The 112,424-nt window shown below is 41.7% G+C and overlaps 5 protein-coding genes across 8 annotated transcripts; all 5 read left to right on the forward strand.

Moving 5' to 3' along the window:
• The first annotated feature begins 696 nt into the window (after positions 1–696).
• Positions 697–3,987, forward strand: snrpa (small nuclear ribonucleoprotein polypeptide A). Its single transcript, XM_034097122.2, has 7 exons — positions 697–791; positions 1,103–1,183; positions 1,268–1,440; positions 2,129–2,305; positions 2,978–3,142; positions 3,247–3,335; positions 3,425–3,987. The coding sequence occupies exons 2-7, from the start codon at positions 1,111–1,113 to the stop codon at positions 3,582–3,584; spliced, it is 837 nt and encodes a 278-aa protein (XP_033953013.1). The 5' UTR covers positions 697–791; positions 1,103–1,110; the 3' UTR covers positions 3,585–3,987.
• Positions 3,988–10,228: 6,241 nt separating this feature from the next.
• Positions 10,229–52,390, forward strand: LOC117456898 (protein jagged-1). Of its 2 annotated transcripts, XM_034096760.1 has the most exons (15): positions 10,229–10,970; positions 15,604–15,936; positions 32,156–32,213; positions 33,990–34,025; positions 36,776–37,024; positions 38,382–38,442; positions 39,082–39,212; positions 41,810–41,929; positions 42,398–42,511; positions 45,649–45,762; positions 49,328–49,441; positions 49,860–49,906; positions 50,204–50,380; positions 50,853–51,003; positions 51,084–52,390. In XM_034096760.1, the coding sequence occupies exons 1-15, from the start codon at positions 10,821–10,823 to the stop codon at positions 51,521–51,523; spliced, it is 2,295 nt and encodes a 764-aa protein (XP_033952651.1). In that variant the 5' UTR covers positions 10,229–10,820; the 3' UTR covers positions 51,524–52,390. The 2 variants fall into 2 exon arrangements, with proteins under 2 accessions (XP_033952651.1, XP_033952652.1); XM_034096761.1 differs by lacking the exon at positions 33,990–34,025.
• Positions 52,391–56,397: 4,007 nt separating this feature from the next.
• On the forward strand, positions 56,398–79,723 carry clasrp (CLK4-associating serine/arginine rich protein). Of its 3 annotated transcripts, XM_034097583.1 has the most exons (21): positions 56,398–56,491; positions 57,535–57,674; positions 59,418–59,515; positions 60,494–60,595; positions 61,207–61,286; positions 61,492–61,576; positions 61,685–61,821; positions 68,325–68,421; positions 68,714–68,792; positions 68,878–68,951; positions 69,048–69,089; positions 69,631–69,855; positions 70,228–70,560; positions 70,641–70,823; positions 73,788–73,827; positions 76,653–76,713; positions 77,260–77,318; positions 77,401–77,447; positions 77,529–77,614; positions 77,793–77,817; positions 79,012–79,723. In XM_034097583.1, exons 2-21 carry the CDS (start codon positions 57,576–57,578, stop codon positions 79,052–79,054), a joined length of 1,995 nt encoding a protein of 664 aa, XP_033953474.1. In that variant the 5' UTR covers positions 56,398–56,491; positions 57,535–57,575; the 3' UTR covers positions 79,055–79,723. The 3 variants fall into 3 exon arrangements, with proteins under 3 accessions (XP_033953474.1, XP_033953473.1, XP_033953475.1); XM_034097582.2 differs by lacking the exon at positions 79,012–79,723 and having other exon boundaries at positions 77,793–79,003; XM_034097584.1 differs by lacking the exons at positions 77,529–77,614; positions 77,793–77,817; positions 79,012–79,723 and having other exon boundaries at positions 73,788–73,831.
• A 784-nt stretch (positions 79,724–80,507) lies between these two features.
• znf296 (zinc finger protein 296) lies at positions 80,508–90,356 on the forward strand. The gene is made up of 3 exons (XM_034098017.2): positions 80,508–80,746; positions 83,076–83,450; positions 86,917–90,356. Exons 1-3 carry the CDS (start codon positions 80,695–80,697, stop codon positions 88,710–88,712), a joined length of 2,223 nt encoding a protein of 740 aa, XP_033953908.1. The 5' UTR covers positions 80,508–80,694; the 3' UTR covers positions 88,713–90,356.
• Positions 90,357–100,513: 10,157 nt separating this feature from the next.
• capn12 (calpain 12) lies at positions 100,514–111,556 on the forward strand. Its single transcript, XM_034097957.2, has 22 exons — positions 100,514–100,787; positions 101,760–101,829; positions 102,590–102,708; positions 104,680–104,813; positions 104,930–105,101; positions 105,185–105,268; positions 106,116–106,201; positions 106,277–106,354; positions 106,826–107,013; positions 107,096–107,418; positions 107,503–107,514; positions 107,629–107,708; positions 108,107–108,229; positions 108,966–109,002; positions 109,096–109,167; positions 109,257–109,302; positions 109,655–109,716; positions 109,963–110,031; positions 110,115–110,193; positions 110,308–110,424; positions 110,921–110,973; positions 111,064–111,556. Exons 1-22 carry the CDS (start codon positions 100,587–100,589, stop codon positions 111,088–111,090), a joined length of 2,232 nt encoding a protein of 743 aa, XP_033953848.1. The 5' UTR covers positions 100,514–100,586; the 3' UTR covers positions 111,091–111,556.
• The last annotated feature ends 868 nt before the right edge of the window (positions 111,557–112,424 follow it).

Consider the following 112,424-nt stretch of genomic DNA (forward strand, 5'->3'; position numbering starts at 1 on the left):
AGAATGGACAATAAATGAAATATTTCTAATTTGATATAAAATGCAAATCAAAGGTATAGCAACTTGTTTCATCTGGGTTCCTGCTCATGTTGGATATTGAACAGTTGGATATTCTGGCCAAACAAACACTCAGAATTACGAACACAGACATAGGAGTTCCACTTAGCTAAGCGGAGGTTAAAACATTCATACAGAAATATGCACAAACAACATGGCAAGAACATTGGGACATTAGTGATACAGGAAGACATCTTTATAAAATTCAAAGGTATGCGGGGGATGGAAGGAAGGTGGGGTTTAAAAGAAGGGAGGAAAATGTAATTTCTCGGATGAGAATATGTCATATACATTAAGTATAATAAGCATCCAACTGGAAAATGTATTCACTGTAGCCAGCCAGAAACTGTTGAACATGTTTTACTGCATTGCAGGAAATATAGTACTACTCAGAGAAATGTGCTTTTCCACTGAAGAAAGCAAAATATCATGACTTTTCGCTATCAGGGCTGTTAGGGAAAACATCGGGCAATATATATTGTGAGATTATTACGTTTCTAAGATAAATTGATACATTTAAAATAATCTAGAGTTTTGGTTCTTTTATTTTATTTATTGTTTTCTGCAGTCTCTTGTCCACACTCCAGTCCAGTTGGTGGCGGTAATGCAAGTTGGTTTGTCAACCGCCAATAAACATCAAAGAAGAAGAAAAAGATTATGTCGCACCGTGGTTCTTAACGCGAGAACAGCGAACGGGATCTGTGACGGTCGGGATTTTCAGTCATCCTTCCGTGGTGAGTATGCCTTCGAAATCGAACTGAACAGTTTTATTATTTTTTGTTATCTAGACATGTAACAAACCAATCTGTTGATTTAGTTAATGTATTTGGAGTTCTTTATGATAGTGAGGAGAATCTGGATATATAGAATAGACTAGATCCACATAGATAGTACGCTTCTGAATGTAAGCTAAAGCTAGTAGATAGCTATTGCGCTAACGTTCACCCCACGTTATTCAAGTTAGCTTGTTAGCTTAGCGGCTAGTCGATTGTTGTGCTCCTTTTTGGTTTAAAAGGAATGTTTTAAGTTGTTAACTTATGTGCAGGTTAGAACATGGCTGCTCCGGATGTACGGCTCAATCATTCAATCTACATCAACAATTTGAATGAGAAAATCAAGAAAGATGGTAAGTTATGTTCCCCCTTTTTTCGTATAGTGCACAGTGCACATCAAACTAATGGTTTCTCAAAAATGCTCTCGTTTTTTGCAGAGTTGAAAAAGTCGCTATACGCAATCTTCTCACAGTTCGGCCAGATTCTGGACATCTTGGTGGCACGAAACGTAAAGATGAAGGGTCAGGCCTTTGTTATTTTCAAAGAGGTCAACAGCGCTGCAAATGCTCTAAGATCCATGCAGGGATTTCCGTTCTATGACAAGCCCATGGTAGGTTAATCACACATTAACCGCGTTCACACAGAGTACTTTTCACCCGTACGTTTCGCGTTTAGTTCCGTTAGTACCCCTGATGTCGCGTTCACACCAAAAAATAACTAAGTGCCGGGAACTTTTCACCCCATTTTTAGCGCATGCTGAGAGCAGGTACTTTCCTGGGGGAAAAAAGTACCACAGTTCTGATTGGCTGTGCGATTGCAAACCACGCCCCGTAAAACTCTGACATGTTTTGTTGAGCTGCTATTTTATTATCCTTGCATTAGCATTATTAGCATTCGCCCAGCACACAAACGCAAAGAGACTAACTTATGGCAACACAAAAGAAAACATGGGAGCGGTGGAGATGAGGAGGTTCTGGCGATTTACTTGGAAGACTTCAGTAGAAGCTGCTGGGAGTCCCAGCAGCTTCTACTGACGCCAGTCCCCAACTCCGGGGACTTCGGGTGGCAGTAAACACAAAGCAGACAAAGTGACGTCAGCGGCTCATTTGCGTAATCTTCCCTCAGGGAACTTATTCCGGTGTGAATGCGATCGGCTCTTAGTTCCATAGGGGAACTAAGTACGGCAAAGTACTTGGTGTGAACGCGGCTATTGAGTACCAGACGAATAGGATGTGTCACAATTAATAAAATATGCCACTAAACATATGATTGACACAATACAATATCCCTTCCTCCAGCATATCCAGTATGCCAAGATGGACTCTGACATCATAGCTAAAATGAAGGGGACTTTTGTGGAGCGTGACCGTAAAAAGAAAGAGAAAAAGGTCAAGGGAGCTGATGCAGCTGGAGCTAAGAAGGGGGTACCAGGAGCTGCTGCACCGATGGTTGCTGGGGTACCGGCTGCCATGCCTGTAAGTAAAGCACTTTTGGCAACAGGATGTGTACAGTTTAGCAAGTATTCACAAATGACCCCGAGTATAAATGTAGACAGAGAAATTAACTGTTGTGAAATCCGGGTTCCTGGACAAATATTGCAACTGAATCAAAGAATTTGTATTTCCAATCCTTAGCTTTTGGGAAATTGTTGTCATATTTGTTTCCTCTAATGGCCAACATGTATTTCCCCAAACAAAGTAGAAGTTTGCTTTGTGCCAAAACATGAAACTTTAGTAAAACTTGCATTGTAAGACTGACTAATGAAGTGAATAACAAAAGTAAAACAATATTAAGGGAGAATTAGGCAAAAGTGTGCCTCCAGCTGATAAATGGTTTCATTAAGCTACAGAAAAAAATTCCACTTTGTGATCATTTTGACTTGTTTATTTTGTAACCATTTTCTGACTTTTCATAGACCAAACATCTAATCACTATGTGAAAATAATTTAATTGAAGCCCTATTTCAAAATGTATTTTCCTACTTTATTGTGCTCCATCTATACATTCTGACAGGTATGTTATGAAACAATAACAAAATAACTTCAGATTCTGGTACAGCCACTAAACCATTGCTTGTGCAAAGCAAAATGAGGATAGGTTTGTAGGAACATTTCCTCACAGCTATTGACATGTGCTTCACTCTTCAGGGAATGCCCCCCATGAGCCAGGCTCCCCGTATGATGCATATGCCTGGCCAGCCGCCTTATATGCCCCCTCCTGGCATGATGCCTCCCCCGGGGATGGCTCCTGGTCAGATGCCCCCTGGCGCCATGCCTCCTGGCCAGATGATGCCTGGACAAATGCCACAGCAGGTAGTGTGTTATGACATGACATGGTGTCCTTATGAATAATGATAATGTCATCATTTTGTAATGGTGGATCTATCCTGATCTATGATGTCTTTTTATCCTCACAGGTTGCAGAAAATCCTCCCAATCACATCCTCTTCCTCACCAACCTGCCAGAGGAGACGAACGAGCTCATGCTCTCCATGCTGTTCAACCAGTCAGTAACAACTCCTACTCTGCATTTGATTTGCATTGTTCTTGTTTGTCAATTTGGTGCCAGGTCTGACTGTATTGTTTTGTATTCAGGTTCCCCGGGTTCAAGGAGGTCCGCTTAGTCCCCGGTCGCCACGACATCGCCTTTGTGGAGTTTGAGACTGAAGTGCAGGCCGGTGCCGCACGAGACGCACTGCAAGGCTTTAAGATCACACAAGCGAACGCCATGAAGATCTCATTTGCTAAGAAATAACTCCTCCTGCCCAGTCTTTTTCTAACATGCAACCTGGTCTTTTATAAATGTACTGCAGTCACCCGAACTAATACATTTTTAGAAAATAACATTTGCTGAGCAGTTATATTTTTTCTCTGTCCAGGATTACATCTAAGTATATGTTCTTTGAATCAGGATGCTGTGTTATTGTTCCACGCCGACAACTTCAGGTACATTTATAGAGTTCATCGTACTGAACAGTATCACATCCTGTTTTTGTTTTTGTTTTTTTTACTCGAGTCCAGGTATAAATTGATGAATCTACTGTATTTTCTTTGAAATGTCTGTCATGAAGCATTGCACCCGGGGTCTGGTCTACCAGACATTGTACCTGGAGCTTGTGTTTTTTTTGTAATTAAAATAAATTGTCCTTGAAACAATGCTCTGCCTCACCTATTCATGTGTTTATGTTTCAGTTGGACTTCTTCTTAAGCCAATAGATGGTGCTACAAACCTACTTTCTTCTACCTCTGACGTTGAGGGCTGTTGCACAGGGTTAGGTGGGTAAAAGAATGGTTGGGCTTGACCTCGCTTAAACAGTGTTGTGCCCACTTCCCTGCTGTCATGAATTTGGCTGAAAATGTATGTGGCCTGCAATATGTTTTTATTGCAAAGGTTATATTGCTAACTACATGCATGCATAGGCTTTTTATTCCAGGCAACATCTTTCAAACATATTTAGCCACATAGTATTGATTATTTGGGGAAATTACTGTTCATGTACATAACATTAAATGGCAGACTATGTCCTCCTGTAGGGATAAGTTGATTATCTAGTTGTTTTCTATTAATAATCCGTAATGGACTCAAACACATTTAGGGATGGAGAGAAGGACACCAATGTCATGTCACTGAAGTCATAGACTGGACTCGGTCTGAAAGCCTCCCACATTGTCCACAAATGTTATATTTTCTAGACAATGAAATACTTGGGCCTTTATAAATGGATAATATAAATTAGATTTTTTTTCTAAGGAAGCAATCAAAATCGAACCACTTTGTTCAGAGCTTCATGGGCCTCCATACAAATCATTATATCCCTCCTGCTTTTAAAGCAAACCAATGAAGGTTCCCATTCAAGTTGCTTTGAAGAATACATAGTATTACTAAACAAACAATCATGTTTCATTGGTTCTTTATTTGTTTTCAGACTGGTCATGGGCCATCAGGCTTTGCCAAAAGGTTATCAGAGTATTTCCTTCATCCTTTTGTTATTCAGGACAAATGTTTTTTTCTCTCTAAATCAATTCAGTTATAAATGCTTGAGCTGCTCACTTGATAAGTAGCCTGACATATGCCAGGGTTATTTTACTGGATCATATTTGATGAATCATTTAAAAACGTTCAATGTTTTTAATGAATTGAGGACATTTAACGTGTTATCTAAAAAAAATGGGATAGGATCGTGTTTAAATGGATTGTTGTTTTTAATGCTAGGCACTGTTCATTTTGGAAATGATAATCTGTTAAAGCTGTCATTAAAGCTGTCAGATAAAGTCAAAATGGCAGTAATATACTTTGTAATGCAGTGGGAGCAACAAAAGGTATTCATAGCATAAGATCGAAATACTACAGTGCAAGCACTTCTGATTTATGGTCATGACGCTAGGCCTCTTTAGGCACTGACGCACTGTGTTTTAGTAATCGTGTTTAAACAACTATCTGATGATTGCAAATGGTTACAATTGTTTGAGTTTGCCAATTAGTAAATGCCTGCTGTGTGTTTTGCAGTGTATCTCAAAGGCCGTCCCACACCAGTAATTAAAGTCCAATAAGGACCACTACCACTACCTACCACTATCTCAAAGGCTGGATTCATGAGTGTGGGGCGGAGTGATGTGTGAATTGGGCATGAAAAGCTTAATTTAGCCTCGCACTATTAACTGTGCCCGGCGCACACAGGGCCTCCCTGTCGTGGACTTAAACTGTGCCCTGAGTAATTGTCTTCACGTCAGCTCAATGGTACACAGAAATGCACATTCTTCTGTTGTTTCCCAAGCCTTTCCACACTCCCTTATTTTGCCTTGAGAAAGTGCTGACCTTAGCCACCAGGGCGCTGTGTGTGTGTGTGTGTGTGTGTGTGTGTGTGTGTGTGTGTGTGTGTGTGTGTGTGTGTGTGTGTGTGTGTGTGTGTGTGTGTGTGTGTGTGTGTGTGTGTGTGTGTGTGTGTGTGTGTGTGTGTGTGTGTGTGTGTCAGTCCCATGCTCTTGGCAAAACGCCTAGTGCCTTCCCATTCACCAACACAGTGATCTCTCAGTTGCAAGGACTGAAAGGCAACTTCTACTTATCCGGTGGGTTATGCGTGGGAGTGAGATCAAAAATCAGCTTGTGACAGTCCATATCTGCTTCTGTGAGATTTCTGACATTTATTGGCCTATGTCAAGAGCGTTGTTGGTTATATTCCCCTTTTTAAGGCAGTTTGTTTAACTTATGCGGAAAGTAAGCACATTAAATGAGGTTAAGTATGAATTTGAGCTACGTGTAATTGAGTGTTTTATATTAAAGGTCCCATGTCATGTCCATTTCTGATCATAATTCCATACTAGAATAGATTTATATTGTGCAATTTTCCAAACTCACATTGGTTTCTCATACAGCATCTCTGTATAGTATGTGTATTCACTCTGTCCTAAACGGCGGGGGGGGGGGGTGCTGAGGGGGCTGCAGCACCCCCATCTGCGAGGCTCCACTAGCACCCGCACCCCCAAACGCCACGCATCTAAGTGTAAGCGGACCACAGTTTCGCCGCTGCGAGGCTCCCCCCCCCAGCGCGTCACAGTTTTGTGTGTGTGTGTGTGTGTGTGTGTGTGTGTGTGTGTGTGTGTGTGTGTGTGTGTGTGTGTGTGTGTGTGTGTGTGTGTGTGTGTGTGTGTGTGTGTGTGTGTGTGTGGAGCTCCACAGATTGGACCAATGGTTTACTTTGAATATTCTGTTTCCATCGTAACACACTGTACAACTGTTCCGGTGTTGGTGAGTAGGTGAAACAACACACATACATAGGCTACGTGGATTGCTAGCCTTTTACCATAGACCAGTATTTCTCAAAGTGGGGGGCGCAGAGGCATGACAGGGGGGGCACCAGAGACCAGGAGGAAAAATTGTCAAGACAAATTGTTATTTTTCTATTTTTGGCATGGCCGGTGGAAGTTACACTTAGAAACCTATGAGGGCGCTGTAGGACACAGGTGTGTAATGTACATTTTGAGGATGGAAGGTCAATAAGCGGCGTCAGGGGGGCGCTAGGGGGTGCTGCAGGTCCCCCTAGGATAGCTATAGCACCCCCAAGAAATGTATGTCTTTTTTATGTGTGAATTTCGTAATTTGAAAATGATTGATTCGAAAATAATATGCTAGTATAGTACAAGTACGTCTGGGTCTCTGTGTTTCATTCAAGCTTGGCTCTGTGTGTGTGTGGAACGAGCCATTTTGTGTGCGTGCACGAGCGAGCGAGAGAGAGAGAGCGAGCACCGGTACCGGAGATTGTTGTTAGCATCTGGTGCTAGCTAGCTACGCTAACAGATATAAGGAGCTTTTTCAACAACAAGATGGAGGGAGAACTCTCGCCTGTCAGACTGAGAGGCTCAGATAACCTCAGCTCAGTGAGGTAAAGGACTCTCAGTGTTTAGATTACCCACTGAGATTAGTTATGTCAGTGGGTCTCAAACGGTTATTAATTAATGTAAACAAATTTCCGAGGCACACATTTATATGATCATTATAGGTATACAAAAATGAAAAACAGTTATGAAATACTATGACAGTAAAACAAGAATACAGTTTAAAAGGGGAGTGATTTGTAAAATATCCATAAAGAAAAAGTAAATCTGCGTACAGTTCTGTTTCATATGGATGTTGAGTAATGTATCCATAGATCTCTTCATTTTGCTCTCAAAGTGCACCAGATTGATGCATTTAACTTCAATATTTAAAAAAAAAAAATCTTCCCGGGGGAACATGCCCATGGACCCACCTATGTTAGGTCCACTCTCCACAAAAATAGCACTTTACCCCTGTTTACACCTATATGCGGCGAACTGATTATCGAGCCTTCATTCATTGTAACAGTCGCAGGTACACTGTGTATTTGGGTGGGGATTGTTGCAGTAGAAAATTCTGTACTGTAGCGACCGGTACATTAATGGGAAACCCTAAATGTTTGAGCACCCTCTATGAAACACCAAGCTACCCCATCACCAGGCACTGCTCCAGAAGGTTGGTGACTTCGTCCTTGAGGTCGACGGCTGCTCCATCTCCCCATCTCCTGAAGCCCGCAACCTGGGTGTGATCCTCGACTCCACCCTTTCCTACCACTCCCACGTCAAGTCTGTGACCAAATCGGCTTTCTACCACCTGCGGAACATTTCCAGACTCTGACCGTCACTCTCGGAGTCGGTTGCCGAGACCCTGGTGCATGCATTTGTCACCACCCGCTTGGACTACTGCAATGGTGTCCTGTTCGGGGTTCCCAACAAAACCCTGGACAGGCTCCAGTATGTCCAAAACTGTGCAGCTCGGGTCCTCACACACACAAAGCCGTGGCAGCACATCACTCCCACCCTCATCCACCTCCACTGGTTGCCGGTCAAGTTCCGCATAACTTATAAAGTCCTCCTCCTGACCTACAAGTCCCTCCATGCCCTTGCCCCCCAGTACCTATCGGACATCCTCCACCCACATGCCCCACCCCGGAACCTGCGGTCTTCAGACTCTGGCCTGCTCACCACCCCCTGCACCAAACTGAGAACCTTCGGGGACAGAGCCTTCAGTGTGGCAGCCCCCACCCTCTGGAACGCTCTCCCTGCGGAGATTCGCAACATCCCCACACTGGACGCCTTCAAAAGGGCCCTCAAGTCCCATCTGTTCATCAAGGCTTTCGGCCCTTAAATCGATCTGTTGTTTTGTCTGTCTGACCTTTGTTTTGTTTTGTTTGTGCTTGCCCTATTCCTGTAAAGCGACCTTGGGTCCCTTGAAAGGCGCTATAGAAATCTCAGTTATTATTATTATTATTATCACCCCCAAAAGAAAATCTCTGGCGTTGCCACTGAGCCTGCAACCCCGTTTTGAAGAAATGTGCTGTGCAAAACAGGCTCATTGCAGCCACTAATGCTGTGATAAGACACTTTTTTGCCAAATATCATTTTCTTTCTTTTCATTTTTTTGCACAGTTTGCAAAGTATTATAACGTATTGGTTGAGCACACAGACTTATGGAGCATTGTTTTATTATCACTGTTCTAGCAAAGTGATTTATGTTTTTGAAAGGAATGCTCACGTTCATATTGATGTATTATTAATACATGTTAACTTGGACCATTAAGTGACTATTTGTGTTGGGGGGACCCCGACTTTTTTTTTTCTCCAAAGGGGGGCCTGACGGAAAAAGTCTGAGAACCACTGCCATAGACCATGATGAATTATATCCTAAAACTCCTGTACAATATGACCATTAGATGGTGCCAAATGCACCACTCGCAGGCCATGGCCTCTCAGGGATTTCAGAGGTTGCAGGTGTATGGTTATATAGGTGATTCTTCTTTGGTATTTCTTAGGTTACAGTCAGACAGCCGACCCACTAATGTCTGTTTCTGGATGGATGGTTAAAATGCAGCTCGTGTTTGAAGGTCACTGCCCCACTATGCAAATGAGCCCTGCAGCTCCTTAAGGGCCCTCTCTGTTCTTCTCCGGGGTCACGGCAGAGGGCCGCGGAAACACCAGCGGTTGTCAGGGAAGCTCTTGAGCAACACGCATGTGGAGGAGGGAGGCAGCATCTCATTAGATATCATCCTCCATGAAGAAGGTACATTGTGCAGAAATATTAGATACAACTGACAAGCTCTGGATGTGGGAAATACTTCCAAGAGACCGTGAAAGTACTCACCCTACAATTCTCGTTTATATGTTTGAGCTGCCATATAGTCTGTGGCATCATTAAGCAGCGGCATGTGCGTACAGCGCAGGCTGGCAGCTGTTTCAACAAGTCTAATCATAAATGTGGGTATATGACGATCATTTAATAAAATATCAGAGCTGCAGGTTTGGTGCGTTCAGGTACCTGTGCTGTGCCACATGTGTCCTGACGCTTAACATATTCAGGCAAAAACTCTACTTAAAGCTTACATAGGCCTACTGTTTATTTCCCAGGCTTAATGGGAGGCCATATTTGTGATTGAATAACTTACATGTTGCCATCCGTAGCAGAGCTGTTATGAATGCCTTCAACTAGTCGCGTATAGAAACTTCCCCACTCAGAGGCCACCCGAGCCTGCGCCAATCTGTGAAAAGCCCTAATTGGCACGGCGGTGCTTTGAAGCGAGCCGGGGACAGCGGAGGTCTGAAAATGGAGAAGAGGGACCCGAGAGGTGGCACAAAAGATAGAAAGGAAACAGAAACCCACAGAGGGGAACTGAAACGCTTTAAGGATAATCCCATGAGTAAATGTGACATAGGCGTTTTAAAAAAGTTTGGGTTGGTCCGCAAACTGGAGAGGGAGAAAGAGAGCTCGTATTGGTGCGCACTGGGAACCATCCCGACAAGAGCTGAAAGACAGATTTACCCTGCCTGCCCCAGGACACACCCTCCATGCTCTCTCTTTCTCTCTCTATATATCTCTATCCCCCCTCTCTCTCTTTCGCTCTCATTGTTGTCCACACTGACTGTCGCCGCCGGGCTTCGTATCGAGTTAACAAATTACCAACCAGCCGCTTCGATGAGAACAGGCAAAGTGGAATCATTCTGATGGCAACTTGGGTTCCTGCTTTCTCCCACTCATCACGGAGTGGATATACAAATTGATTGTATTAGGGTGTCTTTTTTGTTTGTTTTTGCGCGTGGATCAGGCTTGAAGAAGGGAGAGAGTGTGAGCTTATTGGGATGAGAGTCAAGTCAAGTGAGCCGGCAGATTGGACCTTTAAAGCCTCTTAACGCAGGTGGTGCGAGGAATACAGCGTACGGGGGCGTGTGTTTATGTGCCGTGTGTGTGCATGTGCCATTCCCAGTGGAGATCCACCCTGGACTCATGTGTGTGTTTGTGGGTCGGTGGCTGGGGGATGGTTTTCTCTGACCTGGGCGCGATGAAGTGGCTCTGCGGGAGCTGCAGGGTTTAAGACCGGAGAGGGGGAGAGCTGGGCGGACGGTCGGACGCAGGGAGGGAGGAGGAGAAGGGGGATATCACCACCGCCAGAGCGCACAGCACGGCTCCCAACCCCCTGACGCAGGGATGGAGAGCACAAGAGCGCACAAGATAACTCGGCTCTATCCAAGAAACGGGAGTGGAAAGATCACGGAGATGAAGAGTGAGCGACCCCGGGGACACCTCCACCTGCAGCGGACTGTGATTTTTCTCCTCGCGCTCACGATACAACCCCAGGTAAGCCACCGATTAAGTGCTATTTTTGGCGGCATGTAGCCTACTTAAACCTCCGGAGCTGACTTTTACCTGTAGTTCAGTCTGTGTTTCTTATCACAGCTGTTTGAATACAGGCAATAATGGAGTCTTTACACACTGTCTGTTCCCTCTTTGTGTTGCCCTCATTCTGCTCCTACATGGCGCTGTGCCCACCTGTTGTATCAGTGCGCTGCTGTCTGTTATCCCACGCAGCAAGAGCACTACTATAATCTTGTTTTAGAAGCACTGAGTGTAAATAACAAAGTGATACAAATAGTTTAGCTAAACAACTCTGTGATGAGACACACACATTAAATAATCTATAAGATAATATTATATAATTTCGTGAATTTCAGTGTTGTTAACTAAATGATATTGTTTTTTAAGGACTGTAATGGCTCCTCAGTGGAAACTGGAGAATACATAGCACCTTTATTACACACCACACATCCTCTGCCAGGCATCCACACCCCATGGTTAATAAGTGAATACCATGCATCTGCATTTTTCTGCATCTCAAGCACGTTTGCTTGATGATGCATTGTCTTTTTTAAAACATGATTTGCAATTCTCAGCTTATGTTCATGCTGGCCTGATCAGGAGGCCTATGATTTGTGACAGGACTCAATAATAGCAAAAACATGCCCAGAGGTGCTCCAGTGTGTGTGTGTGAGTCTGTGTGTGTGCATGTTTTCTCTAAACAGTGCAGCATCTGTGTCTTGGGTGTGTGTGGAGCCCGGGGCCACAGTAGAATCAACTCTGGGGCGTGTGAATGTTGAATGTTCGGTTAGCTCTGCATGTCTCGCTCTCTCTGCACCTCTGCAACCACTCGCAGCTAAAGAACAACACACTCCACTCCCTCCGTTCTTTGACTGCACTGCAGTGAGAAACACTCTGCATCCTCTGCTGCTGCTGCTGGGGACTTTTGATTAACACAGAACGCAAGAGACCATGTGAATGGGGACACCCTGCTCAGAATAGAACAATTCATAAGTGAAGCTTATTGACTCTTCAGAGGTCACTTCATGTTGCTTGTTGTTCAGTTTTACAACATCCAAGGCTTACATCTGCAGTGAAATGTGATTTGGGATACTGTGACAACATGAATAAACTTTACAAAATCTATTTTCATTTGGCCATGCAGATTTAAAAAAACGGCTGAATAAGAAAATCATTGTGCTAAAAAATAGAGCCTGTCATTTTTAACAGGGTAAATATTTCCCTCATCATCTGATCAATAAAATGTCAGAAAATATACATGCTGATACAAGTCCCCAGTCAAATGTGAAATAATTCTGAACACAGAGCACTTTAGTCTACTAGCATATAACACAAAGAAAAACAGGAATGTTTCACATTTGAGATGCTTGATGCAACAAAAAAAACAAAAAAAAATTCTCACATTTTAAATCGATTATCAAAACTTAATTAAAGCATGTTTCAGTCAAACAATAAATGAGAGGCTTTCCTTTCTATTCTGCTTGTTTGCTCTGTACCATGTGGGCGACTGTAATGTGAACTACAGCTCTACAACTGTTTTACCTAAACTGTTGCACTTTGTTTGAAAGAAGAAATTATGCTTTATTATGGTGTTTTTATAGTGTTTAGCACTTCCTTTAACGCTGGGGTCTTGTTTTAACTCCTGCACTGCCTTAGCACTGTCCCACCTGTCTTTCACAGTGAAACAGGGTTCACTTACTGAACTTGAATATCTTTAGACGAAGAGGATTTGTTTGTGAGCCACCCTGAGTTTTGGGTGTAGTGAACCTCAAACTGCCCAAAGCTCTCTCCTGCAGAGACGGTCTAAGCCTCGGGTTGGCCCCCCTCTCTCCCTCTTTCCCTCTCTCTCTTTCTGGTCAGACTGAGTGCTGAAATGATGGTATGCAGGGAATGGCTCGGGCACCGAGAGGAGGAGAGGAAGAAAGGAGGATGTAGAGTGATGAGCGCCACTGTATCTCCACAAGCCTTTTGATGTAGACTGGTTCACCCCCCTTCATCCCCCTGTCCCCTCCCACCTCACCCCCCCTCTGCTCAGGGACAGGGGCAGGAGTGGGACACGCTAACCAAACACAATGGGGCGACTGAGGTTCGGGCTCAGTGTCGGGCAGTGGACACACAAGAGCTTGTTGCTAGTGATTACTGTCCATAATGAAGCGCACAACTCCACTTGGGGATGCATGATTCTGATTCTTGGACTTAATGAGCAATAATTATGTCCAATGTTTGTGCCAGAATGCCAAAAAGAGCTGTGAATTATTCAGATGTATTCATCAATAGAGGCTTCGTGGCAAACGGAGATAACAGTGGCATCATGTTTTGTGTTTTTTGTTGCCGTTGTTGTAAGAAGCCAAAGCCATTGTTTAATTCTGCTGTGAGTGTGACATACAGACAGAGGAGCACACACACCTACACACATGCATTAACGCACATACCTGACCCCTGTGCTCCGAGACTCCCTGGGGGTCTTATTAAATCTGTGTGGATGTGTGTTCACTCCACCCATATTCAAACAGTAAGGGAACACAGTAAAGAAAGGGAGGCAGATGAAAAGGAGCATGGCAACGCTGCAGAAAAAAAGTTGATAACAGAACGAGAAATGACAGGAGCATTACAGCTTGTTACCACAAAGAGAAACAAGGGAAGAAGGGTCCCCTGTGTCATCGTCCCCTGGGTTGGGAGAGTGAGAAATAAGAAGGGAGTGGTGGTGACACAAAAGGTGGAGAGAAAAAAGAAAGACAAGAGGCGCTTTCACACCGTAGTACTTTTCCCAGGAATAGTTCCGATAGTTCCTGGGATTTTGCGTTCACACCAAAAAGATCTGGAAGGTTCCAATTTCTGATTGGCTGGGTGAATTGCAAACCACGCCCCGTAAAACTCTGAAAAGTTTTTATGAAGCCGCCATTTTATTTGCTCGCATTAGCATTATTAGCATTAGCCCAGCACACCAACGGAGAGAGACAAACGTATGGCAACACAAAATAAAACATGGGAGCGGTGGAGTGATGAGGAGGTGTCGGTGCTTCTCGCGATTTACTCGGAAGGCTTCAAGCTGCTGGGAAGACTCCCAGTCCCAGCAGCTTCTACTGAAGCTAGTCCCCAACTTCGGGGACTTCCGGCCGGGGACTTCGGGTAGCCATGGGTAAACACCACCAATGAGCGCTCAGCTCGAGTTACCATCGAGTCGTTTCCCATCAAGCATTTTGCTTCCGCAGCCCATGGAGAGAAACTGCGCCGCCACGCCTCGCTCTCAAGTCTGTGGGGTCTTTGTCCTGCGAGATTTCAACATCTCATGTAGGCGAGCCTCCAGAGCAAGTCGAACAAAATGACTAACCATCATGCAACGCACTAGCAAGACGGCGATCGCAATTGTGCAGGTCTGCGTAGGGCCGTTTCACATTTGCGAGGATGCTGTCTTGGTAGTCGCGTACTTCCAAGTCACTTCCTTCAGAAACGAAGCAAGTATACTTCCAAGCCACGGCTACGGAAAACGAAGAAGAATGGAACAGGCTAACAAGTGTGCCACTCTCTCTAACGGTTTCAACATAAACTGTACCAAAAATAAATACCTCACGATGTCTATCTAATTATGAACTTGCTTTACTTTCACGCAACACATTTTTCGTGATAACAAACAAATGTAACAAAGTAACATATTTACCAACACATGTTCTACGCCACTACATACTTACATTTAAATCTGTGCTGCGTCGGTTCAGCCATTCTCCGCAAGGGTTTTTGAAATTGGTCCGTGCGCAAAGCATTGTTGGGATTTTAAGGACGCGAAGTCTACCCATGTGCAGCCTCGAAATTTCCCCCAAACCAAGGACGCGGCCTCGGTGGAATTCCAAGTATGCTGGAGATTGGAACAGTCCTTCGGCGGCACTCGATGACTTAGCATCCTTGAAATATTGGCTTGGAAGCCAAAATCCTCGCGATTGAGAAACGGCCTCGGTCTCACTCGTCTCAAACAAGCCTATTATCTATGGCAGTATATGCCCTGAAGTTGTTGACAGCGGCCTGCCGAAGAAGAAGAAGAAGAAGAAGAAGAAGAAGAAGAAGAAGAAGAACTTGGTGTGAAAGCGGCTAATGCAGAACCCTAATTTCACTGTGTGTGTGGTGCTCTGAACCTATTTGCTCTATAAAAATAGGATTTAATTTGAATCCTCCGTTCTACTGACATTTTTTCCACAAAAAAATCTGCTCACAAACATATTAACCAAAATGGGGCAGTATTTCTTTAAGATTACTGTCAAACAGAGACATGAATCCCTTCTGGCTTCTGTTCTACTTGCTTTCATGTCTTTCTGAAATACTTTCTGTCAATTTTTTCAGTTAAAAAACTTTTGCAAAACTTAAATATCATCTCATTGTATAACCCAAAACTAAACTATAACTTAGCCACCATTGATGCAACTATTTCAGGCACACTTCACTAAATAGCCGTGAATTTGAACAAATCATCAAATAACACATTTAAATCACCTTTTACTTTTGTTGCTTTTGCATCATACTAATGAGAGCCTTCATACCGTAATAGCGAGTTCTTATTCACACTGCTTTTGTTAATAACATATTAATGTAACTCTTTCATTCCCTCTCCCCTCTCTGGACTCAGGCTGTGTGTGCAGTCGGGATGTTCGAGCTTCAGATCTATTACTACCAGAACCCCCTCGGACTGCTGCAGACGGGAGACTGCTGCGACCTCCAGGCCAGCGGGGGCCAGCGCTGCTCTGCCAGGGACCAATGTGACACTATTTTCCATGCCTGCCTCAAGGAGTACCAGGCCCGGGTCGCCCCCTCTGGAACCTGCACCTTCGGGTCGGGCAGCTCTGGGATCCTGGGGGGAAATTCCCAGACGCTCCGCCACCGAGGACACGATGGAGGAGGAGCAGCAGGAGAGGATGGGACTAATGGACACATTGTCATTCCCTTCAAGTACGCATGGCCAGTAAGTACAGGGGGCACTGCCCCTTATCAGTATGGTTACCAAGGGAACAGGCTAAGCTTCTAGTACAACAATACACTCAAGCTGAGCGAGGCAGGAATAACAATGAAGAGTTCAGACTCAAACGATTTAACACCTTTTTGCATGGAACAGGAAGACCTATTTTCTGAAGCAAAATTAGCTATTTTGTTCAGTGAGGCAATAATAACTGAGGGGTCACAGTACATTATTTTTTAAGTCAAAGGTAACAAGTTGGGAACTGTTTAGACTGTCAATTTCTAAATAAGATGATATTGCATTCCTTTGGGGCTTATCGAACAATCTGCTTCTCGATTAAACAACAGGCTGCTGGCTGCTCCATCTTGTGTCCTCATCAAAGAGCAGACCAATGCATCTCCCATTAGCACAACGGAGGAGAGAGTTGCCAAGAGGGAGATATCGACTATTCAATCCAACTTTCTCTTTCCTCCTTCAGACACCCCTCATCCTATTTTTCTTGATTTGTACCCACAGTTAGCAGGAATCATTTAAACAAACATAATTAGGGAGTAGGGAGAGATTAAGGCGTTAGCCCATAAAATGAATTATTTCTGTGTTCTGTGCTTTGTTTACAGATTAAGGTGGTTAGGGGCTCCTAGGCTCTTTCTCTTTGAGCACCCCCACCCAATCTGCAGACTATAGGCCAACCTGTGCTTTATCCACCCCTGATCATTCAGTACTGTTTCATAAATATCTTTTACACAAACATGCATTGGGCTGAAAGTAATTTTACTATATTGATTATCCTTTAGATTAATTTCAGGCAACAGTAAAAACGTTATAAATATGAGTTTTTGCCGATCTTATTATTTATCTTAGTTAATTATGATAATACATTTGACTTCAATGGGTTTTTGACTGTTGAATGTTGATCAGACAAAACAAACTATTTAAAGAAAAAGCTAGAATTGTTTCCCTTTTTTTCAATCAATGAATCATTAAAATAATTGTTACATATATATATATATATATATATATATATATATATATATATATATATATACATGTAAGTATAGTTTTGTTGCTTTAAGATCAAGAAAGTCAGGGACAGTAACAGCAGTGAGTGACCCAAATAATCCCATATTGCAGGGCTCTGAAGTCTTAAAATCCATCCCTCCATCATCTTGCATTAGTCACTTATTTCCTGGACTCTTCATTGCAGCAATTTGTTTATAAAAACTACAGTAAGAGCAAATCCCTATAAAGCGACTTGGCAAGGACACGAAGGAGCGAGCCACAATTTTTTTCCGGGGATTCCGGAGGCTTTGTTTGCTGTTTTTCTTCTGCAGTCTATCTTTCTTTCTTTTAGCCTTTGATCGCTCACAGCATGGTTGACTCCTTTCTCGTAATGAAAATATCACAGAAATGGCAGCAAAAGACCTTGTGGCTGTAATTCGACTCATTTTGTGGTGTAATAATGTTCCTAATATGGCACAAAACCCAGGTGAAGCTTCAGAGCGTAAAACACACACACACTCCTAATGTATCCTTGCTGACCTGAGCACACACACACACACACACACACACACACACACACACACACACACACACACACACACACACACACACACACACACACACACACACACACACACACACACACACACACACACACACACACACACACACACACACACACACACACACACACACACACACACACACACACACACACACACACACACACACACATTTGACTTAGGTTTCTTCTTCTTGATTAGTATCAGCCTATTTACCTGTGAGACTCTCTGTCCCTGAGCCAATTATCTCCCTTATCTGTGTACAGTTTGCTTTTGTGTGCGCTTCAGTGTGTGTGCTGCATGCATACTGCGTGTGTGTGTCACACTATTTCTCCAGTCTGTCTGGGAGGTGTGTGTGATTGGCAGGTACAGGAGTGTGAGAAAGTTCTCCATCAGAAAGCTTACCTGGATCAGTTTCAGGGCTGGGCTGCAGGGGGAGAGAGGGAGCTGGGACTAAGCGTCAGTGCTTTTGAGGCTGAAAGACTCGCTTTATCTGACCATCTCTGGGGGGTGGAGGAGGAGGGAGGGAGTGATTCCCCCGCCTCAGGTGAGGGGATGAACAGGTGAGCGTAGTTATTATGAGGAAAGGTGAGCTCTCTCTGTCCCCGGCCCCTCCCTCCCTTACTTGTTCTTTCTCTCTTTCTCCCACTAATCTCATCAGGGAAATGTGCAGTCATATGTGTGTGTCCGTATTTGCTTATGAATGTGAGCAAAGTTGTAATTCGTTGTGTTCATTTATTTTGCGTGTAGGCTAATGCCCCGAGATTGAAAACGGGGGTGGGGGGTGTTCATCCCTGTTAGGCTTCTGTAAGTCTGCGCTGATTGCTCTGGTTAAAGCCCAGACCATGAGCTGATACCAGCCAGTTGGATCCCATACTCTGCTTTTATGCTAAGCTAAGCTAACCCATTGTAACCCAGCACTAACCACGCAGTTAGAGAGTAGCAGTGAATGCTCAGTGGATGTACTTTAAATATATATCACAGTACTTTGGGTATATTTATCATCAAAGCTATACTCAAATTCCCATGTTGTCTCATTTAAAAAGAAGTGCTATATGATCCTGTCCATGAATTCATGAAAACTACATGTATAGTGGATATGATCACAGGTCACAGATAGTCTGAGGGACGCGACTTCAGTTTGACCTCAGCGTTAGCATCACAGACACTGAGCGGTCTGGGGTGTTTTATCTGCGGAGCCTCCGCTGAGACAGGAAAGGTTGTGCGAGGTCATTTCTTTAAGCCGTTCCTCCGTTGGTGATTTTCTAGTTGAATCTGTTTGTATGACGGGTGAACACAGAGCGCTCATTTGGTTCGTGTTACCTTTTTTTTAGGTGACAGAAGTGGGAACAAGTCAGTGAATGAAGCAGGAGGATGAATGAAAAGTACAGTGCAACATAATGACCAGGTGGTGCCTATTCCTCTACGTCTATATATCCAAAGCAAGACGCTGATGATGTGGGAACTTAATCTGACGTTTCCTGATCTTTTGTCATTCTGAAGTATTCCATCAGGGTCTGGTTCTTTGTTAAAACGACCCCTGACAAACCACAATAGGATAGGTGCTATACTGTTAACGTGAAATGACTGGAGTGAAGTCCCCGTTTATAATCCACATGTCAAGTGTTCAAACTCATTCATGGTCAGGTTCACTGCCAGAGGCCATAGCTGACTGGGAAATACTCACATCAAACTGAGAGCATGTGATATGTGCATTATTCATTTAAAGCTGCCCTATTGTTTTTATTACTCTAATAAATATTGCTATCAATTATGTATAACGTAAAGGTTAAATCTAGATAGTGTAGACAGTTACTGGAACTTCTTTCCTGTTTTCTAAAGGAAATACAGTGAGAAATAGATGCACATAATTGCTCACAGCGATGCATTTGTGTGAACAAAGCAGTTCCTCTTAAGTGAAATTATGTTCAGGGTGCTTCTTCTCACCGTCCTCTGACTTCATTCAACATGCAAAGTGCGGCCATCATGCAAATATGTTCAGGAGGAGCTACTGGAGTCTCACATCAGTCGGTCTGCTCTAGTGTTAGTCTGCTGCTGCTTTGTTTCTGTATTTATGTGTAGACAAACTGAAGTGAATTCATTAATACCAGAAGAAGTGGTACTGTAGAAGTGCTCATATCCATTGTTGAAGTTAAAAGATGAGCAAAATATGCAATGCACCATGAAAAGGCACCTTTGTGACTAATATTATATTATATATAACGAGAATATTAATACAGATGCACCAGTGCATGTTGTTTCACCTGAACCGCCTACAGATAGGCGGTTCAGGTGAAACAACATTTAATGACTTCTTATGGTTCAGTAATTTAGTCCAGTTCCATTGAGTGGTTAAGCCCCCACAAGAGTGTGATGAGATAAATCCAAGGGGGAAATTATTTATTGTTAATAATAGAAAAATATGATTTATATTAGTGTATGTATTTAATTATTATTCCTTTTGTAGTAGAATGATCAGATGTCTCTAAGGGAAATTCAATTAATTATTTAATCTTTGGTGGAACTGCTTACGACTTCAAAACATCTGAATTATGTCTAGGAGCCCGTAAAGAACACCCTCAGAACCAATAATTAATTTAGCACATAACCCTCTATGAAATGTCTTTTTGCACTGATGTAGCATATTACATTTATTTTATGGGTTAGATGTCCGAGTCGTTGGATAGTGTTACATTTGAATAGAATCATATTTTGTAAAGAAACACAAATTGTCATTCTATCGCTGACACACAAAAAAACATACAATCCTTATCTTATATTTTAATTCTGGCTCTATCTTTATATTATAAATAAGGATATTCATGGCTAATGTACCATCATCGTATTGTGGGTGTTTCCAATCTTGTCCCATCCATCTCTGGCTTAATAAGTAGCATACAGACACTAGGGTGGGGTTGATCTTTTCATCAAACTTTAGGCAAGAAAGTAAATGTATGTATTTTCCAAAATGTCCAAACTTCACTTTCGATGTAAAATATGTTTCTGTAGGCCTATATAAATGTGTAAACAACACACACACACACACACACACACACACACACACACACACACACACACACACACACACACACACACACACACACACACACACACACACACACACACACACACACACACACACACACACACACACACACACACACACACACACACACACACACGGCTGTAACCTGTGCATTCCTGCTGTGTGGGAGCCAAGGGGGAAGTTGGTGAAGGGAAACGAGAGGAGAGCAGAATAGTTGGAGCTTTCTTTTCTGCAGAGTCTCTCTTTCACTCTTTCTCCTCCTGTCGTTTGTGCTCCGCTCTCTTTTGTCCCCTAATTGACTCTCCTACGCAGCCTTGCATACCAGCGTGTACGTTGATACTGTTGTACACACACACACACACACACACACACACACACACACACACACACACACACACACACACACACACACACACACACACACACACACACACACACGCACACACGCACGCACACACACATTTTGTGACACACCCAAATATAGATCAGGTATTCATCAGCCAACACACACACACAAAACACAAATAGGGTTAATTCCATCGGGAACGGGAGCTTGTGTTTTCTAGAGATAAGTTAATAACTCGGGGGTAAACGTCTCAAGGGACGCATGTTTTAATGATTTCATTTGTGTGTAAATTGGATTGAGGGTATGGAGTCGCATTATTAGGAGAGAAAAAGGCAAATTAATCTTGATTTACATGATCACAGTGCAATTATAGTCTCTGGATGTCTTTGTGTGTCATTGAATGCAGATAGCACGTATACAATCGTTTAAATGGCTACACAGGTGTAATCACAGCAAATAGTCGACTTTCATTCTTCACCATCGATCTGTTTCTTTTCTTGTCATATCTTCTCACCCTCCATCTCCAACACACACCCTCTCACTCTCTCTCTTTCGTTGTGAACGTTTAGTTCTCGGTGTCACTGCAGTTGTGTTCAGCCACAATATATATGGATATCACAAGGCAGGCAGAGATATAGTGTAACTTTAAAAAATCCTCCCTACTCTCTCTGTGGTTTCTTGTGTTGCCCAAAGCTTGACAGGAGCGACCACAAACATTCTTTGAGTTGCTACATCGGGAAATATTTTCTGACCGGAGTCTTCAGTAATGATTTCAACCCTGTCCCATGATGCCTCCAGTGTGTCATTCCTGTCCACAGAGATATACACCGTCGGGGCGGTGGTGGCGAAGTCGATAGGGACTTGGCTTGGCAACTGGAAGGTTCAAGACCCGGCAAGACCAAGTGCTACCGAGGTGACACTGAGCAAGGCACTGTTCCCCACACTGCTCCCCGGGCGCTGTTCAAAATGGCAGCACACTGTTCCTAACACTAGGATGGGTTATTTATTTTTAATAAAAGTCCATCTTACTTACAGTTTGTTTTACAATGTATTATCATCCCATTGAAATCCTGTTCCTGCTTACATCTATCTGTCTGTATGTCTGTCTATCCATCTATGCATCTATCCATCTTGAAAAAACGAAAATGTTGACTTTATATGTATCCATCTGTATCCATCTCTCGATCTACAACTGTATCTCAGTAGTCAAAAGTAATTACCATCTTCATAGATCCTCTAAATGTGAGATTCCTGTAATGTTTTTACAGTGCTCACACACACTGTTAACACACACTGCTCGCAGACTATTTTCTCACTCGTAATGCGTCTCTCTGCAAGTGCAGCCGTGGATGTGAAGCGTCCAGACAAGGTAATTTCCCGCGGAAGTCAGAGAGGCGAAGGAAAGGAGGGGGGGGGATCGGTCTGGGCTAGGACGGGGGGGGTAGAGGGAGGGTAGAGGGTGGTAAAAAGAGTTGAGATTAATGAGCAAAAGGGTAAAGTTGAAGGAGGAGAGACTGCGTATAAAAGATGGAGGTGAGAGGGTTCACTGGATGATCTCAGAGAGGGGCACAGGTGTTTTGGGTGGGGGTGAAGATGTAGACAGGAAGTTGTGTGTATCATAGTGTCTTACTCACCCTGTTAATGTAGCAGCAGGAGGTGAAGGAGGGGAGAGACGATGAAGGGGACACGACGGAGATGGGGCAGGGCGACATGGAGGATGAGGGCACGTCATGTCAAGAGGCCTCTGTTGTTCCACAGCGATTAGAGCGGCCACATAGTTTAGCTTAACTCAATTAACTCTGCAGGAATGTGACCGTCTGACAGAAAGAGGCGCAGGCGTTGGTGGAGAGTAACTCAAGGCCATTGAAAATTGGAAAGGGGCTATGTTGCCTAGTTTTTGTTTCTTCTTCACTTCGTTTCAGAGGCGAAATATGGTACCTTTAACACATCCACATTTGTCTTTCAGCTGATAGCTAGTTTCATTCATTGATTAATTCAACTAACTAGTGGTTCCCACCGTTGGTTGGTGTTCTTTTTACGCTTCCGATGTCCCTGAGTTCCAGTTCCACCAAAGAGTAAATTCATTTAAAAACCTTTTAAGGAAGTAATGGGCTATTTCCAAGGAAACGGAAACACATATTTTTACTTTTTCCTATTGTGGAATGATGTGGTATAAGGAAAAATCATAGTTAAGGTTAGTGGATCTTCATTGACATGTTTACAAAAATAACCATGCAGTCAAGGTCAGGGAAAAATCAGTGTCATGTATATATAAAACAAGACTAATCCTCTAATATGTCAAATTATCCAACATTTCAGACATAAAAGATTAGAGAAGAGTAGCAAGACAAATTAGTTTTGTATACATTTCACGACTACATCTTTTGGCGCTTTGCTGGAGCCGACCCCTAGGTTGGGACTTTTTCAGCTAACTTTATTTATAGTTATTCCAACTAGTTCCTCCTCAACCTTTTTGCATCAGAATCTAATGACTAATAATACATGTGTTGTAAAGGATATTTTACTGAGTGAGTGATTTTACTTTTGATACATTCTGTAGACAACATCTGCGGTTTATACCTTTGTACTTTTACTTATGTAAGATTTTGAATGCAGGTCAAACAATGGAAGATTTTCACATCTTGTATTCTTAACTAAAGAAGAGAGAGAATGAAAGAGAACTGGGACATGATGAAGATGGTACTGGTGGTGGGTGCATGGAAAGTGAGTTATGGTGAAGATGGGAAGATAAAGGTGGCTTCTAATTATGTCCAGAATGAAAGAAAAACACAAGAGATGACGAGAATGCAAGAACAGAGACATTTAATTACAGGGACGGGGTCACAGGAGCAGGGTGGGGTAGATGGCTGCACGCCGGGGGTCTAATTCCACATCTCGTGTGTGTGTGTGTGTGTGTGTGTGTGTGTGTGTGTGTGTGTGTGTGTGTGTGTGTGTGTGTGTGTGTGTGTGTGTGTGTGTGTGTGTGTGTGTGTGTGTGTGTGTGTGTGTGTGTGTGTGTGTGTGTGTGTGTGTGTGTGTGTGTGTGTGTGTGTCACCTGAGGGAAGAATTGGATCGTTTTTACAAAGACTTCACAAATTAGCCACCATTACGTCACGTCTCTCTTACTCTCTTGTCCCTTATCTGAGAAATATTTTAGTTTTTCTTTGTTATTGTAAGCACCCAATCAATCAATAACACTATAATGTGGTTATAACTATGACTTAGTGTCATGTTTGACACTAAGCTTCTTTAATTATGAAATGTGGAAAGCCCTAAGTGTCCATTTTTTTTAAATTCTTTAGTAGTGGATATAAACCTTACATATGAAACCTTCTCAGCTGTTTTCAGTATTCTTTACACACATAACATGAACCTGACAACACACACTTCCCTATCTACTGTATGAGCTTTGCCGCTGGAATAGTAATGACATTGTTACTGTGGTTACGTCCACTATAATTTGCAGTGCAGGTGAGGTGTCAGCCGGCCAATCAGGCACAGGCAAAGCTGCTTCCATGACAACCGCTTGCATGTTTGTGTGTGTCTCTGTTAGCTCTCTTTTGTGTTTGTAAATGTCCAACTCTGTAATTACATCAGCTTTCTGACGCAAAGGGTGAGACTTGGCAGGTTTATGGAACAGCTTACGGCCAGCTGCAGATTATGAACAATAAAAGTTGTGTGAAACATTTGCCGTTGATTACATTTTCCTCATCATCTACTCAGCGAATTTTTAATAGTCTTAAGTCACTTGCATGTTGATGTTTGTGTGTGCATGTGTGCGCATACACACTTTTTATATTGCTGACCTTGATGTTTATTAGCATACAGGCTTAAGTGCATTTGTTTACTTACTTAATGCAGGATTGACTTAATTCTTATGAATTTGGACCTACAAGACGAGCAAAGTGTGAGGATTATTTTTTGTTCTACTTAATTGAATAGTGGCCATTGTAGAAATGGTAGAGAAAGAAAGTCATGCAACAAAGGCAACGAAACTGATGTTGTAATATGGCATGCGTTATAAACGCTTGTATATCAAGGTGTTATTTGTGTGGCTTTTGGATTTGGCTAGTAGTGCAGTGAGTTAAATAATTAAAATGTTTCTATTTAACTTCCAAACAGTTTGTAAAAAATGGGAGATACTGATTATTTTTCCCCGTCCCACTAGTTAGTTTTTCAAATGAACTAAAACATAATGTATTGACAGCATCTCCCACCCTCAGCTAATCATTGCTCAGGACGTTCATAGATATACTCTCATTATCATATATCCATTAGGAAAATTGGAAAAGTGTGGAAATGTTGCATGATTGAAATAAAGAGATGAATAAATTATTAGATATGTGAAAAGAAAAAACACTAACAGTAACATAAAAAGAGAATGAGCTATAGTGTAAGATATGAGAAGATCATCGCCAATCAATTGATAAAATCACTTGATAAAATCACTTGATAAAATCACTTGATAAAATCACTTGATAATTAATGAATACATTTCCTTTTTATGACATTATTTCTTATCATTTCCGTGTTTTTCTAAAAACCTATGTTGTTTGGTACTAATTAAAGAAAGAAACAAACATCTGGTGTATTGCCAGTTAATTAATTGCAGTTAATTATTTGCACCGCAGCTCAGCAGAACATGCATGCAAACAATTTAACAATAAAGTCTCCAAAATGAATGATGAATAAGAATTTGTTTTTATAGTTGGTAAAGACCAAAGCCTGGGGTAAATAGAGTTAACTAAGGTTTCTTCAGGTGGTAACAAACACAACTGCAAATACATTGTAATGCTGCTCCTTAACACTGGATGTGTAAATAAGCACTTTCTGCTAACAAATAGTTTCTGCTGCCGTCAAGCAGCAAAACAATCAGTTATTGAAGCTTTTGGAGTTAAATCCTTCCTTAAAACAACAGCTAATCATAAATGACTGAATGAAAACCCTGGTGGTGTATTTCCTTCCTAGAAACAGGAACATTACAGAACATAAAATAAAGTGCTACCAGTCATTACTGCTCTATATGGTTGTGAAATGATTAAAGGACTGAATCCTGTTGTCTAAAATGATAAATGACACATTTAATCAACTTCAATCTCCATTGTAGTTAGTAGACTAATATTTTCAGGGCTAAAACAAGCGTTGTATGTGGAAAAATAAAGATTAGCAATCTGTCTGATAATATTGGATGCCTGTTTGTGTCTGTATGCGTGTGCATGGTTGTGTGTGTGATAGTGTGTATTCATTAGTGTGTGAGTACTGAGGGGAAATTCCTCTCTCAGGGCTGGGAGTTCTTCCTGTCGTAGAGCTGTGTTTTTACAGCCTGGCTTTGTCGGGATATCCTACCCTTCCCATGTCTGAGAGAGGGAGAGATGGATGGAGGGAGGGATGGCAAGGGGGAGAGAGAGGGGCATCAATATCGGGGGGGGGAGAGTAAGGGGTCAGACTGAGAGACTGGAGGAGCAACAGAGAACAAGGTGGACTTTTTAAAAACCTTCATTAAATAGAATTTAACATGCCATCACAAACGTCTGCGCAGTGGTTTGAATTAGCTGCTGTAATCCTGAGATTCAGTGCTGTTAGACTGATGTGAGGCTGCAGGCGAGGGGACGGGGCGAGACGTCCAGACAGCCTGAAGACAGGGAGGATAATCATCTGGGCTAATGCTCCTGTTTTGATATTTGATTTTTTGTTTTTTGGGAAATCCCTCTTCTCCCCGGCCATGCCAGGCTCAGATCTGCACGTCATCTATCAGAATGAGATCTGACTGAAAATGTTATTGTTTCTGAAGAGGAGTGGAAACAATTTATATCGAGAGAAAAAAGAAATAGACAAGAAGTGCATGGCTTGGATGTTGAGAAAATCAAATACATTCAAATATATACTCTCACGTGTCAGCTACAGTCGGGTGCTAGCTGATAACTGTTAACCTGTTTGAGAAATGTGTATCTGTTATTTGACTACAAATTCATATTTCAACAGTAGGTCATGAAAACACGTTGATGTGTCACACATTGTAATACAAAATTGTAAGCGTTTTAAGACTGTGCAGCATTTAAACGCTGCACATGAAAAATAAGGAAGTATGCTAGACTATTTATTTCCCCATTGTAGTAAATAATCTGTCTCCTGAAAGCACCAGAGTTGAATCCAATGTCCTTTTTTGACTCTTCCTAGTGAGTTAAAAGGATTTGCAACACTTTTCCACAGCAGACGTATTGATTTGTCAAACACAGGTGTAACTAATGAACTCATTATGCATGCTGCATTGCACTGCATTAATAGCTGGAGCAGAGCACATCGTTAATGTTATTTGTTACACCTGTGCTTTTCCTGCTAATACAATTCAAAATGTTTTTTCAAAGTGATCTATAAATCTAATTCATTTGGGAACAACAAAGACACAGGAGTGCTTTCCGACAGAAAGGCTATCATGATTCAGGGGGGTAAGATTTATTAGAGTAGAAGGACATTGGACTTGAAAAAGGGTGATGGTGATCAACATGCCAGGCATTTCACTCGTGAAAGAAATCAGCTGGCAGTATACAGCAGAGCTTTGTGTCTTTTGTGTAAAAATAGAAATGTTCATTGGACAGCAGGAACTAATTATACAAATATTTTTAAATAAATATTCTCACTTGTTCATAAAAAGGCAGTCAGTTACACATTAAGGGAAGACAAACATTCAGCATTGGGAAACAATTTCAGATGATGTCAGAATTTAGAGTCCATTTTACATCTTGTCTTTTCATTACGTTTTTAAGTGTATTCCAATTTTCTGGGAACGTCAACTTCACTCATAACAATGATATTAATGTAAATTGGTTAACATTTATCAGGCACAATAAAGTATGCTCTGACCTTTTTGTTTGTGGCGTTGGTGATTAACCAAACTTCAATGTTTAAAGGTATCTCTTGTTAATTTGACAACAGCAAGTCACAATTCTTACTTGATTCAATAATAGAAGAAATGTGCTAGCTCTACATTTCACACTCACTCCACACACACAGTACACACTTTCCCGTAATGTAATTTCCCTGCTGTCATTCTGGCCATTATCTCCACAAAATGCACACCAACAATGAGATGTTGTTTGAACCAAAGAGGAAAAAATATCACTTGGTCGTGGACTGTGATCTTATCAGCTTGGTGATGTTTGTAGTCCGATTTTCCTCTCCCTTGACTTTGCCTTTGTCTGGCCTCTAATGGCCGCAGGTCTCCCTGACCTCACACACTGTGTTTTGGAAAGGTTGTCAGGAAGAGTTTATTGCGGGTAATGTTCTTAATCTTTTTACACACATATTCTGAGTCTTATCAGTGGTTGTTGTTGTGATTTTAACTTTGGAACCATGTCATACAGGATGCTCAGCCATGGCAACAGGGCTTACCGTAGATACACCCTTCCTGTATCGATGATATGTCATACCTTACCTGGCAATGTGCACTGAATAAGAGCAAGAAAAAGAAAAGCAAAAGGCTCTAGACTTCCCACAGGTCTTAACCTGCTAAGTGTTGGCAGAGGGTCAGAGAGAGAGACGCAAACAGTGGGTGGAAGGAAGGGTGAGGGAGTGAAGAGGGAGGACGATCAGAAAGACGATAAGGCTAAGAGGTCTGTGAGCAGGCAAACAGTGAGGTAATGCTGAGTTTGCATTTTGTAGTAGTGGACAGTTTATCATAGCCAGTCTGATGCCAACAATCGCTCAAACTCAAGCAGCATTATTGAAGGTTTGAAAATAAATTAACAAAACAAACCTGAAGGTTGGTGAGTTCAAAAGAACCGAGCTCACTAGACTCCGGATTCTGATATTTGTGGCATAGTTTGAAAATCTAAGCGGCAGGCTTTATCGGAGTACTTTCTAAAGATTAGACAGGTGTATTTGTATCCAGTACAAAAAAGGTATTGCCTATTTAGATTTAGTGTCTCAACATTTCTCATTGTTAATAATATTCTTGAGTCGTTAAGAGAGCAAAGAGTAGAGTCTGAAAAATAGAGTCTGAAAAATGTCCTTTTACTTCTGGTACAACATTAAACCTCTGATTGTGATCTAATGTGATTATAATCGACTGCAAGATCTCGCAGGGTAATGATGTAAGCCTTGAATACTAAACATGACTCCAGGAGAGAGTTTAGGCAGAATATTAATGTCTGCAGTGCATTTGTGTGCTACCTGCTATCAGCCGACCGTAATGAACCGCCTGCTGCCAGCACGTCTCATTATATCCACTACTTTTACTCTCTGTGTGTGGGTGGGTTTTCTCCCTCCCCCGCTTTATTTTTCTTATCTTATCACCTCTGTTTTCTTTTGTTTTATTTTATTTTTATCTCATCTTTTTGTTCCCCCTACCTCTGATCTCTCTGTTCTCCATCACATATCGGAACATCTGACAAACTCCAGGAGTCCCACAAATCGTTATTCCACTGCAGCTTCCACGGCTTCACTTCTCCTCTTTCTTTGCCCTGTTTCTTTACATACTTCCTGCATTATTAACCCTTTGTTGCCCTTTTCTCTGTTCTTTTACTCCTCTTGTCCTCACCGCTTCATCTGTTACAGGACAGATATACTGGATGAACCTCCACTTTGAACAAATCCCTGACTCAGTGTTTTCTACACCACCAATTGTCTCTTCTCTAACATTCACACCTTTGCTTCAACCCTTCATCTTCACTTTCCCTCTTGGCGTGGCGCCACTTTTCTCGCCTCTAGCTACAGTAAGCGTTGCTGCTGACCTCCGTAACCTGCCTCCAAATCTCTCACTCTCCTCCTCTGCCCAACACCTGCGTCCTACAGCATCTGTCTCTTCATCCTCCTCTCCTCCCACTCATCCTCCCTCTGGCAGTATACTCTCTCCCAGCAAAGACGTGACCACACATCCATGCAGCCCTTTAGGAGAAACCTTACCCACAATGTTAGCGATTTGCATGGGAGGCGCTGGTACGTTTCACAGGAGGAAGGGATGCATTGAGAGAAAAGGAGTTGTAGGGGAAAGTGTTGCTCTGAATTATTAATTTATGGTCTATATACGATGAATTTATGTATCAAAAAGGAGACAGGCAGAAGAAAGAAATAACAGCTGTCCTCTATTATCTCTCCAGAGTGTGATATCTCTGTTAGCCCAAAGTCATCATTTGAAGATGTCCAGCTAATGCCCGAGTCCTCTGCTTGTGTGCTGCAGGATGAATTGATATGCAGACTTTATCGTTACATACTGTAAGGCTATGCATTTTAATACAATATCTAGATTTAATCACACAGGCTGTTACTGCTACTGGCAATACCCTTAATCCAGGGTTAACCTGCATGCAGAGTAAAATAAAACTAAATAAAGCACTCAGCTGCTCCAGGAGTTCATTACATTGAACACATACATATCTGGACGTCCTCTTTCACCACATTGATGTAACGGTTCATTTCTCTCCGTACGGCTGCAGGTCGAGGTTTTCTTGAATCAGCACACAGCACAGCCTCGGCTTGATCGGGCAGTGAATCACTTCTTTTTTTTCAGGGCTTAAGGCAACGATCGAAACACACTACAACTAGAAAACACATTGATGGAAATAAACTAGGCTCATTTACTGCAGTACAAGTAGTACAAGTACGTCAAAAGAGTAAGCTTACATTTACAGTAAGCTTACACTGCATTTATTTTGCTGCATACGTTACAACCAACTTTTAAATAATACAATTTTATGTATATGATCATGTTTTTAAATATGATTCATTTGTAGAGAGGAAACGAGGCAATGGTAGCTGTATACAATTAAGTAATTTCCCCTTGTTGGATTAATAAAGGAATGCTTTCTTTCTGTACCTCGATAACTGCTGCTAAATATTCAGGTATATGAATAGTGTAACACTCCCTGTGCAGTTTTATGATAATGACTATTTATAGCCTACATTTCTACTTTTGATTAAGTAAAATATCCACATTGCCTCCAACAATAATTTTCAATGCTTTATTTTAATACACCTATTGAATTATGTATAAAGGAGATAATGCATTATGCATTCAAGATTCAATTAGTTACAGAGGTCATGTTGTGACACTTAAAAGTGAAGAAACTCTGCATAAGCTTTCCATTTGTAACCCACTTACATGAATGAATATAAATATCAGTAATTTGCATTTATATCCTATCACACTGTTATTTCAAACTATGGACTGTTTCTCCAGTTAATCAGAAAGAGCCTTTTTTATGAAAAGGTAGAAACACAGCTCATCTCTATGGCCTTCATCAACAAGAAACAGCTGAATTGATTTGTGTTGTTTTTAGGGCTGTCAGTCGATTAAAATATTTAATCGCACATTTTTTATCTGTTCTAAATGTTCCTTAGAGGAATATTTTTCAAGTTGTTAATACTCTTATCAACATATGAGTGGAAAAATATGCTTTATGCAAATGTATATTATCATTTGAACAATGACAAATATTCTCATGAATATTAAACACAACAACCTCTGAACATTACAAATATTCGCCTCAATTCAACCTGTGTGTGTGTGTGTGTGTGTGTGTGTGTGTGTGTGTGTGTGTGTGTGTGTGTGTGTGTGTGTGTGTGTGTGTGTGTGTGTGTGTGTGTGTGTGTGTGTGTGTGTGTGTGTGTGTGTGTGTGTGTGTGTGTGTGTGTGTGTGTGTGTGTGTGTGTGTGTGTGTGTGTGTGTGTGTGTGTGTGTGTGTGTGTGTGTGTGTGTGTGAGTGAGATGGATCGTTGGAGCTATGTGCAACTCAAGGCATATGCTCGAACGGGAGCTGCCTGGACGCTGCGATCATGTTGCGCGCATTAACACTAGCTGATAGTGCTGACTTCTCCTACAATGTCCCGCTGTCTGCTTCCTGCATAAAGTCAAGTGCTCGGCGCAGTTGTGGCGAAATGTCGCTCCTCTGTTTTCATTTAAACAGCTCCTTATATGCCTCCTAGCACCAGATGCTAACAACAACAATGCACGTAAGGTCTCTCTCTCTCGCTCGCTCGGGCCACACAAACACACGCCCTCCCGGTCCTCCCGATGGCCAGTCGGTGCCTGCCGGGGAGCGTGGAAGTGTGGTCTGCTGCAAGCGGGCAGCAGCTTGTAGATGGTATTTTAGACTCGATGCGCTCTGACACTACGGGGCGGCCGAGGAAAAAAATACACATGCGTTAATCGCGTTAAAATAATTAGTGGCGTTCATTTTTTTTTTTTTTTTGCGTTAACGCGTTATTAACGCGTTAATAGCCCTAGACTTGTTTTATGTGATACAATACTGATGATCTCTCTGTTTTCTTTACAGAAGTCCTTCTCTCTAGTGCTGGAGGCTCTGGACTACGACAACGACACGTCAGAATCAGGTGAGACGGCAGTGTGTGTGTGTGTGTGTGTGTGTGCGCGTGTGTTTAATGCCTTTCCATCCTAAGCCAGGGTAAAAGGTTAAAAGAGAGGACGGTTCAATAAAGTTATAATCAGCTTGACATTTTCCAGCAGACGAGACGAGACGGATGCATATTCTGCTTGATTTGGAGTTTGAAGGCCATTTACTTTCTACTTTGTAATTGGTCTATCAACATCTCAAATGCTTAGATTTAAGTGCGTCAAAATTGAATTCGGAGAAATAGGTTTAAAAAGTTGTCTAGTTTTATCGCAGTCATGGCGGTGTGGTTTTCGCCTGTGTTGTTGTTTTTTATTACATTTTATTTTGCATGTTATTTCTTATCTTGTAAGACAGGATTCAAAACATTTCAAAAATATTCTTGCCTGTTATCTACAAATATATACAAATTGTTAACAAGCAGCAATTTTATCGAGGCGAGCAAAACACGAGTACTGTTTACAGTATGTGTGGTTCAACATGGTGCAACAATGTGAAAATATCCCAGAAGGTCTCTTCTCCAGACCCTTTCATTTCCTGCTTGTCTCCTTGTTGTTACTCCTCATTATCAGGACAAGCTTCCTTGACAGGGAATGTGAGTGGCATGCTATATAAAGCACAACGCAGACACACATACACACAGACAGATGTTACTACGCCTTCCTCATTCCTGTCATGCCACAATCCTCTCTTTCATCTAACCATCCTCTCAGCTAGTCATATCCAAAAGATGGCGGAGATAATGAGAAACTGTGTTCATCTCTCCTTCACTCAGCCCTCCAGAGCTTCTCCTACATCCTGTTTGCATTATCTGTCATTTCCACCTGAGCTCCTGTCAGTCTTTATATTGGGTCTAAAGCCGTTCTTTAGGCCTGCAGCTTAGCTCAGCCCAAACACGGCCGTCCTGTAGCAGACTGACTGGACTTATCAGGCCCTGCTGCTCATCAGAGAGGATTACCGTGCACAACTGAAACTGTCCCTGGAAATAGTGAGAAAATATGATGTCGTTTATGCAACGACAGTATGACCTTCTGTGGGATTTTGTTTAAATAACATGTAGCCAGTGTTAATGTGCAAGGGCGTATCTTGACTTTTAGATCATCATTTGATTGATGATCTAATAGTTTGACGGTTTCGGTCCTCGTTTTTATCGGTTATGATAACATTTGACTCTCCAATTGCTAGAACTGGGAAAACACAAGCGACAGTGTAGCCAGATTGTCCAAATAAGGGCAGCTGAAATGTTGTTAAATACAACAATCCTCTAGTGCATGGGAAATCTGTTCTAAGTCACTTTCACCTTTTCTTCCATAAAGGTTTGGCTAACCTACGGCAAACCAGACAAAATGATGTGTGAGCACTGCTAAGTTTCGTTTTTAAATTGCATTTACCAGTTTCCAGTTTATTGAGTACACCTAGCTAAAATCGTAGTCTACTATGACAATCCGGTAATAAATCCTATCTTCATGAAGGTTGTCAAGTTTTAACCTCATGATTATTTTGGAGGTTATAGTTTGCATTTTAAAGAGAGGGTTTTCTACAAACCACTAAAAGATGTGAGAAAGTGGCAAGAACTTGTAAATGTTCACAGTATATTGTGATACTTGCTTTGAGTAAGAAACCTGTCAATAGGAAGAGAAATGTGTTTTATGTTAGCTTGCATGTGGCAAATGTGGTGAATCTGGGCCGTGCAGGTTTGTCTCAACCAGTCTAATCGTCTGATCTCTTTTTTTTCTTGCCTGTTCTGAATTCTTTTCAGCAATGTCACAGCGCTCCCAGAACCCAGCATTTAAAGGTACCCAATGAAGTTTTTACTTGTAATAAAAATAGCTTATTTATCACTTGAAGCCCTTGTGTATATCTAACTTGCATGTCATACAAAATATTTGCAGAGCTGAAACTAAAATGTAAACATATATTGCTAGCAATCATCTTCTTTGAGTTTGTTATTGCCCCCCAAATGCTGATAAATTGATTAGCATGATGACGTGACTGTTACGCACAAGGATGCTGATGCGTTTGTGCACAAGATAAAATCATTGCTTCCTCCCTAACATTACTAGTGGGCAAACACTCCAAAGAGAGTACTTTTTAACTTAGCTAGAATTATTAGAATAAACCCAAACATCCTAAAACAGCTGCAGTTTAATCTTCTCTATGTTCTTCCTTCTGCTCTAATATGTATTGGGTCGTTTTGTGTGCAGATTTGCTGCCGTGTTCACCCATAATTCAAGTGTATTGACGTAACACTCACAGCCACAAAATTACCACCCCCGCTGGACAAGAAGTGAAATTCAATATTAGAAGCGTCATAAACAAGACCGGCTTGTACATAAAATTCAAGACACATGTTCAAACTTAATGCTTTTATTTAGATGAGAATGACTTCATCCGAACATCCTAGATTTTAAGATAAAAACAAGACTTCTCTGAGAATTATCCACATAAATCAAATGGGGGAGATACAAAAACTATCCAGCTGATATATGAGTTTCCTAAGGTGTTCTGTATTGATTTGTCGCTTCAGGTGATGTGGAATACCAAGTCAAAAGAAGGCGTTTTCTCTCATGCAGTGTTTTTCTCAGCCACTTCCAATAGCAGGCATTTTATATAGCAGCAGGCAGTAAGTGAGGCCACAGAAAGTGATTTGAGTCCTCTTGCTACCTGCAGACAAAATGCTGTCAGATATTCAGTTGTGTGTCATTTCAAGAAGAGTTTCTTATTGCTTTTTGTTGTTATCAAATATTTGTGCTTCACTCTCTGTATTCATATTTTTTCCTGTACTGGTTGTGCACTTGTCATTGTGCCATTTCTTCTCACATTAGAGATAATCAGGCAGTAACATACCTTTCCTACTGTTCCCGCTGATAATGTTATCTTTTTTTACTTGTTTTCTGTTGGAGAAAAGGTGATTCGGAAATTAGCCCTTTGACATGTCAGTCATAAAATAATAAGAGTGTTTGTAGAAAAATACCCTCAGATTTGACTAAAGGCAGAGGCCCGTCTAGAAACGATGCAACGGCTGAGCTAACAGAGCACTCAGCGTCTGCTCTGTTCCCATTCCCATTTGTACTCTCTTAAACACACACACACACACACACACACACACACACACACACACACACACACGCACGCACGCACGCACGCACGCACGCACGCACACACGCACACACACACACTGACACAAGTCGACCAATATGTGCCCCTGTTTTCATTCCTTTGTGTCAAACCACAGTGATCTCATCTCTCCATCAGGCAGTTTGCTATGTGTGTGTGTGTGCTATTAGCTGCCTCCCTTCCTCTTTGGCTCTGTTAGGCTCTGTTTGCCTCTGTCACACACACACACACACACACACACACACACACACACACACACACACACACACACACACACACACACACACACACACACACACACACACACACACACACACACACACACACACACACACACACACACACACACACACACACACACACACACACACACACACACACACACACACACACAGACCACTACCTCACTTCCAACAAGGCTTCTTTTTTCTGCATTACTATCTAACAATCTTTCCCTTTATCTCACCACCATATCTTAAATACACACATGAATACATTGAGACACACAGATCTACGCACTGCACACACATTCTGGGTGCTTTGTGTGTGTTAATACGCTGTCAGAGGAGATAATAACTTAGTTTGGGATGACAGCGCCTCTGGGAAATCCCCTCCGGGGGTCGTCTGGTCCTCTCTGGTGTTCAGACGGCCTCTTCTCTGCTGACCCCTGACCTTTTTCTCTGGTCATATAGTCTGCCCCTAGTCTGCATCGCTTTTCATACTCATACTGTTTTTCAGTTCTTCCTTTCTGGGGATCTTGTCAAGTGCTCTAATGTTGACGTGGGTACCTAATCTATTCTGGGCTCACATAGTAGACAATAACACATACATTTCAAATTGCCTATTATTTTTGTCTTTGACCTGTCCTCAGCAAAATCACTGAGACCACATTTATTTGAATATACAAAATGCCAGTCTTAAAGGTATGCTTGCAAGGTGAAGAAAACCAACTCAAAACACAGACATTTGATGATCATGTGTTCCTATTAACTTCTTATACAGACATGATGTAACTACTAGAGCTACAAGCGCTTTGAGGAGTCTTAACGACTGGATAAAGCGCTATATAAGTAGGCCTACAGTCCATTTACCATTTACTATAAAACTACAAAAGCTCTTAATTCTCTCTGCAGACTTTTTACTTTGCACCAAACAGCAGACACACAGTTAGAGATTTGCACAACTGGTGCTCTCATTGTATCTTTTAGCAATTTAGGAGTTGTTGACCAAACAGAGCTTAAAGGAAAGTGACTACTGCGCTCACATTTGCCAGTGGCCAGAAACTCGACTCCAAGTGATAATATGTCAGTGTTTTGTATACAAATATTATTCGGCAGGTTCAGGAATGGTATTTTTTTTAAATATCAAATAATGGTGGATCATGTGTGTTAATCTGAAAAGTATTTGACTTTATTTCTCCTCCCTCAGGTCAGTTGATTGAGCGAGTCCTGCTGTCCTCCATGTTGAACCCCAGTGAACAGTGGCAGACGTACCGTCACCACGGACAGCCTCTCAGTCTAGATTACCGGCTTCGCTTCCGCTGTGATTCAAACTATTACGGACCCTTTTGCAACAAGTTCTGCAGGGCCCGCGATGACTTCTTTGGACACTTCAACTGTGACCCCAGCGGCAACAAGGTCTGCATGGAGGGCTGGACGGGACCAGAGTGCAAAGGAGGTGAGAGAGTCCATAGCTACATGAGAGAGCACAAAAAGATGTTTTTTAGCTTGTGTTGTGATTGAAAAACAAGATTTAACATGTTAATCAGTGAGCTGGTGCTGGAAGATGCATTTATTACATTTGGACAGAGCCAGGCTTGCTGTTTCCTCCTGTTTCCACTCTCTCTGCTATGCTAAGCTAACCTCCAGCTGGCAGTAGTTTCACATTTATTATACAGATGTTATGTCTTTCTTTGAAATCAACGGAAAACAATGTCTGCCTGGATTTTTCGCCAGCTAACTCTGATTTACTCCAAAATAGCACATACACTGAGAACATTTCAAGAAATGTCTGTTACTAAAAAAACTATTCAGCAAATATTTTCCTCAGGATGACTTGAGGTCACTGGTGAGAAAAAATAGAAAATGTTTTCGCTCTTCGTTTATTTTCCCAGGGATGGAAGGGAGTTTCCTCTCCTTTCCAATGTTTCTTAAGAGCTTTTTTCATTAGGGTATCCTCGTTTTCTTTTTTGAAGTAGACCCATGAACAAGTGAGAATGAGCTTCAAATGGTCTCACTTTCCGAAACACTTTTGGAACCAAAAAACCCAATACGAATCTTACAAAGACATAAGAAAAGGCACACATAAGTACGCAAATCTAATATTAATAATGACAGCCTTTAGGACTCTTTACACGGACACGCAGCTGTACTTCAGTCAATATGTGTCAGTTAGCTTCAGTGAACTGTGTTTGTGTGGATTATTCTCTGTCTGTCTGTGACTCATCAGCTGGTTGACATCGCTGAGTGACCTCGGAGCGCTGCCATCATGTAGCGATGGTACAAACTGAATAGAGGAAACCATGTGGAAACCATAGGAACCCTGAAGGACACAGGGCTAGTTTACTGACATCCTGCAGCCTTGTCCACCCCGCCCGTGTCTCACTTAGAGTGACTTCCCACTCAGCAGGTCCTTGATTGGACTGCAGTGAGGCAGGAAGCCTGGAAACTGCAGTCGGGGTCTGTCTGTTACCCCTGCAGTTACTGACCATGATGAAGTTCAGGGACTTTCTCCAGCTGGAGACTTTAACTAGCTCAACTTTTAAAAATCACATAAAGAGGTTATATTGAGATTTCAGCAAGGTGACCAAACACACCCCATCTACTTTACATACTTTCTCATCTCATGCTGCTCGGCTAAGTAGGTGTCTGTTGATAGCTGGGGTGATTTTTTGTTTACTGGTAGTGATATGTATTACAGTGTAGATTTCAGGTTGTAATGCTTACACTTACTCATCTGAATTTCACTTCTGTTCCATTGTGTTTTCTTGTCTTTAATAGCTTTCTTTTTGTTTGCGCGCTTGTTTTGTTCACAGCTGTATGCAGGCAGGGGTGTCATCAGACCCATGGCTCGTGTACGGCACCTGTAGAATGCAAGTAAGTCCAAAAAACGCTTGAGTTGTAACTTGCACTGTGGACCTTTACAAAGACACCAGTGCCAAATGATATCATTTCAAAGTCAATGCAACAATGTATACTTTCATTGATGTGATGTGATATGATGGGAGGTAGATTCATTTACTACCTAGTGAAAACTAAATGTAGCCATTTACTCCAGTATATACAGTACAGTGTTATATTTTGAACAAAAGACAGTGATATAAAGCCTACTTTAACTTCCTAAACTTTTTCTAAACAGTCTTGCTTGTGTTATTCATACCAATAGCCATTAATTCTGCTTGTTCTTGAACCTTAACCTGCACTGAGAACTACTCAAGTTAAAAGCTGCATCTAACATATGACATGATTCATCTTTTGTAAGTAGCCTAGACACAATTTTAACAGTTTATTTCTGATGTAACCTACCCATAACAAGATGTATTAGTGCAACTAGTACAAGCAGCCATTTAAAGAAAACAAGGTGCACAATATCCAATGAAAAATATCTCTCTATTATGAACAGACAACAGTTATCAGTTCGGCACACACAGTGTCTGATGGAAATGGTTCAGAAGAGTAACTATCAAATCCCATGAACGCAATACAAATAACTGTCCCTTTGCTTTCCCCCTGCAGGTGTCATTATGGCTGGAAGGGCCCTCTGTGTGATCAGTGTGTGACGTTCCCCGGCTGTGTGTACGGAAGCTGCAGCGAACCCTGGCAGTGTGTGTGTGATGTCAACTGGGGAGGACTGCTGTGTGACAAAGGTCAGACATGTGACCCGTTATATGTTTAATGTTTATAATGTACCAACATGGGAATACAGTTATTTGTTGAAAATTAACTGTAGAAACAAGATTACATGATAATGCAAAAATACAGGGAGCTTCCCCTGACGCTGATAGGATTAATAAGCATTTTGTGAAGTTGGTTAGCAGTTTTAGTTGAATGTATTGGATGTTGACTTACATGGAGTTTTTCTACTGTAATTTAAACAATAACTGTTTCTATGATCAGCATAAAAGGTGTTAGAAACTTAACGCAGTTGTATTTGTGAAAGATATGTGTGTGTTAGCTTGTAAAATATATATTTTCCTCTTTACTCTCTTGGATAACACAGGGTTTCCCACACATAGACTATACTTGGGCGGGCCGCCCAGGTATATTAACGGCCGCCCAAGTATATTTCGCGACCCATTTAGTTTAGTTTTGTTTTAATAATTTTTTTTTTAATAATTTTTTTTTTAATTCGTCCGTGACCACGACGCCATCTGCGATCGATTAACTTGTGGACAATGATCCCTCGCTCCCTTGCACTGATCTCGCCTCCTTCTGGCCTGTTAAGTGGCCTGCCTCACACAGGGTGACTGGCTGTCCACATGATGTGGCCTGCCGACATGGCCACTGTCATACAGATCATAAATCAAAGCCCTTGATTGGTCTCTGTGTGTCATTCAAGCTCGGGATAAGCTCAGCTCAGGTGAGGTAAAGGACTCTCTGAGTGTTTAGATAGTTAACTTAGTCTAAGTTCTCAGTGGGTCTCAAACGGTGTGGTCACCAGTTATGTAAACACATATTAAGGTGAAAAAAGGTAAGATACACTTTTAAAACTTGTTGAGAGAAAACTAGTCTTTGCTGCTGCCTCAAAGAGGAGCAGGGGGAGAGGAGGGAGACAGGAGAGGCTGATTCAGGAGCACAGGCACACTCACAACTATAAATGAACCAAAAATAAATTAATAAACAAGTTTCAGTGTTTTTTTCATATTGGAAATGGTATGTTATTGGTTATGGCCATGATTTTATGATTATTGAAATGTATACAGTTCTGTTTAATATAGCTGTTTCCATAGATCTAGTCTCTATATTTTCCCCTCAAAATGCACCAGATTGATGCATTTAACTCCAAAATAAAAAATAAAATCTTACCGGGGGGCATGCCCCTGGACCTCCCTAGAGGATTTGAGGTCGACCCCCACTAAAAATCACATGGATAGGTTTTTTAAATAGTAACCCAAGTTCATATGTTCATGTGTGGGTAGTAGATTTAAACTATAGGGCTATCATTATGGGCCCTGCCTGTACCTGTTCGCTCTGCCATTGCGTGAAGGGTCTGCTAACAAGCGACCAACAGAAAGGTTAATGTTGTTGCACGTCACCTCAACCCCCCCCCCGCTACCACCACTACCGCTATTTCAGATATGTGGGAAACAGATCTGTGGGAAACACTGGCAGTTAATGGACCAGCACCAGAGGTGTTCCCATACACACAGGCGTTGGAGCTGTTCTTCATGAATTCCCAGAAGGATGAAGTGCTCTGACAAACAGTGCCATATTTGCGCAAAATGATTATACAGGAATGAAAAGTCAATAAATAAACATGTTGTTAAAACTTCTTTTTTTTCGGGCACCCCCCCCCCCCCGCCCGCTGCCACCACCCGCCCAAGTATATTTCAGATCTGTGGGAAACACTGTAACAGCATATGTATTTTAACATTTTTGATTTTAGAATTTAATAGCAAGAACATGAACCATTTCATCTGTGTAAAGATGAAAGAGGTTTGCCCTTTATTGTTGTCAGGTGTGGTTCTTCACACACCTTCCCATGCACTGCCAGCTGCTCCTCTGCATGAGATAAGACACAGCTCCTCCTACACGGCTTCTCTTTCCATTCTTTAACTTTTCCCACCACACTGTTGCAAAGTTCCTACAACATTATCCCAGAATACAACAGCCCACCTCTGTCTCAGTGTGGGAGCTGGGATCCGGGAGCCCACGGGACAGTGCATTGTGCAGAGGAAAGGTGATAGCCTTGGGTATGGTGAATGTGAGCGGGGCTCTCTTAGCTAGGTGGGGTCCTAAGCTGTTTCTGTGTATTCAGAAAGGCCCTCTAAAGAGCTGTGGTGAGACAAAGAGACTGTGGGCACGGAGAAGATTATTAGAGAAAGCTTTAATCAGCCTCAACACTGGAGACAACAGGCCCTGCAGCTTCTGTCCAGCACAGTCAGCACACTGAGCCGACCTGGTTACTGTGTGTGTGTGTGTGTGTGTGTGTGTGTGTGTGTGTGTGTGTGTGTGTGTGTGTGTGTGTGTGTGTGTGTGTGTGTGTGTGTGTGTGTGTGTGTGTGTGTGTGTGTGTGTGTGTGTGTGTGTGTGTGTGTGTGTGTGTGTGTGTGTGTGTGTGTGTGTGTGTGTGTGTGTGTGTGTGTGTGTGTGTGTGTGTGTGTGTGTGCGCGCGCGCGCACGAGCTCTCTCTATACCTGAGACAAAGTCAAACCGAAGTGATCCTGGCTCCATTCGCATCCTGATTCCTATACATTTTATTCCCTTTATAGCAAACCTCAATCATACTTATTTATTGTTTCAGATCTGAACTACTGTGGCACCCACCAGCCGTGTAAGAACGGTGGGACATGCACCAACACAGAGCCAAATGAATACCACTGTGAATGCCAGGAAGGTTTCAGAGGACGCAACTGTGACATTGGTAAGTGCAGCCTCACCATACAGGCACGGCACCAAAATGTGAAATAAAATCCAGGTTATCTATCTGCATAAATGACAGAAATGCTTGGATTCAAAAAGCATAACATTTTATGGCGTTGACCAAAATGTAAGGTCAAATCTGTTACATGAACAATACAGATGAAACTCACGCAACAAATATATAAATACCTGAACATGGTTCATGTTTATTATCATCTATCAAATTGTTTGCGGTAACATAATTGCATGCCAGCATTTTTTTTATAAGCCTATATATGTGACATATTTTATTTATGTTTTTGCAGTCAGGAAAGAAGGAAGTAGAAACATTAAGAAGAATTTGTCTGAACTTAGCTACAAAGCAGTCCGCACTACCTTTATCTTTACCCAATAGAGTGGCCCTGTGTGGTTGTGCGGAGCCTTAAAATGTAATCAAATTTTCATCTGTCAATTGTTCTCCTCTCCTCAGTGGAGCATGCATGTGTGTCGTCCCCGTGTGTGAACGGAGCCACCTGTGTGGAGGACCCCACGGGCTTCAGCTGCACCTGTACCGACGACTGGACCGGACACACCTGCGCTGAAGGTGATTGACACACACACTCACACTCACACACTCTCACACACACTCACACACACACACACACACACACACACACACACACACACACACACACACACACACACACACACACACACACACACACACACACACACTCCCCAGGCACAAACAACTCTGCGCTGGGCAGAGATTGTCTGTGCCTGGATAAAAGCCAGTGAGTGACTCTAATCAATCCAACAGAGGAAGCTAAATTAGCCTGATCTCAGACAGCAATCAGTCGTGTCTCTGTGTTTGTGTGTGTGTTTGTCCTAGATACAAGGTGGGGTGGAGCATCCTTAATCAACTCTATTGATTGTAAATAGGGGTGTGTATTTTTTTTAATGCCAGTGAATTAGGGGTTTATTGTCTAGTGTTTTATTTTGTCGGTCTTGTTCAGCGTCCTGCATACAGACGTTGAATCAGAATAGGTGGATTAGTGTTAAGAAATGTAAGCAGCGTGCAGCACAAGTACCGGATCAGACAGGTGTGGCTCTAGGTCAGTCGATTGATGAAGTTCTTTTGTCCACATGTGTTGAGTAAAACACTGAACCCTTAATTACTTTTGATGTAATGGGAATCAGTGTAACAAGTACTACTTAGATCTGCAATACAAGGCAGATGCTGATAACTTTACAGGTAGGCTCCAATAAAAGAACAAAGTAGAAAAGTTTAAAAACTATCGATTTCAGTGAAGTGAATATAAGCACAGACTTTTATCCCTCATGTGAGAAGCAGTGCAGCAACATCCTGTCCCCCGTGAAGTGTGAGCATGGGAAAGAAATATAAAGTTGTTTTGGGACCAAAGTGTCTGCCAAATGAATGTAATGTTATCAGATTTGTTTGGAAACTGAAACCACTACTAAACATTAAAACAATACACACTCGTGTTAAGAACAGGAATGACATGTTGTTGTTGGCGTTTGTCCTCATAAGTTGTCGTGACATTAGTTTGCTGTACAGACGCCTGATGTTTCTCCTACAAATATGCAGCGTTAGACTGTCTGACTTTGGTCATTACAAACCCTAACCCTACAAAATGAAGCAATTCTCAGACACCACAAGGACACTTTGACATGCAATCTGGTCCAAGAAAGTGTGGAGTTTAACCGATACTGTACCACATGAGGAACTCTGAGCACTGATGTTTCAGATGGCAATTAAGATGAAGAAGCAAATGTACTTACACAGATTCCGCAGTGTTTATCCTTGGATCAATGTGTACTCAAACAGCTCTATTTACTGTCAGTTTCCTGGAGTAATCAGATTTCTAAAGCTTGGAGTGCAGAATTTTTATCTCCTCTGGCAGTGAGAACAATTACCATATGGGACTTGAACTTTGAAACAGAGCAGCAGCTATGGTGAAAGTTAAGTTTTGTGAATGGTACAGATGGATAAGAAATAAAATGTCTGCAGAAAGACTTGAGGAAAGCACTCAAGGTGGCAGGGAGAGATGTGGTGCTACTGGAAAAGTAACCACAGACACAAGATGACACAGTACCCGTATACTGTAGAAAAATAGAGAGCTTTCCCTGAAGATGATAGGCTAATTAGCATTTTGGAAATCGATTGGCAAGGATTTAATGTAATGGATGTTCATTTCCTTCTAAAAGTCCCAATTTCAACCATCATGCTAACAACACTGACCAGACACTTGACCAGACTTTAGGATGAGCCTTTACAGCCACAGCCACAGAAGACAAAAACAAGTATTTCCCATCACACTCTGAGTAGGCTTGATGACGTGTAAAGTGACTAAGTTAAATTAAAACAGTGGAGTTTCCTTTTTAGTTGACAAGAACAAGCACTTAGAAGTTTAAACATGTAATAACTAGCATTTGTATGCACATGCATTTAGAATAGTTGTAAATAAATTCATTAAATCACAATTTTTCACAGTATGACGTATGTATCTTGATCCCTACAGTGTCACATTGTAGAGCTTCAAGCCTTGTGAGATCTCCTGATTCCATCTCCTCAATAGCGAATCAGACCGAGTTGTATTCGATTTTTTCGTGTGTGTATATCGCTACAACAGGTGAGATTGGATCATCCAGGTTACAGTCTGTCAGAGCTGTGTGTGTGTGTGTGTGTGTGTAAACAAGCAGCGTTCCACATCTTCTGCTTTCACCTCGATCAGGATACACAGCGCTGGCATGTAAACACTTTTATTACACAGGGAGAAAATAGGAGAGGGACAAACAGAGGAATAAAGGAAGGGTTTATTTTTGCTCTTGTTATTTGTTGTTGGCTTGATTAACAGTCAGAGAGGCCGTCTATCTCTGTCTCTGTGTGTGTTGTGGGAGTCTCTCTGGGGAATACACAGTGAGAGGATTGTCAGGCTTGCAGGGAATGACAACCATAACCACAACACAGCTCTGCTTTCAGACTTAGATTTATATCTATAAGCAATATTAATTAAAGGCTTCTTTGTTTTTTAAATGAATTCTTCCTTTAGTTGGCTGGGGTGTTATTGCTCAGGGTGCGAGTCAGGGTCATGAGGATGGAAAGTGGTTATTCTGCAGGGTTAGGTAAATGATGAAAGGTTGTGAGAGAGACAGAGAGCTCTTGACTGAGAGATGTATGGCACAGAGGCGTGCATGGGAAAAGTTATGATGGCACTACTGCACAAATATGCCATGTGTAAAAGGAAGTCATGAATGGTTATTAACACCATAAAATGAGCTCCTCTCTGTCAGTGTTCTTTTTCCTCATATTTCTTTATCTGTATTTAATTCCTCGTCAGAAAAGTGGAACCAAGCGTTGCAGTTCCATCAGCCTATTTCCAATTCACCCTGTCCCTGCTTTTTTTCTCCCATCATGCTTGCCTTTATTTAAATGCCCTCATACCTCTCTCCTCTCAGGCAAAGCTTTGAGGTGACAGCCATGAACGTGCAGCAGAAGATTGTATTTATCACTGTTTGCACAGAAACCAGAGCAGCACTGGAATGGAGAAGATGAAAACACAGGCTGCCATAGCATCCGCATACCAATGCTACAGATCGCACATGTCCACATGGAGGCATCACACAGACTCAGTGACACACAAAATGCCTCTTTGATATTCACACACACATTCCCATTACACACATCAGTAATTAATGTGCTATGTTTTATCTTCCCAGCGGTGAGGCAGTGTGACCGGAGCCCCTGCGGCCGTGGAGCCACGTGTCAGGAGGCTCCTGGAGGCTACAAGTGCCTCTGCCCGCCGGGATGGACCGGCAGGACGTGCCAGCTGGGTCAGTTTCACATCTATTATAGGCCTATAAATATAAATGTAGGGTCAGTGAATTATAGAGCCTGGTATGTATCTTTTTCTATAAATTGTTTGCATGAATATATCAAAACACAAAGGGAATATGCTTTCCGACTAAATAAATAACAGAAAAAAAGGCCATTTAAAATGTTGTATTCACATTTATCTAATAATGTTATCAAACTGCAAAAATACCTCTTATCCAAGTAAATGATATTGAACTAAATCATTAAAGATAAATGACCGAATCAGTAATACATGATCCATTAGACTCATAGGCGGCGCGTGAGTGTGCAGAGTTTAAATCTATCAAGTCATATTACAGGAGAAAGGAAATACAGTTTAAACTGCAGTAGCCTATGCAGAGAAGACACCGACGTGTCGCACTTATCATTCATATCACATCATAATATATCATATATTTCCTTATCTGAGTCAGCTTTTTGAGCCGTATCTGGCCTTGCAACACTTACATTGTCACATACTGTATGCAGAAGTATTATTTTAAGCAACACATTAAACACTCGTTTAATGTGTTATTAAAACACTAGTTATTTTTTAACCAGTTGTTCTATATTCACCTTGCAGGTGCAACTATGTGGCTTGTATCCTGGATTATATGTTTAAATCATGGATGTTTAAAGTTCATATTTATCTAATATTAATTTACTAGGCTACACTTGTCCCTGTTTGTGATTGGTCAAATGTAGCTAACCCCGCCCCTTTCACATGAACACGCTCTCAGCTGGAGAGAGAAACCCTGGCTTGATTTACCGAGTTGATAACCAGCGTCGTAGGACTGCTTAGCGAGATCTCGTTTGTTAGGGTTATTTAAGATAATAGTACAGGGCACAGGTGGCTGCATAGCAGCGCTAATGTCAAAGACAGAAACATTATACATTATATTTTTTATTTTACCAGGATGCAGTGACACAAATATTTGGGAAGGCTTAGCCTTCCCTAGCCTACAGCACCCGCCGCCCCTGATTATACTCTGAATTTATTGTCAAATGTTCATTTTACATATACATATTTTTCCATATTGTGATATTTAAATGAAAATTGGAAAATAAATTCTTATAATTAGTGTGATATGATATTGTGTGATTTTAATATCAAACATATTTTCTTGCCATAACAAAAATGAATATAGGGAAGGCAAGACATACAAAATCTAAACAACATTGCAAATAGTGTATTTTAAAAGATGGAGGACCAAGACAGTTTAATGCCCAAAAATATTGACTGCACAACTAGTATATACGTACGCCTCACTGATAACCAGCACACAGACACTGGAGTTGGTACGAAGGGATTTTATCTGAGTGTAATGCTTCAGGAGTTTATTGTACTTGGGTTTTTTGTCACGTTGATCATTTTTCATCGTGTTGATGAGCGCTTTATTGATGAGAAATTCAGATATTTGCCACCCTCAAAGGAATCTATTTAATCTGACTTTCAACACTGATCCTCTAACAAGCATAATCATATCGAGCTTTTCTTCACAGCTGGTTTCAAAGGATGAGTGTGTTTCAATGAGCAATACATGATTATGAGTCCTTTTTGAAGTTAAATATGTATTTGAAGCACAAACTGAAGAGGGAGAAAGAGCCGGCAGCATTTTAATTCTCCCATCAACCCATCCTGTGAATCAGTATTCTCTAAATGCACGCTCACGTCTCTTTGGGCCGCATTCGTTCATAATGACAAGTATACTACCAGAGGGTTTTTGTGCTAGATTGTACATCATATGGAATGTGTAGGATCAGGTGACACACACACACACACACACACACACACACACACACACACACACACACACACACACACACACACACACACACACACACACACACACACACACACACACACACACACACACACACACAGAAGACATACCATATATACACACAAAGAGTCTCCGGGGTATTGAAGCAAAATGTGAGACATATTTCAGCATGACAGCTTTTTCCCACTCCTCTGTTTTACAGTGATATGTCACTCTGACACTTGATAATCCCCCATAGTTCCACATCACAGGTCAGTCGCTCATAGTATAAAACACACACACACACATACACATACAAAAGATAAAACTCTTTAAAGCCTGAGCTGAGAGGCAGCGCATCGCTAATGGAAAATGGGAAAGATTTAATGGGAAAAGAGTTTCACCCCTTTATTAGCTGATTTATGTCCCCACATTTTCTCCCATAGCAAGCAGGCTTTTCCCATAGATAACACACACACACACACACACACACACACACACACACACACACACACACACACACACACACACACACACACACACACACACACACACACACACACACACACACACACACACACACACACACACACACACACATACACCGGTGCTAAATCCTAACAGGACTCTCACCGACTGTAATAGGTTTAGATTACCTAACTGACTGACTACTTCCTCCTTATTCATTCAGCGTTTCTTTCTAATCCTCTTCCTCCTGCTATCAGAGCCAAGGCCTCGGGGGTTCCTGGTTCTTTACACTCCCAGTGCGACAGAGGGTGGGAATAGCCACACACATACTTAACAGAAGCAGCGGTACAGTAAGGGGGTCTACGCATCAACAGGGAAGATGTGAAAACTATGCTGCAAGGCATTACTTTGGATGTGATGTGCCTGTGTAAACATAATATTCAATAAAACACCAAGCACTCTGTTCTCAAGTGCTGTTGTGCGTCCTGCCCAGATATTCTCCAGTTAATAGTGTATTCAAGCCTCCACAAAATGTAATCTTAACAGGTGTCTGAAGATGGTCAGGGTCCAGGAGGAGACATCCAGGATTAGATTCAGTAGTTTAATGGGATGCTTCATTTCATTTCAGGGAGAGGTTTGCAGTAATTAGTGTGGTGTTGTCTGTGAGTTCTCCAACAGGATTAAACTGATATTTCAGTTTATTATTAAATTAGGTACATTTTGGCATGTTATGTGTCTTGTTATTTAATTGCCTGTGTATTAACTCCCTAAACAGCGAACTATAAATAATCTTGAATTGTTCTACTTTGTGGTATTAGTGTAGAGTGATGTCCTTTGTTCCATCAACTAAACAAAATTCCAAATCTGTAAAGAAATATTAATCACTAGAAGGACTCTGAGTTCATTGTATGGTTGACCTGGTCTTCTCCCTGCTACAGTGTCATGACAATTGGACCTTAAAATGTGTCAACAATCATGCAACAAAAAACAAAACAAATGAAAACATAACACTTGCAAAGGTTAAAATGCTTATTAGCAGAATACCAATGGAAAGCATGGCTAACACCGGGAGGTCACACACACCCAAACAATTCCACAGATGCTGGGTAACAAAACATTCTCCACAAAAGAATAAAACGTACTGCCACTGCTGTCCTGTTGTGTTAAATGAGGAAGACTATTTGCATTGAAATGTTCCATGTCCGTGTAAAATGAAACAGGAAATGGTGCAGCGAGCGCTCAGTTTATCACTGGTTTAGATCAACAAGATGAACCGTTGTGCATCAAATCTGTGTTTTTTTTCTCCCTTTAGACACCAACGAGTGTGAAATGAGTATATGCGTCCACGCCCGCTCTTGTCGAAACCTGATCGGTGGATACCTGTGTGACTGCCTTCCTGGATGGACGGGTCCTAACTGTGACATCAGTGAGTTTAAAAGGGCAAGGAAAAGAATAAATGAAGGGAGAAGTGTTAGTCCTGTGGCGGTGAGAGAAAGATGAAAAGCCTCAGTGGATTGTGTTAGAAAAACAGTTCCCCTGCAGCCCAGAGACCCTGCGGGCTGTAGATCATTTTACTCCGAACTGAGTCATATTAATCATCTGTCACAGGGTATCGCTGCAATACACTTAAAATATAACACTAACCAGGAGTGGGTGAAGATTAGTTTTAGAATTTTTTCTGTATTGATGTATTGCTGTATAAAGGTGCAATCTCACATCCTGGCAGTAATGCACAAGGTTATCATTGATTTTTCGCTCAATGACACATATATTGTTGCTAACAGTTGGCCTCTAAAAGACATATTCTGTCTTAATATAGTGTTTCTGGTTTCTCTGCTTTCTAGGGAACAGCAGCTGTCAGGGTTTGTGTTTGAACGGCGGTCGCTGTGAGGTGAGAGTCCTGCTCGCGCTGCCTTTCTCTATCTGTCTAATTTGCCTGTTGTCTCTGTGGACATCAGTCACAGCACTGACCTGCTTCACTGTCTTCCTCTCTTCATTTCATATTCACTGTTGTGTCACCTTTCTTTCTGTCATTCTGTTCTATAAAATGCTCACATTGCTAGTGAAACATAGTTATTTAAAAGGTTTTTCTCCTTCTCCTGCCCTTTCCCCCCTTTTTTAAATAATCTTTGAAAAGGATTGTATTTTATAGAAATATATAACACATACACTATACTCTCCCTCATAGGACCAGGTATCAGGGTCCAGATGCTTGTGTCCACCTGGTTTCTTGGGGAAATATTGCCAAAATCGCCAGAGTCCGTGTGACAGTGCCCCTTGTCTGCATGGAGGACAGTGTGTGGAGAAGGACGGGAGGACCATCACCTGCAACTGTCCCACAGGATTTTCAGGATCCTTCTGCGAGGTTGGAAAACCTTCATTGATGTTAGCTTAAGGCTAGCTTAATCTGCTAATCATTTGACACAGTTTAAAACTCTATAGAAATGTGCAGTGGAGGAGGAGATCCAAAATGTTTACAATTTGGAAAATATATGTACCCTTGTTTGTAGGAACAATAATAATAAGACTATCTGTCACATTACTTATATTATGCTTGATGCCGGGCCCAAAACAACGCGCCCTAAACTAAGCAACCCTAATAAAGTAAAAAGGGTAAATAGTGAATTCATAACAGTTAATCTAATAGTACATTTAAAGTTACTCATCATGTTGTTTTAGCCTGAGCCTTAATAAAAAATCCCAAAACATCTGCAATAAAAACGAGTACCTTCAGATGATGCTCCAACAAGGGAAGCACGTTAAAAAGCTTATCTATGTTTGCTTTGTCACCAACCTGAGAAATTGATTTACAGCTTTTTTTCTCTCCATGGTCTCAGATTGCGTTGGATCCGTGCAATCCCAACCCCTGCCAGCAGGGGATGGCCTGTCACAGCACAGAGGGCAGGTACACATGTGCATGCCCAGAAGGCTACTATGGTCATGAGTGCATGAGCCTCAAAACCCCCTGCATTGGACAACACTGTCCAGGTGAGAAAACGATGTGTGTGTCTTAAAAAGAATATAATTTTGAACTGGTGTCTGGTCTAAAGCTCTGCCTGTGTCTGCAGGTGCCATGTCTGACACGACTCACGGGGGGGTCAGCTTCTACATCATCCTGGTGGGCGTCATAACTTTAGTGATGGTGTGTGGTTGCGCCGCCTGCGCCTTCATCCTGTCACATCTCCATCGAAAGCGGAAAAAGCAGCAGGCCGTCCCACAGGAAGAAGGCATCAACAACCAGAGGGAGTTTGTCAACCTCATCAGAAACGTGGACCGTCCCGTTCCCCTCCTGCCCCCCGCCGCCCCGCCAGCACACCACCCAGCCCCTCCCGCCCCCATATCACATTGCTATGAGGAGATTGAACTGACGCTGCCGCCCTCCCCTGCACCTTCACACCCATCTCCAGCACTGAAGCCAGCACAAGGCCCCAAACTGGACATTTCAAACCGGGAGAGGGCGAAGTTGAACAACTTCCACTACACAGAAACCCAGGAGCTGGAGGCCTGACCTTTGAACTTCTGGGCCTCTGAAGAGCCTTTTTATTTTATTTTGCGTTCTTCGCAGTCTCTCGCGCACAGGATCCTGTTTCTAGATTCTTGCACTGTGTCTCTGCTGCAGCCCTGAAAATGCGGTGACCCTATGACCTTTATGTGAAACACCTGGCTGCTAAGTAGGAGGGTCCGTAAATCTTATTGTGATCTCATCTCTGACTTTATTTACTATGAGAAGCAGCAGCATGTTTGACTGAAAAACTCATCACACTCTTGATTTAATCTGAAGTTTTTAAGACTTGCCTCGCAGTGCCTGAGATGCTGGAAAGAGGAAAGAGGAAGGACCTCGGAGCCTCTCCCCTGTCTCCTGGTCCATCTGATCGGTGTCCAGAATCACCTTTCTGTTTCAGACTTCACAGACAGAGAGATCAATGAATGGATGCTTATTTAACACTCAGTGTATGTTTCTTGTCTGGTTGTGTGTAAGTGTGTGAGAGAATTTTTATTATGAGTGTGTGTTGCGGGGTAAAAAAAAAAGGACAGTTTACTTCAAGAAAAGAAAACAAAGTTGATATACTTGTCAAAGAGGATGCACACTCCTGCTCCAAGGGCTTTAAGGGCCTTTTTAAACTGTTTTAAAACTATACACTGTTGCCTGTATTGTCTCTGTAATGCAGTTTGTCAAAAATGTATGATTTTTTTTTTCATACTTCTGTGTAAAATAGCTTTTTTGTACATGGATATATTGTACATATTGCCCTTTTTGTACTGTGTTTGGTCTGAAAGTATCACTGTATTGCTTTGCTCTGTTTGTCCCATTTCGCGTTCCATTTGGAGCAACCAGCACATGTGGATTGTAATAAAAGTGCATTTACCAACTCTATTTTTTTTTTACTGTAATCATTAATCACTACGATTATCCTCCTGAGACCCAGAAAGAAAAAGGTTTCAAATTTCCTTTTTTTTTTAGATCACACAAGTCTTTAGGGTGGTATTAACATAACCTTGAAAAACTAAAGAAATATATTTTTGTTTTATTGTGTGTCCTCTGTAGAGGACATCAGGTGTTAGTTATGCGAAGCATAGTATACAAACAACATTAACATACAAGTACATTTAGACAACATTAGAGCACAACAACTCAATGCAACACATATTGAGCCCTCATTTGTAGTACTCCATCCTTTTTTGAAATGCAGAGATACATCTGACACTTGAGGCACTTGATGTATGTTTTCCCACTGCATCCGTCTGCCATGAACCCGACAGAAACCTAAGTGTTAGTTTTGGCCCATAGTGGACTCCATTTGTGTTGTGTAAAATGGGGGAAATAAAAAGTTAGCAAATCCCCATGTCCTCCTCAGAGGACATTCATAAATTGTTTTAGTTCTGAAAACTCACTACACTAACTCCTAAGATGTTCCCTTACTATAATTAATTAAAAATATTGAAATCACAACACCGGTAATTACAAAATTACAAACTTACCATTTCTCTTTCTATGAATAGTGCTTGTGTTGATGGACGCCATTTTGAAATACAAAGAAATTATCTTTTTCAAAGCCACACCCCCACATATGTCACATGTCTGAAAAGCCCAGGATGTCCTCTGTGGAGTACAATTGGACTTAATGCTGTGGCATGTATAACCTCATAGTTATGGACCAAAACCAAATGTCCTCCACAGAGGACAAAAATGAATGGGTGGGTCTCAGGAGACATAGTCACTGCTAGAGTCAAGTGTTAGCGCTGTCTTATAGAGATGATTAACTAATGTCTTTGCAGTAGTACCCCTCACTGTCTTTATGCATACAACTGCTGATGCTATGCCAAATGTGTTGTTTATATGTTTATATCATTGTCCCGGCCCCTAACAAGCATATTTTCCAACGGAACAACACAAAACATTCTGCACTCTTTTAAGTTTTCATTTTCTTTATTTATTAGCTAATCATTTAGGTGAGTTACATGCTCAAAAGTTGTGAAGGCTGAGTTGTCACAGTTGCAACTCTTTTTTTAAACTTCCAAAACTCACACGACAGAATATTACAGTTTGATGATGCAGAAGATAATTTAAAAAAAAAGATGTGAAAACTATACAATGGTCTTAGTATAAAAGGCTTCTTACCTTCTATGTTTGTGTGTATCAACTTTTTGGATGTTATGACAAGTTATCTTGTTAAAATAAAAGGCAGAGGCCCAAGGCAGGATATTTCATGACGATGCCACTAGCAGTAGGTCAGTGGGACACTCAATGCACAAGGTCTCTCTTTCTCTCGCTGACACTCATTCACAAACAATGATGACAGTGCCAATAAAAAATGTAAACCCTCCAGGTTCACCCAAGTCTTCCTAGAAGAGAGTGTCTTGGCCAGGACTCTCTTAAAAAAGAGATTTCTTATCTCAATGAGACCTTTCTGGTTCAATACAAATAAATTGTAAACTGTGTGTAAGAAATGTGTCTGTTGTTGGAAAGGTGGTAAAACGTATAGTCTAACTTTGAACTGTTATTGTGATTTTATAATAAATGTTGATTTCCTAATATTAGTTTTATTTTTTACTTAAACAAAAACAACTTTATAATATTGAATCAAAACATAAATAGAAAACAAAAACCTAAATCTGGTTTTGTACTGTAGGTAAACTCCAATACAATTAATTGATGTGCCATGTGTATGTTGAAATCTAAATGTGCTTTAAACTGTGTGTGAAAGGAAGGGTTGTGTGTGTCGGGGCAATGTAGAATGGCTGCAGGGTTGAAACAGTGACAGTTAATGGGCAAATGGATGTGACAAATGTGACCTTTGACCTCCAGCGGCTGGCTGGAAATGAACACGGGCTTCCTGTCACCACCCTGGTCAGGAGGAAACGTAGGGAATAAGACTTTATGCACATACACACACACACAAAACACACACACACACACACACACACACACACACACACACACACACACACACACACACACACACACACGCACGTACACTACTGTAGAACCGTCTCTACACCTGCTGTACTCATGGACAGATTAGGATGGAGATGGAGAAATATCTATCATAGCTGCCTATTGCTCCTAATACAATACTACTTAACAGTGTGTCCTGTGCTGAGTACATGTGTGACGATAAAAAGTTAAATTGTTTGATAATAGATTAGAGCTTTCATATTGTCGGGTTCGTTGGTGGTGCAGAGATCTGTACCTGTTAACATTTTGTCAAGTGATGACAGTGATGCAGCTGATACTTGCAATTCATTGTGTTCCCTTGATGACGGGCAGAACATCACAGGTTGAGTCAACTATAAACAGAGTCTTTATGCCTGTCTCTTTCCTTGACTCTCCTGACAGCCAATGATGAGAGAACGACTATAAGGTAATCTTGGGTTTAAGCAATGATTCAATTGTCATTGGGGATGAAAAATCCAACCTTCATACAAGGCTGATTGCATATGAAATAGACTGTTGGAATTGCATGCTGCATTGTGGGAGCAGAGTCCTTCATTATAATTCAGGACTGAGTATTTGTCCCAAAAATAGAGATTTGTGGTGAGGTCATTGACTATAACTCAAGGCAATTTACTTGATTATACCAGGAGAATCTCAAACGTTTCCTGTCTTACAGGGACACCTTGTGGCCACAGCAGGTACACACACTTTAAAACCAATGACAGTGTTTGATAGAATGAAGGTAAATGCTGCATTCATTTTTATTTTCTGATATGGTCATCAAATATCAGATCCATAAATTACACATGGCCATGTTATGTCAAATTACATCCAAAGTCGAGAATAATCTTTGGTATTCTTTTTTAAAGCTTATTTTATCCTTAATAACCTTTTAAGTGCAATGGTGCGGGTCCTTAAAACTAAAGAGCATCTATTTACTTTTAGGAATCATACCTTTTACAATATCAATCAATCAATGTTTATTTATATAGCCCAATACCACAAATGTTACATTTGTCTCAGTGGTCTTCACAGTTTGTACAGAATATCAGTATGACAATACGACACCCTCTCTCCTTAGACCCTCACATCGTACAAGGAAAAACTTCCGGAGAAAACCCACAGTTTAAAGGGAAAAATGGGAGAAACCTCAGGGAGAGCAACAGAGGAGGGATCCCTCTCCCAGGACGGACAGACGTGCAATAGATGCCGTGTGTAAATCGAAGAGATAATACATTTTACAGCATAGGTAGTCAAAATGTTTGGAAATGCATGTGTGTATTATGTACCTACTGCATGTATACTGCATATAAATACAAGCCTGTTTTGAACAGTGTTGGAAGAGGTATAATGATATTTTAAGCAAAAGTAGCTACAGTATTACAAGTCCTGCATTCAAACTTTTACTTTACTACACAATTATTAACAGAATACCAAAAGTAAAAGTAGCCTATCTGTTATGAAGACCAATTTCAGAATCATACATATTATTTGACTGATCTATTAATGTACTACTATTTTATCCTAATATTATTTTATTTACATAGTATAGTTGTATAGCCTAAATCTGCAGAGTAACTTGTTACTGAAGCTAAAAGTAGGTGGGGTAAAAAGTACAACATTTGCCCCCTTCATGTAGTAGAAGCATAAAGTAAAATACAATTAAATACTCATGTAAATCTGCTACTGTAAAGCAGCCAACAAGTGTCTTAAAAATATATTTAGGCGTAACAAAACTAAACGTATAGCTACCTAGTTACTTTCCACCACTGATTATGACATCATCAAGTTAAAAGTGAAACTTTTAATCTTAACAAACAATCAAATCAAATCACAAGCATTATGGTCACCGCCATGGATGTACCATTATTTAACCAAGGAGTATTTATTGTGGCTCACTCGCTATTGAGTGAGTGCAGCGCCCCCTCAGGCTGAGATAAGCAAGCCTGAGCGGCAGCGCTAGAAGAAGGAGGCGTGTGACAGAAGCACACGGCTAACAGCGAAAACAACCCAAGTGTGTGTGAGTGGTCCCTTAAACAGGTAAACCGACACCTTTGAAACGGGTTTGCAAGTTCCGTGTACCTGTATTTCATGTTTTGTTGTTGTCGAAGAGACTACGTTATATGCGTTTTCTTAACGTCTATGCAAACTAGCTAAGATAGGCTAGGCTAGCTGTGATGCTAACTGGCTAACAGCGGCACAGTGTTACAAGCGTTATAAGGCCCGGAGCTGCATGCGCAAGCAGGCCATGTTAGCTAACAAACTGCTCCATAACTTTGAAAACCTTGCCTTTTCGTCTTATTCGAACTTAACGTGATATGAATGGTGATTTTGTATCATAATTACATTTAGTTTACAATGCGACAGTGCTGTGGTAAAATGTGTTTGAGAACGATAATGTATACAGAAGTTAGCCAGGTTAGCACTTTGGCTGCAGACGCTTCAGCTGCTATTGTAACGCGAGTCAATCAAACAAACCCAAATAATGCATGTGATAAAAGTCAGAGGCCATTAGCTCGAAATCAAAGCTCACAATAACACGGTTGTGTTATTTGATCATTGCATCAGCTGCAGTTGATATTATAATAACTCTGTGAAATTTATTGTAAATATTAGAAAACATTGACATAGAAGTCTTAGTTGTTATAGTATCTCAGAAAAATGACCACAGGTTTGCACAAAAGGTGCTCAATGATCCACACAATTAACATAACATAATATTTATGTAATTAACATGAAATTAATGCAAGTAAAATATTAAGACAGTTGTCAATATGAAAAAACATCACAAAATGTGTGTATAACCCAAATTGCATATCTAAATAATATAAAGTACTAATAACATTGGGTATGAAAATATATACATATATATTCATTCATATTCTGTCTTATGTTTTATTATTTTTGCATTAACCAAAAGTAGTGTAAACGACAGTAGGGAGTTTTGTTAAAAGTATTTTTTATCAAATAAATGCTGTGGGAGCCAGACATTATGTTCTTCCAGTGTTGACCAATATTTCCTAAAGCACTTGTGTTCTTTCTTTCTCCTCTCTCCTGTATTTCTTCCCTGTTTGCCTCTACAGCAACCGTGCCCCGCCGCGCCCCCACCCCCAGCGGAGCCGTCATGTGGCAAGAGGCCCGCAAACATGAGCGCAAGCTCCGTGGCATGATGGTAGATTACAAACGCCGAGGAGAGCGACGGCGAGAGTACTACGAGAAGATCGTAAGAGACTCCTATCATGATCACTCCTCATTATTATTTTTGGTCCACCTTGATATGGTCTTACCTGCCCAGTGCCCAATATTAATGTGCAGGGTGTCCGCGGGGTCTTAAAAAGTATTAAACTTTGATAAATCAATTTAGCGAAAATTAAGGCTATTGAAAAGTATTAAACGGCATTTTCCAAGGTATTAGATTTTGTAGTTTGTTTTCAATAAGTATATAAATTGTCCAAAGAGGTTGTATTCTACAGTTTGCCTGAATGTGATCATTGCGTAGGTGTGTAGTGTGATTCTGTGTAGTTCATTTATGGCGTCCCGTTGGGTTTGGCGTCATCTGAACAGGACATCGCACGCTCACTGCTTAGTAGCGCGCCAAGGTCCGTTTACGCCGTTACAACATCGTTATGGGGAAATGCAAGTCTGCGTCCAAATGGTTGGAAGATAAGGAGGAAGGACAATCCGTACTGTATATAGTAAATGTGAGGTAAAGTGTGTCGCCAATGTAACCGGTTAAAACTCGAAGTGGTGATGAGGTCTTAAAATGTATGGAAAGGGTCTTAAAAGGTATTACATTTGACTTCAGGATTCCTGCATATACCCTGATGTAGTCAATGTACTCACTGCTCATACTCCGCTAAAGTCAAACCAACGCACAAGGAAGAAATGTAAAATCCAATAGTTTATAAACTGCACTCACGTTAACTAGATGTCCCTGCAGTCATCTGTGGAGCAACCCTAGTTGTGACACCTTATTAAAAGCTCCTATTTGAATTGCTTGCTCCAGATCTCGACTTCCCCGATCCTGCCTCAGTTGTTTAGTCTGTTGAGGCAAGGGTTTGAGCTTTAGGTTGGCTGGTGCGTTGGCTGAGACTCCTCCACATCCTGTTCAATTTTTGTTATAGCTTTCTTAATAGAGCCTATATAGTTCTTAGATGACAGATTCATACAATGAACTCTCTTGAAACACCATTTTGAAAAATGTAGAAAAGGTTATGCAGCTGACTTTGGGCTCTCCTTAAACAAAAATAACAGGACATAAAGGGCTATGCAATACATATCATTATCTGGTTAGTTATTTTATTTAGTTGGTTATAAGTAGGGATGCTCCGATCGATCGGCCGCCGATATTCTCTGTGCGCGGCAAAACAAGCTCGCCAAAATAGCTTCACCAGTCTGGCAGTTTTTTAAGGTTTCCGAAAATAACAATAAAATAGCGGTATGCAACGTGTGTGAAGCAGAAATCCTGCAGCTCCACCCGCTGTGACGGACCGGTGAGCGGAGCAAAACACACACTAAGAGTTAGACCTAACACACTTAGCTATTTTATCTACCTCTGGAACTAGCTAAACTAGTTATAAATATATTTACTCTTCACTGTCGTGTCACTCATTACTGGATCAGTGAGCTGCATGAGATACTGACGGGCTGTCAGGAGAGAGAGAGGAAAAGAGAGCTCTTCTGCTAATTTCTCCCGTGTTATTATCCAAAGTGAATGTAAACTTGAATAATGTACTTCATTTGAATGTAATAATTATGTTGGTTGTTGTTCGTGGAAGCACCAGTGAATGAACCCAATTAACTGAGCCCAATTAACTGAGTTTTAAACATCACTTTAAATGGAAGATCCCCATAGGCCCCGCCCACTCGATCGGATCGGCCCCAAAATTGGCGATCGGAGCATCCCTAGTTATAAGTTATATATTACATTTTATTGTCTTTTGACTGTCTCATTTTGTCTCAACAGAAAAAAGATCCAGCTCAGTTCCTTCAGGTTCATGGCCGAGCGTACAAGATTCATCTGGATCCTGCTGTGGCCACGGCTGCAGAGAGCCCCATCAACATGTGAGCACACGCACACACACACACACACACACACACACACACACACACACACACACACACACACACACACACACACACACACGGTTCGGTACGTACCTCGGTTTTTAGGTCACGGTTCAGTTCGGTACGTTTTCGGTACAGCAGAAAAAATTATCACAAAACATAAAATATTTTTTGGGTTTTTTTTATTATTATTAAACTGTGAATAATGTATTCACTCAAATAAATACAAAATATAATAAAATAAACATTAAGGTGCAGCATTTCGATGAACTGAAATAATCTGTATTTGAACTGTACTGTACTAGCACCTAAGCAGCCAGTTAGACATAATGACTTGCTTGTCATTGTATTTTCATGTTTTTAAAGAAAGATGAACTTGTCCACATTGCTTGCTGAAAGGGCAGATCTGCTGGCACTAGCAATGTCTCCTGCTGTGGAGAACACCCTCTCGTTAGGGACAGAGGTAGCAGATACAGCCAGGTAGCGCTTTGCTAACATGACAACATAAGGATATTTGGCCTTTGTAATAGCTTTGGCTCGGTCTGAACTTTTTGCGAGGGGTGGAGGCTTAAATGCTAGTGGGAGTTGGGTTTGCACTTCAGTCTTTTTTCTTTTGGTACCGGTGATATTCACGTTCGGGTGATGCCTTTTCAAATGAGTGTGCAAGTTTGATGTATTGCCAGCCGCGTAACCAATGTTAGTTGAACAATGCCGACAAACAGCTTTGGTTCGGTCCACCTGTCTTTGTCCGTCATCCTTGTACGTAACTGCGAAACCAAAATGTTCCCAAACCGGAGACTTCAATGATGATGGAAGATTTTCGAGCTCAACTTTATCTGCGTTCGCACACGTGTACCGAACCGAAGAGCCGGTATCGAATAATTTCGGTACGTGTACCTTTACACCCCTACTGCCCAGTTATTTTGGGATGTTGCTGATCACATTATACCCCTTTCCATTGTTTGTTTCTTTAAGGATGCCATGGCAAGGAGATGCCAACAACATGATTGACAGGTTTGATGTAAGGGCTCATCTAGACTACATCCCTACATACACTCCTCCACTGCTCAGCACGTCGTAAGTACCATTTGAGTCCAGACTCTGTCCGTTGTAAATATGTATGCGTTTTGGACATTTCAGGCTCTATATTAGTTGAATACAAGTCATGATGAATATTAGAAAATACCATAACTAACATAAACACATTTTTTAGAGATCATGCTTAGCAATCTTTTTTTTTTTTAACAAAATGAACATGTTTAGCCGTTACAAATTACATTACAAATGAGCTCGAGTAGGTGTAGATCTAGGAAAGAAAAATATATGCAGGACCTGGTTGTGCATCAGATGATTAATGTGAATTGATGTTTGGTAGGGCGCATTCAAAACATTTGGTGAAGTTTTTAATGTAAAGCAATAACAAAATGATTACTAATGAGGGAAATTGCTCTTCATGCAGTTGCAATACAATGAGTGCAAATGTAAAAAGTCTCAAGGTAGTTACAACAATAAGTGTAAATGTATACAATGCCAAAATTAGGTTTTAACGTGTGTTGCATTTGTACAGTAGTCATTTGAAAGGTGCTGTTAATACAGATTTTGAGAGGTCTGTCCTTGATATTGCATTTTATGTCCTATAATTGCACATTACATCTCATATGGCCTCATGGACTCTTTGTCTCAAACAGGAACCCAGAGCAGGACATGGAGGAGAGGAAGTGCAATTATGAGCGATACAGAGGCCTAGTGCAGAATGACTTTGCCAACAGTGAGTACTCAAAACCCCATAGCTGAGAAAAATGAATTTAATTTGACTAAAGCATTACATTTACATGTTGTTTCCTGTTGTAACACAGTTAAGCACCTGTTAATACATGTGTTCTTAATGTGACTATAATGGTGTGTTAGCCTGCCCTCAGTGGGTATGTTTTGCTGTTGTGTTCTCTATTTAACTCCCTGCTGTCCTCCTACAGTCTCTGAGGAGCAGTGTTTATACCAGATCTACCTGGATGAACTCTACGGTGGCCTGCAAAAACCAAATGAGGACGAGAAGAAAAAGTATGTAATTTTAATTGTAATACAATGGTTGTTTCATCCCCACTGTCGATCGAAATGCATGATTCCTGGGGTTTCTTGGTTTGATAAATCCTTCCTCTCTTTGTGCAGACTGGCTGAAAAGAAAGCCACCATTGGTTACACGTATGAAGACAGCACTGTGATGGAGCCCGACCTCCAGTCAGACAAAGAGGAGGATGATTCAGAAAACAGCGAATCGGAAGAGGATGAGGGCATCCCAGATATTGGTGAGGAAATGAGTCTGGCATTAGTGAGATTTACACATCGGGAAATTTCGAATTTCAGAGACAAAAAACTGTTTTGCAGGATACACTACACCAATGTATAACAACCACTTTCAGTTTGCAAATCTTCCATTCTCTTAAAGAAAACAAAAACCCGTCTAAATATATATATATATTAGGGGTGTAACGGTTCACAAACATTTCGGTTCGGTACGTACCTCGGTTTTTTGGTCACGGTTCGGTTCGGTACATTTTCGGTACAGCATTTTTTTCACAAAACAAAACATATATATATATATATATATATATATATATATATATATATTTTTTTTTTATTATTAAACTGTGAATAATGTATTCACTCAAATAAATACAAAATATAATAAAATAAACATTAAGCTGCAGCATTTCGATGAACTGAAATTATCTGTATTTGAACTGTACTGTACTAGTACCTAAGCAGCCAGTTTGACATTATGACTTGCTTGTCATTGTATTTTCATGTTGTTTAAAGAAAAATGAACTTGTCCACATTGCTTGCCAAAAGAGCAGATCTGCTGGCACTAGCAATGTCTCCTGCTGTGGAGAAAACCCTCTCGCTAGGGACAGAGGTAGCAGATACAGCCAGGTAGCGCTTTGCTAACATGGCAACATAAGGATATTTGGCGTTTGTAATAGCTTTGGCTCGGTCTGAACTTTTTGCGAGTGGTGGAGGCTTAAATGCTAGTGGGAGTTGGGTTTGCACTTCAGTCTTTTTTCTTTTGGTACCGGTGATATTCACGTTCGAGTGATGCCTTTTCAAGAGTGTGCCAGTTTGATGTATTGCCAGCCGCGTAACCAATTTTAGTTGAACAATGCCGACAAACAGCTTTGGTTTGGTCCACCTGTCTTTGTCCGTCATCCTTGTATGTAACTGCGAAACCAAAATGTTCCCAAACCGGAGACTTCAATGATGCTGGAGGATTTTCGAGCTCAACTTTATCTGCGTTCGCCATTAATTTTCGACAGTTCCTCAAATTACTGACTAAATTTGAACGCATCCCTCTGACGAGCTCTCATAGCATGCCCTCATCCAATGAAATGACTTGCTCGCTCTATGACGCGATGAGCCCAATGTGAGGAAATTACTCTGAATGCTGCGACGCAGCACCTGAGATTACTTCCAAGAAGTTATTCACGTTCTCAATTTTTTACGTTTAACGTTATATTCGTTCGGTACACTTCGGTACACACGTGTACCGAACCGAAGGGCCCGTACCGAATAATTTCGGTACGTGTACCGTTACACCTAATATATATATATATATATGCGCAGTCCGTTTTCTAATACGCAAAAAGACTGCAAAATGCGTCAATGATTATTTTTAGTATTTTATATATATATATATATATATTAGTGCTGTCAAAATTATCGCGTTAACGGCGGTAATTAATTTTTTTAATTAATTGCGTTAAAATATTTAACGCATGTGCAGAATGGCCCGCCCCATACGTGCCACCAGTGGCAGCGCCAGGGTATGGCTGGGGTAGGCTACACCCATACCAAGAAATGTTTTAGCCCCACCATGAAAAATGATGTTAAAGTAAGCAAAATAAAGTCTGCCAACTCGTGCGGAGTAAATTGCACAGACAGCAGTTAGTAAGATTGATTTCAGTAGCCACGGTTTTGAAAACTTTTGTCACGTAGTGATCGTCTTCTCAATAGACCATCTTTGATAACGGCGTGGTGTTGTTGCAGGAAGTCCCAACGGAGAATACTTTTGCTGTAGTACAGGGGTGCACATAACTGGTACGCCGGTTATGGCGTAATCTGAAATGCGTACCGTCATTTGTGTCACAAAGCGCATTTGCGTACCGACGTACTTGGTACTTGTGAAGCTTTTCCAGAAGGCGGTTAGATCACCGGACGACAGAGTCGGTCTCCGTGTGCACAGACAGGGCTGCTGTTAACGTCGGTCTGTACAACGGACTTGTGCCAAAACTACGCCAACCGGCTGCGGAGAACTGCGCTAAAACAGCTGATCACAACGTTCACACTCTGTGGTCACGAAGTACTCCACTAGCCGCCCCCCCTCGGTCGACTTTCCTGAAGTACTCCCCCGTTGATAGAAATCAACACGTAATGAATTAAGACCCCACGGTTTGATGATTGATAGGTGTGTGGGTTGTCTTTCATTTTGACACGCAGAAAAATGTTATAATAAACATAGATACTGTATGTTAAATGGATATATCTGCCTTCTTTCATTTATCTTTCCATTCCCCAGTGAGTGAGCCAGGGCAGGTTGTGCCGTGTGGTAGTGAACTTGGTCGGGATATGCTTATCCATCTGTGAAAACAGTTCGTCTCTGAGCATATTCCAGTTGTCATTCACAGTTCGCTGGTTTTCTGTTCTAACAAATTCTGTGCTGAACACTTCCAGCTCAGTTTGGATGGCTTCCCAGTCTGCTAATGAACATTTGTAAATTTTTCTCTGTGCTTTCTTTGTATATACAGGATGTATACTAGAGTCCATCATGACAGCACAGTGATCTGATATGCCTGGTATTGTTTGCACATTTTGCACGAGCGTTTGATTTGAAGTGAATATCAAGTCTAATATGTTCTGTTTTCGAGTAGGCTCGAGTTGTACTTGTGTTAGTGAGTATTCTTTGACTATGTCTAAAACATGTTGGTTTAGAGCTATGTTGTTTGTCCCTGGTTGTTCATTTTCCCAATCTATACCAGGTGCATTGAAGTCACCACCTAGAATTATAGTTTTTTCTGATGCGTTACCAGGCAATAGAGAAATTGATTTCCGAAGCTCATCCAGTTTGGTGTGATGATCACTTGGTGGTCTATAGAAGCTACCAATGTAGAATGTTTTGCTTGCTTGGGAAACCTTGACCGAGACCCACATGATTTCAATTTCTGTGTCTGTGGTTGCAATCCTTGTTGCTGTAAAGCCTTCCTTTATGCCGATGAAGACTCCACCTCCGTTTATATTGCGATCCTTCCTAAAGATAGTATAGTGTTTGGGGAATATTGCACCATTCTTTATGGTTTCATCTAGCCATGTCTCATTCCCAATTATGCAATCTGGTTTGGTGTCATCGATGAGAGCATGCAGGTTGGGGGTCTTGCCCTTTACGCCACCACAGTTGATCAAGATTGTTCGCCATTGATTATGTCTGTTGGTTGTGGTCCCTACAATGTTGTCGGCTGAGTCATCCACAGAGGTTGTATTTATGGTTGACAGGCTTTCACTCACTTCTTGGTCACTGATTTCAGATTGGTTTTCAGTTGTCAATATTACATTGTTATTGGTGGTTGCTGGGTGTCCGTTTTCTCTATATTGGGTTATGGGTTCGAGATCTATTCTTGCTTCCATAGTTTGACTAGTCGCAGGTTCCAGGGTGGACCGCGAACTCGGAAGACGTAGTTCTTTGACTCATCGGCTGCTGTTTTTGCCTTGGCCTCCTCGACTTTATTCCTGATGAGTTCACGATCTTCCTTGTTGTAGTCATTTGAAATGCTTATTCTCTGATACTTGTTTTCACAGTTTTTTAGTTTCCTCACATTCTTGAATATTTTCTCTTTATCATCCCTGTTGTTGAGTAAAATTTGTAATGGTCTGTTCCGTTTGGGGCCCTGGGTAGCCTGTATTCCTAGTCTGGGTAGCCTGTGTTCCTAGTCTGATAACCTGTTTGGTCTGAAGTTTCCCTACCCTCCTGGTCCTCCCGATGGCCAGTCGGTGCCTGCCGGTGAGCGTGGAAGTGTGGTCTGCCACAAGCGGGCGACAGGAGCGGGGCTGTCAGCATCAGCTTGTAGATGGTATTTTAAACTCGATGCGCTCTGAAACTACGGGGCGGCCGAGAAAAAAAAATACACATGCGTTAATCGCGTTAAAATAATTAGTGGCGTTAATTTTTTTTTGTGTTATTAACGCGTTAACTTGACAGCCCTAATATATATATATATATATATTAGTTGCTTTTCGGCGCCTCCCGCCTAACGCTGATTTGGGTGACTTGTGTAATTCGTGGAGAACCGAAGTTTTCGGGGGGGGGGGGGAAGAGGAGTCAGTCCGTCCGACTGACGGACAACTTCTCACTTCAAAAAAGAAGAAGAAATCTAGATCGCAAAATAATTAAACAAGCAAGTGCCTGTTTTTCCTGGCCAAGGACAGGTTCCTTGAACACAACACGAGCGTAACGTGGCTTCACGTGGTATATGTCTCGTCTGAAAGGAGTGCTGACAGAGAGCACCGGAACGCCGCTCCAACTCTTCACATATTGCAGTACCCATAAGGTAGGGTGACCAGACGTCCCCGTTTTCCGGGGACAGTCCCCATTTGTATTGGCCTGTCCCCGGTTGAAACTGTCCCGGAAATGTCCCCGTTTTTTAATATACGTTAAAAACACATAGCAAGGTGAAAAAAAACGTTTCATGTCAGGAAACACTGGGCAAACAGACTGTGGTCAAGCCATCCCCCACTTCGGAAAACAGTCAAGCCAGCCCGCACGTTGTATTGCGGTACGCGAATATCCTATGCATTACGGTAGAGGCCTGTAAAAACTGCCTTCAAAATAAAAGCGTTTACTCGGTCAATAACAAATATACCGGTACCTAAAAAACACACCAAACATATTCATATACTGGAGCTTAAATTTAAGAAATATGTACTATATAATATAATGTGATCAATAATAATTTAAAACAAACTACGTAGGCCTATAACTACCACATTATAACTGAGTGAATGTAAAATGTAAGTATGCAGTTATGAAGACATATCTGACATTTCCACTGGGTGACTAATTTCAATTGATGTTGACACCATCTCACAACACTAAAATAACATTACTTTCTGAAGCACAATTTAACATGTATGCTGTTTAAAATCTCAAATTAAATCTATTGTCCATCTATATTTTGATTATTATTTAATGGAAACCGTCCATAATCAAAGAGTCATTCGAAGTCAATCAAATACTTATTTCACTTCAGGGTGATAGCAGGAGACCCCATCTAGTCACTCAGAGAGAATCAGGACAATCTGATGTAGAGTTTAAAAATAAAAAACCTTTGAAGTCTCATATGAGCTATCATCCCTCTGTTTTTAGATAAGAATAAAACAAAAACTATCCAGTATCAAATACTTATTTCACTCCAGGGTGATAGCAGGACACCCCATCTATTCACTCAGAGAGAATCTGGACAAGCTGATGTACAGTTTCAAAATAAAAGACCTTTGAAGTCTCATATGAGTCCTTCTGTTTGTATCCAACAGTTACAATGTTTGAATTACATTGAACCAGAATTGTCCCCCTTTTTTTCTTGAACCGTGAAGAAAATTGCATATGTTAATGATATATTGACGGCAAAACTCGAAATGTCCCCGGTTTTAATTTTGAAAATCTGGTCACCTTACCCTAATGACCCCGTACATATGCCGCAGTGTTTGCGTGGCTGTGTCTTTAGTTTTAAGCCCAGTGGCGATCTGTTGTTATTAGCATCTGGTTAGCTAGCTATGCGAACAAATTTAAAGAGCTTTTCTACAACCAGGTGGAAGAGAGCTCTCTCCTGAGAGGCTCAAATAACCTCAGCTCAGTGAGGTTAAGGCACACCTTGATATGATCATTATAGTTATTAATGAGACATTAGAGACTAAATGAAAAACGGGTACAAAATACTATATGACGGTAACAAAAAAGTTGTTAAAAATAACAAGAATAGAGTTTAAAAGGGGAGTGATTTGTAAAATATCCAAAAAGAAAAAACTGCTTACAGTTCTGTTTCAGATGGGTGTTGAATGATGTATCCATAGATGATCTCATGTTGCTCTCAAAGTGCACCAGATTGATGCTTTTAACTTCAATATTTAAAAAAAAAAAAAAAATCCCCGGGGAACATGCCCCCGGACCCCCCTAGAGGAGGTTAGGTCCCCCGACTTAAATCATGTTCACATGGATAGGATACTAAATACATTTGCACACATCTTGTGTCCATATCTTTCTGTTTTGGTGGTCATGCCACAACTGTGCACATGCATGTATGCATGCGTGAGTCATGGTAAGATATCTGCTTGTTCTTTGCACAGCATGAAAGAAAGGCCAAATGAATGGGCTGTGATTTTAGTTTTTTTTTTTAAGCAGAGGTTGAGTTCAATAATTTGTACGGCCCTCAGAGGATGTTGTAAAAATTGAAAGAAAAAAGGTTCTCCTCCCCTGCTGTAAATAATAATAAAAACCCTTGATTTATAACTTAACATCTCTGTCTCCTATTGATCTGGGTATATTATAAAGAATAGCCAGTTAATTGAAGCATTATAGCACAGGCCTTTGTCAGATGGTATATTACGCTGTTTTTTTTCCTGCTTCGAATAGTTCTCTCTTTTTTCACCATACCTGTGTTTGCATCACTGATATATATAGAAAATGTAAGTTAAATCAAGCATGTAAACTTGCCTTGACGTTTTGCTGTGTTAAAAGCTTTCGTGTGTGTGTGTGTGTGTGTGTGTGTAGATGTGGAGGTTGACGTTGACGAGCTGAACGAGGAACAGGTGTTGGACGTAAACAAAATGGCAACCCCATATGGAATGGCTGAAGGAGACTTTGTTAGGTAACATCTCAGAGATTATATCATCATGCATCAAAGGTCACCTGTAGAGCAGAGTAAGAATACAGGTTTGGAAGAGAACAACACATACTCACTCTCTAAAGTGCTATAGTTTAGATTCCCTTGCTTCACAGTCTACAGAATAAATAGGAAAGGCAGTAGGGAGTGACCTTATCGGAAATGTCTTGATAGAATTTGATTTATCCAATATGAACTCAAAAAGTGTATATTAAGAAAACCCTGAAACATAAACCAACAATTACTTAACACTGTTAACATGATGTCTGTTTATCAGGATGTTGAGGAAAGACAAGGAGGAAGTGGAGGCCATCAAACATGCCAAAGCTCTGGAGGCGGAGAAGGCCATGTACTCTGTAAGATAATATCCATTGAGGAATATGTGTGTATCATGCAAGTGGTAAATTAGACTTTATAAGTTACGTTTTTTAATCATTTCAGGGCCGGCGTTCCCGCAGACAAAGGAGAGAGTTCAGAGAGAAGAGACTAAAAGGAAGACAGATCAGCCCACCAAGGTAAATGTATTAGATCTTCGATAAGATTATTCCTCATTATCTGTACGACTACCTGAAAACAGGTCTAACTCATGTCCTCATTCTTGTGTATTTTAGCTATGCCAGGAGAGACAGCCCAACATACGATCCCTATAAACGGTCAGTATTTTTGCAAGGATGCATGACATGGATTTTTCAGTCTTTACCCATGACGGATAATTAGCTGCTCATTTCTGAATGTCGATATGATAACCGAGAACTTTTTAAAAATAACTTAATAACCTGTAGTTTGTACACACCTTCATGAGGAAGGCTAATGTGGAGTGAGCCAAGTTGGAGGATTTCATATTTACTAGCTCTGACTTACAACTGATGTTCCTATTGTTAAAACGAGAAAACAAAGAAGAGTTCTGTCTTCAACTTTTCATAAAAAAATGTTCATGCATTATGAAACTTGTATTGCAAATCGTGCTGTCTTCCTCTGGAAATGAAAAGCGACAACATGTTTGTTTCTCGTGTCGGCGTGCTGCGCGTGTTCCTAATTTTCTTATTCTCCATTTTGTTTACTGGCGGATTATAAACCTTCTGTATCTGAGTGTGTAGAGACTGCACTCAATTAAATAAAATGAATTGGAATACTTTGCCTGATTTTTTGGGTGTTCGTGTATATTTTAACGTTTTTTTCTGATCTGTCTTTCAGGCCAGAGATGGAGTCCAGCTCAGAGTCGCGGTCACGCTCTCGTTCTCCCGGTCCGGAGAAGATCACCTTCATCACCAGCTACGGAGGCAGCGATGATGAAGCAGTAGCGGCAGCGGCGGCAGCCGCTGCAGCAGTAGCTGCAGCAGCAACACAATCAGCTGCTCCCCACTCTGGACACGCCCCCTCCAGCTTGCAGCACCCTGCAGGTCATAGCAGGGGCTCCCGGTCGGTAACTTTCCGTCTTTCTGGCTTTCCATTAGTTGCAGTCTAAATTGTTGTTGAAATTACCCCAGAAAGAATACTCACGATGAAATACTGTTGTTGTGGTGGTAGGTGAGGTGGATCAGTCAATAACAAATTAACCTATTCTGCATATGCTTAGGAAAACTGTGTCTGCTTTTAAGAGTTCACATACATTATGTTAGATTGTGCATGTCAGATTATAGCAGCGTATATACAAACGTTTTGCTTATTTCATCCTCTCCACAAAGTCGAGCATGTGATGATTTCTTTAAAACAAGAAACCAGAGTTATTCTGAAGAAGGCTAGGTCCTGGGCTGGTGTTGATACTGAAACCCTGTGTCTCTGTTTGTCCAGGAGAAGAAGGTCATCCTCCAGTCGCTCCCCCTCCTCCTCCTCCCGCTCCTCATCGCGATCCTCCTCCCGCTCTTCTTCCCGTTCCCGCCGCGGTCGACGTGGGCGCGGCGGGAGGGACGGGCGGCGGTCCCGGAGTGATGGGCGGCGATCCCGGAGCCGATCGCGGTCGAGGCGGCGTTCCAGATCTCACTCACGAGGCAGAGCAGGGAACGGAGGGGCCGCGTCCTGGAAGAGGCGGGACCGGACACGATCACGGTCCAACGACAGAGAGCGAGGGAGGGACAGAGACCGGGACCGGGACAGGCGACGGTACTCAGCACGCAGGCGGACAAAGTGAGACTCCACAACGTCTCCCAACAGTGTTTAAGTTATACCTATCGAGGTGACTCAAGCTCTGCTGTTTTCTCTGTCAGGTCCCGTTCTAGCTCACGGCAGGGGGGCAGCTCGAGGCGAGGGGGGCGGAGCAGCGGGGGTCATCGGAGGGCCGACAGCGGCAGCAAAAGCCCCTCCCGGTCGCCCAGTCGCTCCAACCGTACTCCCTCCCCTCACAGAGGAGCCCTGCCCTCTTCCAACACCATCTGTGACAAGCTAAGAAAGTAAGGACACCATGTAGCAGAGACGAACGAAACAATGACACGGTTTACATGCACAATAACATTTCATTTTGTTAGAATAAGACAATGTCAATGTTTTGATACAGTTGTCTGAAGCCCATATAGCATCTTCTGATGCAATAGGCCAATGTTATCCAGGTTTTAGGAGCATTCTTTGGAAACATAGAAAGCTATTGGGGGCTTTACCGCAGTTTGCAACACAACCCATTTATCCTGTTTTTAGAGTTAGCTCCTGCATTTGTTGTACACAATCAATCAAACAGGTTGTAGGCTGGTGTTGAGCTGGAGGCCTAAAAAAAAAAACCGACCTAATTTTGAAACACTCTGAAAGACTTGGATACCCTCGCAGACCTTTTTTATAAAGTTGACTGCTTAAAGCAGGGGTGCTCAACCAGTCGATCGCGGGGAGATTCCCAGTCGATCGCGAGATGTGTAGAGCAACAATATCCTGTTTTATCGTTAATGTCCTATAACATAATCTTCCTGTGCCAGAATAATGCAGTTGAACGCATCAAAGCTTTGTGATTGGCCGGCGTGACCCCATGTGTCGGGGCGTGGCTGGTGGGCAGTGCACTAGTTCGCTGACGTTGTCCGTGTCAACAGGAGTGAAAGTCCGCACACACACAAGACCGCAATTATGGCAGAAGCAAAAAAGCCCAAAATATATAATGTTCACTCCGAGTGGGAGGATGATTATTTTTGTATCTATTCCAATTCAAAGTCCATCTGTCTCATCTGCAATGCGAGCGTGGCTTTATCGAAGAAGGGTAATGTAGGAGCGGCATTTCAAAACAGTGCACAAACGCTACGAGACGGAATTCCCTCCTAATTCTGCCTACGCTCCCAAAAGGGGAGGGGCCTGAAAGGACAGCTAAATGCACAGCAGTCCATTTTCACCAGGCCCAACAACAAGAGCAAGGCTGCTACCAGAGCATCTTATCGTGTCAGTCACGTTCTTGCGAAACACATGAAGTCTTTCAAAGACGGCGAAGTTGTGAAAGAAGCATTCCTGGAGGCTGCCGACGCGCTTTTGGGGGACCGTAAACATAACCGTAGCATTTCAACAGCTTTTTGATAAAATAAAAACTCAAGTTAGATACCGTTATTAATCAGCTGTAAGTTTTAGTTTGTTTGAACTTATTCATTATAATTATTGTACAAAATGGTATAAGAATTAGGGCTGTCAGTCGATTAAAATATTTAATCGCATGATTGTCCATAGTTAATCGCAAATTAATCGCACATTTTTCATCTGTTCTAAATATTCCTTAGAGGGATATTTTTCAAATTTTTAATACTCTTATCAACATGAGTGGACAAAAATGCATTATGTAAATGTTTGTTTATCATTTGATCAATGACAAATATTTTCATGAATATTAAACATAACAACCTCTGAACATTAAAAATATCCGCCTCAATTCAAGCTGGAACCTCTCTCATACAATACAACTCAAGGCATATGCTCGAACGGGAGCTGCCTGGACGCTGCAATCATGTTGCGCACTATCCGTGCCGAGTGTGCTGACTTTTCTTACAATGTCCCACTATCTGGCTTCCTGCATAAAGTCAAGTGCTCGGCGCAGTTGTCGCTCCTCTGTTTTCATTGAAACAGCTCCTTATATCCGTTAGCGCAGCTAGCTAGCACCAGATGCTAACAACAACAATACACGTAAGGTGTGCACGTTCTCTCTCTCGCTCGCTCGCGCCACACATACACACACCCTCCCGGTCCTCCCGATGTCCAGTCAGGGCCTGTCGGTGAGCGTGGAAGTGTGGTCTGCCGCAAGCGGACGGCAGGAGCAGGGCTGTCGGCATCAGCTTGTAGATGGTATTTTAAACTCGATGCGCTCTGAAACTACGGGCGGCCGAGGACAAAAAATACACATGCGTTAATCGCGTTCAAATAATTAGTGGCGTTATTAACGCGTTAACTTGACAGCCCTAATAAGAATGCAAACTTAAATTGATTATAGTCTATTATCAATTCAGGTTAAGAAACTAGTGTTGCTTGCATCCTATTTTTTTTTAAGGCATTTATTTGTATACTCTACTAAAGTGCAACAAAAAAATGGTTTGATTCTATTAATTTTGTCTTTTTTATTGTACTTTGGCAGCAGATTCCTGTGTAGCTTCAGATCTGAGTTGTCTTATTAGTAAACCTAATTTATACTTTTGTAGCAACACTATTTGTATATAATGGCAAATAAAGGGTTTTTCCTGTGTCATATGTGGCAGCACTGTTCAATGTTTCTTGAAAACATTACCCACTGTAGTATGTGACGTGAATAAACTCCAACTCTGTATCAACAACACTGTTGTGTAACTTCAGTTAAATACTTGTATGTGTGTAGACTAGAAAGAGGCAAGATTTAAAAGTAGCTCTCGGCTCAAAAAAGGTTGGGCACCCCTGGCTTAAAGTAATGAAAGAGGGCAGCTGTGTGTTTCACAGCTGAGAAACTTCTTTCATTGGCTTGTTACAATAATCAGAATAAGAATGGCATTGCATCTAAATGGAAATATTAGTGAAGTGGAAGTTCATATAAACAGCTAGTTGCAATAGTGTCTTTTACATAATAGGAACTGAATATTTTGTTTATGTAAATGCCTAAGGATTTCGGTTGAACTCAAAAATGTAATAGTTCCTTTTACTGCAAGGGAGCAGCATCTCAGAGTGATTGGGTATGCCTTCAATTCAGGTTAATAAACATTTAACTGTTACATGCATTTGGGCATAACATGGGTTCTTGTGAATAGCCATTTGACACACAAGTGTTATAAAGCCATACAAATCATTTTATGAATGTATTATCATGTTTTTGGAACCAATTTATTTCTTGGCATGAGGAAGGAACAGTGTTTTTTTTATTTTTATAATCAAGATATCCTTATCCCATCGCCTCATCACCCATCTCACTGTTGTTTTTCTGTTGTTTCTGTTTACAGGCCTGATACTCCGGGTGGTAAAGAGACGGGAGCTGCCAAAGTCAGTAAGAATTTGACCTAGTTGCGTTTCTTGCTAAAGCCTACGCCTCCCTCATCCCTGACAGGCTGACTTGGTTTTCTACCAGGCTGGGATGTAGAAGCCATTGTTGCCCAAAGAAAAGAAAATAATAATGTGATTTCCCCCCCCCCCCCTACAAAGTTGACATGCTCCGCAGTTAAAGCCTACCAACTATTTTGCAAATTACCGTATTGTTCACCTGAAGTGTTTTGCTGAGAACACTAGAGAAAAGACTGAACGCTGTTATCTCTGTATGGAGTGAACATTTCAGCGCCCTGTGAAGTCCTCACTGTTATTTCAGTGTGTGTGCATATATACATGTGGGTGAGAGTCTTTATATCTGTGTGTAGTCTCATACGCAGCAGCAGGTCACACATGAACCGCCCTAACGGTACGTCCACACAGCAGCTTTAGACGAATCTTCCACCGCTTCCAACGCTTCTCTGCCCATTGACTTTGAATGGGGATGACGTCACTTTGCCTCGCTTTTCGCCGAACTGCATTGTGGGGGAGCGAAGCGAAGATTTCCAGGATTTCCAGGATTCCAAAGTTGAGCAATGTTCAACTTTTGAAGCTGAGCTGGAAGCGTCAGCCAATCAAATCCCGTTTATGCAAATCTGCCAGTACAAGCGCTAGCCAATCAAACCACGTGTATGCTGGGAGAGCCAGACGGCAGTTCATTTCCTCATATTCCAAACGAGAAATTACGGTAGCAAATCACCCGGTTCTTTACGACCAGAACTATTTACCGGGATACAAACCGGAGGAACCAGGCATGGAGGGAGGTGGCAGAGACAGTGGGTGAAACTGGTAGGTTTTCGCCTGTTTGGGGAGTTTATATATGTATTGCTCGCATATGTCGGGGGCGGGAGATTCATGTGATTGGTTGTTGGTCGCGTTGCTCGCAAAAAATCCCCAAGTTGCCAGACACGCCCAGCTCCAAGATTTTCAAGATTTTTGAAAAGCTGCTGTGTGGATGTACCATGCGGGAAAGAAGATGATTACTTTTTGTATCTTATTGGCCAAGTGATCATTTAATAGTGACTGAAGTTGTTTGATTTATCCCTGATGGAGAAACCTGATGGGAGTGCTCTGGACAGAAGTTTCTTTAGGCTTGTTTTAACAAGCAGAGAACGCTCTTACGGCCCGTCCACACAGTAGCGTTAAAAAAATCTTCCAATGCTTCTGCCCATTCACTTTGAATGGGGTGACGTCACGTTGCCTCACTTTTCGCCGAACTGCATTGTGGGAAGCAAAGCGGAGATTTCCAGGCATCTCAGGCTTCAAAAGTTGAGCAATGTTCAACTTTTGAAGCTGAGGTGGAAGCATCAGCCAATCAAATCCCGTTTATGCAAATCTGACAGTACAAGCGCTAGCCAATCAAACCGTGTGTAAGCTGGGAGTTCTATATTCCTAACAAAATGGAGGAGAAATTAATTATTGCGGTAGCTAATCACCCGGTTCTTTATGACCAGTCCCTATTAACTTACCGGGATACAAACCGGAGGAACCAGGCATGGAGGGAGGTGGCAGAGACAGTGGGTGAAACTGGTAGGTTTTCGCCTGTTTGGGGATTTTATATCCAGTTTACTTCGTTTTAACATTGCTAGCAAGGAGGGGGGCGGGAGATTCATGTGATTGGTTGTTGGTCGCGTTGCTCGCAAAAAATCCCCACGCTTCAGATACGCCCACCTCCAAGATTGTTTTAACGCTGCTGTGTGGACGTACCGTTACTCCTAAATTGAAATGCTGTACATCCCACACACGCATTGCAGTCTTGAGATGAGAGTTCAAAGGAATGGTTTTTGGGAAGTACACAAATGTCCTGTCCTGCAGAGTTGGACGAGAACATTGATTCGCTCATTCAACACAATGATGTGTTAACACGTGAGCTTAAGGTGCTAGTATGCTACTGTTTACAGTCTTTATGCTGAGCTAAACTACTTGTGGTAGCTTTATAATCTACTTGCAGTCATGTGAGTGTTATCAATCTTCTCATTCGACTCTGGACAAGAAAGGAAATGTGTGTATTTTCCAAAAATATCAAACTAGTCCTTTTTTAAAACTGAACAGCATATTTATTTGTTTTCATTCTGAACCAGCTTCTCTTCTTTCTTGGCAAAGAAGAAAATATTTGAATATTCTCTCCTCAGACAAACAGAGGGGAGGTTATTATCTTTTTCCTGCACTGTTGTGACCTGCAGTCTCTTGCCTGGCCAGGTTTAAACGGCCCAGCGATGGGTGTGTCAGTTACAAAATGCCACCGGCTGTTGCTGATGTTTCCAAACTCACCGGACCTGAACTTGTTACACTCTCTGACCCTCTGTCCTTCTTCTGACGCACCCTTCACCTTCTTACAGTGTTCGTACATATAAAAGTGTAAAGACTCATGTTACTGGAGCCTGTCCTGCTGCTAAAATATCCAACTGCTGAAGTGTACTTCTGTCCACACACACACACACACACACACACACACACACACACACACACACACACACACACACACACACACACACACACGCACACACTCCGTCTGTTCAGCCTTAGAAATTCAAGTGTGATTGACTTGACAAACATCACACATCATTTGTCTGCTACCTTTTTATTTTTTTCTCTAATGGCTACTGTACATAAATGTGTTAGTTCTGAAATTGTATAACAGCATAGTGCTTTTGATCTCCTTCACACACACACACACACACACACACACACACACACACACACACACACACACACACACACACACACAGACTCACGCTTTTGTCAGACTGTGAAAGCTTGTGCTAACACAATTGTGTCACCTGCAGAACAAGATGACCCCACAGGAGAAGCTGAAGATCAAAATGCAGAAGGCGCTCAACAGGCAGTGTGAGTATATACTGTGTTTTCGCTTTGTACACAAATCTACTCAAATGTCCATGTTTGTCAGATGTACTCTTGCAATATTATTGGCCAATTCAGGTTTTTAAAACATTTTTTTAAATCTGCTACTGATTTTGGTTTTGGCCGATTCCAATAATATTTTCAAAGAACTATATTTGACAGTAAACACAAATTCTATTGTGTGTCAAAATAAAACATGGACTATTTAAGAAAACGGGTGAGGAACTGAAGATCTTCTACAAGGATAATATGTTGTGTGTGTGTGTCTGCAACGTAATTGTCTGCCGCTGTTTGAGCATAAATCAACGTAACATAAAACTATCATTCGGCCGTGGGTAGTTTCACTGGCATACATCTGTTAGTAAGAAACTGGTCAGAGGCCAGGGTAAATCCTCTGACCATCGTACAGCCTCAACAGGTGGCCGATCGTTCAGTGCATCTCTAGTATCTGTTGTACAATTTGTCACATTATGAAAATAACAAATGTATTTTTCGCTCCTTTTAACATCCTGTATTTTCCTTCTCCTGCAGCCAAGGCGGATAAAAGAGCGGCGCAGGTGAAGGTCCAGCAGCAGGAAAGCAAACGACAGGTGTGTGTTTGTGTGTTAGTCTTTAGGCTGAAACACACTGTTATCCTGCGTCTCTCCTCATGGCTGTGTGTTTTTTCTGAAGGAGCGAGAGGGAGAGCTACGAGCCATGGCACGCAAGATACGCATGAAGTAAGAACCCGTGTGAGTGTGTGAACGGGCGGTTTGGTATGTGTGTGTTGCAACTGTCTGACCCAGAGGCTCTGTGTTCAGGGAGCGAGAGAGACGTGAGAAGGAGAGGGACGAATGGGAGAGACAGTACGGGCGTCAGAGCCACTCGCCTTCCCCTTCCAAACATGGTGAGACACAAACAGCCATATGTATCTAATAATAATTTGGTTTAGTGCCTTGTTTATAGAAGAAACAATCAGCTGATGTCGGATTTCCTGCCGTCAGTTTCTGCTCTGACAGTTTTATGGGCTGTAATACGTTCTGCCATCCGTTGTTTTCACGGTGTCTTGTCCTCTGTCCCTGCAGGCCGAGAGCACAGCTCACACAGAAGGTATGCGAGAAGCCGCAGCAATCCCAACAGCTCCGATGAAGCAGAATGAATTATGGGAGTCTTTCACGTTAATGCACATTCACTTATCCCAAGGCTCATCACCGTGCCTTTTTATATGCAACACTAATGCTACTTGGCTTTTTCTTCACTCAGATCAAATCAGTGTGTAAGGTGTTAAGAGAGAAACCGGAGCAATACTTCAGTACAAGTGAATTCCTGAGTCAAAGAAAATACCTCAAATGATTCACTGCAATTAATTTCACCCTTCATTAGAACTTCAGCTCATTCCTTAGTATTATTTTATGAATCACATTAAGATATGTCGGTTTCAAGGAAGACCTCACGTAGACCGGACTCGATGTTAAAGTCAGTGAAGTGAAAACAAATTTTATTTTAGAATTTAAACATTCTTAAAAGAATCCATAAACTTATTTTAAATGTTTACTAAAATAAAATGTTGACTTAAAGGTGGTGTAGGTAAGTTTGAGAAACCGGCTCGAGATACACTTTGTTATATTCCATGGAATGCTCTTAACATCCCGATAGCAATGAATATCTTAAGTGCTTTGACAAAAAATCCATACAAAAATGTCCTCTGTGGAAGCCGTGGTACTGTAAAAAGAACGATGGCCTACCTGCCTGTCAGCCTTCCATCTGTGCACAAACTTATCGCGTGCCCTCATTGGTCATGTGCGCGTTCGTGTGTGTTGGAGGAGGGGCTCTGTAAGGAAGTGGCAGATTTGTTCCGGTTGTATATTTTCAAATTCTAGCGCACTCGAGCTGGTTTCTCCAAAATGACCTACCCCACCTTTAAACAGAAATTGTACTTCAGTAAATCTTAATTTCATTAAAGCCACAATATCTGGATCTTCACATATAAACTAAAGCGATCCCCAACCAGGTTCAGTTCCCAAACTGACCCGTTTTTATACTCCGTAACACCAAGCAAGTCAGTCTAAATGATTGATGTTTATTGACGCTGCTAAAGTTTTTTTTACATCAGCAACGTTTGTCTTTTATATTAGATTATGATCAGTTGATTTAAAAAAATGCTTCTTTTTGAAACTTTAAGCTTATATGGAAGACTAATAAGACTTTTAGGACAAGAAATATACACTTACACAATTCTGTATGATGTTAGTCAGATTGAGCTTCTCTCACTTTTGTACTTATTGTTGTTTTATCTTTTTACAGGAGGTCTCGGTCCCGGTCACGAAGTCCACCCTACAGATACTGAGCGGAGGGAACATGGACGCCTCCCTTCAGTACACAGCCATGTACACATATTCTAACAAACGGCCAACAAACGTGAAAAGATGGAGTGATCATGATACCAACCTTTACTTGAACACTCTGTCCTCTGGTATGTGTCCACAGATATAATATTTGGACTGTGATACCTTTTACTTTCAGTTGTCAAAGCCAATTGGTTCGGCGGAGCGGAGTTTGATCTGCCCTTTTCATTTTTGATTCAACTTGTAAAAAGTCTTCAGCTTTAATAAATTAGTTTCTTCTTCTGCATGCTCCTTTTTTCTTTCTCTGCCTGAACAATTCTCAACTCGTCTGGAGTTGTTCATTTGTATTTCAATGTACATAATAAGCAACATCTCACCTTTTCACCTCACATCGTCTCCACGTCAGCCGTTCTTTTTATTTCTCCGACAAGCTCACACTACAGAACATTTTAACAACCTCTCAAGAGCCGATGTACAGGATATTTACACTTATCCATTTAAAACGTCTTTTATTAAAGGAAACAAACTCCCTGTATAAATTCAAACTTTATCCAGCGCTCCTTTTATACTCTGTCCTCTGCTAACCGGTTTACAGCAGCATATAGCCTTTTGGTTTTCAGCAAAATGGAATGTAAAATATGGAACAGTAAATAAAACTCACTTTGAAACTATTTGTTCATTTCCCTTTTTTTCCTATTCAAAATCTTATTCAAAGTTTTTTTTTTTGTAAAGCTTGTACCGAAAGAAATAATGTATTTTTAGGATTGGTAAGTTATTTTGGTTTTGTATACCTTATATATTTTAGCATACGTTGGTCACAGTTGTTTTATTATCCCGGGACTACTTTGCTCAATACATTTGTTGAATAACAAGCAGCTAATATCTTATTTGTATCCGCAGCTAACGGATAATATCAGTTATGTGAATGAAATCCTTACATTTTGACAAATACAGAGAACCCTAGTAAAAAAAACACTTCGAAACAAACAAAATAGGACTAATAAAAGGCTCCCACTAGGAAGCACGACATTAAAAGCAGACAGTTCATCAGTAAAAGCTCACTTTCTCAGTGTATTCCCATCAGTAGGTGGCGACAAATCTCAGTCTCTCAGCGAAAGATGCTTCACTACTTCTTCTCACTGTCCATCTGTAATACTCAATTCAAGGCATTTTGTGACACTTTGCTGTGATTTTACGGCTGTAAAACTGTCTCAACAAGAAAAAGATAAATGAGAGCTCGTATAGCACTAGTTTGGTAATTGAGACACCTGTGGGAAATCAAACCAGGTAGTTCCTCTGAGCTGCTGTGGAGGAACTAAATGTGAATTCCCACTATCTATCGGATGTGAAAACCTTGATTGAAACAAAAACAGTGCTTAAAAGAGAACAAGCCTTAAAGTGAAAGAAGGAGTGTGTTACCCGAGGAGGGCGGGGTCAGGGTCGCGGGGCGGGCGGTGCTACAGTCCGCCTGCTGCGGGGAAGACGCGTGAACTTGAACGCAGCCTTCAGTGCGATCTGAAGCAGAGGCCAGCCGGTGTCTCAGTGTCTGTCCCCCCGGTCGGGATTCGGTCAACTTATCGAAGCAGGCGGATCTTTGCTTTGGAGGGTTTGTGGTTCGGGAAGGTGCCACACGCCAAACGCGATGTCCAGGCGCAAACTTGGGAGCAGACCGCAGCACCTGACTGCAATCCAAGGTAAACAGCGGTGTGTGGGTACGTTGAAACGGCTCACATGCGGATGTTATGTTGTTGTTTTAAGGTTAAATTAAAAATAAAATCGGCTCACAGATTAGTTTCATTTGGTTTACGCACATGGTTTTAACTCCACGCTGTTTATGGATCTTATTTATTTAATCTAGAAACTAAAAAACATCCACGACGGGGTTAAAGTATATCTGTGTACACATTGACCTCAATCAAGCCTATGTGGATGTATTTTAATCTCCTTTTAACTAAATATTTAAATAAGGGCTCATCTTTTCTTGTGATGTTTGTCCTCATGTACTGTTGCTGCAGTCTTGCTCATAGAGGAAGGACCGGTTTATTGGCACGCTGTTTTCAGCAGAGGCTACAGGTCCGAACACGATGATTAATATCTCAGGTTAGACCATGATCAAGTTTCTCGGTCGGTCGCTGTTGGCTTCTGTGCAGCAGTTTCCCTCCACTGACTCTTAACCTGTTCAAATCCTGGATTCATGCAGCTTTATTCTATATTTTAATATATAGAAATATTTAGAAAATTAAAATAATGTTTTAAATAAAACTACTGTAGGCCTATAATAGATAAAATTCAGACTTTTTAAACATAAAGAGAACAGTGGAGCTCCAAAAGAAACATGTGATGCTTGAAGGGAAATAAGAGAGACACTTGGACACCATTTGTTTTTTTTACAGTTGGAGGCCAGTGGTGCGTGTCTACTGTGACCACAGGCCCTGTCTCAACTCTATCGTGTGTGTGTGTGTGTGTGTGTGTGTGTGTGTGTGTGTGTGTGTGTGTGTGTGTGTGTGTGTGTGTGTGTGTGTGTGTGTGTGTGTGTGTGTGTGTGTGTGTGTGTGTGTGTGTGTGTGTGTGTGTGTGTGTGTGTGTGTGTGTGTGTGTGTGTGTGTGTGTGACCGCGCCTTGCAAGTCTGCACAAACATCGCAGCCCTGAAACAGGAAAGGTGACATTTTTGACTAACAACTGGCGAGATCCGTCTTCAGACTGTACTGTCTGTACCTGTCCTGTATGGTTGCCGGCCTCGCGGGGGCAGGTGGATCCAGTTGAGGCATCAAGGTGTGCCCTTGACCGCATTGAGTAACACTGAACCCTCCCACTGCTTTAACTTATACACCTGTCTGCAGACTGGAAGCATTTCAAAGTGCTCGCTCTAACTTGTTGATATTCATCAGATTGTTGAATCAGATGAGCTGTTATGTATGTTTCTGAGCACACACAGCACAGGGGCCGCTCTTATCTCAAACACCTTCAGTCGTTTTTTTATTTGATTGCAATCCACTTCCTGTTGAGAAACTCCCGCTGTCTGTGGCTGGCAGGGCAAGTTGTGTTTGTGACTCAAAGGTGAAAGCTTTGGTCATAATGTTGTGTCTTTAAATCCATAACCTCACCAGCACATGAAGACTGTCACATTAATCTGAGGTGGATGTTTCTGCTGAGATGGGCAGCTCGGCTCCTCTCTGCAGCAGTGAGAGCGAGCGGATCTGTTTTGGGTTGGTTAAAGGAAGTGGTCAGTGTTGGCTGAGCAGATTGTCCTCATTGCTTTGGAGCTTACAACTGAAACTAGCACTTGCAATCACCACGCCTGTTAGTTTTCTGAGGTCGAACAGAGCTTTTTCTTATTTGGGTTGTTCATTTGTAAGAGCATGGCCAGAAGCTCCTTAGAAGAAATCCAAATAAATATCACACTTTTGTTGAAGTTAATGTGGATCTTTTTCGTATGGGTCTGTAAATGTTAATTTTTTTTGTGGAGAAAGTGGGAGAATAATGTCAAAGATTTGGTTTGGTATGGATTGATCCCTCTGCATTTAAGTGATATGGCTAAAAGAAAGGTGATGTGTGTGGAAGTGTTTTCTTTCAAGACTGCGAGTAATATGCTTCATAGCAACCACTCGTTTGTGGACACCACCAACTGTACGCTGCATGGAAATGATGAATTACACCCATGGACTATAGATAGACAAGGGTGAAAAACACTGAATGAAGAGAGTGTTGCAATAAATATACAGATTCTATTTCAGATTAACCGTTTGTTCTGTTAAATATCAGAGTGGAAAAGGCCAGCAAGACCAAGTTAATATTAAATGTCTTGTTTTGTCCAACAAAAAGTACAAAATCCAATGAGAATTTCAAAAACCAAAATTCCAGTCACAGCTAAAACTTTTGCTTGAAATCTAAACAATGAAAAATGATGTCCACACTAAAGGGAAAGTGTTGAAATGCCTGTAGTGGTCATGTGTGGCTCTGTTTAAAGTAAGTAAATACATCTTATCTCTGTTGTTAATTGAACTTTCTCTTGTGTTTCTCAGATGTCACTGATATGGCGGATGGCGTCGCTCCATCAGATGTCCGGCCTCCTCTTCTTCCTCCTCCTCCTCCACCTCCTCGTCCTCCTCCACAGGTCGGAGCTCCTGGTGAAGGTCGTGACCTCCTGACCTGCGGACAGTGCAGTCAGGCCTTTCCCCTCGCCCACATCCTGGCGTTCATCCAGCACAAACAGGGCAGCTGCCGTTCCCAAAACCAAGCCCCAAACGCCAACACCACGCCCCCCTCACCTGCCAACCAAGCGCAGCACCGCGGGGCCAACGCCGAGCTGGGGCCCGGCTACATCGAGCTGAGGAGAGGGGGGGGGGCCTGGGAGGAGGAGCCCGGCGTGAGGGTGAAGGCGGAGCACAGCAAAGCAGGTGAGCGTTCACGTTGAAGCACAACGAGAAGGCAGGTTGCTAATTAGTGACTCTGTTTTTTGTTTTGTTGTATATTTTTTTTCTTCAACTACCCTCCTCTGCATTTAACAACTGTTCCCCCCCCCTCCCCCCCGAGTCCAGCTCATTAGCTAGCCGTTGCCATTAGCAGACCTGCCTGAGTTAGTGACGCACAGGCTAATTGTGTGGAAAGGATAGGCGTCAGGAGCGTTCAGAGGGCACCCAGGGTCCCCGAGGGCCCCACACGGAGCACCTGAGCTCCTCCTCATCTCCCTGACTGTCAGTCTCTGAGGTGGAGTGGCCAGGTAAACATGTTTCCCTCTGTCCTGCGCTACACCCTGGACAACAGAGACTGAGACAAAATCCTCCAGCACAGGAGCCCGATTCACTGATGTATGGCAGGTGATGGTTGTAGTCGTGTGCCACAAGATGAAATGGTCAGAGCAGCGGATGCAAGTTGGTTTCTTTGCAGCTCTCCTCGCTGTCATGACACTATAATGAAGGACGTTGCATCATGTGCAACTCCTCTGCCATCTCCCTCTCTTCTGCCCCGGGCCGAGCCACCTGAGCTCCTGGGAATCTCCTCCTTCCTGCTCCTTTTTCTTCATCTTATGCATCTTTTTCTCTTTCTTCTTCTCATGTTGTCGTTACCATCCTTCTCTTGTAGTTCTATGTATCAGACATCTGCAGATCTTTTTCTTAAGGTATTTTTTTCCACACATATTCTGCTGCTGTTCCTCCGAGAGAAGAAGAGTGCGGCCACTGTGATGGTCATGCCAAATGTATCACGGTGGAAGTCAATCAGCAGTTCATGAATTCTAAATGATAATCCTTTTGAATATCACATCTGATGGCTAACTGCTGTGTTTGATATGGAGGATAGTAGTTTTTTTCCTGCTCAGGTCAGATACATTTCAGTTTACCGTTGTATCTCTGAAGTGGAATAGGGGCGTATGCAGGATGTTGTAAATGTCTGCAGATGGACAGCGCGTCTTGCAGCACGCTCAGGGTAGATATGAGTGCCCCATTGCACATTTTGAAACCCTCTCTGTCATGTAGACACACGTTTGCAGTTCCTTCCTTTGTGTAACGCTCAGGGGACTGGTGCACGCACCATTTCCGTCTGTCCACAACCTCATTTTTGTTTTTCTATTTCAGTCAGTCTTTCATCTCTCGCTCTAGCTCTGTATGTCGGAGAACACAAGTTTGGTAATTTTGTGCCTGCAGGATTATAAAACAAACCTAACACGTGCACTCTGCGAGGGGGAAGGATCAGTACAGCTTGTGAATAAGGAAAAAGCCGATAAGTTTGAAGGAAAGTTTTATGCAGATTGCATATGTTGGGAGTTGGTAATTGCAATGTCCCCAGCTTTTACAGTTTTATCTCCTCAGATTTGATGTTTTTTTTTTTTATGTGAAGTTTGAGTTCATATATTCTAAGTAGCAAATGGACAGTTTTAATTGGGTGACTTACAGCTTTATCAGTAATAAGAAGTCTTGTTGTTTTTGAGGAGGCAAACTGAGCTTCTGAGATGACTGAAAGAGTAAGTCATCCCACGACAGAAAAGTCCTGCATCTATTTTCTGCATTCAAGACAGAAGAGGATGGGGGAGAAAAGAGAGCGGGGTGGATTACCGCAGATCCTCGTGCATCTGTCTCATTCCTTTTTATTTATTCTCCTTGTTTGTTTTTTTTCTCATCTCCAACCCCCCCCCCCCCTTATTTCTTCCCCCCCATCTTCAACACACTTTCGCTTTGCCCTCTTTCAATTTCTCGCCCCCTCCCCTCTTTCCCCCTCCTCTCTTTTCACCTCCCTCTGCCTCCCAAGGGAAAAGAGATTCTGCCTGCTGCTCGTTAGTGCTCCCAGCCAATCTGCATTTTTAATTAGTAGTTATTGCTTCTGCTTAATATTCAAGTGCTACCCCGGGCCAAATGGGAATCCTTACAAAAAAAAAAAAAAGCGAGGGGAGTGAGGGAAGGAAAGAGAAACCGGCTGGGTATTGTGTTTCACTCCAGGACCCCGAGACAAAAGCCCCCCCCCCCCCCCCAGGGAAAGATATAGAGGGTTTTGGGGGGGAGCAGAGAGCTTTTGGGTGAGGAGAGCAGGGGTTGGAGGATGGGTCTCAAGTACAATCCAAAGGGGTGACATATTTTGATGGTGTCTCTTGGCCCCCCATACTACATTATAATATTTTTATCTCATTTTCTTTTATCTCCTGAGCCCTGACCTACCTATCTCTCTCTCTCTCTCTCTCTCTCTCTCTCTCTCTCTCTCTCGTTTCCTGCCTTCTTTCTTCACCCTATTTTTAAAGAAGTATCTCAACTTCTCCTGGGTTTCTCCTCAGGCTAGGTTAAAGGACATGAACACCACAGCTCCTCTCGTCTCCAGACAGAGGAAGGGCGGGCGAGGGGGAAAGGAGAAAGAAACAGTTGCTCTCTTTTTCATCTTCACTCTCCTCCCCCCTCCAGTAAAATACAGAAGGATTTGACTTGAGGAAACATGAAAGAGGCTTATACCAGAGTCCGCTTTGAACCTCCCCAAAAGAAAAAAAAAGAACTGTTTCCCCCCTCAATTTAGGGATCTTCTCTCCAATTTTGATTTATGCAGAAAGGCCTCATTTGTCAAGCAGGCTGAGTCAGTGCCTGATTTGCATAAAGCGTTCATTTTCTACGTTCTGCTAATTAGCAATTTGCAGCTTAATTGGAGAGTGGCTCTCGGTTAGGAGACAAAGCTATCCACATATAAAAATATCTCCAGATGTACTTTACGACACGACTGCTTCTCTGTTGGCCTTTTTTCTCTATTTTTCTCTATTCTGCTTTAGGTCGTTATTTACCACTCACTTTTTCTTTATTGTGGAGTAACTTATATCACCTTCCTCTTCCTTATCTATTCATCTGAGTCAATGTGCATGTACTATTCTTCTGGTAAATGTGGCTTTAACCATGCTTTAGTCATGTTACTGTTCAGTTTTTAAAGCTTTTTAGTAAATTGTACTCTTCCCTCTGTCGCTGCATCGTATTCACCCAGAGCAGACATCTGTTTTCAGCAAAGAAGTTCTAGAAACACACGGCACCCTACTTGCTCCTCACCAGACAGACTGATGGAGACCGGTAGTGACCTGCCACTTTTGAACAGTGGAGCATTTAGCTGCTAAAGAGTGAGAACATATTCAACTATATTCATTAGGTGGACACAGTGACACCTCCTAAGTAATATTAATGTTGCTTTTTGTCTGCTGGATGTGTAAAAAGGCTACTTTTTGCTAAATTCGCCAAACAATTTTTTTTGAATGCCCCACAAAGTTGCAGGTTTAAGCTCTATGCATGTACCTTGTTGGTTTACTCACTGGAGGTCAACGCTTCCAAAAAAAAGCATTTCATTTCTTTATACTGACAACCATCAATTAAAATTGAAAACTCAATGTTGTCTTTCTTTGTTTCCCAGTGTTTGAGGAGCCTTCCTACTTCACCTGCCAGCAATGTGAAGGTGTGTTTCCATCGGCCTGGGCGCTCCTACAGCACGCTCAGCACACACACTCCTTCAGCATCTACCAAGTGGACGAGGAGGACCACACAGACATGAGAGGAGGAAGAGGAGGACTTAGAGGGCACAAGCCTGCCGCAGCCACTCTGGACCCTCGCCACCTGAGCCAAGCTCTCGCTTCTGCCTTTCAGCCCAACGCCCTGCGCCTCAGTCGCTCCCGTCAGACACACACCCCCACACACACCCCCTCCTCCTCCATCAGTAACATGCAGGCTCTGAACTTTTCAGTGTGGCTCAGGGAGCTCGCAGAGGGGAACAACCACACCATGGGCAGCTCCCCCGGAGGCCTGCTGCTGTCTCCGTCTTCCTCTCCACTAGCAGCTTCTCCCTTTCCTCTGAACAGCGGCCTCCAGTCTGACCACCACTGTGAGCTGTGTGACCAGAACTTCCTGTCCCTTCGCGCCCTGTCGGCCCACCGCCGCACCCACTCCTGCGACAGGCCCTATCACTGCGGAGTGTGCAGGACGGCCTTCTCCCAGAGCGGGCAGCTGGCACGGCACATCAGGAACCATCACAGGGACGCTGGGGGAGCAGGAAGTAGATATGAGTCATTGGAGATGGTCGTGACGGAGGACGACGTGGTGGGTCATGGGATGAGAGGGAGATTACAAATGCAGCCGGCTGGGGTCGCCATGGGGAAGGGAGGGGTGGGTGTAGAGGTGAGGGCCCCCGAGTTAGACCTGACGCTGCCCAAACACCCGTCCATAGCTTCAGGCCTGATGCTGCTGACCTCGCCGGTCAGACCGCCGGACAGGGAGCTGCTGAGGCTGTACCAGCGCCAGAGAGAGGGGGCCGAGGGAGGGGAGGAGGAGGCAGAGGTTCAGGGGGAGGCTCAGCACACCTCACCCTGCGCCAGCCCCTCCGAAAGCTCACTGGAGAGTGGAGAGACCGGGGGCAGCGGAGAGAGCGGCATCGCCAGCGGAAACTGCACGCCCAAACGGCCCGAGATGAGCGACAGAGTGCAAGGAGTCGGCGAGTGGGAGAGCGAAAGAGGGGAGATCATAGAGAGGGAGACGGACTGGGGCTCAGACGAAGTCAGCGAGGTGGTGCAGGAGTGGCAGAGGGAGAATGAGCGGAGGACTGTTGGAGGGAGTGTTGGAGGAAACAACAACAGCACTGCTGCCGGATCTGCTGGTAGGAAGAAGAAAGACGAAGCCTGTGAGTACTGTGGTAAACAGTTCAGGAACAGCAGCAACCTCACGGTGCACCGGCGCAGCCACACCGGGGAGAGACCCTACCGCTGTGGCCTCTGCAACTACGCCTGCGCCCAGAGCTCAAAGCTAACGCGCCACATGAAGACTCACGGTGCGCAGGGGGCCAAGGCGTCCTTTCTGTGCCAGCTGTGCTCCGTGCCCTTCACCGTCTACGCCACTCTGGAGAAACACCTGAAGAAGGTCCACGGTCTGAGCCATGCCAGCGTCGGAGCGTACGCTCAAGCCAGCGCTGCGGACACTTTAGCTGCCATGAAGGCTGACGGAGATACAGTGGTGGTAAAAATGGAGGAGGATGAAGCCAGTTTGGATCAGATAGAAACGGAGAGCGGAGTTCAGAGCGATGTGGTAAAAGGCATGGAGATGGAGGAGGTGCTGAGCCAAGAGGAGTTTGTGGAAGAAAGGGGGAGGAGTCCAGCCATAGTGTCTGACCTGCCACCTGAGAGCAACGCAGAGTTGAGCTTAGCTTTGACTTCTGCGCCATGACAGCTGTTCTCAATCACTAATTGACTTTCAAATAGCACTGTGTAGGATTTATCATAAAATAATTCCCCCCATCATTGAATGGATAGTTGAACTGGAATGGCGTTTGAAGAAGAATCTGCAGCGCCCGTGTTCATGATCGTATGCAAAGCTGCTGGGTGAAACTAAGTGCCTACAGTTCTTTAGACCACAGAGCAAAAACAAGGCTATGACATTCAGCAGGGAGATTACCAGTGCTCTCGAACAGGAAGTGAACCGCCACAGTCCACACAGACACAGGAAACCGATCACCATGTTGCAGTGCAGGATGCAAAAGACAAGTGATTTATTTCTCTGGCAACCCACCGGACAGGTGGAGACAGATATTTACTGTCAGATAATGTAAGAAAGAGATTATATTAAAAAATAAATGCTGAGCAATAGAATGATGTTAATATATTTTCAGCAAAAAGAGAAAGGTCTTATTGTGTTTCCTAGCTGTTGCTGGTTTTCTTTTGAGAAGACCTTTTAAAGACTAAAGATGTTCAAACAGCCACATGGGTCAAATGAATCCAAACACTGTCTGCCTGCAGTTTGTCAGACTCCTCTTTTTAAAGGCGCTTGGTTGTCACAACACTTGTCACTTAACGTAATGTTTACAGGGTTCACGGAGCCTGGTAAGATCGGGATCCTGACTTTGTGAAAGTGTGTATGGATGATTTTCTGTTTTCTAGTTTTATAAATGTGAATAAGGAGACTTTAAAGTCTCATCTTCTGCTGTGTTTCTTATCATCCATGGTTTGTTTTCTATGCATACGCAATTTTACCTTCATGTGAAACGGGTGTCATTCTTTTTCTCTATTTGTACTTGTGATGGTAATTTCTCATTGTTTACATTTGTAAAGTGCCGGACTGCTTTAAGCTTGTGCATGTTTTTTCCGCCATTTGAACTGTTCTTTTTTGTTGACTGTGTTTGAATTATTCCTAATTTATGGATGCTGCATGTTGGTGATTGTGTAACTGCTGACATACAGGGTTGAGAGGAGCAGGAGTAGCTCGCGGAGTTTGTGGGAAGCACTTGGCAGAGTTTGCGTGAATGGGTTTGTTTGTGTGTATATACTGGAGGGGGAATAAATCCTCAGGTGACACTTCTACTTGAACCCTCTCCTGTGATCTTGTGTCCAGAGCATGACTCAGCAGGTCATAATCACCGTGTCGTGCTTCTGGCAGGTGTGTCTGCCGACGAGGATCTATGGAAAGTTAAGCAAGAGGAAATCTTCTAATTTAACAACAAAAACAAAACAGGACAAAGTTTTCAAGTAAAGTGATGCCGATGTTTGTCCTAACTACTGTGATGAATACGTGTGACCATATCTGATTTCTACATGCATTCATGTCAGGGAATACAATTTCTTGTGTGTGTTGTGTGATGAATGGGTAAGAATGATTGCAGTGTAACTGTTCAGGGATAATATTTTGTACATAGATTGACATGCTTGCAGTTGCTATACTTGTTGTGTTATTATTAATATTATTATTATTAACTGCCTCCACTCCTAGCATCATCTTATTTCCGCTGAACACTGGCTATTGTGAAGATCCGCTGTCTTTGTAAACTTGACACCATTTTGTAATTCACCTTCTCATCAAGAGCCTCAATAAAGAATTGGGAGAAATATTTGGTGTTGTGGAGTCTTATTCTGCTTGTGGTCGCTTTCCCCCCAACATGTTTTCCCTATTTCTTCTTCTAGAATTCAGAACAAAGCTTTGAAACTATTTGTAAGTGTCTTTTCTCACCAGAATGTTGTCTTAGTCAGAGTGGGTCATTCCTCTGAGGACCACAGTCAGCGCTGACTTATTAATTTTTAATGTGAGTGTTTGGATTAGGGACCCTCACTCCTTGTTTACATCCTTGTGATGTTACTGGCTTTGTTTGGAAACGCTGTAATGAAATTCCAACTGGTTGTGTATGCGAGTGTGTGCTAAACTGAATGTGTGTGTGTAGATGCATGTGAGTTGGTGTCACTCATCCAGCAGGTTGTGAGATGGGTGCAGCGAGCTGTGATGGGACACGGGCGACAAGGTTTTCTCAGGATACTAAATAGAGGAGGGGCAGTTTGGTTATTGTTTGTGGGCATGTTAGAAGGCAGAGCGGGGTGGGTGGGGAGTGTCAAGGGGTTGGGATAATTGCTGACTCCATTTTAAGGGCATAAAAAACCTCTGCACCAGCATCTCTGGCCTTAACCCCACCCCCAATCGGATGAAAATGAAGTTCTATGATCCCTCTAGCTCATTAACAGCAGGTCTTTTAATGAGCTTTCAACAGGGTGGGGGCTGGGTAAATGAAGAGGAGTGGGGTTGGATGGTGGAGGGTGTAATGTGTGGGGGGGTTATTGCACCAGATGCACACACGCCCACTACTACCAATTACCATTGTGTTTTACAGAAGGAGGAAGTGAAGACCGAAGCCCCTCAGACCCAGATGAGTCAGTTTTGTCCGTTTCTGTCCACAGAGACAGAGGACAGTATGGTGACATCCTCCTCTGGCAAACTCTGCCCTCCATGTCTGCCGGGCGCCACAGCGAGCGCCATTTGGTGCTCGTATGGACCCAATTATGTAAGGTAAGGTGATACTCAGCAGAACACAGCACAGCAGCCCCTCAAGCAAGTGGATATCTGTTCCACGTCCCACAGTGCCCTTTGTCTTCCTGCAGTCCACACCTCTCTGTCAAACCCTGCACAGGACAGTGTCGGCACCAACACCAGCCAATCACAACACAGAGAGTTTATAATGTGTGCCAATAGGAGAGTGAGACTGACACTGTGAGTGTGTATTGACCAGTGACTGCCCCTGGGCGGTAGTAACGTGGACTTTGAGATCTAGTAGTTGAGTCTCTGCTCCACAGAGAAAGCTTTTGTTGATGTGGAAGTTGGGAGAGGTCGATTTAGGACAGCGACACAACTAACACTCACACGGGGGATTTTAATATGCTACACACACTTTAACAACTTTTGCTAAGCAGTCTCTGGCACTATAACAGGAATATGTTGTTGTGAGGAGAAAAAGCATCTGGGATTTTAGGTTATTAAATTGTGAGGCAGTTTAAATGTTGTTCTGGCAGCATCTAAAAGGCTGCATTACTGATAAGTGAAACTAATGATCTAAATAATTTGGGCTATTTGTGAATTAAAAACCAGTAACACTGAAAGCAACTGTTTACTTATCATATCACCAAGGCCATAACAAAGGCCTAAGAAAGTTTTATTGATGGCATTTATATTTATACTTAGGTCAAGTATCAAATATTTATTTAGGGATAACATTCTGGCGGCAAAATACTGAATCTGAAATGAAATATCCCCTATAGTAGATAAAGAAAGAAAGAACATGTAGCTCCTTCCAGGTGACAGAAAACTCACCAAATTCCCACCTAAATATGAATTTGGTTGCTGAGGCAGCAATAATATTACGCCTCAAGCATCATACATTATCAACAATAATGTTATAAAGTTATTGAGACAGAAATATTATGATTTCTGTCTCCAGTTATATTTTCTCCATCTAAAAATGTACTGAAATAGCCTTTTTATTCATATTTTAATAAATTCAACTTATATTAATAACATGAGAGCAGTTCAATAAAATAATAAAACAAACATTTAAAAAATGATTAAACTTACAAAAATGCATACTAAAAAATATAATCGGCTTCACGAAATAGTCAATTGTCGACTCAATTAAAACTTTTAAATCATTTTTACTGCAGAAAAGTTCTAAGGAATGATCTTCCATTCACATTTTATGTTAAGTGGAAAAATGAATATTATAGTTTGACCCAGTACAGAACCTTGGGGAACACCACACTCCAGATATTCAGACGAGGACCCCACCAACAGTAAGTAACTGAATAACTGAGTTACTGAGAAATGTCATAAATTGGGTCAGAGTAAAGTTAGCAGCAATCACCTGCATCCTTTTCAGACCTGAAACTGTGCTGACTGAGCAATATGACAGCTCGACCTTGTGGGCAGTCTTTATAGACATGAAGTGCAATTTTCTGGCAGTACTAGCACACTTCAGATTCAATTTAAGATGATTAACTCTGAAAATGCTAACAACAAAGAGAATGTGAGAGCTCTGTGTTTGCTTTCCTGCAGGGCAGGCCTGTGGCCATAAAAGGCTCTCACTTATGTATGAGAAGATTGTGCTTTATCATGGAGAAAGCCAATTAACTGGGAGTTTTTAATTACATTTCTCATGGTGTACTGTGTTGAGCCTCCAATCATCTCTAGAGTCCCTGTCCTGTTGTCCTCTTCCTCCCCAGAATATTTGAGGAGGAGGAGGCAGACGCTGAGGATTAAATCATCAGCAGGGCAGACTGGGACGGGGATAACAAGAAAGAGAAAGATGCTTTTGGGAGTGATCAGACAAACCACAGGACTCCCTCTCTGCTCTTTATCCATGCACGGTTCTCACAATTTCCACCTTTTCTTGGCCCTCCCTCCTCCCGCAACGACCGCAAAGTGAAACCTGAACCCTGGTATTACACCCGCTTCGCCTCTCCTCCCTCACCCCCCTAACCTCCCAACAGTGAGAGTGTGGGAGGACGGGGTGAGAGGCAACACATACCCGGGCAGCCATCCGCCAATGCTGTGCCTTTACTTGCCATTCAACACCTTCAGATAATGAGCGGATGGAAAGGCAAGAAGGGGTCATTCTTATAGGGTTATGTCATGCCACTGATCACTGAGCACCAGCATGCAGGAGGGGTGTCAGTTCGTTTAGATTTGATTGAAAGGAAGCATCGGCACTGCAGGACGTGTCGATTTAAAACAAAAGGGAGGAAGTTCTATGATTTCTCTTTTTTCACAGCATGAAGCAGTGCAACATCAAAAAGCCAGAAATTGTTGCCAGATAATGACGGTGAAATAAACTTCAAAACTAACCCAAATAAATACAGCTCTACCATGAGTGAAGGACATGGGCTCGATTTCGTTTCACAGATTGGAAAGACAGACACAGAAAAGAATGCACACTCTTTTAACATAAACTGCCTCTTTGAAAGATGTTTTTTCTAAAGTAATATAGCTTCAGAGTTCCTCTAAAAAATTCCTCATTGTTGCCATGTGACATTGATATCTTTGTGAATCCAACAACTAACAAATGCTTCTACATTAGGAAGATACAAAAAAATACGTTATACATTTGTTGCCAAACGTTTGCGATTCACTGCATTACTGTTCAAAAGATACATAACAACATACATGATACAGTGTAATACGATATAATTTGCTACATACAATACATGACACAAGGGAAACAAAGGGAATAGGGAACTACACTAAATTTCAATATAATGCTAAACTCACTTGAATAGATTACATACACAATTGTGCAGCACAGTATTTGTGGCTGTTGCTCAGGAGCTAGAGCAGGTGTCTACTATTCGGGAGGCTGGTGGTTCGATCCCTGGCCCCTACAGTCAACCTGATCAAGTGCCCTAGTGCCAGAAACCAAACCCTACATTGCCCTGTGACTGTGAAGGTTTTAGCTCCTGATGAGCAGGTGGCATCTTGTATACTGGCCTCTGACACAAGTGCATGAGTGTGTGGTGAATGCTGGCTTTTGTTGGGAAACATATTGAATGGTAACTAGACAAAAAAGCCCTAAATAAATGCAGCCCATCTACTGCAACACGATATACAATAAAAAACGAAATTCACTACGCTTAATATGATACGATATGACACAATGCAACATTATACAATGGGATAAGACAATAGAATACAACCTTGACCCACGATATACTCTGAACTCAACACAATAGAATGTGAGACAATGTGGCACAATACACTGAAATATGATGCAACGCTATGCAACACAATATAATTTGGTCATTCAGAGACTATGCAGTTACGGTACTTCGAAGAACTTTCTTTTATGACTTAAACCTATTTTGCTTGCTAACAATTACAATTTGGTCTCTTCCCAGCAGACGAAGCTTCTTCACGACCACCTAGTTGAGTGTTGTACCGTACCGGCGCATACCAAACATCCTGTAGGTGATCTAAGGTGAGTAGATGGTGTCCACCTGACAACCCTAACAACACCCTCTGTGCAACATTTGCATCAGTGTTAATAAAGGTGTAGTTTAAGGGCTTATTTGTTGTTTATGTCTCTTGAATGGACATTTGACTTGAATATTAACATAATTTTTAAACTTCCTGTTTACTTGCAAATGTCTCTACAAACCTATACTACCGTTCATGCCTTAAGCTTCAAGGGTGAACGAAAGTGCAACCAAATCAAAGCCTAAAGAAGATAGACGATATGAGGTAATCAAACATCTGTCGGCTCAAACGCTCTCTGACAAACTGTTTTCAAACGTCTGTTACTCTCTTTGTCTTTCATAAACACACACACATTACCCTGTTCTTGCTGCACCTGGTGACCCTCCTTGTGAACCTGACACAGACACACACACAGTTATTCAGTAGCTCTGGTAATTACACACACACACATACACGTGCACACACACACACACACACACACACACACACACACACACACACACACACACGTGCGCACACACACACACACACACACACACACACACACACACACACACACACACACACACACACACACACACACACACACACACATGCAAACCTCCATATTGAGGTCAGTCAGTTTTGTTTCTTGTCCAGCCCAGAAACGTCTCAAAATGCCAGAAAAACTGGATTGGAGCGTACACCCCTCACTGCCCCCTCCCTTCACACAGTGCTGGGGTCAGAGGTGTTGACTGGATAGCATGCATAGGAAGGTTAGAAGGTAGAGCTCAGTCTTGTGACAGGTGAAATGCTTTCATGTGCTGGCCTGAGGGCAGGCAAACTGCTGCTCGCAAGCCCCTCGACCAGCATCTCCACATACAACAAATGTCCACTGTCACACCGGACATTTTTCATGTTGCATCCGTTTCACTGACCCTCGTTTCATGTTGAAGCTTGAGGCTGACACTTTATCACTGCTAAATCTATACAAAAATATTTTATTTCATAAACTGATGGAACTTTTTTTATCGTATTCTGCAAATGAATGAATTGGTTTCGAAGGCATAATGTTTATCATAAAGTAGAAATAAAAAGCATCATAAAATGGTACATCTCAAGTATAATAGAAGTATCTCAAAATGATACTCTGGTCAATTAAAAGTAGCTACTTTCCACAACTGTACCTAAAGAGCATTAATAAAATGGGCCGCTTTAGAATAATTTCAGAATGTATGCCTTTATGACTAGAATATATTGTGATATTAAGGATATCAAAAACAAAAATGCCATTATTTCAGTGAGGGAAACACAACATATGGTGTTTCTTACTGGCTACACCAAAAACTGGTTGCAGAAAATACAAGTTTCAGAAGTTTACGTTTATTTATAGGAAAGATCAAATAAAGCCATGAGTTATAACATCAGAAAACAGGAATGTAAAAACAACCCACATATAGCCTATATGCAGGCCTATATTGAAGTTATCTCTCCATGGTGCTGCTGGGGGCTGATTGTCTGCTGCTCAGTCCGGTGATGTGTTTGAGTGATATGGTAGAAAACCGGCGGGGACAAAGCCGGTTAACCAGCGGGGAGACAGAGAGGGGCCCCGGGCTGCTGGTGCGGGGTCGTGGGATCAGAGCGGGTCATGGAGGTGTGGGAGTGTCTGCTCGGCCCTCTGACCTTTGTCACTGAGGCTTCCTTTAATCCTGTCCTCAAAGACCATACGGACATAATGGAGAGCCCATGAATGGAGTTAAATGGTGACCATTAGGTGGATCTGTGTCGCTATTCTTCTTGTTTGTTTAGTCCAGGTCAGTCTCACGTTTTCAGGCTAATCAGGCGTGTGATGGAGGGAAGGCTGGAGATGCCTGGAGAGGCCCGCGGTGAGCACCGCAGGACAACAGTTTACTGGAGATGGATATCCACCTAAATGTAATGAATGGTACGACACAAGAGGGCCGAGAGAGGGGGGCGGAGGGGAGCAAGGGGGACGCTAATTGGATGTCCACTTCAGATTATTTGAGTCCCGACCAGAGTTCACAAGTGGTCCACACAGGAGGAGGCCAAAGACCCCTTCCAAAAACTGCTTGGTCAATTTAGGTATCACAGCAAAACAAGTCCCCAGGAATAGTCTATTACACCGGTATTATTCTAAGGATGTCCGCCTTAACACATTTAGACTCACAATGAAGCACTGACAATACATTTTGTGGGAACACATTTCAAAATATCGATAAATTGGAATTGGCTAGATTTTTTTTCAGGAATGTGATAATATTGGAAGGCAAGGCAAGTTTATTTATATAGCACCTTTCAACACAAGGCAATTCAAAGTACTTTACAAAAAACGAAAGACATTAAGAAAATGGCATTTAAAATCAGTCATTTAAAAGAAAAGATCATAAAATACATGGATAAAAGTTACAGTGCAGTTTAAGATGTGAATCGTTCAATTAAAAGCAGCGGCAAAAAGAAAAGTCTTTAGTCTGGATTTAAAAGTAGTCAGAGTTGCAGCGGATCTGCAGTTTTCTGGGAGTTTGTTCCAGATATTTGGAGCATAATAACTAAATGCTGCTTTTCCATGTTTAGTTCTGACTCTGGGGACAGAAAGCTGACCAGTCCCTGAAGACCTGAGAGATCTGGATGGTTCATAATTTAGCAGGAGGTCAGAAATGTATTTTGGGCCTAAACCATTCAGTGCTTTATAAACCAGCAGCAGTATTTTGAAATCTATTCTTTGACACACAGGAAGCCAGTGTAAAGACTTCAGAACAGGAGTGATGTGATCCACTTTCTTAGTGTTAGTGAGGACTCGAGCAGCAGCGTTCTGAATCAGCTGCAGCTTTCTAATAGATGTTTTAGTGAGACCTGTGAAGACACCATTGCAGTAGTCCAGTCTGAAGATAAAAGCATGGACAAGTTTTTCCAAATCCTGCTGTGACATTAGTCTTTTAATCCTAGATATGTTCTTTAGGTGATAGTAAGCTGATTTAGTAACTGTTTTAATGTGGCTGTTGAAACTCAGGTCAGAGTCCATGACTACACCTAGATTTCTGGCTTTATCTGTTGGTTTGAACATTGCAGACTGAAGCTCAGCGCTAACTTTTATACATTCTGCCTTGGCTCCAAAAACCATTACCTCAGTTTTATCTTTGTTTAATTGGAGAAAGTTCTGACACATCCAGTCATTGATTTGTTCAATGCACTTACTCAGTGTTTGAATTGGAGCATAGTCTCCTGGTGAAATTGTTACATCAATTTGTGTGTCATCCGCATAGCTATGGTAACTTATTTTGTTGTTTTTCATTATCTGAGCCAGTGGTAGCATGTAGATGTTAAAGAGAAGAGGCCCCAATATGGAGCCTTGAGGTACCCCACATGTCATATTTGTCAGTTTTTTCTGTCCTTTAAGTAGGATTCAAACCAATTTAGAACTGTTTCCGAAAGTCCCACCCAGTTTTCTAGTCGGTCGAGTAATATGTTGTGGTCAACAGTGTCAAACGCAGCACTGAGATCTAATAATACTAACACTGAAGTTCTGCCACTGTCTGTGTTTAAGTGGATGTCACTGAAGACCTTTACAAGAGCAGTCTCAGTGCTGTGGTTTGCATGAAAGCCTGACTGGAACACATCGAAACAACTATTTAAATGCAAGAAATTACTCAACTGTTGAAAAACAACTTTTTCAATGATTTTACCTAGAAATGGGAGGTTTGATATGGGCCTGTAATTGTTCATTACTGAAGCATCTAGATTATTCTTTTTTAAGAGCGGTTTAATGACTGCAGTTTTCAGGGCCTGTGGAAAAATACCTGAGTGAAGAGATTTGTTTACTATATGAAGTACATCTGAGGCCATGCAACGAAAAACATATTTGAAAAATCCTGTTGGAATAATATCAAGGCAACAGGAGGATTTCAGAAGTTGTATAATGTCCTCCAGGTTTTTATCATTAATCTGATGGAATTGTGTCATGGTGTTTGAATTGATATTAGGTGGACATAGGGACAACACATTTGCTGTACCTGATACAGAGGCACTGACTGCTTGTCTGATTTTCTGAATTTTGTCAGTGAAGAAGGAGGCAAAATCATTGCATGCCCTGGTGGATAGAAATTCAGAGGCTACTGACACTGGGGGGTTAGTTAGTCTGTCGACAGTAGTAAACAAGGCACGTGCATTGTTTTTGGTAATGATGTCAGAGAAGAAAGACTGTCGTGCGTTTTTCAATTCCAAATTATAAAGGTAATGGAAGTTAAACTTATAAAAGAAAAAGGTGAAATAATGTTCTTGTATTGGAATACATTTGGTTTTATAAAAAAAAATACTAACTAAAAACGTATAGGCTTACAGATATAGGCCTTTCATCAGACAATGTTTTGAGTTTTCTTATTTTTAAATGTATCTTGCTCAGTCTTTAAAGTAACTTTCAATAAACCACCGACTCTGTGGTTGTATAATTCAGTAAGTGATTAATAGAGAGTGTATAACAATTGTCTTTAATAATTAACAAGTTACTAAAACAGGGTCAGAGGTTTGTCCGAATAAATATAATAATAATTTGCATGTTTTTCCTGCAGTTACAGTATATCAATTTAGCAAACATTAATATAAAACTGCTTATCGTTTTGCAAATGTAGAAATGATGATCACTGCAGTAATATAAAAACACCTATGTCAATTATACAATAAAAAAACGAATATAGCCTACTTATTGTAGATAAATCAACTTCTTTATAACTTACCTATTTTCTCTCATCTAACAAGAGAAGGCATTTTAGAGACATTTTAATTAGTAAGTTAAATCGGTCACAGTGAAAATTGGATACATTCATTATCAAAGTTTTTAAAGCTCACTTTATACCTCAGTTTTGTGTTTGTTGCAGAACACTTATATTAAAGGACATTATTAGGCCTCTTCTAAAGCTGACCAATTATACTATTGCAATTCAATCTGACATGAACCTCCTACATTGATATTAAAACTCATTATTGCTTTTTCTTTAGATCGTGTATGAAGATGCATTTCTCTACACAGCCTTATGTATAATCACACCAGCACCATGATTCACAGTAAACCAGCACATGTGTGTTTTGGTCTGGTGCCTTTACGTGGAGGAGACTGACACCTAGAGTCTCATGTGATGTACTGCAGGCTACATATACTGCATCTAAGCAACCTTCTATTAGACACAACAATGACAAACACAAGATAATTAAATGTGTCTGTGGATATGCTCCAGAGGTTAATATGAGTTTCCTTTAAAGACAAGACTGATAGGTATTTCCTTGACACACACGTGAATTACTTTTTGATCTAATTTCTCTATTTCTACATCATACGTTCCTAATTATTTGTTCAATTGTTTTTATTTTCACCTCTTTCTATGTATTACTATTACAGCACTGATTGGTGCTTTTATATTCCTAAAATGACTATGTCATAGGGCTTGAATGTGGTTCACTTTTATTCTGGAAATCCTTTAATCCAAGCTCTGTGTGCTTACATTTTTGTATTTAATAATGACGATTGACGATATTCTGTGGTAAACATTGTTTTGCTTTGCTACAGCTGTTGTATACTTTGGATGAAGCTGTTGCCTCTTTCTGTCAATATGATAGTGATGGATGGACGATAAATAAAAGGGATCAAAGAGGCTTTTGGCACCGTGTCATTACTCCGACTCCAGCTCTCCTCGGCCCCCGGCGCTCTGCATACCTTTGCGGGCTGCGCAGAGCCGAGGAGTGTCCCTCTCTGGCTGCGGGGGGTGTGCACTTTTTACTGTATTTAAGCACCGGCTGCTAACACATTGTGTGGATAAAGATTTTGACTGCAGATTCAGCATGGCGACCAACAAGAAGGCACCTCTTGGCTCCATCGAGAACCCGATCAAGTTCATGGATCAGGACTTCAAGTCTCTGCTGGAAGAGTGTCTGAAGTCCGGAAAGATGTTCGCTGATCCGACCTTCCTGGCGGAGCAGAAGTCCATTGGTTTACCGGAAGATTCGGATCCAAAGAAGGCGATCAAGTGGCAGCGACCCAAGGTAGATAAAGTTGTGCATATAAGAGTTCCAGTTGCGTGTTTGGATTACATTCTAATCATTTATTCAACATCAGTTGTTGAAGAATCAATCACTATGCATGTCATGTTATAGCTTCCTCCACAGCCATAACAAAAAGGAATACATATTTGATAAAGTGCTGCTTCCATATCAAAAACATTCTGCTGGCACACTAACATTTTGTTTAAAACCAACGGAAGGTGTGTTCATTTGTTTAAGCCACTGATAATGTGAAATGTAATTTAGTATCTTGTTGGCTTTGCTTGCTCACAGAGACTCTATTTGTTGCAGAGGTGTAGAAAGCAACTCCTAGTGAAGGTGTGGCTCAGGTCTCCTGGAGCAGTTTCCTTTAGAGGGGCAAAATGTAACCAAATAATATCAGGAATAAAACTTTAATGAAAGTACTTTCATTAAAGTAATCTCCAAGCCAGAAAACATTGTTGAGAGGTAATGTATAACATAAGGAAAATGTTAATTTTAGCTGATATAATACATTACAAAGTAAAAAGGGATTAATAAGAATTAGTAACAACAGGGCTGTTTTAAATTATACGTTTGAGTTAGTTTTAGTTTTATATGATTTATCTGTTTCCTTTTCTTCCTTGGTAAATGGTTTGGTCAATATAATCAGCATTTAATAATGTTTTCAAATGTTCGTAAATGTCTTAAAATGACCGTAAACAAAAGATATTCAATTCAATATCATATATGATTAAATAAAACAAGAACATGCTCATACTTAAGCTGGAACTGGTGATATTTTGGTATTTCAGTTTAAAGGAGGATTCCGGTTATTATTATAATTTTTAAAAGTGTTAATGATTAATTATGTCGGATTGACTTATCCAATCATTTTTAAACCTTTTCTTAAAACGTCTTCTCTCATCACATGTACTCATGACGTTTGTGGTGTTAATCATGTTGTGCTCACATTTTCCTCTGCTCCTTGTGAAGGAAATCAGTAAGAACGCTGTGTTTGTGGAGGGAACGACTGGGACCACTGACATCTGTCAGGGCCAACTGGGTGAGTACACATCTGTAAACTTCAACAAACACATTCATATCGGCCTCGCCCTCTGCTCATCTTCTCTACCGGAGTGATGAGGAACTGGGATGTGTCATGATGAATTGTCTTCAACTGGCATTCAACAACATGCTGGTGCAAAGTAAAAAGCTGAACCCATTCAGTGGTTCATTTTATTCCTAATGACTTAATTACAGTCAAATACAATGACTTCATCCAGAACTGGATGTCTGCACCGAACAGCTCCAGGGACCAAACTTCTATCACTCAGTGAGGGGGAAAGAGGAGGGGCACTCTGTGTTCCCTGAACTTTAAATCTGCGAGGGTCCAGTCCCTGTCTTCATCAGTCCTCACAAAGCTCTCTTATTATTTGTGGTGAACCACAAAAAAGCAAACTTCCCTTCTCCCCTCTGAGATTTCTCAATTGATAGTTTATGATACCAGTTTATGGACATATTGTACTGATCAATACCAAACTCCTTGTTCCTATGGCTCGTCTTCTTGTGTTTGAAGAAAGCATTTTCTTGCGACATCCAGGAACACAACATGTAACAGATGTTTGCTGTTGGAGAGGAATGTGGCCTATTAGGTTTGTGTGTGTTTTTGGTTGAAAGAGCATTGACGAGAACATGGATTATGCTTCATGGGAGACCAGTGCCTTCTGGGCTTTTATGTAAAAAATGAATCACTCATTATAAAGCACTAAGTATCTTCTAAGATGTGTTCATGTCAGCTTCTTGTGGGTATTCTTGTGAATCAGGTAACTGTTGGCTGCTGGCGTCGCTGTCCTGTCTCACCTTGCACCCCAAACTCTTTGTGAAGGTGGTACCGCCCAACCAAAGCCTGTCCAAGCCTTACGCAGGGATCTTCCATTTTAGGGTAAGTAGACTCCCAGCACTTTTCTTTCTGATGAGAAAAGTTGTAATTATCTCCCCAATCGAGTGAGTTGAGACTCACACCTTGTTTGCTGCTGACCAACAAAAAGCAGTCTTCCTCATATCCTTTATCGTTGCCCTGCAGCTCAATCTCACCCCCTGCCTTGTCTTAGCCGTAACGCATGTTGCTTTAGGGCCTATATTCTTTAGGAAAATTATTATTATAAGCTGTAATTGCATCTAAGTTTTAACCATGTATTGCACCTGCAAATAAGCATTTTAGGTGGAAGTGTGGCTGATGCTTGATGCTTTAGACAAACAATCACATTTTGTGGTAATATGTCACTTTGTTTTGAAGTATGCACAATGTGAGAATGATATCAACTGACACAATAGGGTTTTTTTCAGGCAAAATGCGTTTCCTTAAAAGCAGTTCTATACTAAACAGTCCCTCTGGCTCATTACTTAAAGGGTTTAGCAGGTCTGTATCTGTTGAGATCCCTAATGACCTGAATTTTCTTCTTTTTGTTGTGTTTGGGACGTTGCTAGGAATCAACCTCTATGAAAACGTAGCGAGCAAGTGCCTTTAACATTATATTACATATAGAGTATAAAACACATTTCTGGGTGTGTTTGAAGCTCAATAAGTGCTGATCACAGGCCAAATATATAACAAAGTTTGTGTTGGTCGTAATCAATTATGTATTGAAGATCATTATAGATATTAAGTTGGATTTATTATTAACAACTAATTCACATGTTATGTAACTTCTTCTAAGCAAGGACTGATTCTCTGTCTCTGAAGTGATTCACATTCTATCTAATATGATATTTAGCCTATTGTCATTAAGCTGTGTACTGTTTTAGGTGCCGTGCTTTCACAGATGCGTCATTTAATAACAGATCAAACAGGTATCAACTTATCCTGCAAAGAGACAAAAGTGAAAACTAATCTTCACCTTATCAGAAGCTATTACATTTAGAGATCATGCACAGGCTCTGACTAGCACAGATACAATACATATGGCATTATTAGATGATTCAATCAGTTCAAAGCAAAGTTGTTAGATATGGATCATTATCTGCTCAGAAATGATTTTCCCCAGAGTGTTGGACCTTCAGAGAATGTTAGGGAGACAAGACAAGACTTGACAAGCAGGACAGAAGGATTGGAAAGTATTTATGCCTTGTCAGGGTGATGGGAGAGCAGTCCAGACACGCAGGCAGTGACTCCCCCTGACACACACACACACACACACACACACACACACACACACACACACACACACACACACACACACACACACACACACACACACACACATGCGCACGCACACACGCACACACACACACACACACACACACACACACACACACACACACACACCCGCACGCACATACGCACACACAGCTGTTGTGTACACCTTACAGTACACACCTTAAGTCATGGCCAGTATCTGCCTCGGTTGGTGGTTTAAAAAATGTAGGGTTTATTTAATTTGTCTTAAAAGCTTTCTTAATAAACCATGTGATACTGTATTAAGTTTGTGAATAGCAGGTTTGCACAACAAGGCAATTTAAAGTGATTCAAATCACATAAGATGTAAAACAGAAATCAGTATAATGTGCCAAAAGTTAGATGATCTTTCCTATCTCATGTTAAATGAAGTTTGGATATACGTATAAATATATATTCATACATATGGCCATGTCCACTGGGTGGATATAATTCACAGAAACACTATTCAACAAGCATATTGCACTACAACAAAAATATCCAAAAAATACAAAAGTGAGGAAACAAAACCTTTCTACTTTAAAAATGATTAAGGCTAAATGTATTGACCAGAGATTATGCTGAATAATCCCTGTGATGTTGTTGCCTGTTTAGGTTAAGGTTTGTTTCCTGACTAACCTTCCTCCTGATAAATTACACCAGTTTCTTCTCTATCTCTTCCTCCCTCTCCCTGAGCAGTTCTGGCAGTATGGTGAGTGGGTGGAGGTGGTTGTGGACGACAGGCTGCCAGTGCGTGAAGGCCGTCTGCTCTTCAGCTACTCTCACACCCGTAATGAGTATTGGAGCGCCCTGGTGGAGAAGGCCTACGCCAAGTCAGTTTCCCCTACCAAGCATATGTTTGAGGGTTGTAATGTCCCTGATCACCCACTCTTTTCTCTGTGTGTCGCTGCAGTGATACAAATACTCTTTCTCACTTGATCGTTTGTAGGTTAGTCGGATCATACGGAAGCCTGAAGGGGGGCAACATCTCAGAGGGGATGGAGGACTTTACAGGAGGCATCGCATACTCGCTGAAGGTCTCATCCTGCACCCCTCGAGTCCTCTGGAGGTCTCTGACAGCCGCCCTGTCTCGAGGTAGCCTGCTCAGCTGCTTCATCCAGGTAAACAACACACCTCCAGAAGTTCACTCTGCACTGCTCGATGCTCCTTAGAGCCACTTCAGCTCTTCTCTCTGTCTTCACAGGCCAGCAGCTACCTTGAGATCGGTAAAGTGACAGGAAACGGGCTGATAAAAGGTCACGCATACGCCATCACCGACACCGACAAGGCCAGTATGACTTTTCCACAAAGACTTCCAAACAACAACTTTTCTAATATATATTCTCCACTTGTTTTCCAAATAACATGTTGTATTATCTAATTGTATTTCACACTAGTATAATCCTATTCATTCCCACATACAGTAATCGCACTGAAATTAAAATGAATGTCATGTTATTTCCTATTAATTTCTCATCATGTTGAATTAAACCGGCCCTTTTATGTTCATTATAGGTTGATATTTCCGTTTGTTGGTCTACTGTGACATGTTTATATGCTTAAATGTTCAAAAAGCTCTTTATTTTCCTCACACTGCCTGTGCTGCAGCCCCTCTTTTCACCCTCTGTCTGAAACCAGAGCCCAGTCTGCTCTGATTGGTTAGCTGGCCGGCTCTGTTGTGATTGGTCAATAGCTTATAGATTTTCCGTCACGTAGAATGTGTTGAAGCGCCGGCAAATAGAAGCGTGAGTGTTACATAGTGATGTCACTATGTTATGGAAGTAAGCAAAGAAGTCCAATCGAGGCGTATTAGGCAGAGAACCTCCTTCTGGTGGGAACTTTGGGATATTTGGCTTTGCAGACCATTTACATGCACTGAAACCTATTTAACTCACTACAGGAAAGGGAAACCCCCAAAACATATAACAGGGCCCCTTTAAACATTGTAAATCTCATTCTTGATTTTGGACAGTAGACGACCATGTGATACGATCAAATGCTCCAGAAAAGCTACTCATGACCTTGTGGATATATGTTGGCCAACCTTTGACTCATCTCATCTCTTATTAAAAGTAACACACTAAGAACCGCCAAACAATCTTTTAGAATTGGTTTATTCTCTCATCACTCTACAGGTGATGAAAGCGTCCAATGAGATTTTGTTGCTGAGGCTTAGGAACCCTTGGGGTTTTATCGAGTATCGCGGACCCTGGAGTGACAAGTGAGTAAGCTTCCTGTTTCTGAACGTTTGTAAAGAAAGAGCTCACCCACTCACTTTCTCTTTGTGTGGCTGCAGGAGTAAGGAGTGGGATGACGTGGTCAAAGAGGAGAAAGAAAGGATTGAGCTGAAGAAGAAAGAAGATGGAGAGTTCTGGTAAGTGGGGGTACTTAATATTCCTCCTCCTCTACTTAAACACTAGAACCACACTGAGAAAATACTCCACTACAAGTATAAGTCCTGCGTTAAAAGCCTTTAAAAGGAAAATTATTACTTTCAGTATTTTTATGTGTCTTGATTAAATTAACTGTTGCATCAACGTGTAAACTGCATATTACTGGTGTCCATTTTTATTTTCTTATTTAATTTCCACTGCTTAATTAACTGCTGTAGTGTAATCTACATATATGCATCATGTTCTATAAGATCATCATGTGTTAGTTGTGGAGCTGTCAGAGGAGAACACGTATCTCTAAAAAATAGTTTTCAGCTTTGTGAGTATGCATTTTCTAACTAATCTATTACTCAAGTAAAGTAAGTACTTTGAAATTGTACTTATCTACAGAAAGTGAGTGAATACTGGCTCTGAAAACGATAAGCTCTCTGGTGTAAATCTTCCTCTATCAGGATCAGTGTCGAGGACTTCCACAACCAGTTTGACATCGTGGAGCTCTGCAGTCTGAATCCTGACAATCTTGAGGAGGGAATCACAGCCTCCCCTTCCTCTCCTGCCTCCCTGTCTATCTGGAACATCACTGAACATGAAGGATTCTGGGTAACGGGAAGTACTGCTGGTGGCAGTCGCAGATACAACCGTATGTTAAAGTCTATACATTTACATACATTTAAGCTCCATCTAGATCTTTTTTTTTATTGATCAAACTTTTATTCCCTCAGGATCCTTCTGGAAAAATCCTCAGTACCAGTTGTTTCTGACGGAGCAAGACCAGCCACAGTTGGAGGATGATGATGATGACGATGATGATGATGATGATGATGATGATGATGATGATGATGATGATGATGATGATGATGATGATGATGATGATGATGAGGAAGATGACGACGATGATGAGCCTATGACCGCAGAGGAGAAGCAGAGAGCAGAGAAAAAGAAGCTGAAAGCCAAAAAGTGCACCGTGCTGGTGGAGATGCTGCAGAAAGACCGCAGGCAGAAGAATAAACTCAACTTCCTCCACATTGCTTTCCACATCTATCAGGTCACATGACTTCTATGTATTTATTGAATTAATATTGTTTCCTGAATAAACTAACATCTGTATTTGTGTTTCTTTCATTTGCAGGTTCCAACTGAGGCAAGTGATTTATGGCCAATGGAGAAATAATCATTATCTGCTCGAAATAATAACAATAATCCAATATTCTCAGTAATAATGTATAAAGGTCTTGTAATATCTTTCTTCATACAGCTCCAGGGTGCGTGTTTGAGCCGCCACTTCTTCATGACCACTCGCCCCGTGGGTCGCTCTGGAAAATATATGGCTCAGAGGTAAAACAACATCATGAAGAATAATGACTCTTCATTTGTAATTCTTCAATAAACTTTTGATAAAATCAGCATTCTGTTCACTTAGTACTATAGGCCACAGTCAATGTTGCTTATTGTGATTAATGTGCCCTAAATCAAGAGTAATCCCTTCAAATGTTTGCCTCAATGTAACAAATCGGTTCCTCAAAATTAGTAATTTTCCAAGTTTGCAAAAAAGAAAATACTTTATCAAAGAAAAATTATAATAATTTAGCCAGGGCCGACAATAACCAAGTGAGGGACATACAGATAAAACAACAATGTAAATCCATAAAATGTATCCAAGTGTACTTATGGTTGTATATGGCCGTAATGGTGTAAATGTATAAATGTAACTCATTATCTGTGACGTCCCGCAGGGGAACGTGGAGGAAGCTGCATCTGTACCCGGGGAACTACATCATAGTGCCGTCCACCTACCGACCCAACCAGCCCGGAGAGTTCTATGTCCGCATTTTCGCCAAGACCGGAAACACTTTGGGGTAAGATGGAAGGGATTTAGCATTGGGGGCTTAAAACATGGAACAAAAATCATAAGAAGACTTATTTGCTGAATGTATTATTCCTCTACTTTCCTCTACAAAAAACGGTTATTTTTTAAAGCAGCGTTTTGTAATTGTTATAAGCGTCAAAGAATACTTTCCAAGGGTCCTTGCATCACCTCCTGCCTCACCCACTCTCAAAGGCCCAGTCATAGTCACCCACACTCCCCTGTACCTACACTCAAACATACAATATTAAGCTACTGTGTATTTAGAATATTGCATTTAGTCTTAATAGCAATAGACTGATTTATCATGGCTTCTGTCAGAAACAACAGTCAATTACACAGCTGAGCACTAGTACTCATTATAACTATAATCACCCTCTTCAGCTTCCTGGAGTGGAGATTAATGTTTTGTTTTTCTTATTAATTGGCAGACCACTTTATTAATTATTTCTAGGTTTCTAAGAGACATGGAAAGTAACTAGGTACATTTAAGCTGAGTTTTGTTTCCCCTACTTGATTATTTCCAAGGTATGTTACCATTCACAGGAGATACCCCGGAGTTTCAGATTTCTTAAATAATTTTAATAGAAAGATAATAATAATTTTGAAGTGTAAATCAAGCCAGTATGCATAATTAGTGAATCAACTTATTATAATACATTATTTCTAAGTGTATAACATTAATTAATTAATGAAAGAGACAATCTGGTGTGGACTTTTTATTTCAGGACTCAGGACTTCACCTGCTCCTCTGGGTTCCTCCCGGTGAGTTTATCTGTCTCGTACACACGTCACCCATCTGCAGCTGACTAAAAGATTATTATATGTTTACGTTTGTTCTGTGTTTGTGCCAAACAGGTAATGGCTACCCCAGTCTCTCCAGAGGATCAATTGAAAGTTCTGAAGACTTTTGATGAGGATGCCGGCCCAGTAAGAAGTCATCCTCACTTTATTCGTTTTTTATAAAAGTGTGAATTTGAGGCTTTTGCTCATGGTATTGCTTTTGTTTCCCCGGGCAGGATGACAGACTGAATGCCAAGGAGCTCATGAAGCTGTTCAACACAGGTAACACATCTTAAATATATTAGGTTTGACATGTTTTAGCTGCATCTGAAAATAACACAAAGCTTCCCGACAAGTGGTATTTGACTATCTAATACCCGTAATGGCCACTCGATGGGAGCAAAGTAGTAAAGCTTTCTCTTAAAAGTTGGCCGAGTGGAGCCTCAGAGGTCGCCACCAGTCTAGACAGAAGCTCATGTAGCTGCAGTCAGAGTACATCAAGCTTGGCAATAAAGTAATAAGTATTAAAAGTGATTACACTTGTCCTTGCCTTCACCTTTCCCCATCTTAATTCAATTAAAACCATTGTTTTCGTTCTGTTCATCAATCTGTGCCTTTCTTCCTGTAATCACAGCTCTTGAGAAAGATTACCATCTGCCACTGGAGACATGCCGACAGCTCATCTTTGGAGAGGATGTATCCTTTTGTCCTCAGTTTATTCATTAATATAACTCAATATCCAGTCTCCTTGTAGTTCAGAATGCTTGTTAATCTTGTTAGACTTTGACTGCTCTGCATTTATGTCTAGTTTACTCTGTCCTACAGAAATAACGTGTTTTTCTCGAGTTATTAACTTAATTGATCTCTGGTAACATTCAAAACTTTAATAACATCCCTCATAACTTTACCTTTTCAGTCTTCTTTCCTTAACTCTGCTGACAGACTAAAGGGCGCTCCAGTCTCACCCGTAAACAAACAGAAACCCTGCTGTCCAGTCTGCGACATCTGCAGGTGTGTGTGTTTGTGTGTCAGTGTGTGTATTAAAAATTGGGTTGTGACATCATTGCCTATTCTGATGCTGCTTTCTTTTTCAGTCCATCTTTTTCCAGTTTGATGAGGACTCTTCTGGGACCATGAGCCCCTTTGAACTCAGCACAGCGCTGCAAGCTGTTGGTATGCACACAACAGAAACACACACACATACACAATTACACACACACTCACACTGTGCACCTATTGCGGCTGTTGTTTGGTTTTCACACCGTTGTTCACTCCTCTGTTTCTCAGGAATGCAGTGTGATAGCAAGGTGGTTGAGCTGCTGTCTGAGCGCTTTGCATCAGGAGAACTTCACATGCCCTTCCACAGCTATGTGTCATGTGTCACCAGGATGCAGACGCTTTTTGGTAAGACACACACACAGACACACACACACACACACACACACACACACACACACACACACACACACACACACACACACACACACACACACACACACCTAACAAGAGACACTTAAGCAGTATATCAGTCACAGTAAAATGTTGATGCAAAAATAATACTTTTTATTTGATACATTAAGTATATTTAGCTGATAATACATGTGTACTTTGCAATTGTTACTTACTCAGACTTTTTCTTTGTTGTATTATTCCTTTACCTAATTCAAATATGTACTTATCATGTCTCCCTTATTATGATTAAGATGTGTAACTTTTTGCCAAGTTAAATTGAACATTTGAGTGAAATATTTTCATGTTTTGGTTTACATTATATTTTTTATTCATATTAGGGCTATTACTAAATAAATTCAGATTTCTCGACAGGATCTAAACCAGATGCAGAAGTTATTCATTGTTGCATTGATACTGAATACAGTCATTTCCTCCCTCTCCTCCTCAGCGCTGTATGAATCAGAAACCAGTCAGGAGGTGAAAGACAGAGGTATCAACTCTGTGAGTATCTGCCAAATGCTGTGTTGTGTGTTCATGGTGACCTGAACATGTTTTTTTTTATTGTTTCTGCTCTCTGCTGTCCCTCCACAGTGGCTGCTTCAGTTCCTGACAGTGTGAAGACGCTTTGTGATGAGGTTCTGAGCTGAACACAGCATGCCGTTGATTATTAAACAACGAAGACAAATATAAAGTGTATTTAAATCCTTATTCCAAAGCAACAGCGGTGGCTCAGTTCACGTGTTGCTCAGCCATTGTTTTATTCTTTATGATTCATGTACCTTTCGTTATACTTATAGATATGGCCAGATATAGGTTAAAGGTCAGCTTCATTGTCATTATACAATACAGGATTGCACATTCAAATGCAGTTGCGGCCCAGAACACTACCCACACAGGAAAGGTAAGGATTTGAATAAATAGAGGTATAATAATTGAATATTAATCAATAATATAACAACTTTAATATATAAAGTATTCAAAATATACGAGGAAGATGCCCTACATACACATAAACACAATATATACAATATAATATGAAGAGTATGCATGAGTATCATTTAATTGTTATGTAATACAATTATACTTCACATTGTAATGAAATCGATTTCATCATTAAAGATGTGTTTAAAGGTGTCCTTATTCCTTGTGTCTTTTATATGCTAATCGTTTCCAAACCTAAATATAGACCATGTTATTATCCCTTTTCTCAAAGTAATTATCAAGTTGATGTTCAAAAATGTGATGAAAAGTAAATGTGTTTCTAATGACTAAAGATGAAAGAAAGTATTAACTGTAAAAATACAAGAAGATAAAAATCACTGCAAGACCAACAGTTTACTCATCCATGCACACATGAACATAGCAAGGGTAATATCTGTGAACACACACACACACACACACACACACACACACACACACACACACACACACACACACACACACACACACACACACACACACACACACACACAGTCAGAGTGAGCACTGCCTGCCCCACTGAGGGTGTGAGGTTTATGTCTCAGCAGCGTAACACGCACAATCTCTATTCTTATCGCGCTGACGCCACGTACAGCGTCAACACGCACTCGCCTCCTCCTCTCACTCCCTCTATCCATCCCTCCCTATTTCTCCCCCCTCATGTTCCCTCTAGTAACTGTCAGAGTCTCACAATCTGCTTCCTCCTCCTCTCCGTTACACACACACAGCTGCTCGCATGCACAAACACACACAGAAATGTCATTTTTACACATGCAGCTAATTATAGCACCTTTGCTCACACACCACTTCCTGTTCATCATTAGGTGAGCACATAGGTTATCCTCAGCAACCGTCCATCTACACTGTGAGAGGATGACAGGAAGGACCAATAGATTCCTCTCAGTGTCTGTCCTCTCCATACTCTACCTGCTTTATCATATGATTTAAATGTTTCCAAACCCTGTGCTTCCTCC

This window comes from Pseudochaenichthys georgianus, chromosome 13, assembly GCF_902827115.2.
Source record: "Pseudochaenichthys georgianus chromosome 13, fPseGeo1.2, whole genome shotgun sequence".
Taxonomy (NCBI): Eukaryota; Metazoa; Chordata; class Actinopteri; order Perciformes; family Channichthyidae; genus Pseudochaenichthys; species Pseudochaenichthys georgianus.

Coding starts and splice junctions, on each gene's coding strand:
- snrpa (XM_034097122.2), top strand. CDS start 1,111: ATGGCTGCTCCGGATGTACGGCTCAATCATTCAATCTACATCAACAAT. Junction 1,184..1,267: donor TGAGAAAATCAAGAAAGATG/GTAAGTTATGTT, acceptor CGTTTTTTGCAG/AGTTGAAAAAGTCGCTATAC. Junction 1,441..2,128: donor CGTTCTATGACAAGCCCATG/GTAGGTTAATCA, acceptor CCCTTCCTCCAG/CATATCCAGTATGCCAAGAT.
- LOC117456898 (XM_034096760.1), top strand. CDS start 10,821: ATGGAGAGCACAAGAGCGCACAAGATAACTCGGCTCTATCCAAGAAAC. Junction 32,214..33,989: donor CAACGACACGTCAGAATCAG/GTGAGACGGCAG, acceptor AATTCTTTTCAG/CAATGTCACAGCGCTCCCAG. Junction 37,025..38,381: donor GGGACCAGAGTGCAAAGGAG/GTGAGAGAGTCC, acceptor TTTTGTTCACAG/CTGTATGCAGGCAGGGGTGT.
- clasrp (XM_034097582.2), top strand. CDS start 57,576: ATGTGGCAAGAGGCCCGCAAACATGAGCGCAAGCTCCGTGGCATGATG. Junction 61,822..68,324: donor TGAGGGCATCCCAGATATTG/GTGAGGAAATGA, acceptor GTGTGTGTGTAG/ATGTGGAGGTTGACGTTGAC. Junction 73,828..76,652: donor AAGAGACGGGAGCTGCCAAA/GTCAGTAAGAAT, acceptor TGTCACCTGCAG/AACAAGATGACCCCACAGGA.
- znf296 (XM_034098017.2), top strand. CDS start 80,695: ATGTCCAGGCGCAAACTTGGGAGCAGACCGCAGCACCTGACTGCAATC. Junction 80,747..83,075: donor GCACCTGACTGCAATCCAAG/GTAAACAGCGGT, acceptor TGTGTTTCTCAG/ATGTCACTGATATGGCGGAT. Junction 83,451..86,916: donor GGCGGAGCACAGCAAAGCAG/GTGAGCGTTCAC, acceptor TTTGTTTCCCAG/TGTTTGAGGAGCCTTCCTAC.
- capn12 (XM_034097957.2), top strand. CDS start 100,587: ATGGCGACCAACAAGAAGGCACCTCTTGGCTCCATCGAGAACCCGATC. Junction 108,230..108,965: donor AAGACCGGAAACACTTTGGG/GTAAGATGGAAG, acceptor TTTTTATTTCAG/GACTCAGGACTTCACCTGCT. Junction 110,194..110,307: donor CACAGCGCTGCAAGCTGTTG/GTATGCACACAA, acceptor TCTGTTTCTCAG/GAATGCAGTGTGATAGCAAG.